Source organism: Ranitomeya variabilis, chromosome 4 (genome assembly GCF_051348905.1).
Source record: "Ranitomeya variabilis isolate aRanVar5 chromosome 4, aRanVar5.hap1, whole genome shotgun sequence".
In the NCBI taxonomy this organism is placed as follows: domain Eukaryota; kingdom Metazoa; phylum Chordata; class Amphibia; order Anura; family Dendrobatidae; genus Ranitomeya; species Ranitomeya variabilis.
The window spans coordinates 670,397,758-670,533,695 of NC_135235.1; the positions used below are offsets into that span (position 1 = coordinate 670,397,758).

The 135,938-nt window shown below is 45.0% G+C and overlaps 2 protein-coding genes across 5 annotated transcripts; both read left to right on the forward strand.

Annotated features, from left to right (window-relative positions):
• The first annotated feature begins 14,353 nt into the window (after positions 1-14,353).
• On the forward strand, positions 14,354-111,316 carry LOC143766291 (uncharacterized). 4 transcript variants are annotated; one of them, XM_077253857.1, is made up of 8 exons: positions 93,520-93,546; positions 93,997-94,067; positions 95,067-95,237; positions 95,366-95,545; positions 95,628-95,751; positions 95,835-95,923; positions 96,567-96,657; positions 108,234-111,316. In XM_077253857.1, exons 3-8 carry the CDS (start codon positions 95,166-95,168, stop codon positions 109,142-109,144), a joined length of 1,467 nt encoding a protein of 488 aa, XP_077109972.1. In that variant the 5' UTR covers positions 93,520-93,546; positions 93,997-94,067; positions 95,067-95,165; the 3' UTR covers positions 109,145-111,316. The 4 variants fall into 4 exon arrangements, with proteins under 4 accessions (XP_077109970.1, XP_077109969.1, XP_077109972.1 ...); XM_077253855.1 differs by lacking the exons at positions 93,520-93,546; positions 93,997-94,067 and adding an exon at positions 14,354-14,407; XM_077253854.1 differs by lacking the exon at positions 93,997-94,067 and having other exon boundaries at positions 93,423-93,546.
• Positions 18,158-44,555, forward strand: LOC143766278 (uncharacterized). The gene is made up of 11 exons (XM_077253824.1): positions 18,158-18,307; positions 18,433-18,612; positions 18,696-18,819; positions 18,900-19,000; positions 19,199-19,289; positions 31,145-31,281; positions 31,411-31,590; positions 31,674-31,797; positions 31,881-31,978; positions 32,493-32,571; positions 42,153-44,555. The coding sequence occupies exons 1-11, from the start codon at positions 18,230-18,232 to the stop codon at positions 43,661-43,663; spliced, it is 2,703 nt and encodes a 900-aa protein (XP_077109939.1). The 5' UTR covers positions 18,158-18,229; the 3' UTR covers positions 43,664-44,555.
• Positions 111,317-135,938: the final 24,622 nt, after the last annotated feature.

The following is a 135,938-nucleotide window of genomic DNA, read 5'->3' on the forward strand; positions in this document are numbered from 1 at the left end:
GGATCCTACACAGGACTATTACAAGGAACTAAACAAGTTGGTATCTTGTCTGCCTGACAAATCCACAAGAGCCAATGACCTGATACCAGAAAGTCCAAGAACAGGGATATTCTACATGCTTCCCAAAATCCACAAATCTGGAAACCCAGGAAGACCAATTATTTCATGTGTGGGCACCCTTACTGAGCAGGTATCTAGATGGGTAGAGGGTATTCTTAAACCCCTAGTAAAGGATACAAGTCTAAAAGGGAAACAAATTTAGAACACTAAATGATAATGATTAGGAAATGTACTGTATGCAGTTACCAATAACCATCAGCAAGTAGAATGTATATAACAATCCTAAATATTTCACCATGTATACAGAATACTTTACCGTCATGTGATCACTCTAGCTGCATCTTAGAGGATTTGGCCAGCACTTCTCTGGTATTCATGATCAGGACAGTTGCTGAGGCAAATGTCAGATGCCAAACATGTCACATCTAATGATTATGATGTCTTATTAATCAGATGAGACCAAGTGGGGACTGGATGGTTCCCTCTTTAACTTTCCTAGTCAAGTTCAACAGCATCTAACTACACATGATACCAGATCACATGCAAAAGAGAGGCATCGAACCACCCCTTTACAACTTGTATGTAACCAAAGGTTAATACACATCTGCCCTAAAATTATTATTATTATTATATATATATATATCACCATTAATTCCATGGTGCTGTACATGAGAAACGGGTTACATACAGAGTTAGATATCATTTCCAGTAAACAAATTTACAATGACAGACTGGTACAGATGGGAGAGAACCCTGTCTTTGCAGACTTACATTCTACGTCTAGCCATCTGTTAGTATTTATATCTTTATTGTTTATATGATACTAGTTGGAAGCCCGATGCTATCGCATCGGGAGGGCGGTAGTGTCATGTTGGGGGCAGGCTTTGCAGCATTGAGAATCTCCCCCATGTGCTCACCCAGCTATCCACTGTCTCTTCCCCCATGTGCTGACTTCTCAGAGGATATATTTTGTGAGGTAAAATATTGTTTAAAAACAGTCAGTGAAATATTTTACCTGACAAAATTAATAGTGAAAATAATGAAATAGTGATTGCAGAGCTGAGTAAAACTTACTTTTAATTTTTTGTTTCTTTTCTCCATTGTAGAGATATTAGCTTGTAAAGTTTAGGGTATTATTTATGTTATAGTTCAACTGGTTGTTACCAGTGATTTGTCTTTATGGGCTTGTACCTCTTCCCTTGAATATGGTTGACAATTATGAGTAGGCAGCTTCATACGGGGGACAAAATAATATATCCGCCACTGCTCACTTACTGTATGTCTGCTGTTACTATGTAGAAATACTACAGAGCTTCTTATCATTATCAACCCCTCCAGATTTCATCTCACGGCAGTCAGTGAGGATCAGAGCTGACACCAGTGTGAGATAAGATCTGGATGTGTTTGTAATGATACAGAATTCAGCTGTCTTGTATCTACACAGTAGCAGCACAGATTAATTAGAAAAGGAAGACGTGTTCTTTTTTTCCCCAATGTGTTGCTGCCTGCTTATGACTGGTCAATCTCATGCAGTGGAAGTATGCGCACCCAGAGACAAATCTCTTGTAACTCCCACTTAAACTATACCAAATTATTATCGAAACTGTACAAGCTAACAGAGATGAGAAATTAAATAATAATGTTTTATTTAGCGCTGCAGCCAGTGAGCTTCCAAACTCGATGATGCATAACTGCCCTCAAGGACCTGTCCAGTGGCCTTTTTAGAAAATATATATCTAATTTATTACGCTGTGGTGGCTTTGTCTAGGGTTGATGCAGAATATATAGTGTAGGAAGCTTATTGTTAGCTGTAAGGGACACGATTGCATGGTCTTCCAGAACATCTTTTCATTCTATTTTATAAAGGACAGGGTGGGAATCCCCCATCTATCGTGCCCCCGTAGAATTAGCAAAATAATCCCTCTTATATTTTGTATATTGTGCTCGGTTTTGCTCCTTAATGATCACACTGATGCAAACACTCAAGGATAGAGAAAGAGTTGGTGGACATGAAATGACTGCCGCGTGTCATATGCTTTGCTACTCTGTCTTGTGAAAATGTATTTGGATTTTTGGATTAAGAAGTAAAAGTTTTTTGCCAATTGGTGAGTGCTGCGTTTCCTTCTATTATTGCTAGATCCTTAACTAATCATCTTTTATTTAAATAAATTATTGATTTGTTGCAAACTTTAGTTATGATTTAATGTTTCTGTTAATACCAGTTTGAAATCAGACACAAGGCAACATGGAACTCACAGAGCAAGAATTACTCTTCCAGTAGCTAAAAGCTAATATACTATCTGCCTCAGCATTGGTTTTGCCAGACCACAACAAGCTCTTCATGGGGAATTCTTATCCAACTTGATGGGTGTAAACAGTGACTCATTACTGAAATGTCTGTCAGAGGCAGTTGGCTCAAAAAGGCTACTTCAGATAGGCTTGGCGCTAGCCACTCCAAAGGAATCGCGGCCTTCACCCTTCAACCCTTTTACAGGGATCTGGTGTTACAGCAAGGTCCACTGGATTGCTTATATTGAAGAGCTGCTGGCCAGAGAAGCGAACCAGAGGCAAGAGAAGTCAATGTAGCCAGCTCAGAACTTGGAGGGCAGTCAAGGCACAAAATCAGAAGACAAGGAATGGTCAGGAAAAAGGTCGTGGTCAAACAGCAGTAATTCAACAATCAAAGCAGGAGCAGATAATGCAAACCAGACTGTTAGTTTTTTTGTAGTTACAGGTGCTTCTCACAAAATTAGAATATGATCAAAAAGTTAATTTATTTCAGTTCTTCAATGCAAAAAGTGAAACTCATATTCACTGCTCGAAAAATAAAGGGAACACTTAAACGGAATATAACTCCAAGTAAATCAAACTTCTGTGAAAGCAAACTGTCCACTTATCAATCAACACTGTTTGACAATCAATTTCACATGCTGTTGTGCAACTGAAATAGACAACAGATGGAAATTATTGGCAATTATTAAGACACACTCAATAAAGGAGTGGTTCTGCAGGTGCAGGATTGGCAAACTCGCCACTGGCGCACTGTACTCTTCACAGATAAAAGCAGGTTCATACTTAGCACATGTGACAGAGTCTGGAGACGCAGTGGAGAGCGATCTGCTGCCTGCAACATCCTTCAGCATGACCGTGACTTTGACAGTGGAGCAGTAATGGTGTGGGGTGGCATTTCTTTGGAGGGCCGCACAGCCCTCCATGTGCTCGCCAGAGGTAGCCTGACTGCCATTAGGTACCGAGATGAGATCCTCAGATGCCTTGTGAGACCATATGCTGGTGCGGTTGGCCCTGGGTTCCTCCTAATGCAGGACAATGAAAGACCTCATGTGGCTGGAGTGTGTTAGCAGTTTCTGCAAGATGAAGGCATTGAAGCTATGGATTGGCTCGCCGGTTCCCCAGACCTGAATCTGATTGAGCACATTTGGGACATCATGTCTCGCACCATCCACCAACGTCAAATTGCGCCACAGACTGTCCAAGAGTTGGCGGATGCTTTAGTCCAGTTCTGGGAGGAGATCCCTCAGGAGACCATCCGCCGCCTCATGAGGAGCATGCCCAGGCGTTGTAGAGAGGTCATACAGGCACGTGGAGGCCACACACTACTGAGCATCATTTCCTTGCCTTGAGGCATTTCCACTGAAGTTGGATCAGCCTGTAACTTCATTTTCCACTTTGATTTTGAGCATCATTCCAACTCTAGACCTCTGTGTGATATTAGTTGTGATTTACGGTGATCTTTTTTGGTTTTATTGTACACAACACATTCCACTGTGTAATGAATAAAGATTTACAAGGGGAATATTTCATTCAGTGATATCTAGGATGTGGGGTTTTAGTGTTCCCTTTATTTTTTTGAGCAGTGTATTATATATAGTCATTACAAACAAAGTGATCTATGTCAAGTATTTATTAATGTTGATGATTATGGCTTACAGCCATTGAAAACCCAAGAGTCGTTAGCTCAGTAAATTAGAATAATTAACAAAAAAACACCAGCAAAGGTTTCCTAAGCGTTTAAAATAGTCCCTTAGTCAGTTTCAGTAGCTCCACAAACATAGGGAAGACTGTTGACTTGACAAATGCCCAGAAGGCAGTCATCGACACACTCCACAAGGAGGGTAAGCCACAAAAGGTCATTGCTAAAGAAGCTGGCTGTTCACAGAGCGTTGTATCCAAACATATTAACCCCTTAAGGACCGCCGATACAACTTTTAACTGCGGCAGTTAAGGATACTTATTCCTCAGCAAAGCTTTTTAATGGCACTGAGAAATAAGGTTATAGCGCCCCCCAGCGTCAGAACATCTCTGGGGTCTTGGCTCCCAGGGGCAGCCGAGACCCCAAAAAACATGATTCGGGTCGGTTTTTACCAACCTCAGTGTTGCGATCACCGTTATTTACGGAATAACGGCGACCACAAAAAAAGTCTGATTTCCCATTTAATTTCTCTCTCCTCTGATATGATCTAGCACATCAGAGGAGAGGAAAATGGGGTCCCCGAGTCCCTCTGGTGTCCCTGGACCCTCCTGCATCCCCCAGCCACTGGCGTCTTCTTACGGAAAGAAAATGGCGGTCGCAGTGCGTCTGTCGGGATCTACCAGCTGGCTCCTGGCAACAATAAGAAATTTTTCCTATTGGTTCATTTTTATCATTGTGATAGACCCATTCACAGTGATCAAAATAAATAATAGTAAATCAAACCCACCCTTATCAGGTAAAAATAATAAAATAAAAAAGTATTTATTTCCATTTTTCCATTAGGGTTAGGGTTGGGCTACGGTTAGGATTGGGGCTAGAGCTAGGGTTGGGATTAGGGTTGTGTTGGGGTTATTCTTGGGATTACGGTTAGGGTTGGGATTAGGGTTATGGTTGGGATTAGGGTTAGAGGTGTGTTGGGGTTAGGGTTGTGGTTAGGATTATGGTTGGTTAGAATTGGGGGGATTCCACTCTTTAGGTACATGATGGAGTCTCCAAACGCGACATGGCGCTAAACATTTATTCCAGCCCATTTTGCATTGAAAAAGTCACATGGTGCTCCCTCCTGAGCCCTACCATGTGCCCAAACAGTGGCTTTCCCCCATATATGAGGTATCAGCATACACAGAAGAAATTGCACAACAAATTTTGTGGTCTATTTTCTCCTGATACCCTTGTGAAAATAAAAAGGTTTGGTTACAAAGTAAAGTTTTCGTGAAAAAAGTAAAATGTCCATTTTTTACTTTCACAATGCTTTAGTTCTCGTGAAGCACCTGAAGGGTTAATAAACTTCTTGAATGTGGTTTTGCACACCTTGAGGGGTGGAGTTTTTAGAATGGTGTCACTTTTGCGTGTTTTCTGTTATATTAACCCCCCCAAACTCACTTCAAATGTGAGGTGGTCCCTAAAAAAAATGGTTTTGTAAATTTAGTTGGAAAAATGAAAAATCGCTGGTCAGCTTTTAACTCTTATAAAGTCCTAAGAAAAAAAATTATGTTTCCAAAATTATGCTGATGTAAAGTAGAGATATGGGAAATTTTATAATATATATATATTAACTATTTTGTGTGATATGACTCTCTGATTTAAGGGCACAAAAATTAAAAGTTTGAAAATTGCAAAATTGTCTATATTTTTGCCAAATTTCCATTTTTTTTTAAATAAATAAAGGTAAGTCATATTGAAGAAAGTATATGAAGTACCATATGTCACAAAAAAAAAGTCTCAGAATCAGAGGGATACATTGAAGCATTCCAGAGCTATAACTTCATAAAGTGACAGTGGTCAGAATTGCAAAAATTGGCTTGGTCATTAAGTACCAAATTGGCTCTGTCACTAAGGGTATAATGGAAAGTCGACTGGAAGGTGAAAGTGTGGTAGGAAAAGGTGCACAAGCAACTGGAATAACCGCAGTCTTGAAAGGATTGTTAAGAAAAGACCATTCAAAAATTTGGGGAAGAATCTCAAGGAGTGGACTGCTGCTGGAGTGTTTGCTTCAAGAGCCACCACACACAGACGAATCCTGGACATGGGCTACAAGTGTCGCATTCCTTGTGTCAAGCCACTCATGACCAATAGACTATGCCAGAAGTGTCTTACCTGGGCCAAGGAGAAAAAGAACTGGACTGTTGCTCAGTGATTCAAGGTGTTTTCAGCTGAAAGTAAATTTTGCTTTTCATTTGGAAATCAAGGTTCCAGAGTCTGGAGGAAGAGTGGAGAGGCACACAATCCAAGCTGCTTGAGGTGTAGTGTGAAGTTTCCATAATCAGTGATGGTTGGGGAGCCATGTCATCTGCTGGTGTAGGTCCACTGTGTTTATCAAACCCAAAAGTCAGAGCAACCCTCTACCATTATTTGCTCGCAAACTCGCCTGACCTTAAACTATGGGGTATTGTCAAGTGGAATATGAGACACTAGCCCCAATAATGCAGACGAACTGAAGGCTGCTATCAAAGCAACCTGGGCTTCCATAACACTTCAGCAGTGTCACAGACTGATAGCCTCCATGCCATTCCGCATTCATGCAGTAATTCATGCCAAAGGAGCCCTGACCAAGTATTGAGTGCATTTACTGAACATACATTTCAGTAGGCCAGCATTGCGGATTGTAAAATAATTTTTTAAGCTGGTGTTATAAAGGCCGGGTTACATTAGCGTATCTGTTCGCAGCATATGCCTGCGTACAGATCCGCATGTGTCTTGCTTACCTATATTTAACATTGTGTACACAGGGACATGCATTGGCATCAGTTTGTGTGCGGATACGTCCGCATGCGTTGTTTCTCCATGCCTGCCAAACACAACATATTGCATTTTTTGTCACATCAAATATGCGCAGGCATGCACATGCGGATGAGTGTGTCAAAACAACGCATAACTGTCTATGGGAACGCATTGGTATGCAAGAACATGCGCATGGATGCGTTCGATCTGCATGCGTACTTCAGACTGAACATGTCCAGGAACAGATATCAGCACGTCGCAAATCCCACCCATATAAAAAAGGGTGTGGTCACTGAAAGTCCAGAACTCTCAAGACCTTGGATGTGACCTCAAGACTGTATGTAAGTATAGAAGCTTTGAAAATGTCTGTCTGTCTCTCTAACTGCAGTCTGTACTCTGTATTGTTTTGCTTTATTTTTCCTTGTAGACTATGCAGTGCTGTTGTCCCGGTGTTGTGCTGCTGTCCCAGTGTTGTGCGGCTGTCCTGGGTTGTGCTGCTGTCCCGGTTCTCTGCTGCCTGATGCTGTGCTGTTGGACTAATGCTTGTAATGTAAGTTTTGGCGTCCATTGTGTTTTTAATTTTGGCTTTATTTATTTTTTCTTTGGTTACATTGTTGTTGGCTCTTTTAACAACTTCAAATTTTCTTATCTGCTATTTTCTGTAGTGTTTCACTTGACTGCTGCCTGATATTCCAACATGTCCTCCAGTGAAGACTCTGCATCCCAGAGTGGACATGACACTGATTACTTAATCACATTTGATATACTTATTGGTATGTATTGACTGGCAATACTACACATGTGGTAAATCATGTATTTTCTTTAGAGGAACCTTCCAGTGCAGAAGAGCAGGAGCAGTCGAGTGGAAATGAAACTGCCCAGGGTCTTCGTGCTCAAGTTCCTGAGGAGGAAAGACGACGTGTAAGTAGTCTTTTCATTATCAGAGTTGTAAATGAATTTGTTTTCAGTTTTGTATCTTTAAAACTATGATTTATATATATATATATATATATATATATATTTTTATTTTATTTGATCTATAGGTATATAAGGCAAACCCGAGATTGACAATGACAAACTCATTCCTCTTGTGCAAGTGCGAGTACCGTTGTGGGACACCCGTGATCATCAGCATTCTGACCCAGGATTGATTCGACGACTCTGGGAAGAAGTGGCCAGATCGCTGTTGGCTGATGGGGACCATGCCTCCCCACAAGCCAGAAAGGATTTTCGTAAGTATTGCAATGTGGTCTGATGCTTCTGTTTTCCTGTAAATGTAGGTGCCTTTTTTTTTACAATTTATTTACTTTTTTTTTCTTCCCCCTTTACAGTGAAGAGAGTAAAAGTTCATTGGAATTCGATGAAGGATCACTTCAGTAAGGATATGAGGAGATTTGAGTTCAAAGTGGTGCTGCTCCAAAGCTCAAAAAATATAAATACCATCGTATGCTATTTTTTCTGAGGCCTGCGGTTGCTCAGCGAAAGTGAGTATCTTTTGTGTTGTCTTTCTATTATATAAAGTATTTATTTTTTTCTGTAATGTTTTTCAATTATTTTCCACACAAACCTGGAGCAGCACAACACAACCTGGATCGTCTTCAGTTGGAGCGGCCCCTCATCGACCAGCCAACGAACATTCCCAATCATCCACCAGCGATGGGGCAACCAGGCAGGCTTCACAGGCTGGGGAACAGGCAGCCAGCCCATCAGGTTTTCCCACTCCCAGCCCCTCTGCCACTGGTTTTATTGGGTCTTCTCATCAGTGGCAGAGGGCCTGGGAGAGGTCAATCATGCTTGATCTTAAAGGATCGTATGAGGGCGGTTGTAGAAAGACTGGATAGTGGCTTCACTCAGGTGAACTCACTTTTCCAGGAAGTCCACAGATGACTTGACCGCCTGGAAGATGACCTTCAGAGACCGTCGCAACATTTTTTTTCCGCAATAGAGCGGGGCGTGTCGGAAAGCTTGCCACCTGATCTCCAGCTCTTTGTAATGAAGGCCTGTCATGCTGCTTACAGCGAGGCCATGCAGCAGTCCCAACTGCAGTCAAGATATCAGCCACCACACATTTCGTTCTCTACATGTCAAGAGCCAGCACAGCACCAGTGGCACAATACGCCAGCCCCACAAGGACTTGGCTACCAACAACTGACTTCTGCGCAAGTGAACTATCCTCCACCACCTCCATTACGGCGATTCTTACAGTTCCCAGCTACACCACACAGCAAAGTGCAGCACCCCTGCAGCATGCAGCTCCCACCACACGGCCGAGTGCAGTACCCCTGCAGCATGCAGCTCCCACCACGCCGCCGAGTGCAGCACCCCAGCAGCATGCAGCTCCCACCACACAGCCACGTGCAGCACCCCTGCAGCGTGCTGCTTCCCCTACGCCGCCAAGTGCAGCAACCCTTGATCAAGAAAGAAAAAAAATGCTGAGGGAACAGCCAAAAAAAGGCACCCAGTACGTACCAAAAACAAAAGCCAGGGAGAAGAAACCTTGGCAAAGAAAAAATTACCCACAACCTCCACCCTCACCTACCAATGTGTCTGTTTTCCAATCTGTCTATACCTTCCCTTGTGTCTATTCCCTTCCAATGTGTCTATCCCTTCCAATTTATTTTCCACTCCTAATGTGTCGTCTTCCCCCAATGTTCCATCTGCTCCCAATGTCTCATCTGCCCAGTTATTTTCTCCCATCCGTGAAATCGTAGACCACACCATCCATGACCTAATCCTCCATTTTATTGACACTTCCCCTGTAACCACTTCCTCACCCACTCCTACACAATCATCCCAGCCCGACACCCCCTAGGTCCACAATGTCACACCATCACACCATTAATGTTTGATAAATTAAAAATTGTTTGTATTTTTGTTAATAAAAAATCTTTTGTTTTCACAATCACTGTGTTTATCTCTTTATTTGAAAACGCACACAAGTGTGCATTGTATAACGGGTGTCACAGTGGAGGTATTATTATTAAAGGCAGCAAACAATACAGGCACATTTACAAGCGAATTAAACCATTTGCAATGCCACGAGTCCAATATCAGAAACAAAGTAAGCAGCAAAGTTATCTCTCATTTGGAGAACTTCCACTGTAGTTCTCAGAGGGTGATCTTGGTAATCCCGCAATATGCTAACAGGTTCCTCAAGTTCTAAGGGTACCGTCACACATTGAAATTTTCATCGCTGCGACGGCACGATTCGTGACGTCGCAGCGTCGTATAATCATCGCTCCAGCGTCGTAGACTGCGGTCACACGTTGCAATCACGGCGCTGGAGCGATGCCGAAGTCCCCGGGTAATCAGGGTAAACATCGGGTAACTAAGCGCAGGGCCGCGCTTAGTAACCCGATGTTTACCCTGGTTACCAGCGTAAACGTAAAAAAACAAACCGTACATACTCACCCGTCGGTGTCCTTCAGGTCCCTTGCCGTCTGCTTCCTGCTCTGAGTGCAGCCGTACAGTGAGAGCAGAGCGCAGCACCGCTGCGCTCTGCTCTCACTTTCCGGCCGGCACTCAGAGCAGGAAGCAGACGGCAAGGGACCTGAAGGACACCGACGGGTGAGTATGTACGGTTTGTTTTTTTACGTTTACGCTTGTAACCAGGGTAAACATCGGGTTACTAAGCGCGGCCCTGCGCTTAGTTACCCGATGTTTACCCTGGTTACAAGCGAAGACATCGCTGGATCGCTGTCACACACAACGATCCAGCGATGTCAGCGGGTGATCAAGCGACGAAAGAAAGTTCCAAACGATGTGCTACGACGTACGATTCTCAGCAGGGTGTCTGATCGCAGTAGCGTGTCAGACACAGCGATATCGTAACGATATCGCTAGAACGTCACGAATCGTAACGTCGTAGCGATGGAAATTTCAATGTGTGACGGTACCCTAAGTGGTGTCGCTCTTTTGCCAGGATGTAATTATGCAGAACAACACACGCTTTGACAACCTCATCAATTGTCTCAGTTTTTAGATTGATGGCTGTTCCCAAAATGTGCCATTTAGATGCCAGCAAATAAAAGGCACACTCCACAGTTCTTCGTGCCCTTGTCAGTCGGTAGTTGTATATCCTTTTGGTGTGATTAAAATCCCGACTCGAGTACGGTTTTATGAGGCTGGCACACATTTGAAACGCCTCATCCCTAACCACAACAAACGGCATTGGCGGACCTTCAGTGTTTGGAAGAGGTAGTGGCATTGGAAAATTGAAATTATTCCCATATGAACATTGGCCCATGTCAGAGTCTTTTAAAGTCTGAGAGCCATTTCCTCATCCAAATGAGCCAACGTCCACGGCGACAAATCGACAATCAGCATCTGCAATCACCATGAGAACAATCAAAAAGTATTTTTTATAATTGAAATACTCGGATCCACATCCAGCAGGTTTCATAATCCAAATATGTTTGCCGTCCACAGCCCCCAAACAGTTTGGAAAATTATAAATTTCCTTGAATTTGAAAGCATGCATTTGTGGGTTGGGGGAGGAATTCTTCACGCAGAATGTCACATAAAGCACGGCAGGTGTCTGCAACTATCCCTGAAAGGGTGGACACTCCAATCCGGAATTGAAAATGTAGAGATCTAAAGGTCTCTCCGGTAGCCAGGAATCTGCCGAACAGAAAATGAAAAAAAAATCAGTAGATGGCTTTTAAAACAATAATACTAATGACATGTATTTCATATTCAAAATTACGTACCTCAGGGTCACCAACAGATGTTCCTCAGCAGGAATTGCTCGATGTAGTTGTGTGTCCTGCCTGGTGATGGATCCTCGGACACGTGGCAGGAATTCTTGGAAGCTCTGTTCAGACATTCTCGTGTACTCGAAAAACTTTTGCAGGTTTTCACGAAGCTCGGTGTACAACGAGTGGTAGGCTCCATGGCTCTCGTAATTCAACAATGGGGTGTTGCCAATAGCGACGACGTCTTCTCCGTATTTCTCTTCTTCACAAGCCACAGCAAACACTAAAGCCAATTTCATGCGTAAGCATGCGTTTAGGCTAGTTTCACACTACCGTTCGGCGGGGCTGCAGATGGCAGCCTTCTTACTCCGTTAAGCCCCACTACCGCGCCTCATCCTTCAGCTCCACCTATGTCTGCATGCGTTTTGTGTACCCTATCTTTAACATTGGGTACGCAGTCCATGCGGCTGCCTCCACATGCGTCGTTTTGAAACGACGCATGCGGGGGCCTCCGCATACATCTGCATGGCCTGCGTACCCAATGTTAAAGATAGGGTACGCAGAACGCATGCAGATATAGGCGGAGCTGAAGGACAAGGCGTGGCAGTGGGCGGGACTTAACCGAGGAAGAAGGCTTACATCCGCATCTCTGCCTATCAGAAGTCTGAAACCAGCCTTAAAAGCGTTTTGGTATAAGTTTGCGCATGCAGATGATACACTGCGCACAAATACACTAATGTGAACTTAGCCTTACTGAGATAATGACTTTTGGGTTTTCATTGGCTGTAAGCCATAATCATCAACATTAACAGAAATAAACAGCTGAAATAGATCACTCTGTTTGTAATGACTCTATATAATATATGAGCTTCACTGTTTGTTTTGAAGAACTGAAATAAATTAACGTTTTAATCATATTCTAATTTAGTGAGAAGCACTTGCACATGTCCATCGCTTCAGTCATGGAGAGTGAGCAAGCCGTAATGTTCCCATTGGAGTTCCTGAATTCTTTGGGGTCTCCTGGATGTCACTGCAGGGCCTCACTATAAGGATAGGAGCTTCGATAATGTTACTGAGGAACCTTCACCCAACACATTGTGTAACAGCACAAGGTCGTGTGCTCGATTCTCAGCCCAACATTATTGGGGCCACTATTCTTATGGGAAACTAAGGGGAAAATGTTTCCATTCCGCGTATCCCCCCTCATTACCAAGCGACACGTCCCCCATTATAGGCGTCTACAGCTCCCAATACGACTTGTATTTACTATGACCAGAAACAAAGCACAAGGTCAATCACTGACAGGAGTCGCAGGAATCTGGGGGCAGATGTCACGGGGAAAAACAACTATTAACACCAAACTAACAAATAAGAGTTGAAAAAAATAATTTTTCAGGCTGAAGATGTCAACTTCATGGTGAAACTGAAAATGTAACCTTAGGGGAACCAACAATTTAACATATAATTTTCTGTGAGTGAAGCCACAGGTAGAGTGCTAGTAATATACTGTATATATAACAGAAGACCTGAGTGGTCCCTGTACATAACATTCCCCCATTACTGCCCCTGCCTAGCTGTGGAGGTTGGCACTTATTAGGCTACGTTCACATTTGCGTTGTGCGCCGCAGCGGCGGCGACGCAACGCACAACGCAAACAAAAACGCAGCAAAACGCATGCACAACGCTGCGTTTTGCGACGCATGCGTCCTTTTTTTGGTTGATTTTGGACGCAGCAAAAATGCAACTTGCTGCGTCCTCTGCGCCCGGACGCGTGCGTCGCAAAACGCAACGCATGTCCATGCGCCCCCATGTTAAATATAGGGGCGCATGACGCATGCGGCGACGCTGCGGCGCAGACCGCTAATGTGAACGTAGACTTATACACGCATATAGCGCCCCATACTCAGCGAAAGTGAACCCCAATGTCCGAGCATACCCTATATATATATAACATACAATTATTAATTCCTTTATACATTAGTAAGCGGTCAGCTCTGGACATGTGACTGATCACATGACAGTGTCATTATGAGTGGTCCCTTAGGCCATCGTTGCCCACCATCTCCTGTCTGGCTGCTCCAGGACCTGCAGCTTCTCTCCATTGTAGGAAGCTGAAGAGCGATGAGCAGATCAGAGATGTGGGGGGGCCGCACAGAGATCGGGGGGACGAGGTGGGATTGTATTTCTTGTGTCTCATGGAGAAGACACAGGGGAGACAGCAATTATAGCAAAGTAATGGGAGGGACAGATACACACGGCTCCGCTACATACGTTTCGTACACACACTGCTCCGCTCCGTACACCTCGTACACACACGGCTCTGAAACATACGCTTCGTACACACACTGCTCCACTCTGTACTTCATGTACACACACGGCTCTACTACATACATACTAGGCTCCGCTAAACACACACGTCTCTACTACATACGCTTCATACACACACTGCTCCGCTCCGTACACCTCATACACACACGGCTCCGCTCCGTACACCACATAGACACGGCTCCGCTCCGTACACACATGGTTGTGCTCTGCACATCTTGTACACATGGCTCTGCTCCGTACACCTCGTACACACACGGCTCTGCTCCGTACACCTCGTACACACACGGCTCCGCTCCGTACACCTCGTACACACACGGCTCCGCTCCGTACACCTCGTACACACACGGCTCCGCTCCGTACACCTCGTACACACACGGCTCCGCTCCGTACACCTCGTACACACACGGCTCTGCTACATCCACCCTGTAAACCCCTCCTGACCCCACACATAAACTTCCCCTCATCCAGCACCATGACAACCAGCACAGCAGAGTCCTGCATACACTGAGGCCCCTGATCATGTGACCCCTGACTCCTCCCCTCCTGTGACCTCATCACAGGTCCTGTGCGCACAGAACAGCCATATATGTGGAGTGCGGCTCTGCAGGTGGAGGTAGGTGCTGGAGCCCCGTTATTCTCTATCAGGATTAGCCGCTGGTCACACTCGGCCATTTCGCCTCACCATATAATAAATGGCCTTTCCCATCTCTGTGCTGTTCCGTTTTCCACGTTTCCCCCCTGAATACACACGTTCTCCCCAGTTGCTGGTCTCTGGGCTCTGACCTGTGACCCGGAGATCCTGAGATCGGGCTCTGCAGTCCTGGGTGTCTGGGAGATATTATTTTCCCACAAGGTTTTTCTCTTCCTCATGTTTGCGGCTTTATTTCTAGTCTTTATTTTCGTCTTTGATCACTATTTTTGCATTCTGTGGGGTTAGGCCGGGGTCACACTGGCGAGTTTTACGTACGTAAGAGCGCAAAAACTACGTACGTAAAACTCGCATTACATACGGCACAATGCTTCTCAATGGGGCTGCTCCTATTAGCCGTATATTACGGTTCAGTATTATACGGCTTTCTACGGCCGTACAAAATCGCAGCATGCTGCGTTTGTCAGCGTATTGCGCAAATAATACGCCAATGAAAGTCTATGGGGGCGAGAAAAATACGGATTCCACACGGACCTGCAGTGTGACTTGCGAGAAATACGCAGCAGTGTTAGTGAAAAGTTGGTAATTCAATTGCCGGCTTTTCATTTCTCCTGCACAAACCCGACAGGATATGAGACATGGTTTACATACAGTAAACCATCTCATATCCCCATTTTTTTTGCATATTCCACACTACTAATGTTAGTAGTGTGTATGTGCAAAATTTGTGCACTGTAGCTGCTAAAATGAAGGGTTAAATGGCGGAAAAAATTGGCGTGGGCTCCCGCGCAATTTTCTCCGCCAGAGTGGTAAAGCCAGTGACTGAGGGCAGATATTAATAGCCAGGAGAGGGTCCATGGTTATTGCCCCCCCCGTGGCTAAAAACATCTGCCCCCAGCCACCCCAGAAAAGGCACATCTGGAAGATGCGCCTATTCTGGCACTTGGCCACTCTCTTCCCACTCCCTGTAGCGGTGGGAGGTGGGATATGGGGTAATGAAGGGTTAATGCCACCTTGCTATTGGAAGGTGACATTAAGCCAGATTAATAATGGAGAGGCGTCAATTATGACACCTATCCATTATTAATCCAATTGTTGGAAAGGGTTAAAAAACACACACACACATGATTTAAAAGTAGTTTAATGCAATAAACACAGCGGTTGTTGTAATAATTTATTGTTCTCGCAATCCATTTGCAAACCCTCGCTTGGCAAAATAATAAACGCACAAGATACATACCTTCTGATGTCAGATCACGTCCCACGATGTAATCCATCTGAAGGGGTTAACTAATATTACAGGCAGGAGCCCTGCTAATGCAGCTGTGCTCGTGCTTGTAATCCCCGGCGAATGAATGAAATGTAGGTCATTGACCTACATTTCCTTCAGTCGCGGTGATGCGCCCCCTGGTGGATGTCCTCATATGACCTGGAGCGTGGGAAAAAGTTCCCAGGCTGCAGTTCATGAGAACATCCACCAGAGGGCGCCTCACCGCGACTCAATGTAAGTACAGATCCAGCTTTCCTTTCAGCACCCGGGGATTACAGGCACCAGCGAGTGGTTTATCGCAGCTCGTGCCTGTAATATTAGTTAACCCCTTCAGATGGATTACTTCGTGGGACGAGACGGTTCACCAGAAGGTATGTATCTTGTGCGTTTATTATTTTTCCAAGCGAGGGTGTTCCTGATGGATTGCGAGAACAATAAATTATTACAACAACCGCTGTGTTTATTTCATTAAAATCCTTTTAAATCATGTGTGTGTGTGTTTTTTAACCCTTTCCAACAATTGGATTAATAATGGATAGGTGTCATAATTGACGCCTCTCCATTATTAATCTGGCTTAATGTCACCTTCCAATAGCAAGGTGGCATTAACCCTTCATTACCCCATATCCCACCGCTACAGGGAGTGGGAAGAGAGTGGCCAAGTGCCAGAATAGGCGCATCTTCCAGATGTGCCTTTTCTGGGGTGGCTGGGGGCAGATGTTTTTAGCCACGGGGGGGCCAATAACCATGGACCCTCTCCTGGCTATTAATATCTGCCCTCAGTCACTGGCTTTACCACTCTGGCGGAGAAAATTGCGCGGGAGCCCACGCCAATTTTTTCCGCCATTTAACCCTTTATTTTAGCAGCTACAGTGCACAAATTTTGCACATACACACTACTAACATTAGTAGTGTGGAATATGCAAAAAAAATGGGGATATGAGATGGTTTACTGTATGTAAACCATGTCTCATATCCTGTCGGGTTTGTGCAGGAGAAATGAAAAGCCGGCAATTGAATTACCGACTTTTCACAGATATCGCGCTGAATGAAATCTAAATACAGAATATATATATATGTGTCTCAATGACATATTATATATATATATATATACTGTATATATGTTTTAACGGACATTTGAGCACATAAATCCATTAGATGTCGGTTTTGCAAGCCTGCGCGAAAATCTCGCAGTACGGATGCCATACGGATTACATACGGAGGATGCCATGCGCAAAATACGCTGACACACCCTGACTACGGATCACTATTTTGGGAACATTTCTCCGTATTACGGCCGTAGTACGGACGTATAATACGTGGCGTATTGTCTTACGCCATGTGTGACTCCAGCCTTATGGTGACTAGGAGGGCATTAGGGTCAGAAAAGATCAGCGGCCCAGACCACGAGATGTATATTATGCTGCTCTAGCAAAGAATGGAAAGCCGCCACACAGATAACCGTGATAATGCGCTAAGGACATATCATGAATAAATATCACCTGCAGTCCTATTTAACGCCACAGATCATATAATATAATAATCTTTATTTTTATATAGCGGTAACATATTCCGCAGCGCTTTACAGTTTGCACACATTATCTTCGCTGTCCCCGATGGGGCTCACAATCTAGAATCCCTGTCAGTATGTCGGTGATTACTCTGTGAGTACAGATAATGTAGTAGATGTCACCTGCAGTCCTATGTAACACCAGAGATAACACAGTGATAACTCTCCTAGTAAAGATAATGTAGTAGATGTCACCTGCAGTCCTATGTAACACCACAGATAACACAGTGATAACGCCCTGAGTCGGGACCGCAGCCAGTACTAGACATCGGTAGCAGAGGTGTAGACTCCATGTTAGACCCGAGATGGTGAACACATCACAGTACAACATATTACTGCAGCCAGGGCCCAACATTGGCTACAAACAGACGACACATCCAAGCAGGAATATAATTCTCTGTTAATTATTTGAATAACTTAAAAAATTCTGATGCTTGATAAATAATAGTTAGTGATGAGTGCTCGTTTCTTGGGTGCCTAGGTATGCACCTCGTATTGTGGCTGCTCGAGTCCCCGCACCCGCATGCTATTGAGCTTTCTTCTCACTGAATGTTTATGACAGGTCTTCAGTCACATCTGGTCTGCAGGAATAACAGGCTCTGTACCAGAAAACGTAGGTCTCCATTCATCATTTTTTTAAAAGTCACTTTTCTTTTTTGGTCTCGCGGCATTCATTGAAGGTTTTGGCTCCAAATTCTTCAAAATGGTGCAAGTGGTTCATTCATTTTGTGCAAAAATGCAAATGTTCTTAGGGGAAAAAAGTGTCAAGTTTTGCTAAATAGCACCAAATTTGGCTAGTGATTGAATATAAAGTCTCCAGTATTTGTATTATTTCATTGGATTCTTTATGATTTTCCATATTCTTTTCATTCAGGTCCGTACAATATCGGATCCTCTCAGTGAATATCTTTTATATAAGAGAATTTCCCTGAATTACCCATAAAGGATGGATAAGGACAGGGACAAGAAGGCGGAGAGGATATTACACCTCACCCTAGAGATCCTCTTCCGGCTTACTGGAGAGGTGAGAGATTCTGATGACGTCACATTACATCATTCTTATCTATGGGAATAACAGACAGAACTGGAGAGGTGAGGACTCTGGAAATGTCTGTCGTGAGATTTATTAACGTATCTCTCCATAACCAGGATTACACAGTAGTGAAGAAGACCTCTAGTGAGCGCTGTCAGGACCCTGTGTCTGAGGGATGGGGAAGACCCCTGAGCCCAATCATGGGGCCTCCATCTCACCCCCTCATACATGAGGACATCAATGACCAGAAGATCCTAGAACTCACCTACAAGATGATTGAGCTGCTGACTGGAGAGGTGACACTGCTGGGAATGCTGGGACATTATATAGTAACGCTATGAAGGGATCGGGGGGATGACGGTATCATTGTATGTGTCAGGTTTCTATAAGGTGTCAGGATGTCGCTGTCTATTTCTCCATGGAGGAGTGGGAGTATTTAGAAGGACACAAAGATCTGTACAAGGACATCATGATGGCGGTTCCCCAGCCCCTCACATCACCAGGTAATAAGTGCTAAATACACACGGCCTATAATTATCTGTATGTAAAGAATGAATTCAGTCCCTGTTTGTGTTTTCTGCAGTTCTATCCAGTAAGAGGACAACACCAGAGAGATGTCCCCGTCCTCTTCTTCTTCCACAGGACTGTAAACAAGAAGATCCCAATGTTCCTCAGGATCATCAGGTAGATGGAGAGAAGGTGTCATGAGATCTCCCCTATGATGTGTAGATGCCTCTGTTGGTCTTGTGCTCAGTCTTGTTTTATCCACCAGTATTATATGATTTATACTTGTGTAATGAGAACGGTGGAGATGGCAGGATTAGAGCTGATCATAGATGTGACTTCTCCATCTGTCGGTGACTTTTACAATATTTGTTTCAGGATGAAGATCTGACCCATATTAATACTACAGAGACAGATGTGAGGAGTGATGAGCGGTGTAAAGAAGAGATTCTTACAGATAACTGCCCAGGTGAGTAGTGGCCTCTGTATTTACTTATTCACCGTTTGGTATAATTTTGTTTTTGATTTTGCAGATTTTTTATTGAATTTGTATTCTGTTTTGTGAACATACCTCACAAGCTGCGCTCTTCACAGTAGTTTATTAAGCAATTGCTGGGGGTCTCAAAACCTGGAAATCTACCGATCTGCTGTCACTTAAAGAGGACCTCTCACAGTTTTTTTTAGTTTAAACTGTTTATGTCACCAAAAAGGGACAGAGGTACGAATTAGTAGTTAGCGTAGATACAGTTCTAATTCAAGTGTTCTGGTTTTCTAAGTTTTTTCTATTTACATAATTTCATGTGTTACTATTGATCCAACAGCTTTAATAATCATAATATAACGTTGGTTATAGACGACAGCTGTATTTTACTTCAAGCTTAATAATACGCAGTTTATATGTACTACATTTTATGTTCGGCATTCTTGGATGCAAAATGTTGTAACACTACTATTTTGTTGTTAATAAACGAATTTAAAAAAAAAAAAAAGGGACAGAGGGGCACGTTACAACTAAGAAGCTAAGTCTGCAGCTTCACTTTAGCACCAAGATTACATTAATAGGTTGCGGCTTCACAAAAGAATGCACTATAGGGCATTAACCGGATACATGGAGCATTAGTGTTGTGATATTCACTCTCCTTGTGGGGTTTTGAAAAGCGCAACTCTTAAAGAGGCTGATAAGAACGTCCAGCAGCTGCTGCTCTGAGAGCCAGAAGATCTCCCAACGTACTATACTAAAAGGAAGACGGAAAAGCAGATTATCTGCTGCACTGCTGGTAAGTATACCAAAAGCGTGGTATTGTAAAGATATACAAAGCTTTTTAACGACTACATTTGGGAGTCTATGAAAATTTTATCTAACCTTGACTACTATGGTGCCATCTCTTGAGAGAGGACATGTCACCCTCACTTTTAGGATTGAAGCATGGCTTCATTATAAATTGAAGGTAAGGGAAAAAGAGCTTGCATTCTAACATTAGATATGACCCTTGCTCATCTACAACCACCTGCAGTGAACAGGTAATTAAAGTAGGTTATCTGATGAGAGCAGACACAAAATCTGTGTATGAGGATACAAATTTATCATCTGTTGAGATGTCTTCCTGTATTCAAAGGTATTACAGGCAGATGGGATAGCACCAGATTACAGTTATGAGTATTGTTTTTTGCGAACGGAATAGGTCCTATAGCTATGGGACACATATTTTTGGCATTGTGGCCCCTAGATGAAAGCAATGCATGTGCTTAAATTGTGGCGCAGCCTGTCGATCTGCCCTGAATTAACATAGGCCAGATGGATAATGTTATATATGTAATGTTTCATATCTATCGAAAGGTAAAATCATGATAGGAAATATGGCATTAATATTTCCCACCTGGGACCTCCAGGGGTGCAGATATCCTGAAGGTTGGCGATGTCCTAATTTTTTGGGACCTAGCCACATACCATTCACCTGCCCCATCTGAGGTCACCAAAGTGAGGTAAAAGAGGTTGACTTTTTTCTAATAAATGCAGATTGTGAATTATAAACCAAGCGGAATGCTCTTCTCTATGAAGTCCGGCGCCATTTCCCTGACATCAGGTCTAGTAATTTTCTTTTGTTATCCCTTTCAATTTTCATGTAATTGCATATACTGTACTGTTTTGTCCCCTTTTTGTAACATCTTCTGTATATATTATTTTATGAACACTGCCTACTAGTCGGATTAAAAACATAAACTTTAATAACTTTGTTTCTCTTCCTCTATAAACCACATCCCTGAAGCTTTGTGAGGTCATATGTTACCAGCAATGGGTTTCCATTGGGTTATTTCAGAGATTGATGGTGACCGTACTTAAGTGTGTATATATGATACTAGCTATTGAACTCGTTCTATGCCCGGGTGGCGAGCATTTATATTGGTATATGGTCTCCATCCTAGTATGTGCTGCTTCCATCCTGCGCCCTAATCTTGTCATGTGCTGCTCCCATCTTGTGCCCCTATCTTGTCATATGCTGCTGCCATCCTGCGCCCCCTTCCTGTCATGTGCAGCCCCCATCCTGCGCCCTCATCCTGTTTTGTGCGCCTCCATCTTGTCTTGTGCTACTCTCTTCCTGTGCCCTCATCCTGTCTTGTGCTCCCATCCTGCACCCCAATCCTGTCATGTGCTCCCATTCTGCGCCCCAATCCTGTCATGTGGTGCACCCATCCTACGCCCCCATGCTGTCATGTGCTGCTCCCATCCTGCGCCCCCATTTTGTCATGTGATGCTCCAATCCTGCGCCCCCATCCTGTCATGTGCTGCTCCCATCCTGCACCGGAGGACCAATATGCCCTTCCAGGACTGTGCCAATTATATGTCACAATCAGAGATTGATCGTAGCATTTACATTTGTTAAGCAGTAGCGATAAGAGTTCCAACAGTTCTTCTTAGGGCTCGCTCATTCTAGCCTATTTTTGGTCCGTGTCCTGTCATTAAAAAAACAAACCGCACTTGTAGATGAGTGATTTTCTCCTTCGTCTCATTGGGGGACACAGGACTGTGGGTGTATGCTACTGCTGCCAGGAGGCTGACACTAAGTAGACAAAAAAAAAATAAGCTCCTCCTCCGCAGTATACACCCTGACACTGACCGAGACAGATCCAGTTCATGCTTGGTGTCCGTAGGATGCACATCTCTGGGTTTTCCCAGATCTATTTTTTTTTCTCCTTTTATTTATGAAGATGAGACAGGGGCGACGGACCCTTTTGAAGGGGTCCGATCTCCTCAAACCAACAACGGGCGAGCACGTGGAGTGTCGCCTCCACGTATTCTCTTCTGCAACGTGGGACCTTTTGCCAGACTAATCCCTGACCACCCTAAGGTAACGAAACCCTAGGTTGTACAGGCACACATGGTCTGTCCGTGCAGCCTCCACTTCATCACCAATGCGCTGACAGTGGTGATTAAAAGAGGCAGACTGTCCCTCTCCTCACCCCCTGAAGGGGTGAATATATGTGTGTGTATGTGTATATATATATATATATATATATATATATATATATATATATATATATATATATATATATATATATATATATATATATATATATATACTCACCGGCCACTTTATTAGGTACACCATGCTAGTAACGGGTTGGACCCCCTTTTGCCTTCAGAACTGCCTCAATTCTTCGTGGCATAGATTCAACAAGGTGCTGGAAGCATTCCTCAGAGATTTTGGTCCATATTGACATGATGGCATCACACAGTTGCCGCAGATTTGTCGGCTGCACATCCCAAAGATGCTCCATACAAGGCAGGATGGATCCATGCTTTCATGTTGTTTACGCCAAATTCTGACCCTACCATCCGAATGTCGCAGCAGAAATCGAGACTCATCAGACCAAGCAACGTTTTTCCAATCTTCTACTGTCCAATTTCGATGAGCTTGTACAAATTGTAGCCTCAGTTTCCTGTTCTTAGCTGAAAGGAGTGGTACCCGGTGTGGTCTTCTGCTGCTGTAGCCCATCTGCCTCAAAGTTCGACGCACTGTGCGTTCAGAGATGCTCTTAGGCCTACCTTGGTTGTAACGGGTGGCGATTTGAGTCACTGTTGCCTTTCTATCAGCTCGAACCAGTCTGCCCATTCTCCTCTGACCTCTGGCATCAACAAGGCATTTCCGCCCACAGAACTGCCGCTCACTGGATTTTTTTTCTTTTTCGGACCATTCTCTGTAAACCCTAGAGATGGTTGTGCGTGAAAATCCCAGTAGATCAGCAGTTTCTGAAATACTCAGACCAGCCCTTCTGGCACCAACAACCATGCCACGTTCAAAGGCACTCAAATCACCTTTCTTCCCCATACTGATGCTCGGTTTGAACTGCAGGAGATTGTCTTGACCATGTCTACATGCCTAAATGCACTGAGTTGCCGCCATGTGATTGGCTGATTAGAAATTAAGTGTTAACAAGAAGTTGGACAGGTGTACCTAATAAAGTGGCCGGTGAGTGTGTGTATATATATATATATATATATATATATATATATATATATATATATATATATATATATATATATATATATATATATATATATATACATATATATACACACACACACACACACACACACACACACACACACACACACACACACACACACACACACCTTCTTTCTGACCTTAGGATTTGTCGGGAGGCTGGGGGGGGCTCCTGCACCAACGCACGGCTCATTTCGGCTGGTGCAGCGGTGCCATACTGCGGGGAGTTCCCGGCGCTGTCTTCCGGGTGCCTCCTAGCTCGGCGTGCGCTGCTTATTTTAGTGCCCACCGCCTAGGGACGCGGGCAGAAGTCCCGCCTCTTTCGGCCACGTCTCCTTCCGGGCACACCCCTTCTCCCTGGATGAGCTCAGAGAATAAAATTTAGGCCCCGGCTTCGGCCTATCGCGGGCCGTAGGCCGGAAACTCCTCCCCCATTCGGGCGCATCCGCTCTCTTATCGAGCGCATAATTGGGATAGCGCTGAAGCACTTTTCGGTAACAGGCTCTACGGGACGCACGGGGACACCGGACTGGGGTAAGTGCTACTCCTCCCAGCCTGACAGCGGGGTGAGGATTATAGCAGCAGCAGAGTCACCATGTCTAGAAAGACTAAGACTCATACGGTTTTATATACCTCATGTGTTACCTGTCGGTCCACTTTTCCGCATGCCCAGAGTAACAGTCTCTGTGAGGCCTGCGATTCCGAACGCGCTCAGGAGCTCCCCCTGTGACCCTGTCCAGTGTGTCTGTACCTGAGACTGCGGTATCGCCCCCTGAATGGGTCGCGTCCTTAACGCAATCTATGGCGTCCCGAACAAAGGCGATCGAGTCCCTTCAGACCCCGGCTGTGGCCAGGGACAGCGGTTCGTCTGTCTTGGAAAGGTCCTCCGGTTCACAGGAACCTCCGGCCTGCAGGGGCCGTGCTCCCTCTAGGCAGTCGCGGGGGAGACGAACCCACACAGCGTCTCCCGGTCCGTCGGGTGCATCTGTATCTTTGAGTTCTGTCTCTCGTTCTCCCTCACCTGTGGAAATGAGTGAACACGGTTCAGACTATGATTCCGAAGGGTCTCTTGATTTAGATTACCAGGAATCAGTAGACAGCCTCATCGAGGCCGTTAACCAAACCCTGGGAGTAGAGCAGGGCCGGACTGGCCATAGGGCAGTTCTGGCATTTGCCAGAGGGGCCGCCCCCTGCCGTGGGCCGCTCCCTCTGCAGGAGCACCATTGATGTGACAGGACAGGAGCCGCTCAGGAGAAGAAGGAGGCGCGGTCTCAACTGCTCTGTACATGTGAGCAGCAGCAGTGGGACACAGGAGTCCACAGTGAGAAGGAAGGCAAGGTGGGGGGGAAGGGAGGCATTTATCCCCGGCCATGTCCCAGCTCCTGCTCATGGCCGGCGGGGATAATTTACATACATACCTCTCTAGGAGGCCGCACCAGATCCATATCGCCAGCACTGCTGCTGTCTGGCATTCAGCCAATGAAAACAAGCAGGGGAGCTACAGAAACCAATGAGGAGGTGGGCGGGGCCAGTGCTGTGAGGAGAAAAAGACTGGAAGATCCCAGCACTGAGCTCCTCCAATAGCAGCTGCAGCGTTCCCTCCTCTGCCGGATCAGTGCTGGAGGATGCACGGCCGAGAGCAGGACAGGAGGGCCCAGGCCTGTGTGTGCAATCACTAGCAACAGAGCTGAAATCCCCTGCTCCTAGGATGCATCATCAGATGAAGAAATCCAGCTGCCTGCAGGAAGGAGTGAGTATATATGTATATGCTCAATGTGTAAACTGTGTATATGTGCAGGTCATGTGTCTGTAGTTTGAGTATGTGTATATATGTACTGTGTGTATGTGTATGTGTATATATATATATATATATATATGCACCTTATGTGTCTGTATATGTACTGTATGTGTGAGTGTATATGTACTGTAATGCTGCAGAATCATGACCCCCCAGGCTGCCCACCCTGTATGTCCGTGACTTGCATTTTACTGCACTGTGTTGCAGATTTGTGCACACTATTATATTTTTAAAGGGAACATATCACCAGTGTTTGAGTCTGTCAACAAATGCAGCCGCCCTTACCTTCTCTGTGCTGCCTTAGGGTATGTGCACACGGGGCGTATTTGGTCTGGATTTGCTGTGGCTTGAACGCGGCGTACAGCCGCAGTGTCGAGATGTTACAGCACAGTGGAGGGGATTTTATAAAATCCCATCTCCACTATGCGTTCAGGGATGCGGGTGATGACACACCCAAAATTACGCACATGCAACGCGTCTTTATAGACTGCAGCATGTCTATCTTGCGGAGACAATCAGTCTCCACAAAATAAATATCCCTCCCTGTCCTATGTATAGATACAATGCGGTATCACCGCATGTACAAAAGGGGGCAGCGTTTTTGGCAGAGCCGGGATCCACTGTGTCCAAAGCGCTGCCAGTACACAGCATGGAAACATACCCCACACCAACATGTATATTGACTCCTGACCCCCTGCTTACCCCCAAACAAAACACTTTGGGTTGTTGTATTTAAAGGGAACCTGTCACCCCCCCAGGCGTTATAAACTAAAAGAGCCACCTTGTGTAGCACTAATGCTGCATTCTGTCAAGGTGGCTCTTTTAGTTGTGCTCCCTTTCAATGCTAAAATAATAATTTTTATAATTTGTCCCTGATACCTCGAATTTGTCCGGGGGGGCATGTCTTTTCCCCCCCTAACACAAATGCCTCCCAGCAGTCACTCAATACTCTCTGCCTTCATTAACGTCCCACTGGGGCTCCCGGATTTACCGCCTTGCCAGTGACCACAGCGGTGTGTCCCTCACTTCCCAGACGACCTTCCACGGTCGGAGCAGCAGCCGCAACAGCGACCACTTTGAGGAAGTTAGCACGCAGCTGTCGCCCGTGTGTCCTGCTGCGGTCCCGATGCCTGCTCTGTAAGTTCGAAGAACAACGCAAACTGCTGATTCTATCAGATGAGAGAATATACATTGCCGTCTGCATTGGCCCTTAGACCGGTGTCACACTTGCAATGCGAGAAACTCACTCGAGTCTCTTGCTTCCATACCCGGCACTGCCGTCATCACTTGGGAGTGGAGCGTTCAGGTGCATTGAAATACATGCAGCCGCACACTCCGGTCCCTACTGCCGGCGACAGTGCCGGAAGTGAGAGACTCGCAAGTGTGACCCTGGCCTTAGAATGATTCTTGTATTCAGCATTTGCTGGATGCTGTAGCCTAGTGTTTGTATCTAGGGTATGTGCACACAGCATTTTATTTCAAGTGGCAGAGCTGCTTCAGGAAAGCATCTCAAGTCTTTTACCTGAAGGCGCCATGTTTTTCTGTGCCACCGACGTCTTTTCACGATAGTTTCTGTTATAGTTGCAAGTGACACTGTGCTACTTCTTTTAATGGCCTCAGTTTCCAAGCACTGAAGCAGTTGAAAGAAGTAACAACATACGGAGCAGGTAAAGCAATGTCGTTTTACATTGCTGTGCACCAAGTTCATGTTATGCGGCAGGTTTGAGGTGCTTTTTCAGGTGGGGGGTGCCTGCCGCAATCCACCTGAAAAAGATGTGTGCACACACCCTTACCTTGGTTCTGCAGCCACAAAATACATGCATCCCAACAAGAAAACGATCTGTCCAGTCTCGTTTTTTAAAAGTTACCTCTGCTGCTTCTGTAAGGAAGGTAAGACATCGGTAAACTGATTAATGAGTCACTACATATGGCCCGGTAATGTGTGCTTGCCCCCAGACTGAAACTTAAGTGATTTTCACTTAAGAAAAAAATTAATTAAAAGCTTCTCCTATACATTACAATGTTAATCACGGACCACGCAGAGTGTACACTGGTGCTGTCTATGTGCTGTCCGTGATTGGCACAGGTTCATAGACCTGTATAGGTCATTTTGTCTGCGACAACGATAAAAAACGAAAAATGTCTCTGATTTTTATTTGGGGACAGTCTGCAAAGGCATATGGGCATGTGAGCAGCACCATAGACTATAATGGAAAATAAACAATGTCCTGTTCTCGGGAGCGCAAGTCTGGGGCAATATGCTATCAGGAACCTTGATTTTTAAGCCGGCTAAAAATCGTCTCACGTGACTAATAATCATTTTGCTCTTACATCAGGTGATTACTGACCTATTTAAATGAGCAATAATCAGCAAGACGCACCAACACACATTTCATGATTATTGGCTCATCTAAGTTGGCCATAATTCAGTGGCTGTTGGCTATGCAGGTCCGCAACACAAAACGTTTTGATTGTATGCTGCTGACCTGTACTTGGACTATCTAGAGAGCAAGATTACAGAAGTTACAAGACGTGGGCCTGTGTGCTTAAAAATGCCAGGGCTGAATTTCAGTCCCAGTCCGGCCCTGGAGTAGAGGACATAGCCACCTTGACTTCTGGTCATAAGGTGTCTTTTAAAAAATTCAAGCAACCTCATAAGGTGTTTTCCACTCATCCTGAGTTTGAGGATTTAGTCCAACGCCACATGGAGCGACCGGACAGACGTTTTTCAGGTCAGAAGGCTCTAGGTGCAAGATACCCTTTCTCACCTGAGCTACGTAAGAAATGGGCAGAATCCCCTTCGGTGGATCCCCCCGTGTCCCATTTGGCCTCTAACACGCTGATATCTCTGCTCCTGCTCCTGCTCTGCTCCAATGGCTCCTCTATTAGAGATCCGACTGAGCGGTTCATAGAACCATTGACCTGGCTAGCCAAAGCCATAATATGGTGGACAATGAGTTCCTCTCTGCAGCAGGGGAAGTCTTTTCCCCCAGCCCATTGGCTGGTAGTCACAACAGACGCCAGTCTACTCGGTTGGGGAGAAGTGTTTTGCCAACGCACAGCCCAAGGACGCTGGTCCTCAAGGGAGTCATCTCTCCCGATCAATCTGTTGGAGATAAGGGCGATTCGGCTGGCTCTGCAGCACTTTCATCACTTTCTGGTGGGCCGTCCTGACCGGATTCAATTGGGCAAAGCCACGGCTGTGGCATACATAAATCATCAGGGGGGCACCCACAGCAGGGCTGCCATGCACAAAGTAAAACAAGTCCTCTGCTGGGCCGAGAAAAACCACTCGGTGATCTCGGCAGTCCACATTCCGGGCAAGGAAAACTGGGCAGCGGATTTTCTCAGCTGGCAGGGCCTTGCTTCCGGGGAATGGTCTCTTCATCCCGACATTTTTCAGCAGATATGCCAACGCTGGAGAACCCTGGACGTGAATCTGATGGCTTCCGGGTTGAATGCCAAAGCACCCAGGTTAGTCGCTCAGTATCGAGATCCACAAGCAATCGCCGTAGATGCATTAGTCCTTTCTTGGAACCAATTTCGTCTCCCATATCTGTTTCCCCCTCTGGCGCTGCTCCCAAAGGTAGTCAGAAAGGTCAAGACAGAAGGAGTCCCAGAAATCCTAGTGGCTCCAGATTGGCCTCGTCGGTCAAGACCTAGTACAGCTGCTCGCCGAAATTCCTTGGCGGCTTCCAGTGCGACCAGATCTTCTGTCGCAGGGCCCGATATTCCACCAGAACTTAGAGGCCCTACGTTTAACGGCTTGGCCATTGAATCTTGGTTTTCACAAAAAGTAGCATCTACTATGATTAACGCCCGGAAATCCGTCTCAGCGCGTATTTATCATCACACCTGGAAAGTTTTCCTCTCATGTTGCAGGAAGCGAGGTCTTCTTCCTCTACGGTTCTCCATTCCTAACATTTTAGCATTTCTCCAAGCTGGTCTGGATTCAGAACTTGCACCAAGTACTCTTAGAAGGCAAATATCAGTCTTCTCGGTTCTTTTTCAGCGCAAGAGTGCTATCAATTCACAAGTAAAAACTTTCTTGCAGGGAGTCTCTCACATGGTACCTCCTTACATGGCCCCCTGGAAGCTTGGGATCTTAATTTGGTCTTTAATGCTTTACAGGAAGCTCCTTTTGAGCCTCTCCAAGACGTCTCTTTAACGTACCTTTCTTGGAAGGTTCTGTTCTTGGTAGCCATAACCTCCATTAGGCGGGTATCAGAACTGGCGGCCCTGTCCTGTCAGGCTCCGTTTTTACAGTTTCATCAGAATAAGGTGGTGCTCAGGCCAGCACCTTCCTTTTTGCCAAAGGTGGTTTCCTCATTTCACATCAACGAGGACATTGTCTTACCTTCTTTTCTTCCGGCACCAACGCACCGTGTGGAAAAAGCTCTCCATACGCTGGACCTAGTGAGAGCTCTGAGAAGATCCGTTTCTCAGACTGCATCTTTTCGGCAGACGGATGTGCTGTTCATTCGTCCTGTGGGTCATAGGAAGGGACTCGCAGCCTCAAGATCGACCTTAGCCAGATGGATACGATCCACTATTCAGGAGGCCTACCACATCAAGAGCATGGCCGTCCCGGCTGGGATCAGGGCGCACTCCACTCGAGCAGTAGGGGCTTCCTGGGTGCTTCGGCACCAGGCATCGGCAGAACAGGTTTGCAAGGCGGCGACTTAGTCCAGTCTGCACACCTTTTCCAAGCATTATAACATCCATACTCAGGCCTCTGCTGATGCAAGTCTGGGAAGAAGGATTCTTCAGGCTGCGGTAGCACACCTATAGGCGGTAAGTGCCTAGGGGTTTATTCCGTTGAGTCTTCTTCCCACCCTGGGACTGCTTTGAGACGAAGTAGAAATATGGATTTTTGTGTTACTCACCGTAAAATCCTTTTCTCCGAGTCGCTCATTGGGGGACACAGCTCCCACCCTGTTAGTCTCTTGGATTTTCTTTTTTGATTGTTTTTTTCAGTCGGTGGAGTTATTCTAGACATGTTGTTCTTGCATTAATGCTGTTTTATTTTTTTTCTCCTACTGCTTTTGCACCAAACTGGATCTGTCTGGGTCAGTGTCAGGGTGTATACTGCGGAGGAGGAGCTAATTTTTATTTTTTTTTATCTACTTAGTGTCAGCCTCCTGGCGGCAGTAGCATACACCCACAGTCCTGTGTCCCCCAATGAGTGACTCGGAGAAAAGGTTTTACGGTGAGTAACACAAAAATCCATATTTTCTTTTCAGTAACCAAAACAACGTGTGGAAAATAAAAAATCACAGCATGCATGAGTTTCTTAAGTAAATCGAATGCGCCTGGTCCTTTTAAGTCTACAGCTGTGCAAAAAATTGTTTTCCAAACAATCATCGTACAGCATCCATTTCAATCATACAAGTTTTTTTTTGCATGAAACGCTGATAACATTTTATACGGCCGTGTGAACCTGGCCCTAGAGGCAATTACATCACAGGGAGATAAGGGATCCAAGTAGAAAGCTAATGAGTTTTCCCTACGCTGAATATTTTTGATAGGACCTTGGTCACACCCAGTCTGCTGGTATTACGTTTAAATGATTTTTTTAAGCCCCTTTTCTTTTTTTGCATCGTGGTATTTATTAAGTTTTCTTTTGCTCCAAATTGTTCAAAATGGTGCAAGTGGTTCATTCATTTTCCACAGAAGGAAAATGTCTTAAGGCAAAAATTCTCACATTTTGCTTAATGGCAAAAAAATTGCATAAAAATATCTAAGATACATAAAGTAGCTCGGAGGTGAACTAGAGTTTATTTGTGACAAATTTTGTGATTTTTTTTTTTAAAAAGTTGCGGTTGATTGGCAAAAAACATCTGGAAACCCCAAACCACTGCCTCAATGGTGAACAATAAAAAAAAAAAAAAAAAAAAAAAAAAAGAGAGCAAAAAACAGGTGAACACTTAAAAAATAGTGACATGCCAAACATTTTAGCATAATTTCTGCAGTTAGTGATTGGATATAAAGTCTTCAGTAATTGTATTATTACCCATTCAGGTGTTTATAATATTGGAGACCTTCTATATAAGAGGATATCCCTGACTGACCCATCAAAAATGGAAAGGAAAACTGAGAAGATGGCAGAGAGGAAATTACACCTCACCCTTGAAATCCTCTTCCGGCTTACTGGAGAGGTGAGAGATTCTGATGACGTCACATTACATCATTCTTATCTATGGGAATAACAGATGGACAGAACTAGAGAGGTGAGGACTCTGGAAATGTCTTCAGTGAGATTTATTAATGTGTCTCTCCTTAAACAGGATTACATTGTAGTGAAGAAGACATCTAGTGAGCGCTGTCAGGACCCTGTGTCTGAGGGATGGGGAAGACCCCTGAGCCCAATCACAGGGCCTCCACCTCATCCCCTCATACATAAGAACATCAGTGACCAGAAGATCCTAGAACTCACCTACAAGATGACTGAGCTGCTGACTGGAGAGGTGACACTGCTGGGAATGCTGGGACATTATACAGTAATGCTATGAAGGGTTCAGAGGGATGACGGTATCATTGTATGTCTCAGGTTCCTGTAAGATGTCAGGATGTCTCCATCTATTTCTCCCTGGAGGAGTGGGAGTATTTAGAAAGACACAAAGATCTGTACAAGGACGTCATGATGGATGTTCCCCATCCCCTCACATCACCAGGTAACAGACAGGACTAAATGCACAAGGCCTATAATTATCTGTATGTAAAGAATGAATTCAGTCCCTGTATGTGTTTCCTCCAGATCTATCCAGTAAGAGGACAACACCAGAGAGATGTCCCCATCCTCTTCTTCCACAGGACTGTAAACAAGAAAATACCAATGTTCCCCAGGATTATCAGGTAGATGAAGAGAAGGTGTCATGAGATCTCCCTTATGATGTGTAGACGGCTGTGTATGTCTTGTGCTCAGTCTTGTTTTATCCACCAGTATTATATGTTTTATACTTGTGTAATAAGAATGGTGGAGATGACAGGATTAGAGCTGATCATTAGTGATGAGTGAGTGTACTTGTTGCTCGGGTTTTCCCGAGCACGCTCGGGTGATCTACGAGTATTTATTACTCGGAGATTTAGTTTTCATCGCCTCAGTTGCATGATTTACGGCTGCCAGACAGGCTGAATACATGCGAGGAAAGCCTGTTTGTTAGGGAATTCCCACATGTATTCAGCCTGTCTAGCAGTCGTAAATCATGCTGCTGAGGTGATGAAAACTAAGTCTCCGAGTAATAACAAATACTCGTAGATCACCCGAGCGTGCTCGGGAAAACCCGAGCAACGAGTATACTCGCTCATCACTACTGATCATAGATGTGACTTCTTCATCTGTCTGTGAATTTTACAATATTTGTTTCAGGCTGAAGATCTGACCCATATTAATACTACAGAGACATATGTGACGGGTGATGAGCAGTGTAAAGAGGAGATTCCTACAGGTAACCCCCCAAATGAGTAATGTCTCTTATATTTTCTTATTCACCGTTTGGTCCAATTTTTTTTTTAATTTTGTAGACTTTCTATTGAATTTGTGTTTTGTGTTGCGCACCTACCTCACAATCTATGTATTTTTCACCAGTTTATTAAGAAATTGGTGCTGGTCTCTGGACCTGGACATCCATCGATCTGCTGGCAATTGAAGAGAACCTTTCATAATATTTTTTAGTTTAAACTGTATGTATCACTAAAAAGGGGCAGAGGGGCTGATTACAACAGTTTTTTTTCCACTAAATTGAGGAGATCTAGGCTATTAAAGTTTAGGGTGTCCGATATATAAATTTCCCTTTCAGCCAAATCTCCCCTTCAACAAAAAGGGTGTTAACAGATATTCCACTAGGGAAAGGGATTACAGTTTATACCCTTATGACACTAGTCAATCATGCGAAGGGTGAGAAAACAAAAGTTTAGAGAATGTCAAAACAGGCATTTTTAGCTGTATTTAGCTGAGAACTCTTCACCTGCGTTCCTTCTTGTCATTACAATGTGGGGAGAGGAGGAGTGCTGCAGGGTGGAGAGCCTGCAGCATTGACCATCATCATGTGAGCAGCATTTCTCACATACAGCACTCTGAATCCAGTTTGGTCCACCGCGGTCTTCTCTGCTGTTATCTTAATAGTGTCAATGTGACGACACAGCGGGGGTTAATTATCCTTCATTATTATTATGCCACATGTACAGTTTTTTTTGGGTCAGTAGGTCAAGGGACATGAGTCATTGTTTCTTGTTAGACTGTCCTTTGGACCTTGTATGTTAATTTGTGGAATGCCTGCTGATTACGTATTGCATCAGCTCTCTGTGGTGTATTAGGGTGCTTTCACACTAGCGTCGTACGACACACGTCGCAATGCGTCGTTTTTGAGAAAAACCGCATCCTGCAAAGTTGCCCGCAGGATGCGTTTTTTTCTCCATAGGCTTGCATTAGCGACGCATTGCCACATGTCGCATCCGTCGTGCAACAGATGCGTCGTGTTTTGGCGGACCGTTGGCACAAAAAAAGTTACATGTAGCATTTTTTTGTGCGTCGTGTCCGCCATTTCCGACCGCGCATGCGCGGCCGGAACTCCGCCCTTCCCGGATATTACAATGGGGCAGCGGATGCGTTGTAAAACTGCATGCACTGCCCCATTGTGCTTTTTTTTCTCAGCATGCGTCGGTTTGTCGGCACGACGCTAGTGTGAAAGTAGCCTTAGTCTGCACAACTTGGAGGAAATTTATGTAGTCTAATTGAACAATCAAACAGTGAGGGATTACCTTCCCCCACCCTCCTCCAATCCTGTGGGACAATGCCCTGAAATATGAGCTGTGGGATATAAAAGGGCGCTGCTCCTGTCGCTAGTGTGACTCTACAGGATGTCAGCCCTGGATCTGCGGTTCCAGCTGGTGGAATACAGATCTCCCCTCCCCTTCCCATCACTGAGGCCACAAAGTCATTAGGAGAACCCAGGTTTGGGCAGTCAGGTCACCCTCATGAGAATACTTGGTGGCAGCGGTGGAACACTACTCAGGCCGTCTGATCTAGGAGAGTTGCAGAGGACTGGTGTTCGTAGTCACTGTTTAAGGGCTCTACAACCAGGAAGGCATATAGGCAGACACAGCAGAGACCATAGGTGATGCGTACACAGCATGTTTCGAACGCCACCATGTCCAATCCCACCAGCTCGGTTTTAGTAAGAGGACTGGAGTGGATACACAGCCAAAACAGGAAACGGAAACTAAAGCAGCTATGCTAGTTTTGACGGATCGAATACCATGCCACCGACACTCTGTCGGACTTGATCCAAGAATTGGTCCTTTGGGATGCCCAGAACGTCGTGGAGAAAGAAGGGGGTGACCCAGAGGAATTTAACTGCTTTCCAGATCAAGAACCAGTGGCAGTCTGAAAAACAACCCAATCCCAAACAGCCTGAATCCAGGCATTTGTTGGTCATACTGGTGCTTGGAACCTCAAGCAGGGAGAGGGCCTGTGTTATGGAATAAGTTTTGGGAGTTCCAGTTCCCCTATCGCCAGCGCCGGCCCCTATGTCCATGATAGTCCACCACCAAGAAAATAATTTCGGCTGCAGAGATGTGCCAGTTCATCAACATCAACGTGCCCACAGGAGATTGGGCCATATGCCTGTGGACTGATTTGACTGGCTGGGCCCAGGATGCTGTCCGGTTGCTTAGACCTCGGGACTGCCTTTAATATGAGACTATTAAGTACACCCTGTTGGCCCTTTTTACCACCACTCCTCAGAGATATTGCACCAAGTACCGGACGTTATCTTGTCAGGGGGCCTCCTATGTAGAATTTGGCAGTCAACACCGACGACACTGCAACCGCTGGCTCAATGGTTGGGCTCCTTACTCTGCTGCTGCCTTCTGGGACGTGATCGTGTTCTAACAACTTATGGAGAAGACAGTCCTAGAAATACGAGGGTAGGTACGCAAACGGAAGCCCGACACCCCAGAGCAAGCAGCCCGCCTGGCTGACGAATTTACAGCTAATGGACCACACTGAAGACCCGACATGCCCACCGATCCCAGGAGACCCCTCAACTAAGGATTCAAGCAATCACATAAGCAGGACTATTCCGATACCAAGTAGAAACCCCACCAGGAAAAAGATTTACAAACAGAATCTGTGATTTGTCCAACCCACCACGCTGTTATATGTGCAGGTGCCTTGGACACATGCCCAAAGATTGTCTCCGTCAACATCTGTCAAGACGAGTATCAACCTCTGAGGGACACTACCCCCGGGATACACCAGCATTGGAGAAAGTGATATATCTGGTCCACACTCTATTGCAGTTTAGAAACCCTACAGCAGCCAACCTCCATTGCCACATCCAGCCAGTCAAGGTTGGTGACATCCAGATCCAGGGACTTCGGGACCCCGGGTCTTCCATCACCTTGGTCAGCCCAGATATTGTCCCCCGATAACACCATATACCAGGCCGCCAAGCGACCATCTCCCTGGCTGGAGGTCAGTGCTCGCACATCCCCTTGGCATGTGTGCAGTTGGACTGGGGCTCATGGACGGCCTCACCACACCTGTTATTTTGGAAAATGACCTAGGAGAGGGGCTGTCCTGCCAGTTTGTCACACTATTCACCCGTAACCAAGCCAAGCAACACCCTGATGCGGATCCTTCTGCCACCCCTTCCGAGGATAACTCACACTCCACTTGTCCAGTGTGTCATCACCGAATGGGAGAACCCCTTATAATAATAATAATAATAATAATTTTTATTTATATAGCGCCAACATATTCCGCAGCGCTTTACAACTTATAGAGGGGACTTGTACAGACAATAGACATTACAGCATAACAGAAATCACAGTTCAAAACAGATACCAGGAGGAGTGAGGGCCCTGCTCGCAAGCTTACAAACTATGAGGAAAAGGGGAGACACGAGAGGTGGATGGTGACAATTGCTTTAGTTATTTGGACCAGCCATAGTGTAAAGGTACCGTCACATTAAGCGACGCTGCAGCGATAGCGACAGCGATGCTGATCGCTGCAGCGTCGCTGTTTGATCGCTGGAGAGCTGTCACACAGACCGCTCTCCAGCGACCAACGATGCCGAGGTCCCCGGGTAACCAGGGTAAGCATCGGGTTGCTAAGCGCAGGGCCGCGCTTAGTAACCCGATGTTTACCCTGGTTACCAGCGTAAAAGTTAAAAAAACAAACGGCACATACTCACCAGCGCGTCCCCCAGCCTCTGCTTCCTGACACTGACTGAGCTCCGGCCCTAACAGCACAGCGGTGACGTCACCGCTGTGCTTTCACTTTCAGTTTAGGGCCGGCGCTCAGTCAGTGTCAGGAAGCAGAGGCTGGGGGACGCGCTGGTGAGTATGTGCTGTTTGTTTTTTTAACTTTTACGCTGGTAACCAGGGTAAACATCGGGTTACTAAGCGCGGCCCTGCGCTTAGTAACCCGATGTTTACCCTGGTTACCAGTGTAAAATATCGCTGGTATCCTTGCTTTTGCTGTCAAACACGGCGATACACGGCGACCTAGCGACCAAATAAAGTGCAGACCTTCTAGCAGCGACCAGCAATTTCACAGCGGGATCCAGATCGCTGCTGCGTGTCAAATACAGCGATATCGCTATCCAGGTCGCTGCAACGTCACGGATCGCTGGCGATATCGCCTAGTGTGACGGTACCTTAAGGCTCGGGTGTTCATGTAAAGCTGCATGAACCAGTTAACAGCCTAAGTATGTAGCAGTACAGACACAGAGTGCTATTAACTGCATAAAGTGTATGAGAACACGATGCAAGGAACCTGATTATGTGTTTTGTTTTTTCTATTTTTAATAGGCCACACAGGGATAGTTAGGTTAATGCGTTGAGGCGGTAGGCCAGTCTGAACAAATGCGTTTTTAGGGCACGCTTAGCCAACCCCAGCCGCAACTGAAAAAATTCCTCCTTTCCCTGGTCGACTTTGCCACTTACTAACCAGAGGCTGTTTCCCTGTCATCCATAGATGCAGCAACAAAATACGGCTGGAGAGATCAGCGAAAATAGGGTCTTATCCAGTACAGATAGAATTAATATAGTCAGATTCTACTCACCAGATGGAGCAATAGATAAAGCGTGTAAAAATATCCGTTGCAGCAGATCCACGGGTCAGCAAGTGACTGTACTGTAGATAGATGAAAGGGAGAATGTGGATATGGTCCACGCTGCCGAATAATTGAAGGTCCAAAGTGTTTCACATAAAGAATGCTGGTTTATTCAATGTGTTTCAAAGTCTGAATGACTTCTTCATCAGGAAATACCACATTAATACCAATAATACCAATGGTATTAATGTGGTATTTCCTGATGAAGAAGTCATTCAGACTAACAAATACACAATACAGACAATATACACATAACAGACATCAAATACACCATACAGGCAACAAAAACACAATAAAGACCACAAACCCACAATACAGAAAACAAAAACCTAATATGAACAACAAATACACAGTACCGACAAAAAACTCTATAAATACCTAAAATAATTCCAATAAATAGTGAAATACTATACTACCAAATATACAGTGAAACAATTACCAACATACAGTGCCCAAATATGTACCAAGAAATCCCTTCAAATTAATACTAATATACAATGCTCAGAAATACCAATTTACAATGCCCTAGCAATACAGAACAAAATCGATACTCAAGGATAGTGTAGTATCAAAATATTACCAACCAAAAAGAGCAATACACAGTGGCAAAATAATACTAAAATACAGTTCACAAATCAAATAATGCCAGCCAAATTAAACTGACTGTACGTGTAATACAAACCAAATACTGTTATACAGTTCTCAAATACCAACATAGTGCTCAAATCATACCAAAATGTTCCAATATACAGTGCATAATACCAGCCAAATACCAATATATAGTGCCCAAATATTAGAAAACCAAATACTGATGTACAGTGTTCATATAATACCAATAAAGGAAATACCAACATAGATTTCCCAAATAATACTAATATACAATCCCTAAATAATACAGATTTAAAGTGCCCGAGTATTACAAATCAAATAATGACGACAAATAATACCTGCAAAATAATACCAGCCATATAATACCAATATACAATACTCAAGTTATACTGACATACAGTGCCCAAGGAATTCCGTTCAAGTAATAAAACATCCTTTCTCTTCCATTCTGGTTGATGTAAAACTCCATGCTGATTCTCCTGGATCTCGCTGCAGAATTTGACAATGTGGATCAACAGCTCCTCCTCACTATTCTCTATATCGGCTCCTTTTAAACATCCAAAAATTATCCATTTTGGGGAGTTTTTAGTTAGGTTTATGCCATGCAGGGCTGGGTCCCTTCTCAGAAAAGAAAAAAAGACAGACAAGCAAAGCATTTCTGGCTGTTTAGGGGCGTTGGCTGCAGCAGCAGTAGCACAGTATGAAACATAATTGACAGGCAGGAGATGTCTGGGTTTGTAAGGGCTTTAGCGCTGGCTGCTTTGTCTGTACAGTTTGGATCATGATGAACAAGCAGGAAGTGGCATCATCGGGCTGTTAATAAGTAACCAGTCCCCCCACTGTCAACCATTGGTAGATCTAATCATTGGAATTATCTCTGTTACCCACCTGTCCTGACTAGGCTCAGCTACCGTCTCCTCTGGCCTCTGCTGTGCTGTACTTCAGGTTTTACAAGTTGGCCGATGGATCTTTTTGACTTCATCTCTTCTTAGGCCAGTTAGAAACACATCCTAGTCTTAGCATTGCGACTTAAGAGTTCATTTGTGTGGAGTGTTCCAAAATTCTTTTGCTTCGTGTTGTCATGTTGCTTTTCTCCAGTAATTCCTGCAGACTCAGTCCTGTTAATTAATCTGCTGTTACCCAATTTTGGATTAACCCTTATGTTTCAGTAAGCATGATGATGTTATTAGACTCATCAGTTTGTTTAGTCCTTCCAAATCTCCTATAATTTATGCAGCCTCTCAGTCCTACCAGTTAACCCTCTACTAGCCACCTGGATTAACCCATTGGTTGCTGTAAGCATATTAACTCTTATAGTTCATATCGTGCATTTATCCATGCAAAATACTGGAGGTTCTTCTACATTCCTGTGTACTGCTTTGCCTATTCCCTCTGTTCTGACCCTATAGTTTATCTTGTGCCCTCCAGCCTAATGCCAATACCCTGATTCCATGTTCACACCTTGACCTGTGGCTTTGTGAATCCACCTCACCAGGTGAGCCTAACAAGCTGTAGGTGTGTGAACATAGATCTACAGTATGCTGGATTCATTTTAACAAATGTAAGGTTTTCCATACTTGCGAAGGACAGTCTTATCTTTTTTTGGTGGAACAGTCCCATCTGTCGCTCTTAATGCCCTCTCTGACATTACATGGGAAGCTGAACAAGGCAACAGACAAATGTCACTTTTTGCCAAATTCTGCACCTTGTCCAATTTTTTGACATACATGGCTAGTCTGAGAGAACAAACGGCCCACAACTAGTTAAAAGGCTAATTTACATATGAAAAACAGTTTATAACGATTTTTCTTAACCATGTGTTTAGGTGTCAAACCCCCTTTTCCCACCTCCCATAATGCTTGTGGGTTGGAGGGCATGGGAGACCTGTGTGGTTCCCTTTTAAAATCTATCCTATTGTAACACACTAATTCTCTCTGCTGTTGGACACTCTGTATAAAGTGCATTTTGTCTATTATGTCTCTTATCTCTGTGGCGGAGAGCTAGTCAAAAGCAATTTCAACTTTCTAGTAACATTCGGATCAATTAAATTGATGGTTGCTCCGCTATCTAGAAGTGTTGAAATGAAAACAAACAAACATAGCAACAAAATCTTGAATAAATCGAGGAAATATCGGTTCATCTAGATATGTTTCCACAAAGCCACCGAGACGAAATTGAAATCAAATGCTGAAATCTTTGCTCTGAGAATTTGTAGCTGTCAAGATTCCGCCCATAGGTGTGTCTGGAAGCAGTGAGTGCCAATTCAGGCTTCCAATCTAAAACACGGGCATGTTCACCTGTCAGTATATTGAGTGACAGTTCATCCGTCCAATCAAGGCAAGGACGTACCGTGGCTTCCTTCATGTGGTCTGCTGTTCTAGCAATTACCTGACTATTTAGCTGGCTTTATGTCTTCAATTAACGTCAGGTGTAGCTTTTCTCAAATGTTATGCGCTTGCTCTGTTTTCTGTGTCATTGTATTTGATCTTGGCTGCCTGACCTTGGACCTTGCCTTTTGACAATCTGTTTTCCTTAGCCTTTTGTCTTGGTCCTCTACTTTCCCTTAATTCTGACCTCAGACTGTTACCTGACTACACCTCTGCCTTTTCTCTTTGTTTCTGGCAAGCCCTCTTGGTATTTGACCCCAGACCTCTTGACTACCCAGCCTCACTGCTTGATCGTGAGTAGTGACTAGCGTCACAGTGAAGTGCAGGAGCATGCCAAGTACATTATAGCATAATCAAGTGACAGTATAGCAAAGATATTGTACATACAAATATATTTTTTCAAGCACAGCTTTATATTTTCTGTGCCCCATTTCTTATTGAAATCCTGCTTAATATGGGATCAGCAGATAGACATTAGTTAAAGAGAGTAATTGGTACTTATTCTAACATGTCATGTTTCAGCCTCTATGCGTTTCACAACTACTGCATCATCAGGAGGCAAGAAAAATTGATGCAGCATGGTTTCCCCTATGGTTCTCTATGATGGAATTGGTTTCTAGTGAATAAATACTTGCAATACATTGCTATTTTGGTCCTTATTGGATTCATTGCTAAGATCTGGTACCTGGTTGACCATTTCTTCTGCTTTTCTGTGTGTATTATAAATATCTAAAGTAGGGCACACCAGGGAAATAAGGGACAGCTGCCGAGGTAAGCAGGAAATCAGAAAAGGACACAGAATAGGGGTAGTCCAGGATTATATATATTTTTATTGTTTTGTGTGAATTTCACAAATCTCAGACTCTGACTCCTCAATTTCCTTGACTTCCAACTTCACAGCACTACCTCAGTACTGAGCATGTACAAAAAGTGCAGCACAGATTCATCTCCACTAAAAGCCGAGATCTTTAGATCAGGAATTGAATAGACATTTATAGGACATTTCATAACTATCTCAAATTCTTATGAAAACATTTGCAGCACATCCTGCACTGAACTACTGCACCCAATTTATTACATATTTTAGAAGTCATAGTCAATCCATTTTATGCCGACTCCAACGCCACCAAAATGGACACCGACTCCACCACTCCAACTCCACAACCCTGGTTGTTAGTCCCTTTTTAATAACATTTAAGAAAATTTACATTTTAATTTGGGGTCTTCTTATAGCCACAAGTTATAATTAAGCCATGCTTCAATTCTCAATGTGAAGGAGACATGTCCCCTCTTAGGGTATGTTTCCACGTTACGGATGGGCGGCGGGTACGCCGCAGCGGCGAAGCCGCTCGGCGCTAAGCCCCGTCCCCTTTCTGGGACGCGATCATGCCGGATGTGTTAACTCTTCACATCCGGGATGATCGCTCGCTCCCATAGCGCCCTGTGATATGCCTTGTGGGGACGCTGCGTCCCCGCAAGGCATACTGACATGCTGCGATCTGAAAAGACGCGCAGCATGTCCGGAGTCGCAGGGCCGCCGCGTGCGGGTTTCCACGCATAGTGGAGACGGGATTTCATAAAATCCCCTCCACTATGCTGGAACATCTGGACGCTGCTTTTTTGACGCTGCAGCTCTGCGCAGCGTCAAAAAAGCAGCGTTTCCTGACCGTGGAAACATACCCTTACGAGATGGCTTTATGGTTTTTGATCCCATTTTACCATTACAACTATGATGGCTAGCTCTAGAAGAGAAATTAAAAATTGACATAGCAAAATCTTTTTGGCTTAATAACATAATCTATTAGTTCTTGCATTGACGTCAGTCAACTGATTTTTATTACAATTTATTTTAAAAGGAAGCAGTTATTAAAAAAAAAATAAAAGTAATGCATATATTTTTTTTCTTGGCAGATGAATGTGCATCAGAGGGACAACTGATATTTACTGATTTTGAAGCAGCTGATTATGGTATCACACCATATATATATGAAGAGCATCACATTATTCCAGATCTCCTGCCAGCCCTTCACAGCAAACATTTATCATATATTCCTTATCAAGAGGTTCTATTTTTTGATTCATTACAGACTGTTAAACGAAATAAAAATAACAAAAGGGATGCGGAATATGAAAAAGCTCATACAATGGAGAAACCATTTTCATGTTCAGAATGTGGGAAATGTTTTACCAAGAAAACCTATCTTACTGTACATCAGAGAGTTCACTCAGGGGAAAAGCCATTTTCATGTGAGGAATGTGGAAAATGTTTTAATTGCAGAGGAGATCTTGTTAAACATAAAAGAACGCACACAAGGGAGAAACCATTTTCATGTTCAGAATGTGGGAAATGTTTTACAAATAAAACAAACCTTACAATACATCAGAGAATTCACACAGGAGAGAAGCCATTTTCATGTCATGAATGTGGAAAATGTTTTACTTCCAATGGAGATCTTATTAAACATAAGAGAACTCACACAGGGGAGAAGCCATTTTCATGTCCAGAATGTGGGAAATGTTTTTCAAAGAAAGGAAATCTTACTATACATCTTAAAACTCACACAGGGGAGAAGCCATTTTCATGTCACGAATGTGGAAAATGTTTTATTTGCAAAGGAGACCTTGTTAAACATCAGCGAACTCATACAGGGGAAAGACCGTTTTCATGTTCAGAATGTGGGAAATGTTTTATGAAGAAAAAATATCTAACTGTACATCAGAGAAGTCACACAGGGGAGAAACTGTTTTCATGTCCAGTATGTGAGAGATGTTTTACATACAAAACAAATCTAGTTGCACATCAGAAAATTCACACAGGGGAGAAGCCATTTTCATGTCCGGAATGTGGGAAATGTTTTAACAAGAAAGCAAATTTTTTTTCACATCAGAGAAGTCACACAGGGGAGAAGCCATTCTCATGTCCAGAATGTGGTAAATGTTTTACTTGCAAAGGAGATCTTATTAAACATAAACGAATTCACACAGGGGAGAAGCCATTTCCATGTCATGAATGTGGGAAATGTTTTACTATAAAAGCAAGTCTTACTGCACATCAGAGAAGTCACACAGGGGAGAAGCCATTTTCATGTCATGAATGTGGGAAATGTTTTACTTGCAAAAGAGATCTTGTTAAACACAACAGAGCTCACACAGGGGAGAAGCCATTTTCATGTCCAGAATGTGGGAAATATTTTACCTACAAAACAAGTCTTGTTACACATCTGAGAATTCACACAGGGGAGAAGCCATTTTCATGTCACGAATGTGGGAAATGTTTTACTCAAAAAGGAGATCTTATTAAACATAAAAGAATTCACACAGGGGAGAAGCCGTTTTCATGTTCAGAATGTGGAAAATGTTTTACAACAAAATCAAGCCTTACTGTACATCTGAGAACTCATATAGGTGAGAAGCTATTTTAATGTTCTGAATGTGGGAATTGTTCCTGTAAATCCACTTTTGTTATGAATCAAAGGATACATAGAGAGGAGAAGCCATTTTCACAATGATAATAGGAAAATGTTTAAAAAAGAAATTACATTTTGTTAAACATCATAGAAATTTCACAGAGATGTAGCCATTTCTTATTTTATAAAATTATTTAATTGATGAAATGTATAAGACAAGTTACAGTAAAAATTAAGTCACAAGTCTTCAAGGGGAAGCAATTTAAAACACTAAATGATAATGATTAGGAAAATGTACTGTATGCAATGATCAATAACCATCAGCACGTAGAATGCATATAACAATCCTACATATTTCAATGCATATATAGAATACTTAACTATTATATGAACACTACAACTGCATCTTAAAGAGGTTGACCAGTCCTTCTGTGGTATACATGATCGGGACAGTTGCTGAGACAAACATCAGACAACAGGCATCTAATAATTATGGTGTCTTATTAATCAGATGAGACCAACTGGATGGTCTCCTCTTCAGCTGTCCTAATCAAGTTCAATAGCATCTACCTGCACCTGATACCAGACCACATGGTAGAGAGAGGTATCAGATCATCTCTTTAAAACTAGTAACCTAATAATAATAATAATAATAATAATTTTATTTATATAAATATGATTAATAAACATTTACCTTTAATACTAATATCCATCTGTTTGCATCTTTATTTTTATTGTTTGTATGTTAAGATAGTGCTTTCGGACCTGCATAATTGAGGGAGAGCTGGTATGGAGTTTGTATAGAAATATTGAAACAAGAATTATATTCCTTATCTCGGGTTTCTTAAAGTGTACTGTAATGATATTACGAATGTCATTCCAAGTACCCTTCTCCCTACACTAGATAGCTTTTCTTTTCATTTTACCAGCTCCTCAGTTCCCCCTGTCACAGCTGCATGCCCCCTCAGTCTGCCTGTGAAACCCTATACCACTCTTCCCCCCTCCCTCAAAAACTTGTTGGTTAGAAGAAACCAGTTATTTGTTTGAGACATGTGATCCCTTTGGGTATGAGAGGGTTGTTCCAGATGAGATAACTTGACCCTCAAGTAGTAATATAGGGTTGAAACTTACATTTTTATAATGTGCATCCATAGAGCAATCACACAGTGATTTTTCTAAGCCCCAACACCAGCAGAATCTGATAAATAGATTTCTGCTCAACTGGGTCATACTTCCACTCCATATTTAGACTTAATAGAACACTAATTTCAGAACAAGATCAATGATAGTTATGTTGTCGTGCTATGAGGTTCCCATACCGAGTTATGGAATTAGTGAAGTTTTGGTGGCTTTGGAAAGGGGAGTGTATTCCATGATGCAGCCCACTCAGTGAGGTCATCAAGCAGAGCATATAACATTAAGGAGCTGAATTAGGAGGAGGTATTTTGCATGGGGAATCAGCCAAAAGAATCTGTGCAATCTGACCTGATGATTTGGGGGATGGTACCCCTCCCACAACCCCATATGGCTTACCACTGTCTGAGAGAACTGTAAGTGCTTTTCATCTTTAATCCCTTTTATTTTGTATCGTTGTGTACATATTGTATTTGTCTCATTTTGTAACAATCTTTTTATACGTTTGTAAACACTGCCTAATTTTTTTGGAGTAAAACATAATACTTTACTAGCTTCGTTTTCCTTGCTCTAAAACATACCCCAACATCCTCTGAAGTAAATTACGCTACTGATGGGTTTTCTCCTGACCCGCTATTAATCATAGTAATAGGAGCTGGCGGCAGTGAAGAGTCCTGAGCTTTTGGGAAAACTGGCAGCGTCAGAAGGCGTTAGATAATGTTATTTCCTGCCTGAGCTGGAGTAGTTATATCACCCTCATTGCAGTGTGCCCAATTGCCAGTACATGGCAAGGCAGCCTTTCTAGCGACTAATTATCCTAGGTACAGTTCCCCGACTGACCTGAGAGTAAGGGGGTGCCAGAGAGCTGCAAGTTCCAAACAGGAACTGGGAAGTGGGATATAAATAAATCTCCTGACAAAGAACTGGGGGCAACCAAACACCCCTGGTTCATGACATATTGGTGGCAGCACTGTGGGATCATAGAGCATTAGTGATCTGGTTTGAGCAATTATTTCTCTCACTAAAAACTTTCCCGGTTTTTGCGAGGACCCTGCGCAAAAAAGTTTTGGAGAACAAACTCCGTGTTTATTAGTGCTGAGACAATATAGTGTGTATAAGCGATTAACCCCTACCCTTTCTCTTTGTTTTTCTGTCCTATCTTTTATTTGGCAATTATGGCCGCAAAAGGAGAGTTCTGGTACAGCCAGCAGAAAAAGGACACGCTTGCTGGAATATGTACGTACCACGACCTGGACCCCCATGGCAAAACCAAGGTCCAAATGGTTGCGGAACTGGTGCAGCGTGAAGCGGATCAAGTCTGCTCCCAGAGCCCAGCAGAGGCTGGGGCCAGCCAAAACCTAGACGTTACTGAACCAGAGGTCCAACCTGTGCAAGCCGGCCCTACTTGCCACCAGGGCGGAGTGGACCCCCACCTGCAGATGGCATTGGAACAACTCCCCGCAGATGATCGTGAAGCACGTCTGAAGCTGATCCTACAGTTCCAAAAGAGACAGGCTCAGTGGGAGGCGGAGAGAGCTGAACGGCAGGCCCAAGTGGAGTAGGAGCACCAGCTGGAGTTATCCTGAATCCAGGGGTTGTCCCAGTCCAGCAATGCTCAGCTCCATAAACCCCGGTCGGAGAACTTTCCTGTGATGGAAAAGGAGAGGGACTTGGACATCTTTCTGCAGGCAATTGAGAAAGCCTGCAGACAGTACTGGCTGCATGGGACCGAATGGATCCGATATCTAACCCCAGGCCTCAAAGGCAAAGCTCTGGAGGCGTTTGCTTCTATCCCTTCAGGCCTGTCTTTGCCCAGCTGAGGTGCGACAGTTCATGATGGACCGAGAGCCAAAAGACAAGGACAAAGCAGCGCAGATCGCCGACACCTATGAGGCCAACCGTAAACCGGATGTACGGAAGCCAGTCTTCGCCAGCTGGAGAGTGGGTAAGCCATCAACCAACCCCAGTGCCCTTGCCTGTCATCTCACCAGAGGCCCTGTCCCCTTTTCCTACAACACCAAGCCTACATTCGACCCCCACAAGTTTTTCCTGCAATAGGACAGGTCATATCTGCACCACCTGTCCGGAAAAGCAGAAGAACCACCAAGCCAAGGTCTCAGGGCCAAATGCAGCAGTTATTTTCGTGGGTGGGGCTGTTGGGAGGGTCTGTGACGTGCAGCACATCACCGTGGGGAGCCATGTCACTACAGGCCTCAAGGACACTGGGGCTGAACGAACCCTCATCCGACCCGAACTGGCGGCCCCTGGAGAGATTATTCTGGGGAAAACCATGTCAACGGGATAGGGGGCGTCTGCTGTCCCTTGCCGGTGGCCTGGGTTTTTATAGATTGGGGTGCCGGGAGCGGGGTGAAGGAAGTGGGAAAACTTGCCCACCGACGTTTTGTTGGGGACTGATTTGGAGGGAATGTTTGCCTATTATATCCCTGACCCCCCCTACCCAATTTGATACTAAGGGTGATGGTAATGCTGTGAAATTGCATGCGTTACCTGCGAGTGATTTACCTGATAATGCTTTATCTCATAATGATGATGATGTAAATGTGCATGTTTCACCTGCTAATCATTTATCTCCTAATGATGATGTGTCTACAGGTGCAGTAGTGCTCAGAAGTCCACCTTTATCACCCCCTTCGGACTGTACGAGTCCATGGTCATGGCATTCGGCATAAAGAATACCCCTGCCACTTTCCAGTGGATGATCAACCACCTCTTCAGGGACTAGAGAAGTACGCGGTGGCGTACCTGGATGGCATTACCTTCTTCAGTCTCTCCTCAGAGGAACACTTGCAGCATCTCCAGGAGGTGCTTAGGTGAATTCACCAAGCAGGCCTGACCATCAAGCCGGGAAAGTGTCAGATGGACATGAGCGAGGTCCACTACCTGGGGCATCAGGTAGGTCGGGGCTCCATGAGGCCAGAGCCTAGGAAAGTGGGTGCAATAGAGTCCTGGCCCACCCCCAGGACCAAAAAACAGGTGATGTCCTTCCTGGGCACTGCAGGGTACTATAGGCGCTTTGTACTGAACTATAGTAGCCAGGAAAAACCCTTGATGTCACCAGGAAGAAGCTAACCCAAACAGTTGACTGGACAGATGGCTGTGAGGTGGCTTTCCGGGCTTTGAAAACAGCCCTGAGCAGTTCTGTGTTAAAAGCCATCGACAGCAGTTGGCCACTCCTGGTACAGACCGACGACAGCGAGTTTGGCCTCGGTGCTGTGCTCAGCCAGATGTACTCGGGGGACCAAGAACACCCCATGTTGTACCTGAGCCGGAAGCTTCTGCCGAGGGAAGTGGCCTATTCCACCATCGAGAAAAATTGCCTAGCCATGGTCTGGGCCCTGCAATGTCGGCAGCCCTACCTGTATGCACCTGCACCGTGGTGACCGTCGACCAACCACAACCCCCTGAGCATATAGATTTGGCATATAGATTTGGCACTGGGGAATATGGCTATGGATCACTTGGTGGGAGATATTCAATACCTGCCTGGAGTCATCTCAGATCACAGTCCTCTTTGGGTTTCACTCAAATTGGGCACAAACTATCCTAGGCTCTGGAAATTAAATCCGTTCTGGCTACAAATCATAAATGTAGAAAAAGTGGCCGTAGACCTCAAAGAGTGTTTCCAAATTAATAATGGAGCCGCATCTATTCCAACGGTCTTTGAGTCTATGAAGGCCTACCTGAGAGGGATATTTATTAGAGAAATAACTAGGAGCAAAATCAAAACTAAAACAGCAGATCAGGCAGTGTTTCAAGAATTCAGGCAAGCTGAAGTTAACGTGATAGATGATCCTACACCTGAGGCTCAAAGTAGGCTTAAAATAGCCCAGTCCCTGGCTACACGGATGTTATTGCAGGAAGCTGAGATGAAGAGTCTTTCAGGGAATCACATTTTTTGAAGAAGGTGAAAGAGTAAGGTTGTCCTGTCTCCGCCATCTAAATTGTTACCTCCGATTATCTGTTTGCATAATTTGCAGTTTCTCAGCCAGTATACAGGACTTGATATATTCATACCTTTATTTGTAGTGCTTTGGCTCCCTCTAGCGGTCAGAGTCATGTTGACAGTTGTATTTTTCTGTTATGTATTTTTTATGTCTGATTCTCCTCCTCCTTTGCAATGCATTATGGTAGCTCAGCCTACATTTCCCTCCATTATCATTTCACTTCCAGTTTGCTTTCCAGGAAGAAGCTTACACTTCATCCCCCTTGCGATTGCATTGCCGGTATGTCTTTATGCTCTCTGTAGATATTTCTGCTCTATATTAGCCTAGCTTAACCAGTTGCACTCCTAGTTCAGTTACTAGCTTTCTAAATGTTATGCATAATGTACATCATGTGTAGTATGTATTTGTTCCCTACCATGTACTGATTCCATGTATATCATTGTTCACAGTTTCACCGCATCAATATACCACTACGTTTAATAAAGCACAGACTCAACCACAGTCTCCTTATTGGACCCCGGTATAGCGGTTTAGCTGACTGGATAGCTACTTGGGCCTGTCTCATTTAGTGAGGACAGAACAGTGAAACGGCAGCCATCCATCTAGTGGGATTCAAGTCACCGGCTACAGAGAGACTAAATACAGCTACAGCAATCTCTGCGCAGCCAAGCACTTTCCCAAGACACCATGTCTCACAAATCGCATAGAACAAGATCTGTTACTTCCATCTCCTCAAAGACAACATCCATCAGCAGCACGGTCGCCATTGCCCGCGCAAATGCTGAAGCCGCCAAAATACGAGCGAGCTTTGCTGACCAAGAGATGCAACTTAAATTAGAAAAGGCACGCCTAGATGACGAAGAGAGAAGGTCACGCTTAGAGAGAGCCGACCAAGAGAGAAGGATGCAGTTAGAAAAGGCACGTGTGGATGCCGCCTTAGAAAGCCTAGCAGCAAAAAGGGAAGCTGCCGCAGCCCTCGCTGAAGCGGAATCGCTAGAAGCCGCGCAAAGTCCCAAGCTGCATAGCCAAAGCAGTACGTCGAGTCTGGAGTTTCCACTACAAGACACACCACAACGCACATCTCAGTATGTTAATGAACTTCCTGATCTAAACTATAACCCTGAACCAGTATCAAACAAGAATACGACGTCTCCAGCGAAGGGAGCGAAAGTCGTCATGAGGCTCGCCTCCAGGACAGAAACAAACTCGAAAACGTGAGACAAAACAACTCTGCTAATAACTACCTTGCCCCTCATCAGGTAACCAACGTGGATCACCCTGCTGACACACCGTACGTCAGACCGAAGCAATACGACACCGGCTGGCGCCACCCTGAGGACACTAACAGGTATGAACGCACCTCACATCACTATCAGGGCGACCCATCACCAGCATACTCTGCTGACAACCGGTTCACGACAGAATTTGCCAAGTTCTTCACACGACGTGAACTGGTTGCCAAGGGGCTCATGAAATTCACTGACCAAGCTGAAGGATACAGAGCTTGGAAAGCTTCCTTCCAAAATGTCATTAGAGACTTGGGGCTACAACACAGGGAAGAGATAGACCTGTTAGTCAAATACCTGGGAGAAGAGTCAGTCAAACACGCAGTAAGAATCAGAGACATTAATATAAATCGCCCTGAGACTGGCCTCAGAGAGATCTGGAAGAGGCTGGATGAGTGTTATGGTTCGGCAGAGGTAATAGAAAGAGCCTTGTTCAAAAGAATCGACGACTTCCCTAAAATATCTAACAAAGGTCTCCAGAAACTTAGAGAGCTAAGCGACCTACTAAAGGAAGTCCAAGTTGCCAAATACGAGGACGACCTACAGGGACTTGCATTTCTCGACACAGCCAGAGGTGTTAACCCTATAGTCCAGAAGTTGCCCTACAATCTACAGGAGAGGTGGCTCACACATGGTTCCACGTACAAATACAAACACAGTGTTCCATTTCCTCCCTTCTCCGTTTTTGTAGACTTTATACACCAACAAGCGAGAATTAGAAACGATCCCAGCTTTGACTTTGCAATGCCATATGCCACACCATCACCACCTGCAAAATCCACGCAGAACATCTGTGGCAGTACACAAGACTTATGTTTCTTCTCCAGGTTCTAATTACAGGTCTGCTGGCTGCTCCCAATCAGAGACAAAGGGCAGGACCCTGACAAGCAGTGCCCACTTCATCAGAAGCCTCATCCTCTCCTGAAATGCAGAGCCTTCAGAGGAAAATCTATGCCAGACCGCAGAAGCTTCCTGAAAGAGAACGGTATCTGCTACAAGTGCTGCTCGTCCACAACTCATCTCGCCAAGGACTGCAAGGTCAGTGTAAAATGCACAGAATGTGGCACCACAGACCATAACACTGCTCTACACCCTGGCCCAGCTCCATGGAGTGCACAAAACATGCCAGCTGACAGTGAGCATGGCGGGGAGGAAAGGAACACTGATACAGCTACGCCAGAGATCACTTCACAATGTACCGAGGTCTGCAAAGGGACAATAGACAGTAGGTCCTGTTCAAAAATATGCCTTGTCAGAGTATACCCAAAAGGCCATAGAGACCAGGCTGTAAGACTGTATGCTATCTTGGATGATCAAAGTAATCGATCCTGGGGGGGCGTGGCTATGTAGTCCAAGAGAGAGGACGCACCTCAGGAGAGCTCCGGTCATCCTGCATTAAATCCTGCCATAAATCCCCTGACTTACCGGCTGCACCGGCTAAGAAGGTGCCCTCACGACCTCAGGAGACCGGCGACCCCTATAACCGGCACATTTGGAGCTCAGAGACGCCGGGAGGTGAAGTGATCTGAGTGGGCGGCAAGATTCCTGTGCTGCGGCGGCCATCTTGGGGCGCGTGTCCCAGCGTTTGGGACGCGGCGCCGGCGGTTACCGGGGCCGGCGATATCCCCCCTGAAGGAGACGGACGCCGGAGCTGAGGCGGGAGCGCTGTGGAACGCAGAGACACAGGTGCTGGGTCTGGGGCGGCGAGCGGCGCCTGGGAGGACGGCAGCCATTACTACAGCGCGCTCTCCAGCAGTAAGGAGAGTGGCGCTATACAGCATATCCGCGGTATAACCCAGGAGGTGAATATACTGCTGAAATAATAAAGGGGCAGTGCGGTGTGTGCCCTGGAAGATTGGGCCCTGCGCCCCCCCTTATCTGACAAGCTCCTGTATGTGCCATAAACTCTGGAGGGATTAACCCCTCCCTCCCTGCTGTGCTGCCTGTGGAGGCTGTGAGCTGCTCTAGGGCATAGTGCCTGGGTGAATCCTGAGCTGCTGCTTCTGTGAATACCTGATAAGAGAATTATCTGGCTGGTGATCTTCTTAGGATCTAGCTCTGAATTTAACTTTGCCGGATCGGCTATTGGAGAATAGACCAGATATAACTATAACTGTGTGATCCTTCTGCTAACCGCCATGCAACATTCTAAAGGAGCGGGGGCTGCTGAGAAATTAAAGAAATATACCAGAGAAGACGCTTCTGATAATGTACGCACTCTCAGAAATAATCCCACGCAGAACCAGCGCAAAAGTCGTCCTTCTGACAGTAATGAGGAGGGAGAGCAGGGCGAACTTACTCTAAAACAAGCGTCTGAGCAACTGATGCAGGCCATGTCCCTCACCAGATCCTCTCTTATTGAGAAAATAGAGGACGTACACACCGAAGTGGGTCGTTTGCGAAATGATATGCAAGCTATGAGAGGACGCATCTCAGAGGTTGAAACCAGAGTGTCTCAGATAGAAGACACCATCACCCCTATGGAAACTAAATTGTCAAAAGCCGCTGGGTCCGTGAATGCCTGGAAACAGAAAGCAGACGACCTGGAAAACAGGCTGCGCCGAAATAACATTCGAATTATTGGCCTGCCGGAGCGCTCGGAGGGTCAACAGCCTGAGCAATTCCTAGAAGATTGGTTGAAAACCTCCCTGGGAGATGGATTCTCCTCAACATTTTCTGTGGAGAGGGCCCATAGAGTACTGACGAGGCCTCTCCCCCCCGGCGCTCCGCCCCGGCCCTTCTTGGCGCGTCTTCTCAACTGCAGGGACAGAGATGCGATACTCCGCCTGGCGAGGCAGAAGGGCCCTATTAAATTCAATAATGCTACTATATCTATTTTCCCGGATTTCTCCATGGAACTCCAGAAGCAGCGAGTTCGATTCGTGGAAGTTAAGAGGCGGCTCAGGGATAAAAACATCATTTATTCCATGCTTTACCCGGCTCGACTCCGTGTTGTCCATGAAGGCTCTTCCCTGTTTTTTACAGATCCGGCGGAGGTAACCGAATGGTTACGAACATATAAGGTGTCTCAGGTGCCAGACTCCTGAACAAACATTTTTTCTTATCCAATGGCAACACAAAATGGAGCTCTCCGTACAAGGTGTTGAGCTTACCAACAATACCGAACGCTGATTCCAGTGAGGGTATCCCCTATTTCAATTGACTGTAGGAGTGTAGGCTTATACTCCTCTACTGTTCAAGTTATATTTTGTTTGGGTTTTTACACCAGTTTTGACTGTTTGATATGTTTGGTGGTCGCCATTGATAATTCTGTGCTCTGCGTGATGTTCCTGATCTCTACACGAGATATGATGTATAATATTCCTTTTCTCAAGTGTAGCTATGGGGTCTGAGATTGTGTGTATGACTTGGAATGTACGGGGAATTAAGACCCCCCGTAAAAAAATCAAGGTATTTTCACAAATTAAGCGGTATCATCCCCATGTTGTAGCACTTGTGGAGACACATCTGACAAGGGACACAGTTAAATGTACACAAAAGCCGTGGGTGCAGTGGTCCCTCCATGCATTTCATACCAGCTATTCAAGAGGGGTCTCTTTGCTAATTCATAGAAGTGTTAGATGGGAGGCCAGGGAGGCAAGGCGAGATCCCGAGGGTCGTTTTGTTTTTATACACGCCTTTATTAACACGCGGGAATATGTGATACTGTGTATCTATAACCCACCCCCAGCTAATACATCGGTCCTCCGCATGGCAATGGGATTCTCCCTAAATTATCCCGATGCTAGTGTTATTTGTATGGGAGATTTTAAAGGGAACCTGTCACCACGTTTTTGGAAGATGGGATAAAAATAGCGTTAAATAGGGGCAGAGGTGGGCGTTACATTAGAGTGTTTGTTATGCGTTTATTACCCACCTAAGTTGCCGAAATACCTTTGCAAAGTCTCCGTTTTCGCCTGTCAATCAGGCTGGTCTGGTCAGATGGGCGTTGTCTTCCCCCAGATTTTGCGTAGTTTTCCGTTGGTGGCGTAGTGGTGTGCGCATGCCCAAGGTCCCGAATCCTCTGCCAGGGGATTTCAAAGAGCGCGGTGTCCGTTATTGCATTGGTGATCGGTGGGCGCGGCCATCTTCCTTTGGCCGCGCGTGCGCAGAAGCGGCGCTCTGCTTGCCGCGGCGCTCTGCTGGCCGCGGCTTCAGGAAAATGGCCGCCGCAATATCCATCTGCGCACGCGCGGCATCCCGCGGCCATTTTCCTGATGCCGCGGCCAGCAGAGCGCCGCTTCTGCGCACGCGCGGCCAAAGGAAGATGGCCGCGCCCACCGATCACCAATGCAATAACGGACACCGCGCTCTTTGAAATCCCCTGGCAGAGGATTCGGGACCTTGGGCATGCGCACACCACTACGCCACCAACGGAAAACTACGCAAAATCTGGGGGAAGACAACGCCCATCTGACCAGACTAGCCTGATTGACAGGCGAAAACGGAGACTTTGCAAAGGTATTTCGGCAACTTAGGTGGGTAATAAACGCATAACAAACACTCTAATGTAATGCCCACCTCTGCCCCTATTTAACGCTATTTTTATCCCATCTTCCAAAAACGTGGTGACAGGTTCCCTTTAACTTGGTCATGGATAGTTCCTTGGATAGACTGAGACTGGATGACGGGATGTCTGGAGGCCCTACTATTCAATCTTCCTCTCAATTGGCACTGTTTATGGGTGGCAGTGGATGGCTGGACCTATGGAGAATACGTCACCCTGGGGTAAGGGATTACACTTGTCATTCGTCAACTAGACGGTCTCTATCCCGCATTGATTATATATTTGGGTCTAGTGACCTGGCATTACAGGTGGATAGTATTGAGCATGGCAATAGGGGGATATCGGACCACAGTCCAGTTATTCTTAAACTTAAATATGGTCAGTTAAATAATACTATACCCTGGAAGTTGAATCCCTTCTGGCTGAAACTAATAGATTCTAGTGATAGAACGGTGGATCAGCTGAACTGTTTTATCCTTACCCACCCAGACCCCTCAAACCTTAGTCTGTTTTGGGATACCCTAAAAGCATATCTAAGGGGATGTCTGTCTTCCACAATTTCCTATATTAAAAGAAAAACGGCAGGGGAGGACGACGAGATGGAGCGACTGTTGAAAGAATCCGAAACCGCCTATGTGGCTAACCAAACTAGTGGCAACAGGGTGGCATGGCTCACTTCCCAAAGGCTATATACCCAACATATAGACACAAAATCAAAGCGTAAGTTGTTTTTTACCCGTCAATCCTATTTCGAATTGGGGAATCAGGCCAGTAAACTATTGGCTTTTCTAGTACGCCAGCACAACACGTCTAATGCAGTATTACAGATCCGGGCACATGATGGTTCATTGGTATCCTCTACCGAGGAGATCCTGCAGTGTTTTCACGATTACTATAAATCTTTATACAGGTCTAGTAGTGGTGTTGGTGTTCCCGAATGTGTAGACTATTTATCGGACATATCGTTTCCCTCATTAAGTCCAGCTCAACAAGCCTTTATGGAGGCTGAGTTTACTCTGGAGGAGGTGGAGCAGGCTATAATGGATATGGCCTCCGGGAAGGCCCCTGGACCCGATGGGTTTCCTATTGAGCTGTATAAGAAATATCGAGGTCAACTGGCACCACTTTTATTGAAGGTACTTAGGAGTGTATGGGAGGGAGAGACTATGCCCGAAACATTTTACGACGCAAACATTATTGTACTCAAAAAGGAGGGGAAGGATCCCCTGGAGTGTGGATCGTATCGCCCCATATCACTAGTAAACGTAGATTACAAAATTTTTACTAAAATATTGGCCACTAGACTAAATACGCTCATATTGGACCTTATACACCCAGATCAAACTGGCTTTATGCCTGGAAAAAGTACTTCTATCAATATCAGACGAGTCCAATCGGTGATTCAGTATAGCTCTCTAGAGCCGGATAATAGTTGGGCGCTGGCATCGCTGGATACGGCTAAAGCATTCGACTCTCTTGAGTGGCCTTTCCTCTCCGCGTGTCTGCAGAAATATGGTTTTGGAGAGAAATTTATTAGGGGGGTAGATACGTTGTATAAAAATCCTAAGGCGCGTGTAATTGTAAATAACTCCACTTCTGATTCTTTTACCTTGCACAGGGGAACCCGTCAGGGATGCCCTCTGTCCCCTGCTCTCTTCGCCCTTGCGATAGAGGCTTTAGCAATACGCATAAGATCTTCCAAAGACATCAAGGGAATAAATATTGCAGATCGTGTGGATACCATTGGCCTCTATGCTGATGATATGATAATATTTATGGATAAAATAGAAGAGACTCTACCACAAGTGACAGCAATCATAGATAAATTTAGTAAATTTTCCGGCCTATATATAAACTGGGACAAGTCTGCCCTGATGCCTTTATCTCATACTTCGGTTCCCTGTCTCGGGGCTCTCACATCGCTACCTGTGGTTTCCAACTTCAAATATTTAGCTATTCACATGACTCAATATAGTCGGTTGGACCTACAACAAAACATTTACCCACTGTTAGATTTGGTAAAATCTAAATTTACAACCTGGAGTAGACTCCCCCTTTCTGTCGCAGGCCGCATTAATCTAATTAAAATGATACTGCTTCCCAAACTCAATTACTGCTTTCAACATGGTGCTGTACCAATACCCAAGTCATTTTTCGCAAAATTAAACTCCTTAATCACATCCTTTATATGGGGGAAGACCAGGCCCAAACTTAAATTATCTATTTTACAGAGACCAAAAAAGGGGGGTGGGGCGGCTTTACCAGACCTCTATCTGTACTACCTTGCTGGGCAGGCTAAGGCGATAAGTAAGTGGATGCCTAATAGCTCCTTACCTAATTCCGAAAGTCACTTAATACATTCCGCCCGGATTGATTGCCCATTGGGATTTTTGGAGATGGAGAAATCTGGTGCTTGTCGTCTGTTGCCTATGCTCCGACTAGCGAGATTGGTATGGAGACAAATAAAAAGAATTATTAAATTTGTGGATATCATAGCTGAAATGCCACTGTGGAACAATGGTTATATACCAGAATTACTGAATCACCCATCCACTGATTTCTGGATCTCCTATGGTGTTGTTTCGGTGAGCGATATACACAACCAGGGGGTTTTTGTAACCTTTGAACAATTACAAAATAATTACAACATCCCTAGATCTCAATTCTTCCGGTACTTACAACTAAGGTCAGCTTTCCAGTCGCACATACGAAATGTAGGTACGGGTCGGGCGATCTCCTCTTTGCCTTTGATAGGTATCCTCAAATCACAAGGTCCTCGAGGACTCATTTCCTCTCTATATACATATTTACTATCCATGGGAGATGGGTCGGTCATCAATTCTGTCAGAGGGAAATGGGAGGAACTCCTTCCCGATGTATTGGGAGAGGAGTGGGAAGATATTCTTGAATCTTCAACTAAAGTTTCCCCTTCAATCAATAATAGGATGACCCAGTTATATATCATATATCAGGCTTATTTGACCCCGACGCGACTCTTTAAAATGGGCCGCTTACAGTCGTCAGATTGCTTACGATGTCAGATGTCTGATGCAGATTTTGTTCATATGATTTGGAGGTGCCCTGTAGTTCTCTATTACTGGAGAGAGGTAACGACATTATTAACATCTGTATTGTCGATCCCTGTCCCGCTCGAACCATTGACCTGCTTGTTCGGGGTGTGGGATACGGAGACCTGGGATCATTATACTGGGATCTTTCTCCGGGAGGTGCTCTTTTTGGCAAGGAAGGTATTGGCGTTGAGATGGATGGGTGGCTCCCCCCCGACCCTTAGAGTTTGGATTGATCTAGTGAATTCGATTATTCCATATGAAAAAAACAATGTATCAAAATAGAGGTTGTCCAGGTAAATTTGAAAAGATATGGGGCAGATGGAATTCCTCTTATTGTACTCTATAGTCTGCACTGACTAGACATCTACATAGAAAGGACGGCCTGTGGTTTTCGGGGACATCGCTAATAGAGCAGGATTCAAATCTGTTTTTCTTTCGGCGACTAACTATTAATGGTTAAAGTTGTTAAAGTTGTATAATAGGTTTTTTCTTATAAGGAACTACTGATTTACCATGTACATTCCATCACCTTTGTAACTTTTAATATGATGATGTTTTGCAACTATTTGTACTTTACGGTATAATTAATGACGATAATTGCAAATGTGTGTAATGTTTGTTTATTCTGAACTAATAAACGAATTTAAAAAAAAAAAAAAAGTAATCGATCCTTGGCAAGATCAACATTCTTTGACCTATTCAACATCAAAGGGCCAAGCACTCCCTACTCATTAAAGACGTGTGCAGGTACTGTGACAACAGCAGGCAGGAAAGCTACAGACTACCAAATCGAGTCATTAGACGGACAATTCTGCCTACCACTACCTACGATCATCGAATGTAACCAGATCCCAGACAACAGATCTGAAATCCCTACACCAGATGTAGCAATCCACGCTCACTTAAAACGAATAGCACACCTTATACCGGAACTCGACCAGCAGGCCCAGATAATTCTGCTGTTGGGGAGAGATATCCTGCAGGTTCATAAAGTGAGACGTCATATCAATGGACTCCACAATGCTCCCTATGCCCAAAGGCTAGACCTAGGATGGGTCATAATTGGCAACGTATGCTTGGGACGCATGCACGCCCCATCCTCTGTAACAAGCATGCTGACAAATACATTGGAGAAAGGACGACCATCTCTGTTTCAACCTTGTAACAATGAGTTCCATGTCAGGGAACTGCCACACAGCATCCAACTGCCCAACCATTCAATAGACTTTACTCATGACAGCAGTATAGTGTCGGGAAGCTATGAGGATCAGTTAGGGTGCACAGTCTTCCAGAGAACTAAGCAGGACAACCAAGTGGCAATGTCGGTAGAGGACAAGTTGTTCTTAGAGGTAATGGACAAGGGACTCGTTAAAGATGAGACCAACAGCTGGGTCGCACCTCTTCCCTTCAAAACCCACAGACCACGTCTACTGAACAACAGAAATCAGGCATTACAACGTTTCTCCTCTCTCAAACGTAATCTGCAAAAGAAACCAGAGATGAAAGATCACTTTTTCTCCTTCATGTCAAAGATTTTTGAAAACTGTCACGCAGAACTAGCTCCCACTCTCAAAGACTCTGAAGAATGCTGGTTCCTACCCATGTTCGGAGTATACCACCCTAAGAAACCAGGCCAGATCAGAGTCGTGTTTGATTCCAGTGCTAAATTTAATGATGTCTCCCTAAATGACGTTCTAATGACAGGACCAGACCTCAATAACAAACTGCTGGGAGTACTTATGCGCTTCCGTAAGGATTCCATTGCCTTCATCGCTGACATCCAGCAAATGTTCCATTGTTTCCTTGTGAGAGAGAGAGACAGGAACTTCCTAAGATTCTTCTGGTACAGAGACAATGATCCTACTAAAGAAGTCACAGAGTATCGCATGAGAGTGCACATCTTCGGCAACAGTCCTTCCCCTGCCGTCGCCATTTACGGACTCAAAAGGTCAGCTCAGGAAGGAGAAGCAGAATACGGAGCAGATGTCAGAAGATTCATAGAAAAGGACTTTTATGTCGACGACTGTCTCAAAGCCATGCCTTCAATTGAGACTGCCATCAGTCTTCTCAGGAGAGCCCAGGACATGCTTGCCTGCTCGAACCTTAGGCTTCATAAAATAGCCTCAAACAGCCAAGAACTCATGGATGCGTTCCCTTCTCAGGACCTATGTAATGGTCTCAGAGACCTGGACCTGGGGTCAGACCCCGCACCAATGCAACGCAGCCTTGGGCTTCTCTGGAATCTACAGTCAGACACTTTTACCTTTCAGGTCAACCAGGAAGAAAGGCCTTTCACACGTAGAGGCGTCCTGTCTACCATCCACAGTCTGTACGATCCCTTGGGTTTCGCAGCCCCTGTTACTATACAAGGCAGGGCCCTACTAAGAGACTTAACTAGGGAAACATCTGACTGGGATGCACCTCTGCCACCTGATAAGAGGATCCAGTGGGAAGAGTGGAGGAACTCGTTAGCGGCACTCTCCAACCTGAATGTGCCAAGACCATACACCCCTGTGCCATCTACTGAGATACAGAGCCAAAGACTACATATTTGCAGATGCTTCCATCAAAGCAATTGCCGCTGTTGCCTACCTCAAAACTGTAGACTCCAAATGTCAGTGCCACATTGGTTTCATTATGGGAAAGGCCAAACTCGCACCACAACCAGAGCACACTATACCCAGGTTAGAGCTTTGTGCCGCAGTCCTAGCTGTTGAGTTAGCGGAGTTCATCACATCCGAAATGGATATCGACCTGACACAGGCCAAGTTCTACTCAGCAAAGTAGTCCTGGGATATATCCACAACGAAACCAGGCGATTCTACGTTTATGTCAATAATAGAGTGCTACGAATCAGGAGATCAGTTCATCCAAAGCAGTGGCATTACAGACCCTTGGTTCCAGTTCCTAACGCCCCTGAGGAGCCCTTGCTATTGACTCCAGCTACTCTACTTACCCAGAAAACGGGACTGTCCAGTGCCCCTCCAGGAGGATTTGACACTAAGGACCTCTACAAGCGCCAAAGGAGACAGGTACAAAGTCTTGCAAATACTTTCGGGGACAGGTGGCGCAAACAATATTTGTCTACCCTGCAGCCACGTACGAAGTGGCAATCTACTAAACCTAATCTGAACGTAGGTGACCTTGTTCTTGTGAAGGACTGTCAAATTCACCAGAACCAGTGGCCACTTGGTCTAGTTACCGCAACGTTCCCGAGCAAGGACGGCAACGTCCGCAAAGTTGAACTAAGGATGACCAAAGGGAATGAACCTAAGACATTTTCCAGACCGGTATCTGAACTGGTCCTATTGTTGCCTTCGGAAGAAAGGAGTAGTGACATCCGTTGATGTCAGACGGGGAGTGTCCTGTCTCCACCATCTAAATTGTTACCTCCGATTATCTGTTTGCATAATTTGCAGTTTCTCAGCCAGTATACAGGACTTGATATATTCATACCTTTATTTGTAGTGCTTTGGCTCCCTCTAGCGGTCAGAGTCATGTTGACAGTTGTATTTTTCTGTTATGTATTTTTTATGTCTGATTCTCCTCCTTTGCAATGCATTATGGTAGCTCAGCCTACATTTCCCTCCATTATCATTTCACTTCCAGTTTGCTTTCCAGGAAGAAGCTTACACTTCATCCCCCTGGCGATTGCATTGCCGGTATGTCTTTATGCTCTCTGTCGATATTTCTGCTCTATATTAGCCTAGCTTAACCAGTTGCACTCCTAGTTCAGTTACTAGCTTTCTAAATGTTATGCATAATGTACATCATGTGTAATATGTATTTGTTCCCTACCATGTACTGATTCCATGTATATCATTGTTCACAGTTTCACCGCATCAATATACCACTACGTTTAATAAAGCACAGACTCAACCACAGTCTCCTTTATTGGACCCCGGTATAGCGGTTTAGCTGACTGGATAGCTACTTGGGCCTGTCTCATTTAGTGAGGACAGAACAAAGGTACTTACGATCTCTTGTTACTGCAGCGCAAAGGGATTCGTCTCCTATTTATAAGCTTCGCTCTCAAAATGGGGATTGGGCAGAGTCTATGGGAGCGATTCTGGAAGTTCTGCTTTTATTTTATGAGACACTATACTTTTCAAAGGTTAGACCTCCGGAAGGAGAAATTTTGAATTTCTTAGAAGACCAGGTGGCCCACATTGTCTGAAGATGAGAGGAGGGCTCTGGCTGGTCCCCTGTCACTGGAAGAACTAGAAAATGCTCTATCTTCTATGTCTGGTGGTAAAGCTCTAGGTGTAGATGGCCTGTCTGCGGAGGTGTATAAATGTTTTAACAAGGTATTACTCCCAAATTTGTTACACCTATACAGCCACTATCATTACCACCATCCATGAGAGAGGCAATTATTACTATTATCCCTAAAAAAGGGAAAGATCCTCAGCTTCCTGAGTCATATAGACCTATTTCTCTATTGACGGTAAATATCAAAATATTGGCTAAAATATTAGCTAAAAAGGTTGTCAGGAATTATGTCTAAAGTGATACATCCAGACAAAAATGGCAACAAATCCACAGCAATTAATTTGACCCCCCTCTTTTTGAATATGCAGCTCCCAGAGGATAACATTGGCCATAGAGTGGTGCTGTCGTTGGATACAGCAAAGGCCTTCGATAGCATATATAGCTTTCTCTGGGAGGTGTTGAAGAAAATGGAGTTTGGACCCACGTTTATATCATGGGTGCAGTTGCTATACTCCTCCCCTACAGCTAAAATCAAAACAAACGGTGATCTGTCTCAAAGCTTCAGATTATATAGAGGCACAAGGCAGGGGTGTCATCTGTCCCCATTATTGTTTGCCATTGCTATAGAACCCTCAGTGGCAGTAGTGAGGAATTCTTCTGAAGTTAGAGGATTTTAATATGGCAATATAGAAGAGAAGACTGCATTATATGCGGATGACCTTCTGTTATTTCTGGGAGACTATGGTAGATCCGTGTATAGTGTAATGGATATGCTTTAAGAGTTTGGGCAGTTGTCATGTCTATTAACTGGGATAAATCTGTACTATTCCCCTTAGATGGACCGGTAGATCGATGAGACATTCAGCATACCCAAATAGAGGTGGTTTACCAGTTCAAATACTTGGGGTTGGTAATATCCCCTCTTAGAGATTATGAAAAACAGAATCTACTGCCCCTTCTAGACAAAATTAAGTGCAAAATAACGGCATGGTGTAAACTCCAACTCATTGTGGTGGGCAGGTTAAATCTTATTAAGATGGTGTTGATGCCTCAGATTTTATATATTCTACATAATGTTTCCATTTGGCTTCAGCTTTCTAGAAACCATAAGATAAACTCTTTTCAGAGATTTTATCTGACGTATAGGGCTGTCCAGAATAAGACTAGAAACTTTGCAGAGACTAAAAGACGACGGTGTCCTGGCACTGCCCAATGCATGGTTATATTTTCTGGCTTCTCAATGCCAACATATGAAGGGCTGGAAAGAAAGTGACATGGGGAGTTCAGTCTGTAAATGTATTCAAAATACTGTGGGACAGGGGCCCCTTGTGGAAAGTTTAGAGGCAGGAAGGTTTGGGGGTCTCACAGTATACCCTACATTGGACTTAATTTCCAAGGTTTGGCTTAAAATTAAACAAATGAGAGGTCGACCACTTGTCAATGTACACACCTCTTTGGAATAATGACTTACTCTCAGAATTTGCCAAACTATCTGGAAGAGTATGGGTATATACAGTACTTTCCCCCGGTAGCCAGCAATGAGGGGCTTAAATCCTTTGACTGTCCGCAAAATGGCTCCATCTGCCTGATAGTTGCTTCTTTCAATACTTTCAAATCAAACACGCACATAGAACCCAATGTAAAGTGAAAGATGTTAAAATTCAGAGAGATGTGGTACTGGACACTCAGTGGCATAACTACAAAGTTATGGGCTCCGGTGTGAACTTCCAAATGCCCCCCCCTGCAGCCCTGCCATAAAACTCAATGTAACCCCATAGAATACAACGCAGCCCCCCTCTGTTATGAACTGGTGGCCTAGGAGCAGCATGAGACGTACTCTGGAGAAGGTGGCACCTATACTGACCGCAGACCCTGAACTTAACACCGCAACTAGAAGTAGCCGTGGGATGTTCCTGACACTCCCTAGACACCTCGTCACGGCCAGAGGACTAAATACCCCTAAAGATAGAAACGGGAAAACTATCTTGCCTCAGAGAAAATTCCCAAAGGATAGACAGCCCCCACAAATATTGACTGTGAGAGGAGAGTGAAATAACATGCGCAGACTGAAAACAGAATTTAGCAAAGGAGGCCACTCTAGCTAAAATAGAAAGGATAGGACAGAGTACTATGCGGTCAGTATTAAAAGACTAGAAAATATCCACCACAGAAGATACAAAATCTCCACATCTAACTAAAGATATGGAGGGTATTTCTGCATCTCCAGAGATTCCAACTTAGCTGAATAAATCCTTACACAGAAAAAGCTGGACAAGAAAAAACATAGAAATGCACTGAACTATTAAGCCCACAGCATGTGGACTGCAAAAACAAGGCCAGAACTTATCTTTGTAGATTTGAACAGCATAGCCGAAGAAACAGGCTGAGATGTGAATCCTCCAAAAACAATGGACAACTGGCACTGACTAAAGGGTCCAGCAAAACTAAATAGCCCAGTGGAATGAATTAAGTGGACCCACCTGATGAAATGCTGTGATTGAAGACAGCAGCGCTACCACTTATAACCACCGGAGGGAGCCCAAGAGCAGAATTTACAACAGTACCCCCCCCCCTTGAGGAGGGGTCACCGAACCCTCATCAGAGCCCCCAGGCCGATCAGGACGAGCCAAATGAAAGGCACGAACCAAATCGTCAGCATGAACATCGGAGGCAACAACCCAAGAATTATCCTCCTGGCCATAACCCTTCCATTTGACAAGATACTGAAGTTTCCGCCTCGAAAAATGAGAATCCAAAATCTTCTCAACCACATACTCCAACTCCCCATCAATCAACACTGGGGCAGGAGGATCAATAGAGGGAACAACGGGCACCACATATTTCCGCAACAAAGATCTATGAAAAACATTACGGATGGAAAAAGAGGCTGGAAGGGCCAAACGAAAAGACACTGGATTAATAATCTCAAAAATCTTATAAGGACCAATAAACCGAGGCTTGAACTTAGGGGAAGAAACCTTCATAGGAACATGACGGGAAGACAACCAGACCAAATCCCCAACCCAAAGCCGGGAACCAACACACCGACGACGGTTAGCAAAACGCTGAGCCTCCTCCTGAGACAACACCAAATTTTCCACCACATGAGCCCAAATTTGCTGCAACCTGTCAACCACAGAATCCACCCCAGGACAATCAGAAAGCTCAACCTGCCCTGAAGAAAAACGAGGATGAAAACCAGAATTACAAAAGAAAGGCGAAACCAAGGTAGCAGAACTAGCCCGATTATTAAGGGCAAACTTGGCCAATGGCAAGAAAGCCACCCAATCATCCTGATCAGCAGACACAAAGCATAACAAATAAGTTTCCAAAGTCTGATTAGTTCGCTCGGTTTGGCCATTTGTCTGAGGATGAAATGTGGAAGAAAAAGACAAATCAATGCCCAGCCTAGCACAAAAGGCTCTCCAAAACCTAGAGACAAACTGGGAACCTCTGTCGGAAACAATATTCTCCGGAATACCATGCAAACGAACCACATGCTGAAAAAACAACGGAACCAAATCAGAAGAGGAAGGCAATTTAGGCAAAGGTACCTAATGAACCATCTTAGAAAACTGGTCACAAACCACCCAGATAACCGACATCCTCTGGGAAACCGGAAGATCTGAAATAAAATCCATAGAAATATGCGTCCAAGGCCTCTCAGGGACCGGCAAAGGCAAAAGCAACCCACTAGCGTGGGAACAGCAAGGCTTAGCCCGCGCACAAGTCCCACAGGACTGCACAAAAGAACGCACATCCCGTGACAAAGAAGGCCACCAAAAGGACCTACCAACCAATTCTCTGGTACCAAAAATCCCAGGATGGCCAGCCAACACAGAACAATGAACCTCATAAATCACTTTACTAGTCCATCTATCAGGAACAAACAGTTTCCCCACTGGACAGCGGTCCGGTTTATCAGCCTGAAATTCCTGAAGAACCCGTCGTAAATCAGGGGAGATGGCAGAAAGAATCACCCCCTCTTTCAGTATACTGACCGGCTCAAGGACCTTAGGAGAATCAGGCAAAAAGCTCCTAGAAAGGGCATCCGCCTTAACATTCTTAGAACCCGGAAGATATGAGACCACAAAATCAAAACGGGAGAAAAAGAGGGACCATCGAGCCTGTCTAGGATTCAGCCGCTTGGCAGACTCGAGGTAAATCAGATTCTTATGATCGGTCAAGACCACAATACGGTGCTTGGCCCCCTCAAGCCAATGTCGCCACTCCTCAAATGCCCACTTCATAGCCAACAACTCACGATTGCCGACATCATAATTGCGTTCTGCAGGCGAAAACTTTCGAGAGAAGAAGGCACACGGTTTCATCAAGGAACCATCAGAATTCCTCTGAGACAAAACCCCAATCTCAGAAGCGTCAACCTCAACCTGAAATGGAAGAGAAACATCCGGCTGACGTAACACAGGGGCAGAAGTAAATTGGCGTTTAAGCTCCTGAAAGGCAGAAACCGCCGCAGAGGACCAATTCGCCACATCAGCGCCTTTCTTCGTCAAATCGGTCAGGGGTTTAACCACACTGGAGAAGTTGGCAATGAAACGGCGATAAAAATTAGCAAAGCCCAAAAATTTCTGAAGGCTCTTCATGGATGTGGGCTGAATCCAATCATGAATGGCCTGAACCTTAACTGGATCCATTTCTATAGATGATGGAGAAAAAATAAACCCCAAAAAAAGAAACCTTCTGCACTCCAAAGAGGCACTTAGACCCCTTCACAAATAAAGCATTATCACGAAGGATCTGAAATACCATCCTGACCTGTTTCACATGAGACTCCCAATCATCGGAAAAAATCAAAATATCATCCAAATATACAAACATGAATTTATCAAGATAACTCCGAAAGATATCATGCATGAAGGACTGAAACACAAATGGAGCATTAGAGAGCCCGAATGGCATCACAAGGTATTCAAAATGGACTTCGGGCGTATTAAATGCAGTTTTCCATTCGTCACCCTGCTTAATACGAACAAGATTATATGCCCCTCGAAGGTCAATCTTAGTAAACCAACTTGCCCCCTTAATCCTAGCAAACAAATCAGAAAGCAAAGGCAAAGGGTATTGGAATTTGACCGTGATCTTATTCAAGAGGCGATAATCAATACAGGGTCTTAAGGAGCCATCCTTCTTGGCAACAAAAAAAAACCTGCTCCCAAAGGTGAAGAAGATGGCCGAATATGCCCCTTCTCCAAAGACTCCTTAACAAAGCTCCGCATGGCGGCATGTTCTGGCACAGACAGGTTGAAAAGTCGGCCTTTAGGGAACTTACAGCCTGGAACCAAGTCAATAGCACAATCACAGTCCCTATGCGGTGGAAGGGAATTTGGATTTGGGTTCATCGAATACATCCTGGAAATCTGACAAAAACTCAGGAATTTCAGAAGAAGGGGAAGAGGAAATTGACATCAAAGGAATGTCACCATGAACCCCCTGACAACCCCAACTAGTCACAGACATAGATTTCCAATCTAACACCGGATTATGTACCTGTAACCATGGGAAACCCAGCACAATAGCATCATGCAAATTCTGCAACACCAGAAAGCGACAATCTTCCTGATGGGCTGGCGCCATGCACATGGTCAGCTGTGTCCAAAACTGAGGTTTATTTTTAGCCAACGGTGTAGCATCAATACCCCTCAACGTAATAGGGTTCTGCAAAGGCTGCAAGGGGAAACCACAACGTTTGGCAAATTCTAAGTCCATTAAGTTCAAAGCGGCGCCTGAATCCACAAATGCCATGACAGAAAATGACGATAATGAGCAGATCAGGGTCACAGATAACAGAAATTTGGTTGTACAGTACTGATGGTAACGGAACTAGCGATTCTCTTTGTACACTTAGGGCAATCAGAAATAACATGAGCAGAATCGCCGCAGTAAAAACACAACCTATTATGACGTCTGAATCCTTGTCGTTCAGCTCTAGACAAAATCCTATCACACTGCATAGGCTCAGTACTCCGCTCGGAGGACAACGCCATAGTGTGCACAACTCTGCGCTCGCGCAAGTGCCAATCAATCTGAATGGCCAGAGACATAGAATCACTCAGACCAGCAGGCGTGGGGAACACCACCATAACATCTTTAACGGCTTCAGAAAGACCCTTTCTGAAAATTGCCGCCAAAGCATCCTCATTCCATTTAGTCAGCACAGACCATTTTCTAAATTTCTGGCAATACGATTCTGCCGCTTCTTGACCCTGACACAGGGCCAACAAGGTCTTCTCTGCATGATCCACAGAATTAGGTTCATCATACAATAACCCCAGCGCCTGAAAAAAAGGTGTCTACATTAAGCAAGGCCGGATTCCCAGATTCCAGGGAGAAAGCCCAATCCTGAGGATCACCACGCAGCAGAGAGATGACAATTTTAACCTGCTGAATGGGATCACCAGAGGAACGTGGTTTCAGAGCAAAAAACAGTTTACAGTTATTCTTAAAGCTCAAAAATTTGGACCTGTCCCCAAAAAACAAATTGGGAGTTGGAATTCTAGGCTCTAAAACCGGAGTCTGAACAATATAATCGGAAATACCCTGTACTCTTGCAGCAAGTTGATCCACACGAGAAGCCAATCCCTGAACATCTATGCCAGCGCCAAACTCCTGCGCCACCCAGAGGCAAAGAGGGAAGAAAAGACTAAACAGGCTACAGGAAAAAAAATGGCTCAGCACTTTTCTTCCCTTCTTTTTAGATGCATTTAACTCTTTGTGGGCCAGTTATACTGTTATGAACTGGTGGCATAGGAGCAGCATGAGACGTACTCTGGAGAAGGTGGTACCTGTACTGACCGCAGACCCTGAACTTAACACCGCAACTAGAAGTAGCCGTGGGATGTTCCTGACACTCCCTAGACACCTCGTCATGGCCAGAGGACTAAATACCCCTAAAGATAGAAACGGGAAAACTATCTTGCCTCAGAGAAAATTCCCTAAGGATAGACAGCCCCCACAAATATTGACTGTGAGAGGAGAGTGAAATAACATGCGCAGACTGAAAACAGAATTTAGCAAAGGAGGCCACTCTAGCTAAAATAGAAAGGATAGGACAGAGTACTATGCGGTCAGTATTAAAAGACTAGAAAATATCCACCACAGAAGATACAAAATCTCCACATCTAACTAAAGATATGGAGGGTATTTCTGCATCTCGAGAGATTCCAACTTAGCTGAATAAATCCTTACACAGAAAAAGCTGGACAAGAAAAAACATAGAAATGCACTGAACTATTAAGCCCACAGCATGTGGACTGCAAAAACAAGGCCAGAACTTATCTTTGTAGATTTGAACAGCATAGACGAAGAAACAGGCTGAGATGTGAATCCTCCAAAAACAATGGACAACTGGCACTGACTAAAGGGTCCAGCAAAACTAAATAGCCCAGTGGAATGAATTAATTGGACCCACCTGATGAAATGCTGTGATTGAAGACAGCAGCACTACCACTTATAACCACCGGAGGGAGCCCAAGAGCAGAATTTACAACACCCCTCATAGTATAATGCAGCCCCTCCATACAGGGGCAGTGAGAAAGACATGAGCAAATGGTGACGAGGGGGCTGGAGAGAGGGCACAAGGGGGCTAGGGGAGACAGGCACAAGGGTAACATAGGGGGCTAGGGAGCAAGGAAGACAGGCACAAGGGGACACATGGGGGCTAGGAGGCAAGGGAGAAGGTTACAAGGGGACTAGTGGGCAAGGGAGACTGACACAAGGGGACAAGGGAGACTGACACAAGGGGACTAGTTGTCAAGGGAGCCTGACACAAGGGGCACACGGGGACAAGTGGGCAAGAGAGACTGACACAAGGGGCACACGGGGACTAGTGGACAAGGAATACAAGCACAAGGGGACACAGGGACAAGTGGAAAAGGGAGACTGACACAAGCACAAGGGGACAAAGGAGACAGGCACATGGGGACACACAGGGACTAATGGGCAAGGGAGACTGGCACACGGGGACAAGGGACACAAGCATAAGGGGAAAAGGAAGACAGGCTCAAGGGGACACACGGGCCCCTGACCTGCCAGAGCCGCTTGCAGCGGCGACCGCTGCGACTGTGGTAATTACGCCCCTGCCTCACACACACACTATAGATATCACACACACACTACAGATATCACACACGCACACTACGATATCACACACACTACGATATCACACACACACTACAGATATCGCACACACACATACACACTACAGATATCACACACACACACACACACACTACAGATATCACACACACACATACTACAGATATCACACACACATACTACAGATATCACACACACACATACTACAGATATCACACACACACATACTACAGATATCACACACACACACACACTACAGATATCACACACACTACAGATATCACACACACACACATACTACAGATATCACACACACACACTACAGATATCACACACACACACACACTCTACAGATATCACACACACACACACTACAGATATCACACACACACTACGATATCACACACACTACGATATCACACACACACTACAGATATCACACACACACACTACAAATATCACACACACTACGATAACACACACACACTACAGATATCACACACACACACTACAGATATCACACACACACACACACACTACAGATATCACACACACACTACAGATATCACACACACAAACACTACAGATATCACACACACACACACTACAGATATCATACACACACTACAGATATCACACACACACTACAGATATCACACACACACACACACACTACAGATATCACACACACACATACTACAGATATCACACACACACACATACTACAGATATCACACACACACACACCTCACAATCTCCTCTGGTACAGGGGTGGCTGTAAATCGGCTGCAGCTCCGCAGCTCCTCAGCTTCTACTGACTAAAGCGGCTCTGTCCCGCACCTCCCCCCTGCTCTCACCTTCTGTCCTGGGGCTGCAGAGCAGAAGCTGACAGTCTCACCATGCTGACTGGAGCTGCTTCCTGTCTCTCATGTGCCCCGGCTGCCCCATCCCCCTAGATATGCCTCGGACTGTTGCCGTGCAGGAGGAATCTGCATTTCCTGTAATTCAGTGCCACGTATTTCAGTCACGTTTAATGAACATTTTCTCAGTCATAGTGCCACGTATTCAGTGCCACGTATTTCAGTCACGTTTAATGATCATTTTCTGTCAGTCATAGTGCCACATATTTCAGTGCACCGTATTCAGTGCCATGTATTTCAGTCACGTTTAATGAACATTTTCTGTCAGTCATAGTGCCACACAGTTCAGTCACGTTTAATGAACATTTTCTGTCAGTCATAGTGCCACGTATTTCAGTGCCATGTATTCAGTGCCACGTATTTCAGTCACGTTTAATGAACATTTTCTGTCAGTCATAGTGCCACGTATTTCAGTGCCACGTATTTCAGTCACGTTTAATGAACATTTTCTGTCAGTCATAGTGCCACGTATTTCAGTCATAGTGCCACGTAGTTCAGTCACATTTAATGAACATTTTCTGTCAGTCATAGTGCCACGTATTTCAGTGCCACGTATTCAGTGCCACGTATTTCAGTCACGTTTAATGAACATTTTCTGTCATAGTGCCACGTATTTCAGTCATAGTGCCACGTAGTTCAGTCACATTTAATGAACATTTTCTGTCAGTCATAGTGCCACGTATTTCAGTGCCACGTATTCAGTGCCACGTATTTCAGTCACGTTTAATGAACATTTTCTGTCAGTCATAGTGCCACGTATTTCAGTGCCACGTATTCAGTGCCACGTATTTCAGTCACGTTTAATGAACATTTTCTGTCAGTCATAGTGCCACATAGTTCAGTCACGTTTAATGAACATTTTCTGTCAGAGTGCCACGTATTTCAGTGCCACGTATTCAGTGCCACGTAGTTCAGTCACGTTTAATGAACATTTTCTCAGTCATAGTGCCACGTATTTCAGTACCACGTATTCAGTGCCATATATTTCAGTCACGTTTAATGAACACTTTCTGTCAGTCACAGTGTCACGTAGTTCAGTCATAATGCCACGTAGTTCAGTCACAAACACTGAACATTTTCTGTCAGTCATAGTGCCACGTATTTCAGTATTAAAAAGACTAGAAAATATCCACCACAGAAGATACAAAATCTCTATGCAGCGCCCCAGAGTCCTGGTCGTTGCAGTACTGTGGCTATGGGGAGCCATGGTGCGTCCGATGGCACTGAAGGAGTTCATCTGATCAGGTATCACAGACACCAATAGATTTCACAGCTGGGCCTCCGGGGGGAGCTAAGGGTTCTATTCATTAGGCCACTCCCCACCATAGTGGGTAAACTGGGGGTCAGGCAGGAAGTTAGAGGAGAACGCTGACTGGATTGGACGAAGCAACACCTAGTGGCAGAGGGTGTTGTGGAGGAAGAGACAGTAGGGTCTCTGTCAGGGGTGGGATCCTGACAGAGGCTTGGCATTGAAAAGAACGTAACGGGTCCGCGCCAGCTCCGGGAAGCGGCGGGACCCAAGAAAGGACTAGAAGCGAGATAGATTGTGCTGAGTGAGAAACGAGATCAAGCAATAGGAGAATACCAGTAGGGGTCGTGCTGTAAGACCGGAGCAACATCCTACTGAGGCGCACTACCGGCGGCCGGAACGCCGAGGGAGTATTTCATTAGACAGCTTCAAGCAATACTCTAAACAGCGGCAGGACAGTCAGTCTCAGGCGGGCTGTCTCACCTAAATCACCTATGAAGTCTTGGGAGGCAATTGCGGGAGAGGGGCGTCTCTAGGGTCCCGGAAGAACTCCAGGCCTACCCGACAAACGGGTGCCGTTCTAACTGTAACATCAGGAAGGGACGGAAGATTAGCAGAAGATCAGTTAATCGAGTTGTGAGGGAACACGAGAAACAGACACAACGGTTGTGGGGTACTTTCCGTAAGCATAGCAGGGAAGGACTACAACACATAGCGCTAAGAAGGAAGGCACCGATTTCCACCTGTGAAGTGAACTCTGGAGGTGCCATTGGACCGGCCGGACTTGCGCAGCCTGGTGAACCGTATTCTGGACTGAGGACTCAGAGATCTCCAGTAAAGAGGTAAAGAGACTGCAACCTGGTGTCCTCGTTATTTACCGCGACCTGCACCCCACAACTGCACCACCAATATCCACACCTATCATTCACTGTGCGCCCCACGGCAGGGTCACGGGCCGGGGCCTAGCCGCCGTGACAACCCCAGAAGCAGAGACTCAGAGGCCCGGTACCGGGTACCCCTCGGCCCTGCGGCAGTGGGGGCGCTACAACTTGGCGTCACGAACAGGATCTACTTAAGCCTGAAGAATCAGGTCATGTGTGCCTTGGAACTGTGATTTACTGTGCTTGGACTGTACTTTATTGAGAGACTGTGTACTGCCATTGACCAAGAGAAGTTCCCGCCTAAAGCCGCCGCCATTGCTACGCCAGAGAAGAAGGAGGGCGTGCCAATGGAGGAGACTATCAGAGTGGCGCGAGAAATGGCTACCGCCCCCTGTGTTTCTGGCTGCAAAGCGATGACCTGCCTCGGAGTACAAGACCACCCCCTGATTTGCAACGGCGGGAAGCCGGAGATGGAGAAGCCCGGCCCAGGAGAAATGGTGGAGTCAGGTGCATGCACTGCCACCGACTATCAGGCAGCGATGACGAGCAGCAAGTACCTGAACGAGGAAGAAGCGATTCCGGCTTGCCCTCCTTCACCAGAGGCGGACCTATGTCCACTGCAGCGGAAAGATCCGAATTCTTTGGAACCGGCCGCGGGGTTGAGCTTACCCATCCCGTCCTCGGAGCCAGCGGAGGAGGAACCATGGTGGGCGGAGCCGCACCCGGGGACCCCATTGGAGGAGCCGCGGTCCGGGCTGCAGCCGACTTCAGCGTTCTCGTCAATGGACTGGATCGACATCGGTGGAACCACATCAGGCGCAGGTATGGGAGATTCCCCTGCTCCCCTGCTCGATCCCGCTCCCGCGACCGGTCCTCACCCCAGTAAAAGCCGCCTACTATCGGCAGAGCTAGTGGTGTTACCCCCCGATGCAATGGGGAAGCTGGTGCCACCGCTGCCGACTAGGATGGGGGAACCCGTAGACGTAGGCCCAGATGGGGTGACCCTCCAGTGGGACACCCCCTGGGTTGGGCCAGATGGGGTTCGGGAAGAAGGATTCACCCTTGCTGTGCTTACCTGGGAGCAATACAAACAATGCCTGATCCTACATTGGAAAAGGCAGAAAGAGGCAGAGCTGATTGCCCCACCGAGGGTACGACAACCACCGCCTGCATGTGATGACCGGGACATGGTGAGGCGGGACACTGTATTGGCCTTCCACCCGAAGAGAGGATGGGGCTCCATACAGGAACCGGGGCTGCCAACCGACGTCTTCGTTGCCAGTTGCAACGTGAGGGCCCCCTGCTGTGGCCGAAGGGGTGATCCGCTACAAAGGGGAGATCCGGTGACTTACACCCGTCATCGGAATGCATACGGGTGGTATGCCCGGGACGTGCGCCGTTGTGAGCTTGGGGGAGCGTCGTCTGGTACTTCCACCATGATGGAACCAGACGTAACGGATCTTACCAACATTGCCGCCGTACGTCTCATTGCAGCGACTGAGCTGGCGGCTAGAGTCCGCCTTCGGGTCCAGACATCGGGTGGTCTGACTGCACCAGGGAAATCCATTGGTGATACTGGTGCGGCATCAGCTGCTGACCTAGGATCACAGTCTGCACAGTCGGAAGGTACCCACTTTCGGGTGATGTCTTGTGATTTACTATGAAGATAAACCTCGATACCATGAGTATGTATATAGTTACTATTTCCTGCTAAACCCGCTCAGGGTAAACTCTTAAAGGGATCCCTTTGTTGACCCGGGATCCCTATTGTTTTGTTTTCTTGTTTGTTTTCCAAGTTTTTGCACAAAGTTTACAGAACTGCTGGAATCATGAACAGTGCATGGTCCGAACTTTTTGTATATAGTTTGCACCTTATTAAAGGCGCTCCCTACTGGTTTTACTTAAAGAAAGACTCTTTGCGAAGATACCGCACTGGAACCTTTGCTGAGTATGGACTGGTAGCTTGAGAAGACGCGCTACCTCACAGAGACTTGGTCCCCTCTTAAAGGGGATGTTCATTTGTCGCGTTTCGATAGTAATATTGCTTAAGACAAGTAGCAATAATGTTGATGAGAGAAAAGTGATGATAATGTTTGTACGAGGAAGTTATATGTGTTTAATTAGTTAAATGTGAAGAAATACTGATGATGTGCTCTGAGAATTAAAAGGTGAAAGATAGAAGAAGGATGCAGTGGGCCCGTAGAGATAGATGTGGTGTCCAGCATGCAAGAAAGGAAGAAAGATAATGAGAAGGCTTAATGTTCGATAGAAAATGTTTAGATAATGTTGATGGATAGTTAGGATAGAAGGTAAACCCTGAGTCCTCATAGGAGTCATGTAGAGATGACTTAGTGCTCTTAAACTGAAAGTAATGTTATGTTCTATACTGTGTATAGTAGTTGAAAAGGCAGTAGGCCCTGGCTGAACGGGGCGGTCCTGTAACAGAAAGGAGAGGCAGTAGGTCTGGTGCCGATAGGACAGGCGGTCCTGCAGATTTAAAGAAGGCGAATGGGAAAGTTAAAATACCTTATAATGTGATTATAGGAAGGTCTTTAGTGGATTTAGAGTGTGAGTCCTTAAAGGCAATGTTAAATTATTGTTCAACAATTTTGTACTTAGTAGAATACCCGGTTGGGTAACAGGAGTTATTTATAGCCTGTAATTTATAATGTTAACCATGTTTGTAACGTTCAAGTGTCCTCACCTCCCATAAAGGGAAGCTCTGTTCAAGTATACTTATTATTATTTGCACTCAACAAAAATTGTATGTCTTTTTGCTAACCTGTATTGTTGTTTTCTTCCCAGTCCCGGAGTACTGTGTTTAACCAGGGGGGAGTGCAGCGCCCCAGAGTCCTGGTCGTTGCAGTACTGTGGCTCCGCCACTATGGGGAGCCATGGTGCGTCCGATGGCACTGAAGGAGTTCATCTGATCAGGTATCACAGACACCAATAGATTTCACAGCTGGGCCTCCGGGGGGAGCTAAGGGTTCTATTCATTAGGCCACTCCCCACCATAGTGGGTAAACTGGGGGTCAGGCAGGAAGTTAGAGGAGAACGCTGACTGGATTGGACGAAGCAACACCTAGTGGCAGAGGGTGTTGTGGAGGAAGAGACAGTAGGGTCTCTGTCAGGGGTGGGATCCTGACAGAGGCTTGGCATTGAAAAGAACGTAACGGGTCCGCGCCAGCTCCGGGAAGCGGCGGGACCCAAGAAAGGACTAGAAGCGAGATAGATTGTGCTGAGTGAGAAACGAGATCAAGCAATAGGAGAATACCAGTAGGAGTCGTGCTGTAAGACCGGAGCAACATCCTACTGAGGCGCACTACCGGCGGCCGGAACGCCGAGGGAGTATTTCATTAGACAGCTTCAAGCAATACTCTAAACAGCGGCAGGACAGTCAGTCTCAGGCGGGCTGTCTCACCTAAATCACCTATGAAGTCTTGGGAGGCAATTGCGGGAGAGGGGCGTCTCTAGGGTCCCGGAAGAACTCCAGGCCTACCCGACAAACGGGTGCCGTTCTAACTGTAACATCAGGAAGGGACGGAAGATTAGCAGAAGATCAGTTAATCGAGTTGTGAGGGAACACGAGAAACAGACACAACGGTTGTGGGGTACTTTCCGTAAGCATAGCAGGGAAGGACTACAACACATAGCGCTAAGAAGGAAGGCACCGATTTCCACCTGTGAAGTGAACTCTGGAGGTGCCATTGGACCGGCCGGACTTGCGCAGCCTGGTGAACCGTATTCTGGACTGAGGACTCAGAGATCTCCAGTAAAGAGGTAAAGAGACTGCAACCTGGTGTCCTCGTTATTTACCGCGACCTGCACCCCACAACTGCACCACCAATATCCACACCTATCATTCACTGTGCGCCCCACGGCAGGGTCACGGGCCGGGGCCTAGCCTGTCATGAATCCCAATGGCTAGGGATAGCAAGGGACAAGCAAAGTCATACAAAATAACGGACGAGCTCTAGGGTGATGGAACCTGGGCTGACCGCTGCCCTACGCCTGACAAACGCAACTAGAGATAGCCAGGGAGCGTGCCTACGTTGGTTCTAGACGCCACGCACCAGCCTAAGAGCTAACTAGTACTGCAGAGAAAATAAAGACCTCACTTGCCTCCAGAGGAATGAACCCCAATAGGTATAGTTGCCCCCCACATGTATTGACGGTGAAAATGAGAGGAAGGCACACACATAGAGATGATATATATAGGTTCAGCAAATTGAGGCCCGCTGTAAACTAGAAAGCAGAACGATACAAAAGGGGTCTGAGCGGTCAGCAAAAAACCCTAATCAAAAAACCATCCTGAGATTACAAGAACCCATGTGCCAACTCATGGCACATGGGGAGAACCTCAGTCCACTAGAGCTACCAGCTAGCATAGAGACATAATAAGCAAGCTGGACAAAAAAAAACCAAACAACTGAAAATCAGCACTTAGCTTATCCTGAAAGATCTGGGAGCAGGTAGGCAGGAACCAAACAGAGCACATCTGAATACATTGATAGCCGGCAAGGGAATGACAGAAAGGCCAGGTAAAATAGGAAACACCCAGCCTCTGATGGACAGGTGGAAACCAAAGGCCGCAACCCACCAACGTCACCCAGTACCAGCAGTAACCACCAGAGGGAGCCCACAAACAGAATCCACAACAGTACCCCCCCCCCCCCTTGAGGAGGGGTCACCGAACCCTCACGAGAACCCCCAGGGCGATCAGGATGAGCTCTATGGAAGGCGCGGACCAAATCAGTCGCATGAACATCGGAGGCGACCACCCAGGAATTATCCTCCTGACCATAACCCTTCCACTTAACTAAATACTGGAGTTTGCGTCTGGAAACACGAGAATCCAAGATCTTCTCAACAACATATTCCAATTCTCCCTCCACCAGCACCGGAGCAGGAGGCTCAACCGAAGGAACAACGGGCACCTCATACCTCCGCAACAACGACCGATGGAACACATTATGAATAGCAAACGATGCTGGGAGATCCAAACGAAAAGATACAGGGTTAAGAATCTCCGAGATCCTATAAGGACCGATGAACCGAGGCTTGAACTTAGGAGAAGAGACCTTCATAGGGACAAAACGAGAAGACAACCACACCAAATCCCCAACAAGAAGTCGGGGACCCACGCGGCGACGGCGATTAGCAAACTGCTGAGTCTTCTCCTGAGATAACTTCAAATTGTCCACCACCTGATTCCAAATCTGATGTAGCCTGTCCACCACCACGTCCACTCCAGGACAATCCGAAGACTCCACCTGACCAGAGGAAAAACGAGGATGAAACCCCGAATTACAAAAAAAAGGAGAGACCAACGTGGCAGAACTAGCCCAATTATTAAGAGCAAATTCGGCCAGTGGCAAAAAAGCAACCCAGTCATCTTGATCAGCAGAAACAAAACACCTCAAATAAGTTTCCAAGGTCTGATTAGTTCGCTCCGTCTGGCCATTCGTCTGAGGATGGAATGCAGACGAGAAAGACAAATCAATGCCCATCTTGGCACAAAACGTCCGCCAAAATCTAGACACAAACTGGGATCCCCTGTCAGAAACGATATTCTCCGGAATCCCATGCAAACGAACCACGTTCTGAAAAAATAAAGGGACCAACTCAGAGGAGGAAGGCAACTTAGGCAAGGGCACCAAATGAACCATCTTAGAAAAGCGGTCACACACAACCCAGATAACGGACATTTTCTGTGAAACCGGGAGATCAGAAATAAAATCCATGGAAATGTGCGTCCAAGGCCTCTTCGGGATGGGCAAGGATAACAACAACCCACTGGCCCGAGAACAGCAAGGCTTAGCTCGAGCACACACTTCACAAGACTGCACAAAGGTACGCACATCCCTAGACAAGGAAGGCCACCAAAAGGACCTGGCCACCAAGTCTCTAGTACCAAATATTCCAGGATGACCAGCCAACACAGAAGAATGGACCTCGGAGATGACTCTACTGGTCCAATCATCCGGAACAAACAGTCTTTCTGATGGACAACGATCCGGTTTATCCACCTGAAACTCCTGCAATGCACGTCGCAAGTCTGGGGATACGGCGGACAATATCACCCCATCCCTAAGGATACCAGTAGGCCCAGAGTCTCCAGGAGAGTCAGGCACAAAACTCCTGGAAAGAGCATCTGCCTTCACATTCTTTGAACCTGGCAGGTATGAAACCACGAAATTGAAACGAGAAAAAAACAACGACCAACGAGCCTGTCTAGGATTCAAACACCTGGCCGACTCAAGGTAAATGAGATTCTTGTGATCAGTCAAGACCACCACACGATGTTTAGCACCCTCAAGCCAATGACGCCACTCCTCAAATGCCCACTTCATGGCCAAAAGCTCCCGATTACCCACATCATAATTGCGCTCGGCGGGCGAGAATTTTCTAGAGAAGAATGCACATGGCTTCATCACCGAGCCATTAGAACTTCTCTGTGACAAAACCGCCCCGCTCCAATCTCGGAAGCATCAACCTCAACCTGAAAAGGAAGTGAAACATCTGGTTGACACAACACAGGAGCAGAAGAAAACCGGTGCTTAAGTTCCTGAAAGGCCTCCACGGCCGCAGGAGACCAATCAGCAACATCAGCATCCTTTTTAGTCAAATCAGTCAAAGGTTTAACAATACTGGAAAAATTAGCAATGAACCGACGATAAAAATTAGCAAACCCCAAGAACTTCTGAAGGCTCTTAACAGATGTAGGTTGTGTCCAGTCACAAATCGCCTGAAACTTGACGGGATCCATCTCAATAGTAGAAGGAGAAAAAATGTACCCCAAAAAAGAAATCTTCTGGACTCCGAAGAGACACTTTGAGCCCTTCACAAACAGAGAATTGGCCCGCAGAACCTGAAACACCTTCCTGACCTGTAGAACATGAGACTCCCAGTCATCAGAAAACACCAAAATATCATCCAAATACACAATCATAAACTTATCCAGATATTTACGGAAAATATTGTGCATAAAGGACTGAAAGACTGACGGAGCATTGGAGAGTCCAAAAGGCATTACCAAATACTCAAAATGGCCCTCAGGCGTATTAAATGCGGTTTTCCACTCATCACCCTGTTTTATCCGCACCAGATTATACGCACCGCGAAGATCTATCTTAGTGAACCACCTAGCCCCCTTAATGCGAGCAAACAAATCAGTCAATAATGGCATTGGATACTGATATTTGACTGTAATCTTATTCAGAAGGCGATAATCTATACAAGGCCTCAGGGAACCGTCCTTTTTTGCCACGAAAAAAAAACCTGCTCCCAGAGGGGACGAAGATGGACGAATATGTCCCTTTTCCAAGGACTCCTTAATATAATTCCGCATAGCAGTATGCTCTGGCAGTGACAGATTAAATAAACGACCCTTAGGGAACTTACTGCCAGGAATCAATTCTATAGCAGAGTCACACTCTCTATGAGGAGGGAGCGAATTGAGCTTAGGCTCCTCAAAAACATCCCTATAGTCAGACAAAAACGCAGGGACCTCAGAAGGAGTAGATGAAGCGATTGAAATCGGAGGTGCATCATCATGAACCCCCTGACATCCCCAGCTTAGCACAGACATTGTTTTCCAGTCCAGGACAGGATTATGAGTTTGTAACCATGGCAGACCCAGCACTAGTACATCATGTAAATTATACAGTACAAGGAAGCGAATCACCTCCTGATGAACGGGAGTCATGCACATGGTCACTTGTGTCCAATACTGCGGTTTATTCATAGCCAATGGTGTAGAGTCAATTCCCTTCAGAGGAATAGGAACTTCCAGAGGCTCCAGACTAAAACCGCAGCGTTTAGCAAATGACCAATCCATAAGACTCAGGGCAGCGCCCGAATCCACATAGGCATCGACGGAAATGGAAGACAGTGAAAAAATCAGAGTCACAGACAAAATGAACTTAGGCTGCAGAGTACCAATGGCAAAAGATTTATCAAGCTTTTTTGTGCGTTTAGAGCATGCTGATATAACATGAGCTGAATCACCACAATAAAAACATAATCCATTTTTCCGCCTATAATTTTGCCGTTCACTTCTGGACTGAATTCTATCACATTGCATAGTCTCAGGTGCCTGTTCAGAAGACACCGCCAACTGGTGCACGGGTTTGCGCTCCCGTAAACGCCGATCAATCTGAATGGCCATAGCCATCGACTCATTCAGACCTGTAGGCGTAGGGAACCCCACCATAATATCCTTAATGGCCTCAGAAAGACCATTTCTGAAGTTTGCAGCCAGGGCGCACTCATTCCACTGAGTAAGCACCGACCATTTCCGAAATTTTTGACAATATATTTCCGCTTCATCATGCCCCTGAGAGAGGGCCAACAAAGCCTTTTCAGCCTGAATCTCCAGGTTAGGTTCCTCATAGAGCAATCCCAATGCCAGAAAAAACGCATCCACACTGAGCAATGCAGGATCCCCTGGTGCCAATGCAAATGCCCAATTCTGAGGGTCGCCCCGCAGGAAAGATATTACAATCCTGACCTGTTGAGCAGGGTCTCCAGAGGAGCGAGATTTTAAAGAAAGAAACAATTTACAATTGTTCCTGAAATTCAGGAAGGTAGATCTATCTCCAGCAAAGAACTCTGGAATAGGAATTCTAGGTTCAGACATGGGAGTGTGAACAACAAAATCCTGTATGTTTTGAACTTTTGCCGCGAGATTACTCAGGCTGGAAGCCAAACTCTGGACATCCATGTTAAACAGCTAAGATCAGAGCCATTCAAGGGTTAAGAGGAGGTAAGAAGCAGCTAGACAGCAATTAAGGGCTAGGCAGCAAAACTCTGAAGGGAAAAAAAAAAAAAAAAATTTCCCTTAAACACTTCTTTTTCTCCTGCTTCAGCCCAAACAATTAACACTTTGTGGGCCGGCTATACTGTCATGAATCCCAATGGCTAGGGATAGCAAGGGACAAGCAAAGTCATACAAAATAACGGACGAGCTCTAGGGTGATGGAACCTGGGCTGACCGCTGCCCTACGCCTGACAAACGCAACTAGAGATAGCCAGGGAGCGTGCCTACGTTGGTTCTAGACGCCACGCACCAGCCTAAGAGCTAACTAGTACTGCAGAGAAAATAAAGACCTGACTTGCCTCCAGAGGAATGAACCCCAATAGGTATAGTTGCCCCCCACATGTATTGACGGTGAAAATGAGAGGAAGGCACACACATAGAGATGATATATATAGGTTCAGCAAATTGAGGCCCGCTGTAAACTAGAAAGCAGAACGATACAAAAGGGGTCTGAGCGGTCAGCAAAAAACCCTAATCAAAAAACCATCCTGAGATTACAAGAACCCATGTGCCAACTCATGGCACATGGGGAGAACCTCAGTCCACTAGAGCTACCAGCTAGCATAGAGACATAATAAGCAAGCTGGACAAAAAAAAACCAAACAACTGAAAATCAGCACTTAGCTTATCCTGAAAGATCTGGGAGCAGGTAGGCAGGAACCAAACAGAGCACATCTGAATACATTGATAGCCGGCAAGGGAATGACAGAAAGGCCAGGTAAAATAGGAAACACCCAGCCTCTGATGGACAGGTGGAAACCAAAGGCCGCAACCCACCAACGTCACCCAGTACCAGCAGTAACCACCAGAGGGAGCCCACAAACAGAATCCACAACACTAGCCGCCGTGACAACCCCAGAAGCAGAGACTCAGAGGCCCGGTACCGGGTACCCCTCGGCCCTGCGGCAGTGGGGGCGCTACAACTACATCTAACTAAAGATATGGAGGGTATTTCTGCATCTCCAGAGATTCCAACTTAGCTGAATAAATCCTTACACAGAAAAAGCTGGACAAGAAAAAACATAGAAATGCACTGAACTATTAAGCCCACAGCATGTGGACTGCAAAAACAAGGCCAGAACTTATCTTTGTAGATTTGAACAGCATAGCCGAAGAAACAGGCTGAGATGTGAATCCTCCAAAAACAATGGACAACTGGCACTGACTAAAGGGTCCAGCAAAACTAAATAGCCCAGTGGAATGAATTAATTGGACCCACCTGATGAAATGCTGTGATTGAAGACAGCAGCGCTACCACTTATAACCACCGGAGGGAGCCCAAGAGCAGAATTTACAACACCCCTCATAGTATAATGCAGCCCCTCCATACACGGGCAGTGAAAATGACACGAGCAAATGGTGACGAGCGGGCAGGAGAGAGGGCACAAGGGGGCTAGGGGAGACAAGCACAAGGGTAACATAGGGGGGCTAGGGAGCAAAGAAGACAGGCACAAGGGGACACATGGGGGCTAGGAGGCAGGGGAGAGGGTTACAAGGGGACTAGTGGGCAAGGGAGACTGACACAAGGGGACAAGGGAGACTGACACAAGGGGACTAGTTGGCAAGGGAGCCTGACACAAGGGGCACACGGGGACAAGTGGGCAAGGGAGACTGACACAAGGGGCACACGGGGACTAGTGGACAAGGTATACAAGCACAAGGGGACACAGGGACAAGTGGAAAAGGGAGACTGACACAAGCACAAGGGGACAAAGGAGACAGGCACATGGGGACACACAGGGACTAATGGGCAAGGGAGACTGGCACACGGGGACAAGGGACACAAGCATAAGGGGAAAAGGAAGACAGGCTCAAGGGGACACACAGGCCCCTGACCTGCCAGAGCCGCTTGCAGCGGCGACCGCTGCGACTGGTAATTATGCCCCTGCCTCACACACACACTACAGATATCACACACACACACTACAGATATCACACACACGCACACTACGATATCACACACACTACGATATCACACACACACTACAGATATCACACACACACACACACTACAGATATCACACACACACACACATACTACAGATATCACACACACACATACTATAGATTTCACACACACACACATACTACAGATATCACACACACACTAAAAATATCACACACACTACGATAACACCCACACTACAGATAACACACACACACACACACTACAGATATCACACACACACACACACACACACACACTACCGATATCACACACACACTACAGATATCACACACACACACTACAGATATCACACACACACACTACAGATATCACACACACACTACAGATATCACACACACACACTACAGATATCACACACACACACACACTACGGATATCACACACACTACAGATATCACACACACACATACTACAGATATCACACACACACACACATACTAGAGATATCACACACACCTCACAATCTCCTCTCTGGTACAGGGGTGACTGTAAATTGGCTGCAGCTCCTCAGCTTCTCCTGACTAAAGCGGCTCTGTCCCGCACCTCCCCCTGCTCTCACCTTCTGTCCCGGGGCTGCAGAGCAGAAGCTGACAGTCTCACCATGCTGACTGGAGCTGCTTCCTGTCTCACGTGCCCCGGCTGCCCCATCCCCCTAGATATGCCTCGGACTGTTGCCGTGCAGGAGGAATCTGCATTTCCTGTATTTCAGTGCCACGTATTCAGTGCCACGTATTTCAGTCACGTTTAATGAACATTTTCTGTCAGTCATAGTGCCACGTATTTCAGTCATAGTGCCACGTAGTTCAGTCACATTTAATGAACATTTTCGGTCAGTCATAGTGCCACGTATTTCAGTGCACGTATTCAGTGCCACGTATTTCAGTCACGTTTAATGAACATTTTCTGTCAGTCATAGTGCCACGTATTTCAGTCATAGTGCCACGTATTTCAGTCATAGTGCCACGTTCAGTCACGTATACTGAACATTTTCTGTCGGTCATAGTGCCACGTATTTCAGTGCCACATATTCAGTGCCACGTATTTCAGTCACGTTTAATGAACATTTTCTGTCAGTCATAGTGCCACGTATTTCAGTGCCACGTATTCAGTGCCACGTATTTCAGTCACGTTTAATGAACATTTTCTGTCAGTCATAGTGCCACAATTTCAGTCATAGTGCCACGTAGTTCAGTCACATTTAATGAACATTTTCGGTCAGTCATAGTGCCACGTATTTCAGTGCCACGTATTCAGTGCCACGTAGTTCAGTCACGTTTAATGAACATTTTCTGTCAGTCATAGTGCCACGTATTCAGTGCCACGCATTTTAGTCACGTATACTGAACATTTTCTGTCAGTCATAGTGCCACGTATTTCAGTGCCACGTATTCAGTGCCACGTAGTTCAGTCACGTTTAATGAACATTTTCTGTCAGTCATAGTGCCACGTATTCAGTGCCACGCATTTTAGTCACGTATACTGAACATTTTCTGTCAGTCATAGTGCCACGTATTCAGTGCCACGTATTCAGTGCCACGTATTCAGTGCCACATATTCAGTGCCACGTATTTCAGTGCCACGTATTTCAGTCACGTTTAATGAACATTTTCTGTCATAGTGCCACGTATTTCAGTCATAGTGCCACCTAGTTCAGTCACATTTTCTGTCAGTCATAGTGCCACGTATTTCAGTCATAGTGCCACGTAGTTCAGTCACATATACTGAACATTTTCTGTCAGTCATAGTGCCACGTATTTCAGTGCCACGTATTCAGTCCCACGTATTTCAGTCACGTTTAATGAACATTTTCTGTCAGTCATAGTGCCACGTATTTCAGTGCCACGTATTCAGTGCCACGTATTTCAGTCACGTATACTGAACATTTTCTGTCAGTCATAGTGCCACGTATTTCAGTGCCACGTATTCAGTGCCACGTATTTCAGTGCCACGTATTTCAGTCACGTTTAATGAACATTTTCTGTCAGTCATAGTGCCACGTATTTCAGTCACTATGACTGACAGAAAATGTTCATTAAATGTGACTGAAATATGTGGCACTATGACTGACAGAAAGTGTTAATTAAACGTGACTGACAGAAAATGTTCATTAAACGTGACTGAAATACGTGGCACTGAATAGGTGGCACTGAACTACGTGGCTCTATGACTGACAGAAAATGTTCATTAAATGTGACTGAACTACAGAGCTTAGGCTGGTGTCACACTTGCGTTTTGATCTGCAGGGTTTTTAAAAAAAACGCATGTGGTGAAAAAACGCATGTAAACGCGGCAAAACGCCGCGTTTTCTTAACGCATGCGTTTTTGCACCCAAAAAAAAAATTGCGGCAAAACGCGGCGTTTTCCCGCGTTTACATGCGTTTTTTCCCGCGTTTGTGTTTTTGAAACGCATGCTGAGAAGTGTGTGACAGCTGCCAAACATCAAAATCAACTAGAAAACACTATTAATAGAATTAGCTAGGGTTAGGGTTAGGATCCCTAGGGTTAGGGGTAGCTTTTTATTAGAATGTCCTGGTCACCAGGTCACTGATAAGCCACCCCCCACCATCAAGGTGATAAAGGGATCCAAACCCTACCCCTACCCTTAACCCTAAGCCACCCCCCACCATCAAGGTGATAAAGGGATGCAAACCCTACCCCTACCACTAACCCTACCCCTAACACTACCCCTAACACTAACCCTAACCCCACCCCTAACCCTAACCTGAAATACGTGGCACTGAAATACGTTTATATACGTATATACGTATATAAGTGCCACGATATTTCAGTGGCCACGTATTTAAGTGCCACGTATTTACATGCCACGTATTTATGTGCCACATATTTAAGTGCCACGTATTTAAGTGCCACGTATTTAAGTGCCACGTGTATAAGTGCCACGTATTTAAGTGCCACGTATTTAAGTGTCACGTGTATAAGTGCCACGTATTTCAGTGCACGTATTTAAGTGCCACGTGTTTTCATGCCACGTGTATAAGTGCCACGTGTATAAGTGCCACGTATTTCAGTGCCACGTATTTCAGTGCCACATATTTAAGTGCCACGTATTTATGTGCCACGTATTTAAGTGCCACGTATATTAGTGCCACGTATTTAAGTGCCACGTATTTCACGTAAATGCCACGTATTTAAGTGCCACGTATTTATGTGCCACGTATATAAGTGCCACGTATTTCATTTAAGTGCCACGTATTTAAGTGCCACGTATTTAAGTGCCACGTATTTCACATAAATGCCACGATATTTCAGTGCCACGTATTTCAGTGCCACGCATTTAAGTGCCATGTATTTACGTGCCACAATATTTCAGTGCCACGTATAACCACGTAGTTATAGTATTTATAGTACGTGGCACTGAAATACGTGGCACTATGACGGTCAGAAAATGTTCATTAAACGGTTAGGGGTGAGGTTAGGGTTAGGGTTTTCTTGTTTTTTTTGTGTTTCCTTGTGTTTTTCTATAAAAACGCATGCGTTTTTAACGCAAACAAACGCATGTGCTTAAAAATGCATGCGTTTACATAGACAGCAATGCATTTTTTTGCCGCGAAAAAACGCATGCGTTTTTTCGCGGCAAAAAAACGCCGCAAGAAAATACTACAGGTAGCCATTCTGCAAATGAACGCACGAGTCAAAAAACGCATGCATTGCCGAAAACGCGTCAAAACGCATGCGAAAAAACGCATGCGTTTTTAATGTTAAGTATAGGGGAAAAACCGCATGCGTTTTTTTTTCGTTTTTTAGCGCTAAAACGCAGCTTACAAAAACGCAAGTGTGAAACCAGCCTTAGTAGAACTTTAGTTTTATTTTTTTAATTTCTTTTCCCCATTTCATACATACACATTAATATCGTGGGGGAAATAAGGTTTTGTTACACTGCCGACTTTGCAAGTTTTCCCACCTACAAAGAATGGAGAGATCTGTCATTTTTATCGTAGGTACACTTCAACTGTGAGAGACAGAACTTAAAAATTAAAAAACAGTTATATTGTACGATTTTTAAATAATTAAATTGCATTTTATTGTATGAAAAAAGTATTTGATCACCTGCCAACCAGCATTAATTCTGTCTCTCACAGACATGTTGGTTTTTCTTGAAGAAGCCTCCCTACGCTGCACTCATTTCCTTTATTAAATGCACTTGTTTGAACACGTTACCTGTAGAAAAGACTCCTGTCCACAAACTCAATCACACACCAACCTCTCTACCATGGCCAAGACCAAAGAGATGTCTAAGGACACCAGGGACAAAATTGTAGACCTGCACAAGGCTGGGATGGACTACAGGACAATAGGTAAGCAACTTGTTGAGAAGGCAACAATTTTTGGCACAATTATTAGAAAATGGAAGAAACACAAGAAGGCTCATGTAATTGAAGAAACTTGGCACTGACGAAGAAGTAAAGTATGAAGAAAAGTTCCATTTGGTATGCATTCAAAAATTATCGTTGTTAAACGTTTTCGGTCCTGGTATGGACCTTCATCAGAACTGATAAATTTGCAGAAATTCTATTTCCCAGTGTAGTTGTCCTGTCGTCTAGTGGTACTTAAAGAAGGACTTGGGCTGCCTGGATGCCACGTGAGAGAGAGGAGGAACTCAATGTTTGGCTGGCGCATAGGTAGTCGGTGATCTATGTCGCTGGGGTTGTTGAAGTTGGTTGACTCTATGCAACATAGATGTGAAGCAGTTCTGAAAAACGTGGGTATACAACTAAATATTAGGTTAGTGATTCACAGAAATGTTAAATAGTCAAAACATAGTACATATTGTGAGTTTGTAAAGACAATTGTAGTAGACACTGCTATTTTTTTTTAGAAAAGCCCAATATTATTTTTTGGTTATTTCTGTAAAGTAGTTAACAATTTATATACATTTCTCTTCATGTTTTGAATTAGAAAACAGTGTGCAATGTTCCCAATGCTGGAAATAAAAACTAGTATAAAGATTTTGTGTTTAACACATGTTTTTGAACACACCACTATTATTTTGAACACTATAGTATATACACACACACAAACAGGGATATTTGACTTTTGGATCAAATTCATGGGAAAATGTAAAAAGTTCATGTTACAGTGATATTTTATCATGAAAGTAGAGCATTTAAGTAGAAGTATGTAATAGTGTTTTGTTCTTCTACTGTAAAACAATTTATTGAAACAAAAGCCAAAAACAGTGTGTAAAAAAATAAAAAATAAAAGTCAGTGTCTCAATAACTTGTCATGTGACCTTGAGCATCAATTACGGCTTGACAACGACGTCTCATGCTGTTCTCAAGTCAAGTTATTGTCTGCTGAGGCATGGCACTCTTTTTGAAGGTCAGCTCTTGGATCATTGAGATTCTGGGGTACAGAGTTAAAAGCCTCTACATGGCGACTCAGTTGATCCCATAGGTTTTCTATGTGATTCAGGTCAGGAGAGAAAGTGCAGGCCGCTCCATTTGAGGTACCCCAGTCTGCAGCAGCCGTTCCCTCATCATGCGACCTCGATGAGCTGGAGCATTGTCCATGAAGATGAAATTATGTCTGTATTCGTGCAGAGGAACAATGACTAGATTAGTGATGTTATTCAAGTAGTAGGGGCTTGTTACTGTACTATTCGCAAAGTGTAGGGAAGTTCTGTATTGACTGGACAATCTTGACCACCCTGTGACACTACCAAAGGCTTTTAACAACAGTGGCTGATGCTTTACGCTCTCCCTAATGTCTATGGCGGCCATCATTTCTGCGTAGCTGGAATCGACTTAAATCAGTGAACAGCACTGTTACCCACTGGTCCCTTATCCAGCGCAGATGCTCCCGATGACGTCTGTGCCTGGTAGCGTGGTCTGGTACTCTTTCAGATTGTCTATCACGCAGACCACACTGATGTAAACGTACTGGTGGACACAGACAAGAGAGGGCCATTATGCCAGAACCATAAACGGGCCTTTTGTAGCCCAATAGTTCATCATAATGCACAATTCCACCTGCTTTAGAAGCGGAAATGGGCCCCCCTTACCTTTTGGGCCCCTGTGCGACCTTACAAGTTGCATAAATGATATGTTGGCCCCTGTTTAAACAGTTTTGAATGGTCTGACATGACACTTGGGTGCCTCTCACCTTTTTTAAATGTGCCTGGAGTTGTGTGGCATTTATCATCCTGTTTCGAAGAGCATCAGTGTGGGATGTGGCTAAAGGATGTCCACTTCTCTGCTTTTCTCTGGCTCTTCCAGTCTCTCTGTATCTCTTTTGCAACCTTATGCTGATTCTGTGACACTCTAAGCTCAGTGGCCACTTTCGTCTGAGATCCCCCTTGAAGCCTTGCAATGGTGAGGTACTGATAATCAATTGTTAGGTGTCATCTTGGTTTCATGATGTCAAAATGTGAACAGCATGATGAGCAGGACTGTTTAATACCAATTTTAATTGAACCCTAAAATTTATTGGCCAACTTATGGATCAAATACCTGTTCTGAATTTTACCATGTAGCTGCTTGTTGGAGAACAGCAAGTTGTGCGAGAAGAACTGAAACATTGAACAGATGGACATATGCATTCAAAAGTGTAGAGAAGGTCACCTGAAAAGGTTATACTGTATTATAGGTTTATCCTAAAATTTCCCCGAAAACCAAATATCCCTAACTTTGTGTGAGTAATGTATGTATCCGCAGCTACGGATCCGCAGCAAAATCCACGTGTGCACATAGCCTAACACTGCCTGAATCCTTCTGGGCATTCTCTCAAAAAGACTACTTCAGACAGACTTGGCACTAGCCACCCTAAAGTAATCAATACCAGACTCACAAGTATGAGGTTTCCCTCCTAACTCCCTCTCACAAAGTTCTTACAACCACGGGTCGCATTTCTTCTGACTTTGCTGTTCACTGCCCGTAGTTAGGCAAAGTTTTTCTCTAGTAACAGAGACCATGAGAGAGTCCGCAGGAAGTTTGGTTGTGTCATAGGGAAAATTAAAATGCTTACAGAGATGTTAGACAGAGCTTGCACTCTACTCTATGTGGCTGACCCTCTCCTTTGGAATTAGGTAACCAAGGAAACTCCTAATGGATAGCAGATGTGAGACCCTGCTTCAGGAATGTGGAGCAGATTTACAACCGAGTTAAGACTTTGAAAAAAAATAACTTAAAGACCTGGGATTCATTTGCCTGTTTACTAGAAATTAAGGGAGGTTTGCATGAACTGTGTCAATCCAATAGATAGAAAAATCATATTTTCAGAAACATGATGAAGTGGTGAAAGCAAAGCATGATTTCACGTCGCTGAACGATGACCAGAATCCTTTCAATTGAATAAGGGCTTGATAGACGAGGCTACGCCTGTCATATTCGGTCTCTATGTAAAGATAAAATCATGTTAAAATATATGATGTTGATATCAAGCACTTGCGACTCTCAGGAGCAAAGATATCATCAATGTTGTGAATCTCATAATTTTCTGAAACTGAAGCCATGTTTCATGCCCATTCCTGGTAGGAGTCATTAAGGGTGAGGTGTGTGGGTGTAACTTATCTATATATATAATTGTCTAAGGGTTTTTCTGTCTGTCCTGGAAATCCCGCGTCTCTGATTGGTTGAGGCCGCCTGGGCACAGCATGGTGACGGGCACAGCATGGCGACGATGATGTCATAAAGGTTGCCTCGACCAATCAGCGACGGGCACAGTGTGCATATCTGCATGGTGAATGGCACACTTGCTGCTATATTGAACGACCTCTCCCCTGATGACTGGGAAACAAGAAACGCGTTGGGAGATTCTGTTATGAAGGAGGACGTAGGGAGAGTTGGATGAGACTTTGAGTAATGAGGTGTCGAAAAAGGGCAAGTGGAGAGCCCCCTCATGAATAGAAGCATCGCAACCCATCCTGATCCAGACCGTGAAACAAGGGACCTTTTTTGGTGAGATTGTTCCTATATTTCAACGGCTAATATAAGTGGCATACATAGATTAGACCACTTTAAGAAGCACTCTTTTTCTTGTTGGGGGAGTGATATCCCATATATTGATAAAAAGTGCATTGTGCTGGAGACTATGGTGCATGATTGAAGCACTAAGGAGTATCTATATGTTGTTTGTTATGTATTACGTGGATTTTATGAGACATTATAGCTCATTTTAAATAGATAAGATTAAAGGTTATATTTTATTAATTACTTAACTACAGCCCTACCTTGCTATTTTTCGTTTTTGAACTGATTGGTGGCACTAGACTATTTAAATCATCTCAGTTTTGCCAGAAAACATCTTGATGATCCCCAAGACTTTTGGGAGAATCCTCTGGTATGATGAGACAAAAGTTTAACTTTTTGGAAGGTGTATGTCCCATTATATCTGATGTAGATGTAGCACAGCATTTCAGAAAAGGACCATCATACCAACAGTAAGTTGTGGTGGTGGTAGTAAGATGCTCTGGGGCTGGTTTGCTTCTTCAGGACCTGGAAGACTTGCGCACAACACAAACACACATGACCATAATGATTGGATAAAAAACAAACTGAGCTCAGAGAGTGATTCCTTAAAGTGAGCCTGTCACCCCCCCCCCCCCCCCGCGCGGCCGCCCTGTGAATCCCAGCCCCGCAGTGACTTATGATTTATTCACATTGCGGGGCTGGGATTCACAGGCAGGGCGGCCGCACAGGCGCAGTCAGCTGGTCTGCATATGAGGACAGACGGGCAGCGCTCACTGCGCCTGCACCAGACAGGGGAAAAGAGCGCAGGCGCCGGCTATTTTGAAAACAGCTACGACGAGGAGGAGGTGGCGCCCGGTGCCAAGAAGATGTGAGTGACAGCTGTGTGCTGTCTGACGCAGGGGGGAAAGGCCTGCCTACTTGACTGAGGAGCAGGTATTTCAGACAAATGATAAAACTGATTATTTCTCAAGTTACAGCACCCAGAACTAAAAGAGCCACCTTGTCAGAATGCAGCATTACTGCTGCACGAGGTGGCTCTTTTAGTTTCATACGCCTGGGGGGGGGGGGGGGGGGGGTGACATGTTCCCTTTAACTAGCTTAGATTAGTGGTGTGAAAGTTTTATTGTCCCAATATCCATGTAAGATCAGAGACATGATGCCCTCACAGTCTCTGGAGCAGATTCCTTCTTGCACTTAGATTCTGTCTCGTTTCTCCAACATAGAGAGCCCCAGTAGGACAAGCAGTGCACGGAATTAAGTCCACCCCATTGGAAGAGGAACATGGGAGTGTGTCCTAGGAATCCTGTGTGTGGTCATTACATGAGTGCAGGATCTGCAGCTCCTCACACTGCAAGGATAAGTTCCTTTTGGGGGATCAGAGGGCACTGATCACAATAGTAATGGGGGTCTTTGAATATTATTTTTAGCCGGTCACCTTTGTGTAGGATATGGAGAAAATTTTAGCAGTTTTTCTGCGCACTTCAAGTACATGACAGTCACACAGCTCTGCAACATACGCTCAGTAAACGCCTTACACACAGCTCCGCTCCGCACACTTCGTTCACACACAGCTCCGCTCCGTACACCTCGTACACACACGGCTCTGCTCCGTACACCTCGTACACACACGGCTCTGCTACATCCACACTGTAAACCCCTCCTGACCCCACACATAAACTTCCCCTCATCCAGCACCATGACAACCAGCACAGCAGAGTCCTGCATACACTGAGGCCCCTGATCATGTGACCCCTGACTCCTCCCCTCCTGTGACCTCTTCACAGGTCCTGTGCGCACAGAGCAGCCATATATGAGGAGTGCGGCTCTGCAGGTGGAGGTAGGTGCTGGAGCCCCGTTATTCTCTATCAGGATTAGCCGCTGGTCACACTCGGCCATTTTTCCTCCCCATATAATAAATGGCCTTTCCCATCTCTGTGCTGTTCCGTTTTCCATGTTTCCCCCTGAATACACACGTTCTCCCCCAGTTGCTGGTCGCTGCGCTCTGACCTGTGACCCGGAGACCCTGAGATCGGGCTCTGCAGTCCTGGGTGTCTGGGAGGTTTGTGCTCGGCCTCCACTCATTATGGTGCAACATTAGGGGAATCTGTCACCACATCGGACCTGTCTGAGCCGCTGATATCCGGGTTACAGACAGCTGAGGACAGTGACCCCTGTGCGCCTCATGTCAGAGGCTTTGTTCATGTAATTAACGTCTTCCAGGCAGGATGTTGGGCAGTAAATAACTCTGCCTCCGCCATTCCTCTCCATGTCTCTCACCTCCCATCAGCGTCACTCCATCCCTGTGACGTCGGCCGCTTGAGAGGAATTCTTGCGTATACGATATTAATATCTTGAAAGGTGAGACTTACCGACATGTCGACACCGCATGCGGTATATTTTTTACTTTTTAAAATGTCTTATTAGTTTTGTTCCATTTTGTTTATCTTTCCATTCTGTTTTTTTTCATACATATGACTGTATTAGTTAGCCCCCTTAGAGTATTTGAACCTTTGCTTGTAATATATAGTGTAAAATACAGACTTCTATGAAGCCAAGCCTGGAGCTGAGCTTCATATGAGGCCCGAGATGGCGATAATAGGCTGTGGGGTGACATAAGAGCGCACTATGGGGCACTGACCGGATACATGGGGCATTAGTGTGATATTCGCTCACCTTGTGGGGTTGTGAAATGCACAACTATTAAGGAGGCCGATAAGAACGTCCAGCAGCTGCTGCTCCGAGAGTCGGAAGAATGGCAACATAGTATATCTAAAGGAAGAAAGAAAAACAGATTACCTGCTGCTGGTAAATAAATAAACCAAAGTGTGATATGGTAAAGTCATACAAATCTATGACAACTACATTCAGAAGGATATGAAGACTTTATCTGACCTTAACTACTAATCTGCTATAATCACCAACCCATTTCCATCAGTAGGATCAGAATACTTACATCTCTTCACTAGAGCCCGGTCCCTGGTGTCTTATACAAGAATGAATCCTATTTATGTTGGTTAAACAGGAGCAATAACGGCTAGGATAGATAAAATAAAAATGCTCTTAAGGCAAAAAGTCTCAAGTTTTGCTAAATGGCACAAAATTTGCACCAAAATATCCAGGATACATAAATATCTCGGGGCTGCATTGGAGTTCATTTGTGACAAATTTTGCAACTTTTTAAAAAGTTTCAGTTAATGAATCAGCAGGAAACATCAACCACGGCCACAGTGGTGAACATATAAAAAAAATAACAGGTAAACATTTCTAAAATAGTCATGTGCCATACATGTTAGCATAAATGGATATATAATTTTAAGTAATTGTATCATTATGTGGGATTTTTATGATTTTATGCAGGCTCATGTTCTTCCCAATCACGTCCCTACAATATCGGATCCTCTCAGTGGAGATCTTCTGTATAACAGAATTTTCCTGATTGACCCATCGAACAGAGATATGGACAGAGACAATATGGCGGAGAGGATATTACACCTCACCTTAGAGATCCTCTTCCGGCTTACTGGAGAGGTGAGAGATTCTGATGACGTCACATTACATCATTCTTAGCTATCAGAATAACAGAGGACAGAACTGGAGAGGTGAGGACTCTGGAAATGTCTGTAGTGAGATTTATTAATGTGTCTCTCCATAACCAGGATTACACAGTAGTGAAGAAGACCTCTAGTGAGCCCTGTCCGGACCCTGTGTCTGAGGGATGGGGAACACTCCGGAGCTCAATCACGTTGCCTCCACCTCAACCACTGATACATGATGAAATTAATGACCAGAAGATCCTAGAACTCACCTACAAGATGATTGAGCTGCTGACTGGAGAGGTGACACTGCTGGGAATGCTGGGACATTATACAGTAACGCTATGAAGGGATTGGGGGATGACTGTATCATTATATGTGTCAGGTTCCTATAAGGTATCAGGATGTCACAGTCTATTTCTCCATGGAGGAGTGGGAGTATTTAGAAGGGCACAAAGATCTGTACATGGATGTCATGATGGAGGTTCCCCAGCCCATCACATCATCAGGTAATAGATAGGACTAAATACACACAGCCTATAATTATCTGTATGTAAAGAATGAATTCAGTCCCTGTATGTGTTTCCTCTAGCTCTATCCACAACACCAGGGAGATGTCCCCGTCCGCTTCTTCCACAGGACTGTAAACAAGAAGATCCCAATGTTCCTCAGGATTATCAGGTAGATGGAGAGAAGGTGTCATGAGATTTCCTTTATGATGTGTAGACGGCTGTGAAGGTCTTGTGTCCAGTCTTGTTTTATCCGCCTTTATACTTGTTTAAGTTTTCATTTGGCCGAGTGTGATTTAAAAACTGTGAACTCCAGTGAAACTCATGATGTATTGACACTGTCTTCTCTACATCACATCCTCACACTATTGGTACTGCTCCCTTGGAAGCCAAAGACAATGACCCGTGATATAGTGTGGTGGAGGAGGTGAACAAGGAAACAGGAGCGGCCATTCTAGTTAACAGAAAATCTTTTACTGAGGTAGAAGCTGAAAATACATAACATAACTGCCATCGGACTGGATGGTATTCACATTTGGATTTGACAGAGTTTTCACATAGATGGTTACACATGGCAGTACTTTACATTTCTACTTCAATGCGATCTCGCCATAGTGTGAATTCTTTTTAGTCACCTTTTTCTGTGCTACTTCTTGTACACTGGCTGCATCTTCTTCTTGTGCTCAGTCTAGTTTTATCCACCAGGATTATATGTTTTATACTTGTGTAATGAGAACGGTGGGCATGGCAGGATTAGAGATGATCATACATGTGACTTCTCCATCTGTCTGTGACTTTTACAATATTTGTTTCAGGGTGAAGATCTGACCCATATTAATACTACAGAGACATATGTGAGGGGTGATGAGCAGTGTAAAGAGGAGATTTCTACAGCTAACCGTCCAGGTGAGTAGTTGCCTCTGTATTTACTTAATCACAGGTTTGCACAATTATGTATTAGATTTTGTTGGCTCTCTATTGAATCCTCTTCTATGCCTTTCAAACTCCAACTTAATAAGATTTGTTTTACAAGTACTCGGGAATTTAATACAGCACAGCCTTGTATGGTCCACCCAAGATTTTCCCTTCACCCATGACAGCACACCTGAGAGAGTGATCCACCTAGCAAGGACAGGAAACCTACTGAAAATAAAAGGGCGGTATCTCTCCCTCACTTCAGTTGGGTTTCCTGTCCGGACGGAGACCCTAGTGCTGAAAACCTGGCGGTTTGAAGACGTTTTTCCACTCAGCCACACCTGTCCCGGAACAGGAAGAACAGGCCGTCCTTCAGGTGGTGGAAGCGCTGTCCGCGGGTCATGTGGGGCCTTGTCGCACGTGCGGGGGCGTAAAAACACTGCAGTCAGGGATCCTGGGATCCTCTTCTGCGGCTGTCGCGCTGCTCTCCCTCCTCTGCCGACTGCCTGCTGCTCTGTGGAGCTGATTTCCGGGTCTGCGTGGCTGGTGTCACGCGCAAGGCATGCTGAGAATGGGCGCGCCTGCATGACGTCAGTGATCATACGCCGGATCCAAGATGGCGAAAATGGCTGCCGGCGTGCATGGATCTTAGACGCAGGGTGCGGAGGAGGGAGGGACATAGAATGGGCACCAGAGGAGGTGGAGAGCGCAGTGGATCCCTCCTTAAATGGACGGATGACCACAGAGGAAACGCTTGTGTCCGAAGCTCTCTACTGGACAGTGAGCTCTCACCAGGTTCTATGCCTGGTCATCAGCACACTAAGAGGAATAGCCACTTGAGTGGCAGGAATGGCAGTTGTTCCAACTGGAGGTTGCAGATCTCCTCAGCATTCAGGTGGGACGTGGTCTGTACTCCTGATCAGCCTCCAATTCCGCTACCCTGGATTGACAGAGGGTGGTGAGTGATCTTTGTGAATGCCACCTTTGTAGTAATGGGAATGTGCCCTTTGTAAAGTCCCGCTAGCAGTTCAGGGTAGAAGAATCTCTTCGCTGACTATATACAAAAGACTATTCGGGAAAAGACCCCTGACTTCGCCACAAGCCTTAGGGCCATGATTAGGGCGGAAGTTAAAGGTTCCTTAAAATCAGCCTTTAAAAAGGGAAGCAAAAGAGGCCGTGGGCTTGTCACCGATTCTGAAGCCTCACAATCAGGTGAGGAATGTCACGGGGAACCCCCGTCTCCCTCCTCTCTCTACTGTACTGCCCCGCTCCCTTATGGTCTGGCTGCAGTAGATAGATGAACAGCTGAGGGGTACGGTTCCGAGGAATGAAATCCTGGCCAATATGACCTTGGTGCAAGGGGCAGCAGACTCCTCAGCAGACTCAGTGAGACTGGCAGCTAGGGCAGCAGGCCTGTCTAATTCAGCTAAACGCGCCTTATGGCTAAAAGGGTGTCCTGGTGATCTACCTTTAAAGAATAGACTGTTCCATCCCATGTCACAGTCAATTCCTCTTTTGTCAGAAGCTGGAGGACATTTTAGAAAAAGCAGGGAATAAAAAGAAGGGATTCCCCCGTTTTCTGAGGAGACCAGGAAACCTTCTTTTCGGAGGAGGAAATTTTAATAGAGCCTGTCCCCCTGGGGAGAGGAAGACCTGAAATTCTAAAGGCAGAAAAGGGTCTGGTTACGTGTTTAGAGGACCCTCTACATCATCAAAAAAGCCCTCCCAATGACATCAGGTCAGAGGTAGGGTGGAGGCCCTCTGGCTTTCTCCCTGCATGGGTGAACATCTCCCCAAGTCGTTGGTACTGAATGTCATCAGAGACGGCCAAAAGATAGATTTCATTCATCCACTCTTGCAGACTTTTGTGTTGACACCCCACAGAAAGTCCCCAAGGGAACAACTAGCCCTGGAGGCAGATGCGTTGGGACTGGTGCAAAAGCCGGTTCTACGAGAAGTCCCGAGGGAAGATCAAGGAAGGTGATTTTGTCCCCCCCCCCCCCCTCTTTTTGATAAAAAAATGGATGGGTCACTAAGAACTATTGTCAGTCTAAGGAAGCTCAACCAGTGGGTTGTGAATTCCTCCTTCAAAATGGAGTCGGTAAACACGGTGGTAAAGATGTTGTTCCATGACTACATCATGGCGGTCATAGACTAAAAGATGCCTTTTATCACGTCCCAATCCATTGGGACCATCAAAAGTTCCTAAGGGTAGCACTGTATGTCCATGGACAGATCAGGCACTACCAGTAAGCGACCCTCCCTTTTGGTCTGTCTATAGCGCCAAGGGTGTTTACCAAGGTAATGTTCGAGGTGATGTCCTTCCTTTGTTCTCGGGACGTAGTTATCATCCCGTACCTGGATGACTTCCTTATAGTGGGGAGGTCGGTAGATCACTGTGTAAATCAAGTGAAAAAAGTGACTGTGACCTTGAAAGAACTAGGTTGGAAGGTAAATACCCTCAAATCAAGGCTAGCATCGGAGAAAGTACAATCCTTCCTTGGTTGGTTTTGGACTCTGAATGCCAGCTCTGCCTCCTACCAGAGTACAAAATAAGGGGTCTAGCACTGTCAGTAATACTGCAGCCTGTAATGACACTGAGGAAGGCGATGTCCCTGCTGGGATTGCTAACATCCTGTATACCCGCTGTATGTTGGGCACAATTTCACCTGAGACAACTACAGTGGGAGGTTCTGTTAACACAGAAGTCATTGAAAGGGCATTTAGAAGGAAAAATACACCTTTTCTTAAGCATAAGAGATTCTCTAATCTGGTGGACTGTAAGGGACCATTTGGCATCCGGGGTCCAATTGTTGAGGCCGGTGGAGGAGGTGATCACGACAGACGCAAGCGGTATGGGATGGGGTGCACATCTAAGGGACCTCTCGGTTCAGGAATCCTGGTCCCCTCTAGAAAGAGATCAGGTTTCGAATGTGAAGGAGCTGTGGGCCGTGGAAAAGGTAAGACATTTCCTCCCTTTCCTTCAGGGTCTCCATACCCGGGTCATGTCGGACAATTGTGCAGTGGCAGCTTATATCAACCACCAGGGGGAAACAAGGTCCCATTCTATTACGAGGGCAGCCACCATTCTGTTCCAGCTTGCAGAACAACACCTTATATCTATCACAACATTCCATAGAAAGGGTATCGAAAACACGAAAGTGGACTGCCTGAGTCGCAAAAAACTAAGGCAGGGAGAATGGTCTTTAAACCCTCGGGTATTCCAACAAATAGTGTAGGCTTGGGGCAGACCAGAGATAGACCTGTTCGCCACTCTTCACAACAGAAAGGTGAAAAACTTCTGTTCGTTAGATCAAAGGGGAAATCCGGTTGCGGTTGATGCCCATCAGATACCCCTGAAGTTCAGCCTGGTCTACGTGTTTCCCCCGATAGCAATGATTCCAGTGGTGGTAAGATCAGAGCGGAGTAGGCGAGGGTAATTCTCATTGCTCCATATTAGCCGAAAAGACCATGGTTCTTTTCTAAGGTGGATGTCTGTTACCGATCCATGGAGTCTACCAGAGATACCGGACCTGCTTACCCAGGGACCAGTGTGCCACTCTCAAGTGAAGGGCTTCCATCTGGGAGCATGGAATTTGAAAGGGTGTTACTGAGTCATCAGGGATCCTCACCAGGGCAAGTCTCACCCTGTTGAAGAGTTTAAAACCAATCACATCTAAAATCTATGTAAGAACATGGAAGAAGTTCCTTGAATTCCTAGGGCAACCTGTGGGGGATGACGCTCCGGTAGGAGCTATTTTAGATTTTCTACAGGTGGGTTTACAACTAGGGTTGGCAACCAATACTCTGAAGGTACAGGTGTCAGCATTGGGAGGCCTTGTACAATTGCAACCTAGCATCCAATAGATGGGTGTCCCGTTTTATTAAGTCCTGTAGTAGGTCTAGACCAGTCTTAATTCAGAAAATTCCTCCATGGGACTTGAACCTAGTTTTAGAGGCACTAACTAGGAATCCATTCGAGTCCTTACATGAGTTGTCAGCAAAATTCTTCACGCTTAAAACGGTGTTGCTAGTAGCATTGACATCAGCCCGTAGGGTGAGTGACATACAAGCCCTGTCTAAATGCCCTCCCTACACACAGGTATTTGGGGTCAAGGTGGTTCGAAGACCAAATCTGGCCTATCTCCTCAAGGTAGTTCTTAAGTTGCATAGGAGCCAGGAGATCACATTGCCCTCATTCTGTGATAACCCTAGAAATCCAGGGGAGGAAAAATGTCATACTTCAGACATCGGGAGGTCCATGTTACATTATATGTCCATGATTAGTCAATGGAGGAAAGATCAGTCCCTATTTGTAGCCTTCCACGGTAGCAGGAAAGGGTATGGGGTATCCAAGAGTACGATTGCCAGATGGATTAGGGAGGCCATTAGTTTGTTCTACTCTGCGAGTGATGCTCCTGTTCCTGATGGCATCAAGGCTCACTCCACCAGAGCCATGGCTACCTCCTAGGCAGAAAAGGCAGAGGTGTATCGATTGATCAGATAAGGCCGCTACCTGGTCCTCACCATCTACATTCTTTAAACATTAACAACTGAATCTGTCCTCCTCGACTGTTCTAACCTTTGGTAGAAGGGTGCTGCATGTGGTGGTCCCTCCCTAAGGTATTTCATTCTCCAAAAATCTCTCAGGTGTGCTGTCATGGGTGAAGGGAAAACACCAAGGTTACTTACCGGTAGCTTGTTATTCCAGAACCCATGACAGCACCTGTATATTCCCCCCCTTTCTCACTCTTTTGATGTGCAATCTAGTTGGGGGCTTTTTTTATAATATAATATGGTGATAGTTTGCCATGTGAACTAACCAGGGGGACCTCTCATGCTCTGTAAACAAACTGAAGCGAGGGAGAGGTACCAGCAGGTTTCCTGTCCTGGCTGGGCGGATCCCTCTCTCAGGTGTGCTTTCATGGGTTCCGGAAAAAACGGCTACTAACATTGGTGTTTCTGGTTTATTAATACAGAGCCCATACTCTACATATTGTACATGTCCACCCTCTTGGTCTATTATAATGAGAAGGTGCTGATGATTCTTTCTGAGTTCGTCCAGTCCATTATCAAAACATTCATACAACACATGGTTTTTCCACACTAATCCCCTAATACTTCCTGAGCTATATTTTTTCTCTACTCACCTTCAACCATTGACTAGACCACACTGCTCTCTATTTAAACAGCCATCCCTTGAACACATACCAACCAGACCCCCTTTCTGGTGGTATTTTAGCATTTTTTAACATTTTTTCATAATCTGTTATGGAATCCTTGCCTTCATGTTATCCAAACATTCTCCTTGCTGTCTTTCCTTTAAATGTATCTGTATCTAGTTACTTCCAAGCTACTCGGGCCTGGCTGTAAGCAATTAACACCCTGGAAGCATGTTTGACAGAGCTAGCACATATTTTCTAATGTAGCCAGTCATATTTAAAAATATTACAATGTAATGTAGGTAGTTGAACAAAAAAATAGGAGTACTGACTTTATCAGTAACAATATACACTGCTCAAAAAAATAAAGGGAACACTAAAATACCACATCCTAGATAATTCTGAATTAAATATTCCAGTTGCAAATTTTTATTCATTGGCATAGTGGAATGTATTCAGAACAATAAAACATAACAATTATCAATGTAAATCAAAATGAGTATCTCATGGAGGTCTGGATTTGGAATGATACTCAAAATCAAAGTGGAAAATCAAATTACAGGCTGATCCAACTTCAGTGGAAATGCCTCATGACAAGGAAAAGATGCTCAGTATTGTGCGTGGCCTCCACGTGCCTGTATGACCTCCCTAATCTACAACGCCTGGGCATGCTCCTGATGAGCTGGAGGATGGTCACCTGAGGGCTCTCCTCCCAGACTTGGACTAAAGCATCCGCCAACTCCTGGACAGTCTGTGGAGCAACTGGACAGTTGGTGGATGGAGCAAGACATGGAGCAAGACATGATGTCCCAGATGTGCTCAATTGGATTCAGGTCTGGGGAACTGGCGGGCCAGTCCATAGCTTCAATGCCTTCATCTTGCAGGAACTGCTGACACACTCCAGCCACATGAGGTTTGGCATTGTCCTGCACTAGGAGGAACCCAGGGCCAACCGCACCAGCATATGGTCTCACAAGGGGTCTGAGGATCTCATCTCAGTACCTAATGGCAGTCAGGCTACCTCTGGCGAGTACATGGGAGGGCTGTGCGGCCCTTCAAGAAATGCCACCCGACACCATTACTGACCCACTATCAAACTGGTCATGCTGAAGGATGTTGCAGGCAGCAGATCGCTCTCCACATCATCTCCAGACTCTGTCACATCTGTCACATGTGCTCAGTGTGAACCTGCTTTCATCTGTGAAGAGCACAGGGCGCCAGTAGTGAATTTGCCAATCCTGGTGTTCTGTGGCAAATGCCCAGCGTCCTGCATGGTGTTGGGCTGTGAGCATAACCCCATCTGTGGACATCGGCACTCAGACCATCCTCATGGAGTCGGTTTCTAACCGTTTGTGCAGACACATGCACATTTGTGGCCTGCTGGAGGTAATTTTACAGGGCTCTGGCAGTGTTCCTCCTTGCACAAAGACGGAGGTAGCGGTCCTGCTGCTGGGTTGTTGCCCTCCTACGGCCCATTCCACATCTGTTGGTGTACTGGCCTTTGTCCTGGTAGCGCCTCCAGCCTCTGGACACTACGCTGACAGACACAGCAAACCTTCTTGCCACAGCTTGCATTGATGTGCCATCCTGAATGAGCTGCACTACCTGAGCCACTTGTGTGGGTTGTAGAGTACGTCTCATGCTACCACGAGTGTGAAGGCGCAACCAACATTCAAAAGTGACCAAAACATCAGCCAAAAAGCATTGGTACTGAGATGTGGTCTGTGGTCCCCACCTGCAGAACCACTCCTTTTATTGAGTGTCTTGATAATTGCCAATAATTTCCATCTGTTGTCTATTCCATTTGCAAAACAGCATGTGAAATTGTCAGTCAGTGTTGCTTCCTAAGTGGACAGTTTGATTTCACAGAAGTTTGATTTACTTGGAGTTATATTCTGTTGTGTTCCTTTTTATTTTTTTGAGCAGTGTAGTATAAATGTATTGAATATTTTTTATATAAAAGTTTCAATACATATATATCAATAAATGACACAAGAAGTAAACTAAAGAGAATTCAAATGATCACCCTGGGAATAGGAAATTGGGTAGGAGAAGTTATTAGTCATAGTGCATAAATCCGATACATTGAGATTTCATGCCACAGAATTTCATAGATTAAATGCATCACATATTGAAACCCGACCTAATTATGGGGGATAATAAGGTGCTTGGGCTGAAATCAAGAAGCACACCTGAATATTTACTGAAGGTAATTAATTATGAAATAATGGTAAGATGAAAAGAAGAGAACAGTAAAGTGCATATGCATAGATATCAAATGAGATAACAAGATAACACCACCGTGTTTGTTCTCCAAGTGTAACGGGGGCCTGGCCAGACCTGATATCTGAACATTGAATATGCATAACCATTATGTATATAGTGTATTGTCTAGTGTGCCCGATTTAAATACGTAATTTAACCTTTGGCTGCTCTTTTATCTCGATCCTCAAATCCACATGTCTGTATTGTCGGATTAATTTTTCATGTTACCGGGGCTGGTTTCTGGCCCAATTTAATCCCGTTATTGGACCGGGCTTATATCTAACGAGGAACTGGTGGCAGTCCTACTGGGCTGGCATTGCTTTGTCTCACTGGTGCTGGTGAAAGGGGCCTGTCAGGGGTTGTCAGCGACTGCGTGGGCCACATCCTCTGACTCACCGTGCCTCCCTGTTCCCATGTGAACAGCGGAGTCTGTACCAAACTAACCTTACGTGCCCCAAAGGGGTGCGGAACGTCACATTGGTGTAAGTGGAGAGACGCACTACTTGATCCTTCTCACGTAATAGTGACATCAGGCGGGGTGGACGAGGTGCGGGTTCATCACACCCTCTGACACTACCCATTCATAGGAAGGCATCGTCATAGAGGGAGAAAAAAAAACAAATGTTCACAGAGAATGTCATAACGGACATTTTTAGCTTGATCTTGCTGACAACTCTTCATCCCCATTGCTTCCTGTCATTACAGTTCTGTGAGAGGAGTAGATCTACAGTGTGGAGAGCCTGGTGCATTGAAGATCATCATGTGAGCAACATTTGTCATATACTACGCTCTGAACCTTCTAGAATTATCAAAGCATACCATCTATCTTCTTTTTTACTGATACCTGTAGTAGATCCAGGGTATTTTATGTGACAAATGCTGTCCCTACAATAATGTTCACTGCACTGGCAGCAGTGTGTGTTTTTACATTTTTTAATTAACCAGTGTACGGCAGTTACCTTCCCTGCAAGGAGCAGAACAGTATGCTGACTGAGGAAGCAATGCATCATTTTAGCTGTGAAAAATTACATTTTTGGGGCAGCTGTTTAATTGTTATAGTACATTATAGGACATTAGGAGCCTAGAAAGAGCATTGGCGCCTTTTAGTTGTCCAAAATTTTTATCTTTTTGGGGCCTTTTTGTTATATTTACCCCATGACGGGCAGGGTTCCATCTCAGGAGCAGCACAGTATTAAACATGAAAATATTTTTTGGCTGTTTAGGGGCATTAGCTACAGCAGCAGCAGTTCAGTATAAAACATAATGGACAGGCAGATATCTGGGGTTGTAAGGGCTTTACTACTAGCTGCTTCATCAGTACAGTTTTGATCATGATGAACAGGAAGGCAGTGGCATCAATGAGCTGTTTATAAATGACCAGTGCCCCACTCATGATCATTGGAATTAGCTCTGTTACTTGTCCTGGCTAAGCTCAGCTACATTCCCCGCTGGCCTCTGCCCTTTGCTGTGCACTATGCCAGTTTTTACAAGTTGCCTGATGCTTCTGTGTGACGTCAACTCCCTAGGCCAGTTAGAGACACATCCTTGTTTTAGTATTGAGACTTAAGAGTTCAGTTGTATGGAGTACTCATCATTCTTTCACATTGTGCTGTCATCTTGTATTTGTCTGGTGATTCCAGCTTATACTTGGTCCTATTAGTTATCCAGTTGTCTGGGAAAAATCCCCATAATCTCCATGTCCGTAATTGCTGTTCCATGGGTGCACCGCACTGTGCAGTGTCAATTCTAACAACAGCTTGTATACTTGAAGACACTTGACCGCCTGCCTGCGCAGAAAACGGGCAAATCCTGGCACAGACTAACTGCAGAAATGTATGGTGATCCTGGAAAGTCTCTTAAAATCTATTCTCTTCTTCTCACACACTAACTCACTGCTGTCACCCAATGTTTGTCCATATACAGTGCATTTTGTGTATTGTGTATTATTCTCTATATCTGTCTGACTGAGAGATAGTCAGAGGCAATTTCAACATTCCAGTAACAATTAGATGAATTAAATTAACGACGGCTCTGCTATCTAGAAAAGGTGAAACAAAGACAAACAGACATAGCAACAAAAGATTGAATTACTTAAGTAGACGACAGTTCATCTAGGTAGGTTTCCCAGAAACCAAAGGAGAAGAAGTTGGCATCAAATGCTGAGATCATTTCACTGAGAATTTTGTAGCCCACTGCCTGAGCAAAAAAGCAGAAGTCTTTCACTTCTCACTGTTATTCTGTTTTGGTAATAAAAGATTTCCACAGATATCAACTCCGGAAACCCAAGGAACAGAGAGAGTGTCCACATTTAAGGATCCTCCTGTAATACTATTTTTTTTTTTCTTTTAAGTCTAGTAGGCTGTTGTTTAGAGTCAGAGGTTTGAGAGCAGATCTTTTACAATTTTCACAGAAAACCAAGAATTTCTTGCAATCTTCAAAAAAAATCAACCAGTTAAGTTTATCTTGAGTTCAGAAACAGCATCCTAAGTAGGGATGAGCAGACCTGTGGAAGTTCTGCTTCGTTGGGGTCGAGTGACCTTTAACCCAAAGTTGGGTTTGGCTAACAAAACTGTACCTCCAACTGTATTCCATGAACTTGAGCCACCATAGATTGCAGACGGTCCATTCTAACAGTATCGGCCAGTTTTCTTGTTACTATAATTGTCACCACCAAAGTGAGGCAAATTGCAGCAAAATTGGTCAGTGCTAAATCATTTCAAGAGATTCATGGTTTTAACCCTTTGATGTCCAAACATATACACTCACCGGCCACTTTATTAGGTACACCATGCTAGTAACGTGTTGGACCCCCTTTTGCCTTCAGAACTGCCTCAATTCTTCGTGGCATAGATTCAACAAGGTGCTGGAAGCATTCCTCAGAGATTTTGGTCCATATTGACATGATGGCATCACACAGTTGCCGCAGATTTGTCAGCTGCACATCCCAAAGATGCTCCATACAAGGCAGGATGGATCCATGCTTTCATGTTGTTTACGCCAAATTCTGACCCTACCATCCGAATGTCGCAGCAGAAATCGAGACTCATCAGACCAAGCAACGTTTTTCCAATCTTCTACTGTCCAATTTCGATGAGCTTGTACAAATTGTAGCGTCAGTTTCCTGTTCTTAGCTGAAAGGAGTGGTACCCGGTGTGGTCTTCTGCTGCTGTAGCCCATCTGCCTCAAAGTTCGACGCACTGTGCGTTCAGAGATGCTCTTAGGCCTACCTTGGTTGTAACGGGTGGCGATTTGAGTCACTGTTGCCTTTCTATCAGCTCGAACCAGTCTGCCCATTCTCCTCTGACCTCTGGCATCAACAAGGCATTTCCGCCCACAGAACTGCCGCTCACTGGATTTTTTTTCTTTTTCGGACCATTCTCTGTAAACCCTAGAGATGGTTGTGCGTGAAAATCCCAGTAGATCAGCAGTTTCTGAAATACTCAGACCAGCCCTTCTGGCACCAACAACCATGCCACGTTCAAAGGCACTCAAATCACCTTTCTTCCCCATACTGATGCTCGGTTTGAACTGCAGGAGATTGTCTTGACCATGTCTACATGCCTAAATGCACTGAGTTGCCGCCATGTGATTGGCTGATTAGAAATTAAGTGTTAACAAGAAGTTGGACAGGTGTACCTAATAAAGTGGCCGGTGAGTGTACAAGTGAAGAGCCAATATTTAACTTGTCCTCCTTTTTTGTTTCTTTTTGCTCCTTAATTTTACTAATTAAAATTCATAATAAAGTTCACATACTACTCCAACCTTACACCTGCTCTAAAATCTTGACTCCTTCGTACACGACCATCCTGCTTCTCCCTTTTGCCTAGTTCTGTGCTTTAGTTCATGTAGATGTCGGGGAGTGTATGAGACAGACACCACCTAATAGCACTGACTTACAGGCCTCTTTTTGGTTCCCCACTGAACATTTCATTACAAAAATTTGGTGACAAGCACAGTGAAACATAAAGTTATAAAAAATAATGGAAATAGCACAACCTTTTGGCTAAATATGATTTTTTTTAGTCCTTGTATCGATTTCTACAGTTTGTATCCGTGTCTTCATAAGCTATTGAATTTGCATACAATATGTTTCAAAAGACAACATTTATGATAAAAAAATGTATATTTTTTTTCTTGCAGATGACTGTGCTTCAGAGGGATGTCTGACAGTTACTGATTTTGAAGCAGCCAATTATGGTATCACACCATATATGTATAAAGAGCGTGACATAATTACAAATATGCCGCCAGCCCTTCACATAAAAAATCTATCATCTATTCCTTATCAAAAGAGTCCACCTTTTGATTCATTTCAGACTGTTAAACAAAATAAAAATAACAAAAGGGATACTGAACATCAAACAGGTCATTCAGGGGAGAAACCATATTCTTGTCCAGAATGCGGAAAATGTTATACCAAGAAAGAAAGTCTTATTGTACATCAGAGAAGTCACACAAGGGAGAAGCCATTTTCATGTAAAGAATGTGGAAAATGTTTTACTTACAAAAGAGACCTTGTTAAACATAAAAGCACTCACACCGGGGAGAAACCATTTTCATGTCCAGAATGTGGGAAATATTTTGCCTACAAAACTAGTCTTGTTGCCCATAAGAAAATTCACACAGGGGAGAAGCCATTTTCTTGTTCAGAATGTGGGAAATGTTTTAACAAGAAATCAAATTTGTCTGCACATCAAAGATGTCACACAGGGGAGAAGCCATTTTCATGTCCAGAATGTGGGAAATATTTTACCTACAAAACAAATCTTGTTGCACATAAGAAAATTCACACAGGGGAGAAGCCATTTTCTTGTTCAGAATGTGGGAAATGTTTTAAGAAGAAAGCCTATTTCTCTGCACATCAAAGAAGTCACACAGGGGATAAGCCATTTTTATGTCCAGAATGTGGAAAATGTTTTACCTACAAAACAAATCTTGATACACATAAGAAAATTCACACAGGGGAGAAGCCATTTTCATGTCAACAATGTGGGAAATGTTTTACTTACAAAACAAATCTTGCCGCACATCTGAGAATTCACAAAGTATAATCCATTGTAAGATGGCCACTGGTTGGGTCCTTGAGGGAAGATGTGTCATCGTAGTAATTAGCTGCGGTGATGTAAGCTTGGAAGCATGCACCAGCACATAAAGTGCTGAGAAAGTTCTTAAGCCATTGCAATGCCAGGTTTTATGAGCAGTCATAAGAGTTGGGTGGGAATAACTGCTCTCATATCCCTACCCCAGGGGTGGGTAGGGGAAATAAAAGGGAGGCAGAGTGTCTCATTCAGTGTCTGGGCCTGGAGATGTGTGGATCTCCTGTGTGTTGGTCTGTGTTAAGACCTAAAAAACAGGACACTATCCCGAGCAGGCAGACCCGCTGTGTTGTATGGGCTTTTTACTTTGTGTTTTCACCTTGTGCCGGAAAAGGATGTTTTTTAGTTTGCTATCCTGAGCAGTTTATGAACTTTAAATAAACTTGCCTGGACGTTTCAGCAATACCGCTTCCTCTGCCTACCTCTATAGTAGTTGAGTGAGTACAAAGCTCTACAATTGGTGTTTCAAATGCAGACAGCGATCCAGGAAAACTCCATAGTGGCCAAACCGCATGTCCTCGGTAAAATCTGCCAGCCAGCACGAGATGTCCGGCAGTATGAAGGAGCTTGTGAAGCATTTGGTCCAGGTGCAACAGCAGCACCAGTTCGCCAGTCAACAGCAGCTAATGGTGCAACAGGAAACGAATAAGCTGTGGGCACAGCAAAACCAGCAACAGGAGGCGGTAACGTGAAAAATTGAACTCCTCGTCGAGGCGGTTCGAGGGAGGCTTGCGGTCTCCTCCCAACTCCAGGTGATGACTCGTACGCCAGGAAGACGGTAAGAAGAGCATTGCAAAAGATGATACAGGGGACGACACTGAGGCATTCCTGGCGGTTTTCGAGAGGGTGGCGGAGAGGGAGAAATTGCATCCGGGACAGTGGGCGGAGACTCTGGTGCCATATTTAACTGGTGAAACGAAGAAGGCCTATTATGACCTGAACTTGCAGGATGCTAAGGAGTATGCTAAGTTGAAGACTGAGATTTTGTCATGCTTAGGAGTAACTCTGTCAGGGCGCAGCAGGTACACCACTTGGCCTATTGCTGTGACAAACCTCCCCAGTCCCAAATGTTGGACCTCCTAAACCTGGTCCAAAAATGGTTAAAACCTGAATCTTCCTCTCCAGCACAGATGGTGGATAGGGTTGTCATGGACATGTTCATACATTCCCTTCCTAGGCCTGTGCAATCCTGGGTTTCCCAGGGAGACCCCCGGAATGCAGATGAACTGGTGGGTCTCATCAAAAGATACCAGGTCGTCGAGATTCCTTGATGAAGCAAGGGGACTTATCATCTCCATATTGCGGTTCCCAAAGGGGGGGGCGGACACCCAAAAGAGCGGAACTATGGCCACATCTTGGGGGTGCTTCCAAGAGCCAAGGACGCATCAGAGTTATTGTCTAAGGGAATATTCCATAGTGTAATTTTATGAAGATGCGATACCCCAGGACCCAGCCGCCTGTTGCCCCATGACTACCAAGACAATGGACTGCAGTGTAAGACGGTGCTGCTCGTATTTTGCATCTCCTGCCTTCAGTGCTGTCCCTCCACCAGGCGAGGGGTCGCAGGCGTGCCCCGTCTCAGTGAACGGAGTGCAAGTGACTGGTCTGCTGGACTCCGGTAGTTTGGTAACCCTAGTGAGGTCTGCAATACTTCATTGGCTGGTTCCTGGGAATATGGTGGGCTTCCACTATATCCATGGGGACGATAAGAACTACCCTGTGGTCATAGACACAAATTGTGGTACCGAGTCCCATGTGATGGGCATCGTCAAGAATAGACCGATTGCACCCTATTATAATAGGACAGGACTTTGCGTTATTTTGGTTGCCCAGAAAAAAGCCAGATCCCTCCCAAAGAAACATCGCAGGCCGCACCTGACGGGTTTCCTTTTTGTGTGCTTGTTGGCAATATTGATGAATAATTAACAGATTCTCAGCTGTGACACATATCTTACACAGGTTGTACTGGATGTTATTGTGGCAGATGCTCAGCTGTGACACAGCACAAAATAGACCGCAATGGATGTCATTGTAACAGATGCTCAGCTGTGACACATATACAGGCTGTACTGGATATTATTATAGCAGATGCTCAGTTGTCACACACAGCACTCACATGCTGCAATGGATATATATATATATATATATATATATATATATATATATATATATATATATATATATATATATATATATATATATATATATATATATATATATATATATATATATATATATATATATATATATATATATATACATATACATATACACTCACCGGCCACTTTATTAGGTACACCTGTCCAACTTCTTGTTAACACTTAATTTCTAATTAGCCAATCACATGGCGACAACTCAGTGCATTTAGGCATGTAGACATGGTCAAGACAATCTCCTGCAGTTCAAACCGAGCATCAGTATGGGGAAGAAAGGTGATTTGAGTGCCTTTGAACGTGGCATGGTTGTTGGTGCCAGAAGGGCTGGTCTGAGTATTTCAGAAACTGCTGATCTACTGGGATTTTCACGCACAACCATCTCTAGGGTTTACAGAGAATGGTCCGAAAAAGAAAAAAAATCCAGTGAGCGGCAGTTCTGTGGGCGGAAATGCCTTGTTGATGCCAGAGGTCAGAGGAGAATGGGCAGACTGGTTCGAGCTGATAGAAAGGCAACAGTGACTCAAATCGCCACCCGTTACAACCAAGGTAGGCCTAAGAGCATCTCTGAACACACAGTGCGTCGAACTTTGAGGCAGATGGGCTACAGCAGCAGAAGACCACACCGGGTACCACTCCTTTCAGCTAAGAACAGGAAACTGAGGCTACAATTTGTACAAGCTCATCGAAATTGGACAGTAGAAGATTGGAAAAACGTTGCTTGGTCTGATGAGTCTCGATTTCTGCTGCGACATTCGGATGGTAGGGTCAGAATTTGGCGTAAACAACATGAAAGCATGGATCCATCCTGCCTTGTATGGAGCATCTTTGGGATGTGCAGCCGACAAATCTGCGGCAACTGTGTGATGCCATCATGTCAATATGGACCAAAATCTCTGAGGAATGCTTCCAGCACCTTGTTGAATCTATGCCACGAAGAATTGAGGCAGTTCTGAAGGCAAAAGGGGGTCCAACCCATTACTAGCATGGTGTACCTAATAAAGTGGCCGGTGAGTGTGTGTGTATATATATATATATATATATATATATATATATATATATATATATATATATATATATATATATACTTTTTTTTAATCCATAGAGTTGTGTAGAGATATATATATATATATATATATACTTTTTTTTAATCCATAGAGTTGTGTAGAGATATCTCTTACAAACTTATTTTGTGTGCACAATGAGGCACAATGAGGCGATAATCTGTGTAGGCGTCATGATTTCTGGTCGGCTGTCTCACATTTGATTTTGTAATGAATGTAAACCAATCATGTCAATCAACAGGTGTACATGGTTTTACTTAATCGGACATGTATATAAGGATGTTTTTATGTATTGTTCATATGCCTAACACTAAGAACTTTGATTGAAACGCGTCAGGCATTTAGGGGCTGCGTCCCCGCATGATGTTTTCTTTCTTGACATGAGAAATAAATACTGAAGATTTTATGAAGATATGCCTGGTGCTGTAACTTTAACTTCCTTTTTTCCTATTGCTACTGAGTGGTATTCAGCCACTTGTTCCTGGCACCTGTGTTAATTTGGATTCCCGTGAGGCACCACTAATCCCTTTCTCTGATTCCTGTATGATGTTGGACAGATTAAATGTGGTGGGCATTACAGAAACCTGGCTGAATGAAAGCCATGACTGGGTGACAAATGCAGAGGGTTACACTACATTTAGAAAGGACCATAAAGACAAAAAAGGTGGAGGGGTGTGTACTTTCATTAACCCCTTCCCGACCTGTGACACAGCGTATGCGTCATGAAAGTCGGTGCCAATCCGACCTGTGACGCATATGCTGTATCACAGAATGATCGCATTCCTGCAGGCCGGGTGAAAGGGTTAACTCCAATTTCACCCGACTTATAGGAACAGGGGGAGTGGTACTTCAGCCCGGGGGGGGTGGCTTCACCCCCCGTGGCTATGATCGCTCTGATTAGCTGATTCACTTTCAACAGCCAATCAGAGCAATCGTAATATTTCAGCAATGTAAATTGATGAAATATTACAATCCAGCCACGGCCGATGCTGCAATATCATCGGCCATGGCTGGAGACCCCAATCTGCCCCCCCCACCGACTGACAGCGGCGATCTGACGCTGCTGTCAGCCTTTCCTACCCCTCCGTTCTGTCCCTGCTGCACTCCTCTCCCCTCCACCCCCCGTCCTGTCCGGCGCTCCCCCCGCTGTCCGATCCCACCCCCCATACTTACCGAGTCCTGGGGTCCCTCCCGGTGTCCGTCCGGTTTCCAGGATGGGTGCCGCCATCTTGCAAAATGGAGGGCGCATGCGCAGTGCGCCCGCCGAATCTGACGGCCGGCAGATTCGTTCATTCATTTTGATCACTGTGATACATCCTATCACAGTGATCAAAATAAAAAAAAATAGTAAATAACCCCCCCCCCCCTTTATCACCCCCATAGGTAGGGAACATAAAATAAAGAAATTATATTTATTTTTATTTTTCCACTAGGATTAGAACTAGGGTTAGGGCTAGGGTGTTGTGAATTCCGTCTGGGCTCCCTCTGGTGGCCTTTAGCGATACTGCGGGTCTGGAGCTGGGCTCAGCTGCCTCATTTCCTGCTATGCTGGTTCCTATTTAACTCCACCTGCACCTTTGTTTGTTGCCTGCTGTGGTATTCAGTACTGGTTCTGATCTCTCTGGACTTCCTTGTGGCCTGTCTCCATCCGGAGAAGCTAAGTCTTGCTAGTTCATGTTTGCTCATTTTTCTCTTGAAAATATGTTTCATTATATGATGAGTTCAGTCCAGCTTGCTTATATGTGATTTTTTGCTTGCTGGAAGTTCTGGGGTGCAGAGTGCGCCCCTCACATCGTGAGTCGGTGTGGGGGTTCTTGTATTTTCTGCGTGGATAGTTTTTGATAGTTTTTGTACTGACCGCACAGATCCCTTGCTATCTTCAGTCTATTTAGCGTAAGCGGGCCTCATTTGCTTAAACCTGTTTTTCATTACTATGTTTGTATTTTCCCCTTAACTCACCGTTATTATTTGTGGGGGCTGTCTAAACTTTGGGGTAATTTCTCTGAGGCAAGTTAGGCTTGGCTTTCTCTCTAGGGGTAGTTAGTTCCTCAGGCTGTGACGAGGCGTCTAGGTTTTTAGGTAACGCTCCACGGCTGCCTTTAGTGTGTTTTGGATAGGTTCAGTGTTGCGGTCAGTATAGTTTCCACATCCCCAGAGCTCGTCCTAATATTCTGGTTTACCTATCAGGTCAGTTTGGTGATCCTACCACCGGATCATAACACTAGGGTTGCAATTAGGGTTAGAACTAGGGTTAGGGTTGCAATTAGGGTTAGAATTAGGGTTAGGGTTGCAGTTAGGGTTAGAATTAAGGTTAGAACTAGGCTTAGGGTTAGAACTAGGGTTAGAATTAGATTTAGGGTTAGAATTAGGGTTGGAATTTGGGTATGTGCACACGGTGCGGATTTGGCTGCGGATTCGCAGCAGTTTTCCATGCGGTGTACAGTACCATGTAAACCTATGGAAAAGCAAATCTGCTGTGCTCATGGTGCGGAAAATACCGTGCGGAAACGCTGAGTTGTATTTTCCGCAGCATGTCAATTCTTTGTGCGGATTACGCAGCGTTTTACACCTGCTCCTCAATAGGAATCCGCAGGTGTAAAACCGCAGGTGGAATCTGTACAAAAAACGCAGGAAATTTGCGGTAAATCCACAGGTAAAACGCAGTGCGTTTTACCTGCGGATTTTTCAATAACGGTGCGGAAAAATACTCACACGAATCCGGAACGTGGCCACAGCCTTAGCGTTAGGGTTGGAATTAGAGTTATGGTTGGGATTAGGGTTAGGGTTGGAATTAGGGATAAGATTAGGGTTAGCGGTGTGTGTTGGGGGTTAGGGTTAGGCTTGTGGTTAGGGTTATGGTTAGGTTTGGGATTAGGGCTAGGGGTGTCTTGGGGTTAGAGTTGTGGTTAGGGTTATGGTTAGGGTTGGGATTAGGGTTAGGGGTGTGTTGGGGTTAGTGTTTGAGTTAGAATTGAGGGGTTTCCACTGTTAAGGCACATCAGGAGGTCCCAATCGCAACATGGCGCCACCATTGATTCCAGCCAATCTTGCGTTCAAAAAGTCAAATGGTGCTCCCTCCCTTCCGAGCCCCGAGGTGCACCTAAACAGTGGTTTACCCCCACATATGGGGTATCAGCGTACTCAGGACAAACTGGAAAACAACTATAGGGGTCCAATTTATCCTGTTACCCTTGTGAAAATAAAAAATTGCGGACTAAAAAATACTTTTTGAGGGAAAAAAAAAAGATTTTTTATTTTCACGGCTCTACGTTATAAACTTCTGTGAAGCACTTTGGGGTTGAAAGTGCTTACTGCACATCTAGATAAGTTCCTTGGGGGGTCTAGTTTCCAAAATGGGGTCACTTGTGGGGGTTTCTTCTGTTTAGGCACATCAGGGGCTCTGCAAGCGCAACATGATGCCTGCAGACCATTCCATCAAAGTCTGCATTTCAAAACGTCACTACTTCCCTTCCGAGCCCCGACGTGTGCCCAAACAGTGGTTTCCCCCACATATGGGGTATCGGCGTACTCAGGACAGACTGGACAACTTTTGGGGTCCAATTTCTCCTCTAACCCTTATGAAAATAAAAAATAGCAGACTAAAAAATCATTTTTGAGGGAAAAAAAAAAGATTTTTTATTTTCACGGCTACGTTATAAACTTCTGTGAAGCACTTGGGGGTTCAAAGTGCTCACCACACATTTAGATAAGTTCCTTGGGAGGTCTAGTTTCCAAAATGGGGTCACTTGTGGGGAAGCTCCAATGTTTAGGCACACAGGGGTTCTCCAAACGCGACATGGTGTCCGCTAACGATTGGAGCTAATTTTTCATTCAAAAGTCAAATGGCGCTCCTTCCCTTCCAAGCCTTGCCATGTGCACAAACAGTGTTTAACCCCACATGTGAGGTATCGGTGTATTCAGGAGAAATTGCCCAAAACATTTTAGGATCCATGTTATCCTGTTGCCCATGTGAAAATGAAAAAATTTAGGCTAAAAGAAATTTTTTGTAAAAAAAAAAAAAAAAAAAGGAGGACTTTTTCATTTTTACTGATCAATTTGTGAAGCACCTGGGGGTTCTAAGTGCTCACTATGCTTCTAGATAAGCTCCTTGGGGGGTCTAGTTTCCAAAATGGGGTAACTTGTGGGGGAGCTCCAATGTTTAGGCACACAGGGGCTCTCCAAAAGGGTCATTCCACATCAAGTGGACCAGTTTTAAAAATCGTCCCCACTCGACCTTCTCCGATTTTGCTGAAAATTTATAAGGATGTACATGTATGTTTGAAAAGAGGTTCTGTAAATTTTTAGGGCCAGATCTCAAATACATTGGGCACTGTTGACCTTTCACTGGAGGTTCCACCAAGCCTGCGGCTTCAGCTAAGAGGATTTTGCAAACTTTGGCACATAGCCATTAGAGTTCTATACTGGCTATGATGCTGAAATTTGGCATACTAGCTCAACTTTTGCTGCTAACACGATAAAATTATTACCGGCTATGACAAAACAATATTTCGGCCGCAATTTTGTGTCAAAGTATCTTGAAAAACGTGTCGCATAAAATTTTCTGCCAAACTTTGCCCATATATAACTCAAGACCAAAAACCAATAGTAACTGGTGCTTTGCCCTGTACACCAAACATCTACATGACTTTGCATTGCTGCAATATCACGGTCAAAGCATATGTATTTGTGGAAATATTCACACCCACATATGATGAAAAACTTAAAAAAAAACGAATTTTACCTATTTTTAGGTCAAATTTCTCAAAAAGGGTACCCCTAAAATATATTAATTCTGATATCATTAGAAAGAGCACATTTTTCTCTACAAGGATCATTGGTTTTTTTTTTGGAGTCTCTCCGTTTAAGAAATGAAAAATGCCACTGAACATGGTGTTATTTATTAATACGCAATGAATGATAGCTGCACTATTCAAACCCTTGCGTTGGTCCATGGTGGTTATACCACAACCAATTCCCTAAGAATTGGTATTATAATCCTATTAAGAATTGTAATAATGCTGTCTTTCGAGAATTGGCAGCCCCATCGCCTAGGAGCCATGGCCGATAGCCATGCAAGGCGAGCCTCGGGCAGTCTCTTTATCGCAGGTTCCGAAGACTGAGGGTGGGTGTCTTTGCCTAGGATCCCAAGCCTAATATTGGGTATCTTTTGTTGGTTCCCAAGCCATAATGTTCAGTCTAAGTGGTCTGGAATTATTGCTGAATTTGCAACATAATCGGTTCAGAGAAGCTGTATTGTCGGCCCATTGCTGTTGCAGCTGGTGCTGGAATTATTGCAATGATTGACTGCTCGGGAATCCAGCATGTATCATTTCTCACAGGCCAGTGAAAGAAGCTAGCTGGTCCATGAGGATGCATAAAATTTATTAATGCATCATGCTCGTCGACTGAAATTTCAGAAATATTTCTAATCCACCAGTTCCTATCGTAAATGCAGGCAATGTATTGCCCTGGCTGGAGGTTTGCAATTGGCACAAAAGGCATTTCTGATCTGACAGATCTATCTACATGGGCAATGAAAGATGATGGGTCATTTGACACCCTTGAAATGCGAATCTTTTTGTCATCAGTTGGCACAAACTGGTGATTTTCTCTTGTTCCAGCAATTGTATGTCCATCTTTGAACCTTTCCTCTTGAACTACCCGTATTTCGTCAATTTTTTCTTTTGGAACAAAAAAAAACTTGATTGCATGCAGTTGCTCGTTGCAAAAGTTGAATAAATCCACCGGGTCAGTATTTGGTTTTCAGTTGGACGTTGAAAACTGGCACGAACTGCCAACCTCTTTGCTGTCCCTCCAATCCCATCACAGGGCGACTTTCCATGACTGGTACCAAAAAAATTCCATTCAGCGCTGATATTGAAATCAGCATTGTGGTGGCACAAGTTGAGAAAAAAATTTTAATTTTTGTACTGGGCTGCAGATCCATCGCTCAAGTAGTGGGTATGACGAATCCCATAGATGAGTCTTGAGATACTCCACAATTACTGTTAAGAAAGTGTGGACTGCAACTGTGTCATGTCGTGAGCAATCACTGATTATGCACAAGCTGATGTTCTGCGCAGCTCGTGCCAGTCTTCAACGCCCAACTGAAAACCAAATACTGACCCCGGTGGATTTATTCAACTTTTGCAACGAGCAACTGCATGGAATCAAGTTTTTTTTGTTCCAAAGAAAAAATTGACGAAATACGGGTAGTTCAAGAGGAAAGGTTCAAAGATGGACATACAATTGCTGGAACAAGAGAAAATCACCAGTTTGTGCCAATTGATGACAAAAAGATTCGCATTTCAAGGGTGTCAAATGACCCATCATCTTTCATTGCCCATGTAGATAGATCTGTCAGATCAGAAATGCCTTTTGTGCCAATTGCAAACCTCCAGCCAGGGCAATACATTGCCTGCATTTACGATAGGAACTGGTGGATTGGAAATATTTCTGAAATTTCAGTCGACAAGCATGATGCATTAATAAATTTTATGCATCCTCATGGACCAGCTAGCTTCTTTCACTGGCCTGTGGGAAATGATACATGCTGGATTCCCGAGCAGTCAATCATTGCAATAATTCCAGCACCAGCTGCAACAGCAATGGGCCGACAATACAGCTTCTCTGAACCGATTATGTTGCAAATTCAGCAACAATTCCAGACCACTTAGACTGAACATTATGGCTTGGGAACCAACAAAAGATACCCAATATTAGGCTTGGGATCCTAGGCAAAGACACCCACCCTCAGGCTTCGGAACCTGCGATAAAGAGACCGCCCGAGGCTCGCCTTGCATGGCTATCGGCCATGGCTCCTAGGCGATGGGGCTGCCAATTCTCGAAAGACAGCATTATTACAATTCTTAATAGGATTATAATACCAATTTGTAGGGAATTGGTTGTGGTATAACCACCATGGACCAACGCAAGAGTTTGAATAGTGCAGTTATCATTCATTGCGTATTAATAAATAACACCATGTTCAGTGGCATTTTTCATTTCTTAAACTGAGAGACTCCAAAAAAAAAACCAATGATCCTTGTAGAGAAAAATGTGCTCTTTCTAATGATATCAGAATTAATATATTTTAGGGGTACCCTTTTTGAGAAATTTGACCTAAAAATAGGTAAAATTCGTTTTTTTTAAAGTTTTTCATCATATGTGGGTGTGAATATTTCCACAAATACATATGCTTTGACCGTGATATTGCAGCAATGCAAAGTCATGTAGATGGTTGGTGTACAGGGCAAAGCACCAGTTACTATTGGTTTTTGGTCTTGAGTTATATATGGGCAAAGTTTGGCATAAATTTTATGCGACGCGTTTTTCAAGATACTTTGACACAAAATTGCAGCTGAAATATTGTTTTGTCATAGCCGGTAATAATTTTATCGTGTTAGCAGCAAAAGTTGAGCTAGTATGCCAAATTTCAGCATCATAGCCAGTATAGAACTCTAATGGCTATGTGCCAAAGTTTGCAAAATCCTCTTAGCTGAAGCCGCAGGCTTGGTGGAACCTCCAGTGAAAGGTCAACAGTGCCCAATGTATTTGAGATCTGGCCCTAAAAATTTACAGAACCTCTTTTCAAACATACATGTACATCCTTATAAATTTTCAGCAAAATTGGAGAAGGTCGAGTGGGGACCACTGGTCCACTTGACATGGAATGACTGAAAAGCGACATGGTGTCCGCTAAAAATTGGAGTCAATTTTTCATTGAAAAAGTCAAATGGCGCTCCTTCCCTTCTGATCCCTGTCGTGCGCACAAACAGTGGTTCTACCCCACATATGGGGTATCGGTGTACTCAGGACAAATTGTACAATAACTTTTGGGGTCCACTTTCTCCTTTTTCCATTGGGAAAATAAAAAAAATTGTTGCTAAGAGATCATTTTTGTGACTAAAAAGTTAAATGTTCATTTTTTCCTTCCATGTTGCTTCTGCTGCTGTGAAGCACCTGAAGGGTTAATAAACTTCTTGAATGTGGTTTTGAGTACCTTAAGGGGTGCAGTTTTTAGAATGGTGTCACTTTTGGGTATTTTCAGCCATATAAACCCCTCAAACTGACTTCAAATGTGAGGTGGTCCTAAAAAAATGGTTTTGTAAATTTTGTTGTAAAAATGAGAAATCGCGGGTCAAATTTTAACCCTTATAACTTGACAGCAAAAAAAAAAATTTGTTTCCAAAAATGTGCTGATGTATAGTAGACATGTGGGTAATGTTATTTATTAACTATTTTGTGTCACATAACTCTCGTTTGACAGAATAAAAATTCAAAATTTAAAAATTGTGAAATTTTCAAAATTTTAACCAAATTTCCATTTTTTTCACAAATAAACGCAAAAATTATCGACCTAACTAACATGAAGCCCAATATGTCACGAAAAAACTGTCTCAGAACCGCTAGGATCCGTTGAAGCGTTCCTGAGTTATGACCTCATAAAGGGACACTGGTCAGAATTGCAAAAAATGGCCAGGTCATTAAGGTCAAAATAGGCTGGGTCATGAAGGGGTTAATCGCATGCCCTTTGGTCTGACTAACGCCCCAGGGACATTCCAGTGCTTGATGGAGAGATTTGAATTTTGAGGCTACCTTGATGACATCATCGTCTACACACCCACCTTCAAGGAGCACCTACAGCGGCTACAACAAGTGTTGAGCCGGTTACAGAGTCATGGTCTGAAAGTGAAGCCCCAGAAATGCCATCTTTTCTGCAAGCAAATTGAGTATTTGGGGCATATTGAGTCGAGCGAAGGAGTACGACTTGCGAGAGAGAAAATGGCAGCGGTTCAAGAATGGCCCACTCCTACATCGGTGAAAGATGTACAGGCTTTCCTAGGGCTTACTGGATAGTACCCCATGCTGGAACTGCTGAAGGGAGTGTCGGCCGGCTACGGAAACCGAACCATCCAGTGGGGAGACCGGCAAAAGGAAGCTTTTCGAGCCTTGAAAATGGCTCTCACCGAGGCCCCCATACTTGCTTATGCTGATTTTTCACAGCCATTCCTTCACACTGACAGGAGTCCACATTGCCTGGGAGCAGTCCTGTCGCAGGTACAAGGAGAAAAAGAATGGGCGATAGCCTACGCGAGCCGGTCCCTGCATAATTCAGAGTGAAATCTGGTGACAATGTCTGGTGGAGCATTGTAAGGAAAAGAGGGAACTAGATCTTACTTTCAGGCAATATGGTGAACTTGTCTCCTATTTATAACCATACTGACCAACGATCACGTTGTTAAACTACGTTGAATCAAGAAGTGTGATTTGTTTTTTTGGTTAAAAAGTTATAACTTTATTGACATATGCACCAACAAATAAATACACATACTTAAAATAGTGCCTCTAAACCGCAGAAATATTATAATAGCAGGTAAGCGTAGGAACTACACAAATCCAGGGAAAATTTCAATCATAACAGTCTCCAAGTAGCATTAAAGTCATGTTAATTAATTAAGGCATGAAAAATATTCATATCCAAAATGGAAGACAATATTATGTCAATGACTCATAAAGCATGCTGTGAAAACACCTCAGGCTATGTGCACACATAGGAAGGGTCTTCTGCGGGTTCTCCCGCAGCGGATTTGATAAATCTGCAGGGCAAAACCGCTGCGGTTAGCCCTGCAGATTTATCGCGGTTTGTCTTGCGGTTTCCGCTGCGGGTTTACTCCTGCACTATGCAGCATCAATAGTAATGTTAAAAATAATTAAAAAAATGGTTATACTCACCCTCTGACGTCCCGATCTCCTCGGCGCTGCACCCGGCGGTCCGGTTCCAAAGATGCTCTGCAAGAAGGACCTTCGTGACGTCACGGTCATGTGACCGAGACGTCATCGCAGGCCCTGCTCGCATAGCAACCCTGCAACTGGACGGCTGCGTGCAGCGCTGAGAGGTGAGTATATCATTATTTTTTATTTTAATTCTTTTTTTTTTTTTACACAAATATGGTTCCCAGGGCCTGGAGGAGAGTCTCCTCTCCTCCACCCCGGGTACCATCCGCACATGATCCGCTTACTTCCCGCATGGTGGACATAGCCCCATGCGGGAAGTATGCGGATCAATGCATTCCTATGTGTGCAGAATCGCCACGATTCCGCACAAAGAAGTGACATGCTCCCGAATGTAAACCGCTGCGTTTTCGGTTTCCCATAGGTTTACATTGAACTGTAAACTCATGGGAAACTGCTGCGGACCCGCAGCTGCAAAAACGCTACGGATCCGCAGCAAAAACCGCAACGTGTGCACATACCCTTAATGTTATTAATTGTGTTGATTGTTGAAAGTTATAACATGAAGACTATTAAAGTGCTAGTGCCTATAAATAATATGTAGAGTGTAACAAAACAGCACAACATGCACAGGTTAACACTGACAATACCTCCATCTTAGCAAACCTATGAGCCTTTCTCCAGAAAAACCCATCACTAAAGGTACCGTCACACTCAGCGACGCTGCAGCGATATAGACAACGAGCCGATCGCTGGAGCATCGCTGTTTAGGTCGCTGGGGGCGTCCAGGAAGCTGTCGCGAAACGCGTGTCGGGGTTTGGCCTAGGTATAGCGTGCCACTTGGCCACACACAGGGAGCATCACCTATCCAGGTAATATGTGTTTATAAGTTTCCGCAGCTTAATTCTTTGTGTGCTGGGCAATCATTATTGTCAAACAATGCTGTTATAGATAACGCTATTCATTGTGTTGTATTGCTCTGGTTTAATGGTTTGGTTTGGTTTGGTTAACACCTACTTTGTATGAGCTTTTGTAAAGGATGTTGCATTTTCACCATTAAACCTGCTTATTTTGATGCCGGTCTTTGTTTGTACACAGTCATCATGTTCCAGATAGACAATATCTATTCACTGTGCTCTATTGTTCTGGTCTGATGGTTTGTTTTGGGGTTAACCCCTCTTTTGTATAGGCTCCAGTAAAGGTTGGTGCATTTTTACCATTTACACCTGCATATTTTGATGCCGGTCTATGTTTGCACACATTTATTATTACCAGACAGACAATATACTCATCATTTACTATTAGTGATGGGTTTTTCTGGAGAAGGGCTCATAGGTTTGCTAAGGCTACTTTCACACTAGCGTCGTTCGACGCACGTCGCAATGCATCGATATGTAGAAAAAACGCATCCTGCAAGGTTGCCCGCAGGATGCGTTTTTTCTCCATAGACTTTACATAGCGACGCATTGCGACGGAGTGCCACATGTCGCAACCGTCGTGCGACGGTTGCGTCGTGTTTTGGCGGACCGTCTGCACAAAAAAAGTTACATGTAACTTTTTGTGCGTCGTGTCCGCCATTTCCGACCGCGCATGCACGGCCGGAACTCCGCCCCCTCCTCCCCGCACATTACAATGGGGCAGCGGATGCATTGAAAAACTGCATCCGCTGCCCCCGTTGTGCTTAATTAACACACTGTCCGTCGGTATGTCTGGCCGACGGTTTGCGACGGCCCGTACCGACGGACTAGTGGGAAAGTAGCCTTAGATGGAGGTATTATCAGTGTTAACCTGTACATGTTGTGCTGTTTTGTTACACTCTACATATTATTTATAGGCACTAGCACTTTAATAGTTTTCATGTTTATAACTTTCAACAATCAACACAATAACATTGAGGTGTTTTCTCAGCATGGTTTATGAGTCATTGACATAATATTGTCTTGCATTTTGGATATCAATATTTTTCATGCCTTAATTATTTAACATGACTTTAATGCTACTTGGAGACTGCTATGATTGACATTTTCCCTGGATTTGTGTAGTTCCTACGCTTACCTGCCATTATAATATTTCTGCGGTTTAGAGGCACTATTATAACTATGTATATTTATTTGTTGGTGTATATGTCAATAAAGTTATAACTTTTTAACCAAAAAAACAAATAACACTTCTTGATTCAAAGTAGTTTAATAACGTGATCGTTGGTCAGTATGTTTATATATTGATTAGAGTGCTACCCATCCCTTGAGTAGGGAAATGGGGCTGGGTTATATGTTTATATAGACTATTTATAACCGTCTATATGGTTATTGTGTGATGGTACTGCTGTATTTTCAATCCACCTGCTTGGCCTTGGATGGGGGTGAACATGCTGGCTACTACATAGTTTTGTCAACCTCCTTTTCCCTCTTCACTAACCTGTTACTTACTTTACCGACAGTGACTTCTCCCTTACCGAGTACGCGTCCATGGATCCCACCTCCTCCCCCATTCTCCCTCTCCCCACATTCACTGTCAAACAAGTCTCTCCCCCTAGCGCGCGCTACCTGCAGAGCATACAAATAAGGCCAGTTTCACATTTGCGGTTGTGTCCGCAGCGTTTCTTCCGCAATTATCCGCATGCGTTGTGTATTCCTATCTTTAACATTAGGGACGCATGCATCTGCGATCGGTTGCTTTTTGCCGCGTTTGACGACTCATGCGTCGTTTTGTCTTCTGCGGTTTGGCGCGGTAAACGCTACATGTAGTAATTTTAGAGGCGTCAATTTGCCGCCTAGAAACGTATGCGGTTGATTGCGGAAGGAATGCGCCAAAAAACGCATTGCTGTCTATGTGAACGCATGCGTTCGCAAGCACATGCGTTTGCTTGCGTTTGTGAATGCATGCGTTGTATCCCAGGAAAACATGTCTAGACACTGATTAGCCACCCCCCACATACAAGGTGATAAAGGGAGGGAGTGGACATTTGCAGGTCACTACTCAGCAGAGAACCAGACGAGCATCAGAATGTTATCTTCTTCTGATGAAGATCAAACGCCTGGGCCTGCACAAGCGGAAAATGTCAGCGAAGTGAGTATTCACCTCCTCAGATTGGTAAGTATTCACTGTCACATCAACACATATGACAATTATTTTGATTGTTTTTTTAGAGTACTTCTTCCACTGCGACAGAGGCTGAGCAGGAGCAGCGGGGTCACGGTCGGGTGGCACAGCGGCAGCGTGTATGTATACGTGGCTGACTGTTTATTGTATCCTCACTTTACAATTCTTGAATCTTCATTTATTTACTTTTCTCTTTCTTTACATTTTTCTTCTGCACTCCTTTTTTTTCGACTTTCAATATTTATGCCATTTCTCTGCTTCTGTTTTCTTTCTTCCTTATGTTAATGTCTCCAACATTAATGTCCTTTTTTTTTTTTTTAGGTTCCAGAACGGGCCACCTCATCTCCCTGGTCCATGAGCGAGTGCCGTTGTGGGACACCCGGATTCCGCAGCACTCGGACAACGTGACGATCCGGCGGCTATGGAATGAGGTGGCCAAAGCGATGTGGGATGGCTGGGACAACGCCCCGACTCGGGTCCGAACTGCATTTGGTAAGGATTGCAATGCAGTGTGAAGCAGCAGAGACCTTGGCCGTGCTTACACAACTTTGTGTGATGAGAGAAACTCCTGAGAGTTTTTCTCATCACACACAGTTGTGAGACCATGGCCAAAAGTCCATTGTCTAACCATTGTTTTGTTTTTTCAACAGTGGGCAGAGTCAAAACATGTTGGCGTTCGATGAAGGACCGCTTCAACAAGGACCTTCGTCAAGAGAGCCGGCTTCCTAGTGGCTCTGGAGCAAGGATCAGAAAATACAAATATCACCGCATCCTTGCATTTTTGAGACCGGTCCTTGCCCAGAGAACGTAAGTATATTTTTGGTGAAAAAAAAGATGTTTTGTATTGCATTAGGCTGCCGTCACACTAGCATTTTTTGGTCACTATTTTACATCAGTATTTGGAATCCAAAACCAGGAGTGGGTGATTAATGCAGTAGTGGTGCATCTGTTTCGATTATACTTTTCCTCGGACTGTTGTACTCCTGGTTTTGGCTTCCAAAGTCTGATGTAAAACTCTGACCAAATACTGCTAGTGTGACCTCAGCCTTAATCTGTATGTTTATATTCCACAGGAGTTGGCGTTTTGTAAATGTTTGGTATTAATTTTTTTTCTTCTTTTTTTCACAGCACATGGAGCAGCACTCTTGACCCTGGTTCTGGAGTAGTCCTTCACCAAACAGCCAGGAAGCTGGTCCATCAGGTGATCCCCTTTCCCAGTCCTCTGCCTCTGCCCATTTTTTTTGGGCTCCTCCCGGCAGCGGCAGAGGGCCGCGGACAGGTCACTCATGCCCGAGTTTTTGCACCTGAGCTCGGTTTTTCACGAGGGACTCAAGGCGATGGGTGACCTACTGGATACTGCCATTAGCCATATGAGTACATGTGTCCAGGAGGTTACCACAGCCCTTGCCCAAGTGAAATCCGACCTCCAGAGGCCAGCACATCATTTTTTTAATCAAATTGAACAGGGCATGTCGGAACACCTTACTCCCGATCTCCAGATTAGTGTTATGCAGGCCTGCAATGCTGCTTACGTGCAGGCTATGCAGCAGAGTCGGTATTTTCGGCAGACAGTGGGGGCATTTCCACCTGTGCCCACACTGTCACACTTTACCTCAATGCCGACCTCTGCTGCATACCACTGCACGGCCACTTCCATTCCAAGCACTGCCGGACACCACTATAGCACCACCACCATGCCGAGTGCTTTTAGACAGCCCTCCGCCACCACCATGACAACTGCTGCTCCTGCTTGGACCTCCTCCACTGCCACCACCATGCGGCAGCCGCAGGACCCTGGCATGGCCTTCCACAGGACCGCTACCATGCAACAGCTGCCGGACCCTGGCCTGGCCTTCCCTGCCACCACAACAATGCCGCTGACGGACCCTGGCCTGGCGTTCCCTGCCACCACAACAATGCCGGACCCTGGCCTGGCGTTCCCCGCCACCACAACAATGCCGCTGCCGGACCCTGGCCTGGCATTCCCCGCCACCACAACAATGCCGCTGCCGGACCCTGGCCTGGCGTTCCCCGCCACCACAACAATGCCGCTGCCGGACCCTGGCCTGGCGTTCCCCGCCACCACAACAGTGCCCCTGCCCGACCCTGGCCTGGCGTTCCCCACCACCACAACAATGCCACTGCAAAGGCACACGGACCCTGACAGGTCAGCCACCAGGGCCAGGCCGATACCAATGAGCCCAACGAGGCTCCCCGGACCGCAGCGCCGATCCCAGAAAGGGAAAGGCAAAAGAAAACTAAAGAAGATAGCTATCCCTCCCCCCTCACCTTCCAATGTGTCTGTAATGTCTGGTTTGTCTCACCCTTCCAGTGTGTCTCTACCCTCTCATGTGTCTAGCCCAATCCTCGAACTTCCAGACCCCAGTAATTTTATTGCACCTTCTCCAGCCACCCCTGCGTCGTCCACAGTTAGCCAGCCCTCACAGCTCCACACCCCCCATTTCCGTCAATCAACTGCAAGCAGGCGCAGTTAATTTTTTGTTTGTTTGTTTGTTTTGTTAAAATAAATAATCATGTTTAAGGTTTGGTTAATTGTGTATTTTGCAGCCAGCAACACACACCGAGCGCCAAATAAAAAAAATGCGCCGCGCGCTTTATTTTTTTGCCACCTCCTAGCTCCAGTAGTTAGTAAGTACAACACTGCAGCTTTGTGTGTATTTGGTATAGAGATATGAGGTGGCCCAAAAAAATAATACTTGTATTTTCTCCATAATCTCTTCTTTCTGTTTACTCTGTGACTTTGTGTCGCAGACTGAAGAGGAAATGGTGGTAATACACAGCAGAATACACAGCAGAACTATACTCAACAGGTCATCAAAAAATCATTAGTTATGACACCTGCATGTAGGATAGCTGCGGAGACACCATCACGTGTTTCTCGACGCAAGCAGTGAATAGCCAGACCTTTCCCCGGGTGGGAACAACCACGGGAAGGGCAGCATCCAATAAAGGAAAACATCCAATACAGGAAAACCACCTATGCCAAGCATGGTATCCATCCACAGACAGCTGTTTCGGGGTGTTTGCCCCTCATCAGTGTGGAGTAGGAATCTGGCTATTAGGAGCAGTGCCTAGTAAAAGGCTGTGAAGGAACAGATGATTGGCCTCGGGGAGACCAAAACATCCAACACTGCGGAGACACCATCACGTGTTTCTCAACGCAGTGATCCAGAACACTGCCCCCATCCCAGAACACTGCCCCGCGCACTTTATTTTTTTGCCACCTCCTAGCTCCAGTAGTTAGTAAGTACAACACTGCAGCTTTGTGTGTATTTGGTATAGAGATATGAGGTGGCCCAAAAAAATAATACTTGTATTTTCTCCATAAGCTCTTCTTTCTGTTTACTCTGTGACTTTGTGTCGCAGACTGAAGAGGAAATGGTGGTAATACACAGCAGAATACACAGCAGAACTATACTCAACAGGTCATCAAAAAATCATTAGTTATGACACCTGACCTGGTGAGTAGAGAAATGCCTTGTATTACCTCCATTTCATCTTCTGTGTACATAAAATCTATTTCACACAAAGTGAAGGGACGATGGAGGTCATATGAGGCATATCTATACTCACCAGGACATGTTTCAGAAATAGTGAATTCATGAGGCATTTATTTGTGCATCATGAATTCATTATTTCTGACACCTGACTTGATGAGTATAGATCTGTTTTGTAGGCTGCCGTCACACTGTCAGTATTTGCTCAGTATTTTACATCACTGTTGGTAAGCCAAAACCAGGAGTGGAACAATGTGAGGAAAAGTATAATAGAAACATATGCACCACTTCTGCATTTATCACCCACTCCTGGTTTTGGCTTACAAATACTGATGTAAAGTACTGAACAAATACTGCTAATGTGATGGCACCAAACAGCCATCGTGTCTTCAGTCTGTGTCAAATAGATACTGGTGAACCGAGTCAGGACGCAATGACGTCAACAACCTAAGCCCAAAAAACCAAAGTGGTTTGTATAGGAAATACATAGGAGACATGGTCAAGATAATAAAACACATATTTTATTAACAACAAACATTAGTAACATTTAAAACATAACTAGTACAGACCCAAAGCCAACAGGACATTTTAAACAATATTGTCCTGCCATGCCACACGTCCTATCTCAGAATCAAAAAAGGCAGCAAATTGGTCCCGCATGTGGCCAACTTCAACAGTTGACCGCAGCGGGTGATGCTGGTAATCAGGCAAAGGGTTTGCAACTTGTTCATCAAGTTCAATGGCGGGTCGCTGCTTAGCCAGAATGTAATTGTGGAGAACCACACAGGCTTTGACCACCTCATCCACTGTCTCCATTTTTAGATTTATGGATGTTACAAGAATGCACCATTTTGTGACCATAATCCCAAAGGCACACTCTACTGTTCTGCGGACCCTGGTTCGTCTGTAATTATAGATCCGTTTTGTGCGGTTTAAGTCCCTACTTAAATATGACTTCAGTAGATTTTCACTAATCTGAAAGGCCTCATCCCCAACCATAACAAATGGCATCGGTGGGCCTTGAGTGTTGGGGAGAGGTCGTGGGTGTGGAAAATTACTATTAATGCCATAAATACGTCAGCCCATATCCGAGTTTTTGAAAGTCTGGGAATCGTTGCCACGGCCAAAAACACCAATGTCCACGGCGATGAAGCGACAGTCCGCATCAGCTATTGCCATGAGAACTACTGAAAATATTTTTTATAGTTGAAGAACTCTGATCCCGTTCTGGCTGGTTTGATAATCCGGATGTGCTTTCCATCCACCGCACCCAAACAGTTGGGGAAATCACACACAGTCCAGAATTGATCAGCAATTCCCATTCAGATGTCCTCGGTGGGTAGGGGTATAAATTCTTCACGGAGAACGTTCCACAAAGCCCAGCAGGTGTCCAAAGCTATTCCGGACAGGGTGGAAATTCCAAGCCGGTACTGGACGTGGAGGGATGACAAGCTCTCTCCGGTTGCCAGAAATCTGTAATAGAATAAAGAAAAAATAAATTACAATCATTTCTATTTATGGTGTTATTCTGCTAAAGACATAAATACAAAGAATACATGTCAGACCAACAATAATTATGACTGGCACTTGTTTAGAATTATTACATACCTTAAGGTAATCAGGAGACGTTCCTCTGCTGGAATCGCTCTACGGAGCTGGGTGTCCTGTCTCCTTGAACACGAGCAAGCAACTCCAAAAAAGAGTCTTGCGACATCCTGGTATATTCCAGGAATTTGCACGGGTTGGCATTAAGCTCGCCATACAGCGTGTCATATGCTCCACGGCTCTCCCGGAGTTCTATAATGTGGTGTTGCCAAAAACGCCTATGCCGTGTCCTTCTCCGTCTTTCACGGTTTCGGTGTTGCTCCCAAGCAAATGCACGCACAAGAAAAAGCTTGATGCTTAGATCCAGGTTAAAGTAAAAGCTATCCATGCGAAGATCCATCATGACACAGGATACAGTAGCACACTGGTAAGATTTCAGCAGTCCTAGGGTCTATATATAGATATCCCATAATACACGCCCTCTGTAGTCCCATTGGCAGTGTCTGGGTATCTAGATTTTTCTCCTGTAAAATTTTTCACCATGCGCACAAAAACGCAAAAGCATGAAAAAACGCATGAAAAGCATGGAAATGCAGCGTTTTTAGACTGCATGCATTCCTGCATGTGTTGTGAATTCTGCTCTTGGGCTCCCTCCGGTGGTTGTTGGTGGTAGTGCAGTTGTCTTGGGGTTGTAATCCAGGGCAGGTGTTTCTTCTGATTGCAGCTCTATTAGGTATTTAGGTGTGCAGGATCCATGAGTCAATGCCAGTTGTCCATTGTACTTAGAGGGATTGCATCTCTCTCTGGCTCCTCATGCCCTGCTGCCAATTCAGCTAAGATAAGTGTCTGGTTTTTTGTCTCTGTGCACATTTTCAATGTGCTTTGCAATTCAGTGCAATTCATTGTGTTTTTGTCCAGCTTAGACTTTGTTTGGATTTTTCAGTCATGCTGGATTCTCAGGAGATGCAGATATACTTTCTATGTCTTTAGTTAGATGTAGTATATTTGTATTATCTGCTGTGGATATTTTTAGTATTTTAATACTGACCGCTTAGAATTCTGTCCTATCCTTTTCTGTTTAGCTAGAAGTGCCTCTTTTGCTAAATCCTGTTTTTCTGCCTGCGTGTGTTTTTCCTGTTATACTCACAGTCAATATTTGTGGGGGGCTGCCTATCCTCTGGGGTTCTGCTCTGAGGCAAGATAGAATTCCCATTTCCATCTATAGGGGTATTTAGTCCTCCGGCTGTGTCGAGGTGTCTAGGACGTGTTAGGTACATCCCACGGCTACTTCTAGTTGCGGTGTTAGTTTAGGGTTTGCGGTCAGTACAGGTACCACCTACTCCTGAGAAAGTCTCTCATGCGGCTCCGAGGTCACCGGATCATAACAGCATGCGCCTAAAAACCGCTGCGTTTGTACGCGCTTCTATGCGTTTTTCCTGTACTTGCGTTTGCGGCTTAAACGCTGCGGATTCTAATGCAAATGTGAAACTAGCCTAAGACAGCTTGCGTCTCAAGCCTCACTATGATTCCCTCCCTTCATAATTACTGCGTGCTTCCTGCGCACTTCCTGTAATCACTGGCGCCCGCACATCTTTGGGGTATTTAACCCATGAGGCTACCAATGTGTACACACACACCACAGAGGGTGCCAGCCAGCTACAAGAAATAGGTCAGTTTACCTCGCAGTAAAACCCTGACTTTTACTACTTCAACTATCATTTTATCTAAATGATCTTACTCCATCTTCACAGCCCCAGCTGGGACTTCTGTTTTCTATGCCTCTTCTTCAGCCCCTTGGCCATTCTTCTCTATTGCATAAGGTCAGTGTTCTCTTACAGCTTACCCTCATCCAGACCCCATTGTGTATATTTATTATACCCATACGTATACAGTGGGGCAAAAAAGTATTTAGTCAGTCAGCAATAGTGCAAGTTCCACCACTTAAAAAGATGAGAGGCGTCTGTAATTTACATCATAGGTAGACCTCAACTATGGGAGACAAACTGAGAAAAAAAAATCCAGAAAATCACATTGTCTGTTTTTTTATCATTTTATTTGCATTTTATGGTGGAAAATAAGTATTTGGTCAGAAACAAACAATCAAGATTTCTGGCTCTCACAGACCTGTAACTTCTTCTTTAAGAGTCTTCTCTTTCCTCCACTCATTACCTGTAGTAATGGCACCTGTTTAAACTTGTTATCAGTATAAAAAGACACCTGTGCACACCCTCAAACAGTCTGACTCCAAACTCCACTATGGTGAAGACCAAAGAGCTGTCAAAGGACACCAGAAACAAAATTGTAGCCCTGCACCAGGCTGGGAAGACTGAATCTGCAATAGCCAACCAGCTTGGAGTGAAGAAATCAACAGTGGGAGCAATAATTAGAAAATGGAAGACATTCAAGACCACTGATAATCTCCCTCGATCTGGGGCTCCACGCAAAATCCCACCCCGTGGGGTCAGAATGATCACAAGAACGGTGAGCAAAAATCCCAGAACCACGCGGGGGGACCTAGTGAATGAACTGCAGAGAGCTGGGACCAATGTAACAAGGCCTACCATAAGTAACACACTACGCCACCATGGACTCAGATCCTGCAGTGCCAGACGTGTCCCACTGCTTAAGCCAGTACATGTCCGGGCCCGTCTGAAGTTTGCTAGAGAGCATTTGGATGATCCAGAGGAGTTTTGGGAGAATGTCCTATGGTCTGATGAAACCAAACTGGAACTGTTTGGTAGAAACACAACTTGTCGTGTTTGGAGGAAAAAGAATACTGAGTTGCATCCATCAAACACCATACCTACTGTAAAGCATGGTGGTGGAAACATCATGCTTTGGGGCTGTTTCAGTGCAAAGGGGCCAGGACGACTGATCCGGGTACATGAAAGAATGAATGGGGCCATGTATCGTGAGATTTTGAGTGCAAACCTCCTTCCATCAGCAAGGGCATTGAAGATGAAACGTGGCTGGGTCTTTCAACATGACAATGATCCAAAGCACACTGCCAGGGCAACGAAGGAGTGGCTTCGTAAGAAGCATTTCAAGGTCCTGGAGTGGCCTAGCCAGTCTCCAGATCTCAACCCTATAGAAAACCTTTGGAGGGAGTTGAAAGTGCATGTTGCCAAGCGAAAAGCCAAAAACATCACTGCTCTAGAGGAGATCTGCATGGAGGAATGGGCCAACATACCAACAACAGTGTGTGGCAACCTTGTGAAGACTTACAGAAAACGTTTGACCTCTGTCATTGCCAACAAAGGATATATTACAAAGTATTGAGATGAAATTTTGTTTCTGACCAAATACTTATTTTCCACCATAATATGCAAATAAAATGATAAAAAAATGATAAAAAAACAGACAATGTGATTTTCTGGATTTTTTTTTTGTCTCCCATAGTTGAGGTCTACCTATGATGTAAATTACAGACGCCTCTCATCTTTTTAAGTGGTGGAACTTGCACTATTGCTGACTGACTAAATACTTTTTTGCCCCACTGTATATGTTTTAGCACCTCATTTCATTCTTATTTTGATTTTTGCACCTTAGTTGTACCACTATACTATTATATTGTATTAATACTGTGTTATTCTCTGTATCCTTTACGGTGAGGTTTGATAAAGACCTGGATCAGGGTCGAAACGTTACCGCATTCTCGTGTTACTTATCCTTTTCTGTGGTGTACAGAAAATAAATTTGAGCACTATTTTGCAAAAGCAAAGAACCTTTTTGAGTGCTGCTGTTACTCTTTTCCTGTCATATTATCTGGGCTCTGTCCAGGTTCAGCCTGCAACTAATATCCTAACAGAGTGCGCGTCATTCATTTTTTCAATTTTTTTTCAATATCTGCATTATAAGACGCACCTCCATTTTCCTCCAAAATTTTTTGGGAAAAAAGTGCGTCTTATAATCCGAAAAATATGGTATGTCTAATACCTGTGTCTTATATTAGGGCCTGTTCACACTGTCCTTACCGCTCCCGGAGCATTCTGCAAGACACGGACACCGGCCAGAAGACACTTTATTTTTTTATACAGTAAATCTGTTTCACGTCATCTTTCCCCATTTCTGCAGTGTTTTTTTTCCCTAGTCAAATGAATGGGACACAAAAATGCAAGTGAAAAGTCTGCAGAAAAAGCAGAATATTTCCTGCCAACACTGTAGCTCAATCCGCAGCAAAAATGGTGCGTGTGAACAGTGTCTACAGGGGTTTTCCGAGAATGTAAAAATAATTAGCATGAAATGATAAATCAACGGCTGCTCCAGCACTGATGCTCCGGGGGTCTCTGATAGTCTTATCACTGTGCTGCAGGGGTCTTGTGGCTCCGGAGGTCTCTGCCAGTCTCAAAATTGGGCTGCAGTGGTCTTGTGGCTACGGGGGTCTCTGCCAGTCTCAGCACTGGGCTGCAGTGGTCTTGAGGCTCCGGGGGTCTCTGCCAGTCTCAGCACTGGGCTGCAGTGGTCTGGTGGCTCCGGGGGTCTCTGCCAGTCTCAGCACTGGGCTGCAGTGGTCTTGTGGCTCCGGAGGTCTCTGCCAGTCTCAGCACTGGGCTGCAGTGGTCTTGTGGCTCCGGGGGTCTCTGCCAGTCTCAGCACGGGGCTGCAGTGGTCTTGTGGCTCTGTGTGTCTCTGCCATCATCAGCACTGGGCTGCAGTGGTCTTGTGGCTTCAAGGGTCTCTGCCAGTCTCAGCACTGGGCTGCAGGGGTCTTGTGGCTCCGGGGTTCTCTGCCAGTCTTAGCACTGGGTTGCAGGGGTCTTGTGGCTCTGGGGTCTCTGCCAGTCTTAGAACTGGGCTGCAGTGGTCTTGTGGCTCCGGGGTCTCTGCCAGTCTCTGCACTGGGCTGCAGTGGTCTTGTGGCTCCGGGGGTCTTGTGGCTCCGGGGGTCTCTGCCAGTCTTAGCACTGGGCTGCAGGGGTCTTGTGGCTCCATGGGTCTCCGCCAGTCTTAGCACTGGGCTACAATCATCTTTTGGCTGCACCTTATATTATAGCGGCAAAGTGAATAATAACCATCAGGGACCCCGAACCATTGGCCGAGGAGCCAGAGGGGATTTAGCAAGGGAGTTTGGGGGACATGTAGGACTAATTTTTGAATCCTTTTTATTCTGCTGTTAGGTAGGATGTAGAAAAAGGCGGCAATTCTGCTGTTTTCTATTATGTGACTGTACAGCTCCTTCACGCGACCTATCATGTTTTTCACAGATGCCACGTGTGCCCTATTTAACCTATGGTGCTGCACTCATGTCTGTGTTTTCCCAGCAGCACAGATGACAAGGGCCAATACAAGTCTATGTGTCCGTGTAAACATGCCGTCCCTGTGCCGTCCATGTTTAAAGTATGTGAGAAGCTTTGTAATTTCATTTCCATTATCCATACCGGAAAAACGTGGATGGCACACTGATTGAAAACACTAGTGACACCGATATCGGTGTAACATGTACGTGTTTTATATGGACATGGGGGTCCACTTTGAATTTTGCCTAGGGCCTCAATTTGTCTAAAACCGGCCCTGACTACACGGACATGTTTCTGGTGAGAATCCAAATCAGGAGAGAAAATTACATATCATCAAGGAGTGGGGTCTAAGGGGTAACGTTTCTCCTTATGGAGAGTGACATACCAGCTCTGGC

Excerpts from the sequence above, each read along its gene's own strand:
- LOC143766291 (XM_077253855.1), top strand. The coding sequence starts at position 14,381 with ATGTGGAGTGCGGCTCTGCAGGTGGAG. Across the intron at positions 95,546-95,627 it reads TTGAGCTGCTGACTGGAGAG|GTTCCTATAAGGTATCAGGA; the intron begins GTGACACTGCTG and ends TATATGTGTCAG. Across the intron at positions 95,924-96,566 it reads ATGTTCCTCAGGATTATCAG|GGTGAAGATCTGACCCATAT; the intron begins GTAGATGGAGAG and ends TATTTGTTTCAG.
- LOC143766278 (XM_077253824.1), top strand. The coding sequence starts at position 18,230 with ATGGATAAGGACAGGGACAAGAAGGCGGAGAGGATATTACACCTCACC. Across the intron at positions 19,001-19,198 it reads ATGTTCCTCAGGATCATCAG|GATGAAGATCTGACCCATAT; the intron begins GTAGATGGAGAG and ends TATTTGTTTCAG. Across the intron at positions 32,572-42,152 it reads TAAAGAGGAGATTCCTACAG|ATGAATGTGCATCAGAGGGA; the intron begins GTAACCCCCCAA and ends TTTTCTTGGCAG.